This window comes from Canis lupus, chromosome 9, assembly GCF_048164855.1.
Source record: "Canis lupus baileyi chromosome 9, mCanLup2.hap1, whole genome shotgun sequence".
Taxonomy (NCBI): Eukaryota; Metazoa; Chordata; class Mammalia; order Carnivora; family Canidae; genus Canis; species Canis lupus.
Genome location: NC_132846.1, coordinates 36912944 through 37035093, shown reverse-complemented (window position 1 = coordinate 37035093; position 122150 = coordinate 36912944). Strand labels below are relative to the sequence as shown.

General features: G+C 35.2%; 1 protein-coding gene and 1 pseudogene across 7 annotated transcripts; one reads left to right on the top strand and one right to left on the bottom strand.

Annotated features, from left to right (window-relative positions):
* Positions 1 to 15811: 15811 nt before the first annotated feature.
* On the top strand, positions 15812 to 97534 carry C9H14orf39 (chromosome 9 C14orf39 homolog). Of its 7 annotated transcripts, none has more exons than XM_072838820.1 (18): positions 15812 to 15993; positions 16872 to 16928; positions 17023 to 17079; positions 20547 to 20673; positions 25400 to 25489; positions 36703 to 36890; positions 36983 to 37025; positions 39316 to 39436; positions 40771 to 40862; positions 42481 to 42614; positions 43321 to 43397; positions 47886 to 47971; positions 48065 to 48123; positions 55158 to 55216; positions 56324 to 56502; positions 58524 to 58662; positions 63239 to 63296; positions 97395 to 97534. In XM_072838820.1, exons 2-18 carry the CDS (start codon positions 16880 to 16882, stop codon positions 97517 to 97519), a joined length of 1683 nt encoding a protein of 560 aa, XP_072694921.1. In that variant the 5' UTR covers positions 15812 to 15993; positions 16872 to 16879; the 3' UTR covers positions 97520 to 97534. The 7 variants fall into 7 exon arrangements, with proteins under 7 accessions (XP_072694921.1, XP_072694920.1, XP_072694916.1 ...); XM_072838819.1 differs by lacking the exon at positions 97395 to 97534 and adding an exon at positions 70577 to 71541 and having other exon boundaries at positions 15815 to 15993; positions 40774 to 40862; XM_072838815.1 differs by lacking the exon at positions 97395 to 97534 and adding an exon at positions 70577 to 71540 and having other exon boundaries at positions 15816 to 15993.
* Positions 97535 to 110210: 12676 nt separating this feature from the next.
* Positions 110211 to 110659, bottom strand: LOC140639414 (oligosaccharyltransferase complex subunit OSTC-like; annotated as a pseudogene).
* Between the last annotated feature and the right edge of the window lie 11491 nt (positions 110660 to 122150).

Genomic DNA, 122150 nt, shown 5'->3' with positions numbered 1-122150 from the left:
CAGTGCTCATTAAGATAAGTGTACTCTTAATCCCCTTCACCTATTTCATTCTCCCCACCCCCCACCTCCCCTCTGGTAACCCTCTGTTTGTTCTCTATACTTAAAAGTCTGGTTTTTGAAGTGTCTCTTTTTTATTCATTTGTTTTGTTTCTTAAATTCCACGTATGAGTGAAATCATATGACATTTGCCTTTCTCTAACTTATCTCACTTAGCATTAAACTCCCTAGCTCCATTCATGTTGTTGCAAATGGCAAGATTTCATTCTCTTTTATGGCTGAGTAATATTCCATGGTACATATGTGCCACATCTTCTTTATCCATTTATCCATTGATGGACATTTGGGCGGCTTCCATAATTTGGCTATTGTAGCTAATGCTGCATCCTTTCCTCCTGTCTTGCTCTCACTCTCACTATCTCTGTGAAAACTCCTTTGGTTTATATTTTGTAAATGCATGTGATTGCTTTTAGGGCCTACCTGTTTAATCCAGGATAAACTCCTCTTCTCAAGATCCTTAACTTAATCATATTTTTGCCATATAAAGTGATATTCAGAGATTCTAGGGGTTAGGAAGCTTTTTTTCTGAGCCTACCACACCCACTTATATGACAAATGTGCTAGTCTCAAATGTCTCTTGGAAGAAAAGTAAGAGAATAGGGCATTATAAGTAGTCTGCAAGTAAGAAAGTAACCTTTTGGCTTTGTTATTATAAATTATAGACTTCTAACCTCATCATTATTCAGAGTTAAGATCGGCAAGATCCTAAATAAAGGAGAATGGTCATTAATTTCTTTATTTTCATATTAACTTTTCTTTTAAAGCTTCCCTTACAACAATAACTGAATTAAACAATTAAAGTAGTAGATTTATCTTATGTGGTAAGATAAAAAAGAAGATTCTATCTCTCTGCATGTGTTTATTATAAAAATAAAACATATTATGGTATTAGGTTGAAGTACAATTCACAGATATGAGAAGAAATTTACAGTTTATTTGTAGTTTTCTTTAGTTCAGTTAGTTGAAATATATTTTGGAAGTTCTGCAGTCATTTTTAGTCCATCAATGGTTATGTTTCTTTGCCCTGCTCTCCTTGATTGTTATATATGACTCTACTACAGTTTATAAACTAGATACTCAGGGACACCTGGGTAGACTCAGGTCTACCTTTGGTTTGGGTCATGATTCTAGGGTCCTGAGATCGAGCCCCACATCAGGCTGCCTGTTTCTCCCTCCCCCTCTGTCCCCACTCATCCTCTTTCTGTCTCTCTGCCAAATAAATAAATAATAAACAAACAAATAAATAAATAACCTTTTTGAAAGATACTTAATATTCCCCAATCAAGATGTACTGTTTTCCTACCATAGAATTTTCCACAATGGTGCACCAATTTGCATTCCCACCAATGGTGCAAGAGTGTTTCCCTTTCTCCACATCCTTGTCAACACTTGTTGCTTCTTGTGTTTTTGATTTTAGCCATTCTGACAGATATGAGTTGATATTTCATTTTGGTTTTGATTTGCATTTTTCTGATGATGAGTGACTTTTCACATGTCTGTTGGCCATCTGTATATCTTCTTTGGAGAAATGTCTATTGCTGTCTTTTGCCTATTTTTAATTGGATTATTTGTTTTTTGGGTACTGAGTTGAATCAGTTCTTTATATATTTTGGATACTAATCCTTTATCTGATATGTCATTTGCAAATATCTTCTCCCATTCAGTAGGCTACTTTCCTTCAAATTCTTGGAAGTGAAATGAATGGGCTAAAGGATTTGCACATTTGAAAAATTGATACATTTCCAAATTGTCAGCCAAAAGGATTTTTACTTCTATTCATACTATATAAGCAACTAAGAGTATAAGATTTCCTCTCATGCCCTGACTATTGTTATTCTTTTAAATTTTTGCCAAATTGATAGATGAAAAATGGTTTTTCATTTTTAAAATAGGCATTTCTCTGGTTATTAATAAGGTAATATTTAGATTTCCCCTTTGAGAATTTCTCAATTATATACCTTGATTGGGATTCTTTCCCCTTCATTTGTAATATTTCTCCAAAATATTAAAGATCTGTTTTTCCCTGTCCTATATTGCAAATGTTTTTCCAACTTTTTCACTTGCCTTTTAACTTTTGGTGTTGTTTTCCCTCTAAATTTATAATTTTTACATAGATCTATCAAATCCAATTCTTTTTTTTTAAAGATTTTATTTATTTATTAATGAGAGACACAGTGAGAGAGAGAGGCAGAGACACAGGCAGAGGGAGAAGCAGGCTCCATGCAGGGAGCCGATGTGGGACTCAATCCCGGGACTCCAGGATCACTCCTTGGGCTGAAGGCAAGCACTAAACTGCTGAGCCACCCAGAGATCCCCATCAAATCCAATTCTATTTTGGATATTGCCTCCCTTTCAAATTATATAAATAATCTATATATTTTTTCTCCTACTCTACCTAGATTAAAAACATGGTTTTTTTCCCCTTCAAATTATTTTCTAATTCTTCTGCAATGCATTCTTTTACTATGGATTTGAGGTGCCACCATTATCACGCACTAAATTTTTATATATACATATTTCTATATACTCATACAATACATAGGTATTCTTCTGAACCTTTTATTCTTTTTCTTTGCTATGTCTAGTCCTATGATTTTACTGTAGTTAAAATACATTTTAATTTTTTATATTTTTAAAAGATTTTATTTATTTATTTGACAGAGAGAGAGCATAAGTAGGGGGAGCTGAAGAAGAAGAGGGAGAGGCAGGCTCCCCATGGAGCAGGGAACCAGTCATGGGGCTAGATCCCAGGACCCTGGGATCATGACCCGAATAGAAGGTAGACACTTAACTGACTGAGCCACTCAGGTGCCCTTAAAATACATTTTAATATTTGATAGGGCAAATTATTCTTCAGCATTTTTAAAAGAAAATTCTTTGGCTGTTCTGTCAATATTTTCTTCTAGATAAAGGGTCAGTTTTGTTAAGTGTATTTTTCACACCCCAGGAAGTCCAGTGGGAGTTTTTGTGGAATTGTGTTTATTTGCAAACTGGACCCCATGTATGGAAGGCAGGAAGAAACCAAAGAAAGAAACAGACTACTCCAGATTGGTAGGTGGCAGATTTAATAAGCAAGGTAACTTGCTTACAAGATAAGTAGATCTCTGTACCTGCCTACCAAACTTAAAAGTTTATATAGAGGCCATAATTGGGTTCAATCATGATTCAGGTTTCAACAATATCTTACCCTCTCAAGGCTATGTCCTTGAAAATGTCTCCCACTGTGGAAATGGTAGGCAGAACTTACATTCCAAGGATAGAGAATGGGGTGAGGAGGCTCCAGTTGACTGGGCCCAGCTCTCAGGTCAATGGGTAGTCATGTCCTCTCAATGACGTTCTCCAATACTCCATCCTTCATGAGTGGCTCTTACAATCTTACATACACCCATCTTCCACATTATGCCCTGAGCAGTCAGTAAGGGATTTCATTAGCATAAAGATGGCCTATTTGGTGGCTTTCTAGCAGTGGGATGACACCATCCTGGTGGGATGCCCCATTGTAAATTCCAGTAGATGTTGCCTTTCCCAGGTGTGATGGAGCTTTGGTGTTCTCAGGAGCATAGCAGGCTTTTGTGTATGTGTGTGTGTTTGGTTTTTTAAAGGAGAGAGAATTTTATTGAATACACTTCAAGGGAATGGTGGGTAGGAGAGCAAAGGAGAGACTGTCTGCCATGAGGCAGTGGGTGTGGCATATACTGCAAGGGAGAGGCATTCAGGACAGCAATGGAGAGGCTGTCTGCCAGCAGCATAGCATGTTGATCCTTGGTGAGAGCTGGGGCAGTGGCTGTTTCCTACAACTTCCATATCTTTATGGTATTGGCTATCAGTAGGAGTCCCCAGTCTGGCATATGGGGGCAATAGGCCCTACTGGTTGATCATTCAAATATATTAGAGCCTAGGACAGTAGTCTATTTGGCCAAGGTGGTCTTAATTTAATCTGTTGCTTTAATATTATATTTTCCTTTCTACTAACTCTGCTGCTTATAGATTATAGGGGAGATGGAACTTCCATTCAGTGTCATGTTCTTTGATACATTTTGCATATCATGACCTTTCAAATGTGATTCCCAATCACTGTCTATTTGATGAGGGTATCTGTACATAGTACTCAGATTTGCTAATGCTCTAATGGTGGTGGCCAGGTTAGTGCAGCAATAGGGGAAAGCTTGGGTTAGGCCATATGCAGTATCCATACAAACCAAGGCACATTTAGAACCCTCACTCTGAGGGATGAGGCCAATATAATCAGTTTTCCCATTTTTCACTGGTTGAGAACTCTGGTGGATGGCCCCAGACAATTGTCTCAGGTATTGTTTAGAACAAACAGGGCATGCTATTACTGCATTAACCAAGTCACTGTATTTCAAGGGCAATCCAGCATCCTTGGCAATATGCCATCCCACCCGGGTGCTGTGGTGGCTGCTCTTTCTATACACCAAATCTGTAGCTATTGAAGGGTCAGTTGCGAGGGCTCATACCCAAGCCAAAGGCATCAGCTTCCTGATTGCCAGCAGGTGCCAGTGCCTTATGAGCTTGGACATGGAAGATAATGAGGACTGCCTCAGGCTCTGGCAGGTGAATCCAAATGTCTTTCTATATATCCTAACCACACAAGGGCTTATTCATGATCATCTACCCCTCAGCTTGCTATTATCCAAGCCAAAGGGTTAATCCCTTCAGAACAGCCTGTCAGTGCAGAGGGTAATGGCCAGGGTTCATAAGTCAAACTTATGATGCTGAGCCCATTGAAAATCACACATTGAACATCAAACTGTTCTAAGTTTAGCCTATTGGCTGCTTTGGTTTGTTCCTGTTTCCAAGCATCTGTATACCAGGCATCAGTGGGAATTCCCCCCACTCTCTCTCTACAGCTTGCAAGGGTCATCACAAGAATAGGAGCAGGAACCAGGTGCCTGGATGGCTCTGACAGTCAGGCATCTGGCTTTGGCCCAGGTCATGATCCCAGGGTCTTGGGATCCAGCTGCCTGAGCAGGGAGCCTACTTCTCCCTCTCCCTATGCTGCTCCCACTGCTTGTGCTCTCTCATTCTATCTGTCAAACAAATAAAATCTTAAAAAAAAAAAGAAGGAATAGGAGCAGGAGCATTTGGAGGATCTACATACTCTACAGGACTTGGTAACACAGCATTTATAGAGACAATGGGCTGGCAGACAGGATACTCCTCTGTTACAAATAAGCATGCCACTTAGACTTAAGAGTTTCAGCTATGGCAGAAGTGGGTCAAAGGAACATATTCTCCATGAGCTGCTTGATAGGAAGGGAAGATCTTACTGTGATATGCTGTTCCTTTGTGAGAGGCTCTACCTAGAGGAACACTGTATACACTGTTAGAAGCTGTGTGTTTATGTGGGGTATATGGAGTTTCTGCCCCCTTCCAGAGCTGGGACAAAAAAATCCCAAGGTTACTCTCTTCTATTTCCTGTCCCATAGTGCCCAACCCATACCTTCTGGAGACATAGACACTTCTCACTCAAATGATAGCTCTGTGTGGGAGATGCCTAGAGCTTTAAGCTGCTACACTAGTATTTTTGCCTTTTTAAAACTGGCTCTGATATCCAGCCCTACATGTACCCTTTCTTCACCAGGTGGTATAAGAGACAGAGGCACTGTAACAGATAAGGAATAAAAGTCCTCCTAAATCCCAAATCCTTATAAAAGCTTGTACCTCTTTCATATTCTTAGAGGTTGGCTAGGCTTGCATGTTATTGATCACAGCTTCTGGGATAACATGCATCTTTCCTGACCAAACAATTCATAGAAACTTTACAGCAGTGACTGGACAGCTCTGAATTTTCTGTGGGTTCACTGTCTATTCTCTCCCTCACAGATGTTCTAGCAAAGTCTATAGAGTGTCATGCAGAGGCAAGACTTTACATGTTAGTTCTGTATTGTCAACATAATGGGCCAATTTTACTGATAAGAAGAACAGGGATAGGTCTCAGGCTACTATTTTATAATGCAGGGCTGTGCGGATAGCCTTGGGAAAGCACATGAAAAGTCTATTATTATCCCTCCCATGTGAAAGCAAATTGAACTTAGTTATCAGAAACCTATGCTTGTCAGAGTCTTTTCTATAAGTATCTTTGACGATGAAATACTTTTGCAGGAACACTTATATTAATAACATATTTATGTGAAATAACTTAAAGTTTAGCATCACTTCTTTTTTTTTTTTTTACAATGCTTTCTATGTAATTTTACGTGACAAATATGCCTGATTAGTCTAATATCTCTCTTTTATAAGGAGAGAGCATATTTTTTGAGGTATTCTAGGGTTCCTCTGAAAAATCCCAAAGTTAGCTCAAGGTCAATAAAAGCTTATTTAGAATTTGATTTTGGGGAATTTTGTCAAAATTATCAAAAAGTTAAAACTCTTGATTAAATAGGATTATAGGTCACTGTGATACAATACTTCAGTTATCCATTTAGCCAAAGTGATAATTAAAGACTTCAAATACCCAGGAATAAACAAGAAGGTGAAAGACCTGCACTCCGAAGCCATAAAATACTGATGAAAGAAATTAAAAACAAAACAAACAAATGAAAGGTATTCCATGCTCATGGATTCGAGGAATTAATACTGGTAAAAATTCATACTACCCAAAGCAATCTACAAAGACAATGCAATCCTTATTAAAATACCAACAGCATTTTTCACAGAAAAAATAATACTAAAATTTTTATTTTAGTATTTACAAAAGACCCCAGATAGCTAAAGCAATCTAATCTTGAAAAAGAAGAACAAAACTAGAGGTATCACAATCCCAGATATCAAGATATACTATAAAGCTATACTAATCAAAGCAGTGTGGTACTGGCACAAAAATAGACATATAAATCCATGGAACAGAATAGAGAGAATCTGTGACAAACAAGACAAGATATACAATGGGGAAAAATTCTCTTCAATAAATGGGGTTAGGAAAGAAAATTAAGTTTCAGTTTAATGTAAGAACACTGTTGATTTTAAATCTTTTTTTTCTGTAAGCCAATTGAATAGAGCTCTCTTACAAATTAATTTTGGCAATACCTTCTGGAGGCAGAAAGTCATCACATATATATAACATATATTCACAGACATGCATAAGCATACAGACAAAATCAAAGACTCTAGTTTTCATTCCAAAACTTTATTCTTGAGTCAGGTATAACAATGTAAAACTCACTAATTTCTAAAACCCAAATGTGTCTCTGATGAACCCAAATGTGTCTCTGATGCAACAAGTTAAGGTTACTCACTAATGTGGCTAAAGCTTTTACTATTTGTGGAGAAGACTTTTAAGATTTGTATTTGCCCTTTACTAGTAATCTTTTGGTGGACTGGATCTGGAGCAAGGAAGGTTCTGTAGCTGTCTTTATTTTTAAAAACTTCTAGTGTGTCCGGGTATCTCAGTCGGTTAAGTATCTATTTTTGGCTCAGGTCCTGATCCTAGTGGGACTGAGCCCCAAGTCAGGGCTCTCTGCTCAGTGGGGTACCTGCTTCTCCCTCTCCTCTCTCTCAGCCTCCCTCTTCCACTGCTCCCTCTCCCTCTTGCTTTCCACCAGCAAGTGTTTTTATTGGTTTTTCCACCACCTGCTTGTGCTCTCTCTCTCTGTTCAAATAAATAAATAAATGAAATATTTCTTTTTCCTTTTCCTTAAAAAATATTTTATTAATTTATTCATGAGAGACACAGAGAGGCAGAGACACAGACAGAGGGAAAAGCAGGCTCCTTGCAGGGAGCCCGATGTGGGACTTGACTGGATCCCCAGACCCCGGATCGCGCCCTGAGCTGAAGGCAGACAGACATTCAACCATTGAACCATCCAGGCATCCCAATAAATGAAATCTTAAAAAAAACCTTTCCCTCCCCTTTTTCTTCTTCACTTTCAGTCAATTGTAGGTCAATGTTTTAGTTATCTGCTGGGATGTTTACATTTCAAGTATGATAAATTTACAACCTCAAAGGACAAAGAAAGAATACACATTTTCTCCTAGGAGTTTTGGGGTATATTTTTCTATTTTCAGAATTCTAGGATAATTACTATTTAAAATTGTCCTTTGTATTATGGGTCAGACAGCATGGGACACTCTGTATCATTGTGGATAACCACAATGATACAATCCACTTTGCTCTCCTCACTTTTTCAGTAATTCTACCTTTTAGCATCCTAATCAGGCTTTGTCACAGGTGTTTGGATCTTAATCTTTGGCAGTTTGTGCCCTCCTTGCTTTGCAAAATGGCATGCTAAAGTCTCCAACTTATTTCAGAAACTTACTTCTGTAGACAGAGGGCAAGAGAAACCAAAGGAAGAGTCAGACTGTTTCAGGCTGGTAGGTGGCAGGTTAAATAAGCAGGGGAACTTATTTACAAGTCTTATCTTGGGTGGCACAAGATGAGTGGATCTCTGTATCCACCTGCCAATCTTAAAAGTTTATAGAGGCCTTAACTGGGTTCAGTCATGTATACAGTCCAGTTGGTCTCATTAATACCTTACTCTCTCAAGACTATGTCCTTGGTGGGACATGGTAGGCAACCCAAGGATAAGGGAGGAGTTGAGGAACCTCCAAGTGCTTGGGTCTTGCTCACAGGTCAACCAGCAGCCATGTCCTCTCAATGACCTCCTCCAAAAAATTGCATTACATAAATAGATTAATTTGGGATAAAGTACAGCTTTACGACGTTGAATATTCCCATTCAGGTATGTGGAATGGCTGTCACTTATTCAAATGTTCTTTTCTTTCCTTCAGTAAGATTTTATAGTTTCCTCATATAGGAAAAGCAGACATGAGAACTGCTTTCAGGTTATTATTAAAAAGGTCTTAAGTCCTATACAATTCCATAGATTTTGTAGGCATCATTATATACAGCATTGTACAATAATGAATATTTACTATTGTTTAAAATGAGGGCAGCCCTGGTGGCACAGCGGTTTAGTGCCGCCTACAGCTCAGGGTGTGATCCTGGAGACCCTGGATTGAGTCCCACGTCAGGCTCTCTGTATGATGCCTGCTTCTCCTCCCTCTGCCTGTGTCTCTGCCTCTCTCTCTGTCTCTATGAATAAATAAAATCTTTAAAAAATTTTCATTAAAAAATAAAATAAAATGAATGAGGAAGTTTTTCTGTTGAATCTCCCTGAGTTGGTAGTTATAGATAATTAAAAGGGGAAGAGGAGCAGAAAATGAGGTTATAGGGATCCCTGGGTGGCTCAGCAGTTTAGCGCTACCTTCAGCTCGGGGCATGATCCTGGAGACCCAGGATCGAGTCCCACATCAGGCTCCCTGCATGGAGCCTGCTTCTCCCTCTGCCTGTGTCTCTGCCTCTCTCTCTCTCTATCATGAATAAATAAATAAAATCTTAAAAAAAAAAAAGAAAATGAAGTTATAGCTTGAAAAATTATCCAGAGCAGGACCGTGGTAAATGGACTCTGTTATCCCTTCTTACTCCTGTGAATGCACCCAGACTGAAGCCTAAGAAATAGTCTGTAATGAAATTGAGTGATTAGCCTGGCAAGGTATTGGTCTCTCAAAATAGTGTTTATGCTTATTCTGAGCTTAGAAATTATGCTAGTACATTTAACAAGTAGTAAGGCACCTGAGGTGTTTAATGATATGGTGAAGAAGATATGTGATTCTTCTCTTTATAGGTGGGGAAAAGTATAATTGAAACTCCAGGAAAAACAAAGTATGTATAAGAAATCATGGACCAAATATGAAACAAACTAAAACATGGCATGATTATAATTAATTGATGGAAACTAAACAAAGAAAATTTAATGAACTTTGATGCTTGGGAACTCAATGCAATGAATTTTCAAATGGCATATGTAATGATACAAAATTTTATCATCTCTGTTTTTCTGCATTTAAATATAAGTGCAGGCAATATAAACTGAACTTAGACTATCATGAACAAATAGGGAATCTATTGACTTATAGAACTGGAAGTCCGGGAGTAGTTGACTCTTCTATATCTTGTTTCTGCTTTTGTCTCTGTTGCCTTCATTATAGGGCAGGTTTTTCCATGTGGAGAGAAGGACACTGAGTAGCTCCAGCGTTACAAGGTTTTTGAAGCTCAGTAGCTTAGAGAGACATTTTTCTTTTATCATTCTGCACATACCATTTAAGGAAAGACTGGCCCGGGGGATGGGGTACTGTGATTGGCCAGGCCATTCCTGGCCTGGTCACATGTCCATCCCTGAGATGAGCCCTGTGATAGCTAGATACATAGTGTGATTGGTTTCTGTTAAGATAGAGGAGTTCTTTTTGTCTGAGAAGGGACTCTTGAATGTCCTAAGCCTTTATTTCTTTACAACTGATTTAATTGGGTCAAGAAGAAACTTTCCAGTTGAGAGGAACATTGAACACAAAGCCATGGAGGCTTAAATAAACATAGTGTCTTCATGGATCAGTGAGAGAACTGGGCTGCTAAAAAGAGAGGATTTTGTTGGGAAATAAAATCGAGGTCAAATTATAGAAGGTCTTAAAATAGTACAGACATTCCAATTTGAAGGAGAGGAAAATATAATCATTAATTTCTTTCAAATTAGATGGATACCATAAGGACATAGATGCAAGAAAAGTCAGTATTGTTGTCAGATGGAATAGGAAGAATATAAGATAGATCAAAGGGATTGGATCATCCCCAGTCTGTTATAGTAATCCTGATATGAAATGATAAAACCATTTCTTTAGCACTTCTCATTCATTCATTCATTAAAGTATCTGTTGAGTGTTTATCTTGTGTCAGGCACTGGCTAGATGTTGGGCGTACAATGGTGAATAAAAAGGAATAAAAGTAAAGAATTATGTGACATGAAGGATAGAATAAGGGAGGTAAGTTAGAATTTAAGATCTCACTTATTAGGATTTTAGAAGTAAGTAGATATACTTAGGGAAATAGGATTGCATCAAAACCAGAATCAAAGATACCTGAACAGTAAAACAATGAATGGGTCAAATTAACATTAAATGGTGCCTCTGAGATCTACAGGAACAAAAAAGGCTGTTTTCATTTGTTTGTTTGCATTTGCCTAATATGGTTTGCATGCATTTAGAAGGAAACCTACTAGGATTAGGATTATAGTCAATAAAACAGAGCAGAGTTGTCAAATAACTACTCGTATTTTATTGATGTGGTAATTCAAGGAAGTGATGAAAGTACAAACCTAATGTGGCCAGGAAGGTGATCTAATCTTACCACAAGGGATCAGATGAAGAAATAAAGGAGAGAGGGTTGTTTTAATTAATATTAACATGTAAATTTAATAATAAAATGTAAATTTCATCATGCATATTTGAAAATCTGGGCATGCTTTAAGCTTTTTATATTTTTCATTGACCTGATTGCCATTTATGTAAATAAATTTGTGTTAGCAAATTCAAATTGCTTTATTTCCTCCTCTATGATTGTTTTCCCTTATAAGGACTGTTCTTAGAATGGGGTGCCATTTAATACCTTATAATTGCATGTGAATTGAATTGGGATTATTCTTTGTGGCTATCAAAGTGTTTGTGTATTGGGGGAGGGGTAACAGAGGGGATGGGGCCTGTTCTTAGGAAATCTAAAATATAATGGATGAGAGAGATATTTATATAATAATTACATAATGTAGAATTATAACCATGTTAAAGGCTATGAAGGATGAATACATGAACTCTGAGAGTTTATAATGAGCATTACGAGGCTATGATACTTGAATAGAGATTTGAAGAGTTAGGATTTTATTAAATGAAGGATAGAGCATTCCAGGCTGAGCAGCCAGCAAGTACAATGTCTGTAAAGGAACATGTTAAAAACTGAAAGAAGGTCTATAAAGCTGGATTCCAGGGAAGAAAATAAGAGTTGGTATAATATGAAGAAGCAGAGGTAGATAGGGACAGGATCATAAAGGGCCTTACAAGCCATAATAACAATTTGGTCCTCAGAACAATAATAGAAAGTCATTGCCATTGAAGTGTTTTAAGGTGTGTGTGTATTAGAGACAGAGAGACAGAGACAGATACAAAGAAAAAGAGAATAATAAACTTGCATTTAAAATCACTCCACTGAAAGATGAATGAAGAATGGACTAAAGGGCCAGAGTAGATATACAGCAAAACTAGTTTGGAAGCTATTCTAATAATCAAGGTGAGAGAATGATGGCAACCTGGACTAAAATAGTGGCAATTGAGATGGAGAGAAATGGATGGATTTGAAAGATATGTAAGAGGTAGATTAGATATGGCAGATGATATGAAAGGAAAACTGTCAATGATGATGCCTAGATTTATGGCATGTACAAATGGACACTGGTCATATTTATGGAAAGAGAGATAACAAAAAAGGCCCAGCATTAGTGGAGGGAAAAACATGAGTTATGTTTTGGCTAATTGTGTAGGCAATTAAGATATTTACATCTGCAACTCAGAGGATAGGTATCATAGAAAGTTTCTGTTATTTTTTTTACTTCTCAGCATTTAGATTCACTTATAATTAGAGAATATTTTTTACCTTCAGTCTTAGGGAAACAAGAGATGGAGCATGTGGCCTAGGCTTCCCCAAATCAAATGTACCCATCCCAAATTTTGAATTGGGAGTGACACAAAGAAGTGTGCCCTGGGAAGAATTTCCTCTGTCAGTGGTGGCAGTTAAAATAAGATCAAGTTTGTAGGGCAGTTTTGGTAGTAGAGGTAACAGAAGCATCTTGTGCTGGTGGTAGTGGAAAAAACTATAGTCCTTAGTGCTTTGTGGTTGTGTTGTCTTGACCTCCAATTCTTTGATATGAATTTAGGTATTGCTCCTTGCTAGGTTGCCTCTGAGTCTGGTTCTGTAGCTATTCTGGGGATTTTGTGATAGGCAATATCATTTAAACAAATTCTGTTTTTGCTTAAATCTGCTACAATCACCTTCTGTTGTTTGCCACTAAGGATGTGGATTGATACTAGAGGTCTGGGCTAGGGATTTACATTTGTGAGTCATCTGTATAGTAGTTGTAGAGCAAGCTGCGTGCAGGGATGAATTACTTTAATGTAGAGTACAGAATAAGGAAAGGGCTAGGAATGAGCCCAAGGAATTTATAACATTTTGTGATTAAGTAGAAGATGAATCTGAAAGAAGAGATCAATTATTAGAAATAGAAAAAACAGGTAAATACTGTATCTCAGAAGTCAAGATGCTGGGTTTTTGTTGTTGTTGTTGTTTTGTTTTGTTTTTAAATATTCTCTAAACCTTACATGAAGCTCAAATTTACAATCCTGAGATCAAGAGTTACCTGTTGTACCAACTGAGTCAGCCAGGTACACAAAGATGTTAGACTTACTCATTCTCATTTTATATTTGAGGAAACTAAGCTTGGGTTAGAAGCTTGCCCAATGCTTTAACTTAAGAAATTATAGAACCAGAAGTTGAATCCATATCTGTATGCCTACAAAAACGGTTTATGAAGTTGATTGGATATATATGAGGGATATATTAAAGAAAAAATCAACAAGACTTTGTGAATAGTTACAAGAGATGAAGGGAGTAATGAGTCATAAAAGATACCAACTTTCCATGTAATTGATTTTGGGGGAGGATAACTGTGCTACTGAGACAGATGTGTTAGAGGGAAAGGAAGAGATGACTTTGAATTTGGATCAGATTGAACCCAGATTGATGGAAAAGCATGTAAACGTAAATATTTATATAACTCTCAGATAAGAAGATAGGACCAGAAATACAGATTTGGGAATTTAAAGCACAGAAATAACTAAAGTCATTAGAATGAATAATCCAAAGAAAAGAGTATAGAGAAGGGCAGAGTTCAAGAAAAGGCTTTGATAAGAGTCCATAGTTGGGTAGTGATGGTAAACAGTAAAGAAGTAGAAAGCAGAATCAGAACTGCGGGTAGGAGAGGTAGAAAACTATGAGAGACTAGTGTCTTGGAAGTCAGGGTTGCAAAGACTTTTAATAGGACCAAAGATGGGGAAGTTTTTAAAAAAGGTGGGGGGATAAGACTGAGAAAAGACCATTAGATTTGGGGTAAAATATTTTATTGATTATCTGATAAAGCAGCTAAATGTGATGGGGATAGCAGATGAGTTTAAAAAGTCAACGGGGAAAGGAGTGGAAATCAATAGTAAATAGGAGATGTGTTTCTGTTGGATAGATTTAGAAGTGAAAGGAAGAAAAAGAATACAGTACAATTAGAATGGGGAGCAGGTTTAAATAATTTCTTCAGTTTCTGATTTGCATGTCTGGAGCAAAGAGGAAGGTGCTAATAATAGGTAGGAAAGGATTTTTTATGGGAGTACTTTCCCAGAAAATGATTTGTTAGGATAAGTGTTTACCTGAGTCAGTGGTCTGTAAGTTTTCAAATGGTGCTGTATATTTTATTGGGGTAATATAGAAGGAAGAAAAAAATTTGTTATTTAAAACTCTCCGGTAGGGACACCTGGATGGCTCAGTCTGTTACGTGTCTACCTTTGGCTCAGGTCATGATCCCAGGGTCCTGGGATTGGCCCCTCACCTGGGAGCCTGCTTCTCCCTCTGCCTGCTGCTGCCCCTGCTTGTGCTCTCTGTCAAATAAATAAATAAATAAAATCCTTAAAAAAATAAAATCAAACTCTCTAGTAGTTCCAAAATCAACTTCTTCATTTTCATTGCTTTCCAGAAGGAATTTTTTTGGAATGGAATCCGTAGTAGTGGTTTTGGTAGAATGCAGTTGTATTTTTGTGAGAATAATCAGGATATGCATAATGTGAATTTAAATGCAAACACATTTATTTTCAGGTGTCAGCAAGGTGGGGTTTCTAGGTTTCCACAGATTTTTATAAGAAAATCTACTTTTAAGTTGAACTGAATCAACTCTTTTGACCTACCAAATTGTCTTGACAGTCATAGCAATGTAGTACCAACAAATCTAAATAAGTTTAACTTTCATATTTATGCTCTTATGCCTTCCCAAACAGATGTCATAAACAAGTATAAGAATAAAGCTGTTAAATCTCTTACATCATTCAAACTTCGTTTTGACGGCTTACTATCATTAATACTAATGAGCAACTTTACATCACATAATAAAGTCAGTTATGCACACATAATCTGAGGTATATAAGCAAGAAAAACCTCTGAAAATTTCTTTTTCATTTTCATAATCTGTGAGTTTGAGTTGCGAATTGAGGCAATTATTTAGATCATTTAGTATTAAAAATGTCTTTACCAGAAATATACCAATAATTAAAACAATTGGGGGCTAATTTGCTTAAATAACTTTTTTTCTCCACTCTTTTCTACTTTGGATATGCTGACAAATTCTAAGAGCACAAATTATCCAAAGCTAAGCAATTCGACAAAAAATATTAACGTGCATTTTAGTTGAAACTACACAAACGAGTCACTCAATGTTTGTTGAACGAAAATGTGTTTGAATTACCACGCTTGCTTTTAAAGAAGCTTTGAAAATGCTCAATGCAAAATTGAATTCCGATGATTGATTTCGAGTTTTTTTTTTTTTTAACTTTCACGTTACAGTAATTACCAATTTTTATTGCCGTTCTCTCAAAACACTTTTTTAAACTGTTCTGTCACGAGAGGAATGAATAGTCTTAAAACAGCATTTGCCTTCAAGGCCACAGGAGAATCCCTGACGGGTCCCCCGTCCCTCTTGTCAGGGCTCCCGCCTCCCCACCCCTCCGGGGGTTCCAGGGAGCTCGGCTCGCGCTTCGCCGGGGGAGGCAGGCCGAAGGCCGCGGCGCAGGTCTCGCGGGGAGTTCGATCTCGCTCCGGAGCGCGATCTGCAATTCCCGCCGCGGGCTCCGCGGGCTCTCCCGGGGCTGCGTGGCGCCGAAGAGGACGGCCGCCCTCCTTTCGGTGTCGGCTTCTGCGTCCAGGACGCCGCGCCGGTACCCTGAGTGGAGCTGAGGGACCCGGAGAAGGGACGGTTTGAACGTTCGGGTCCCCGAGGGGCCGTTGAGGTGGGCGGGGAAGAGAGCTGTGTGCGGCAGTTCGTCCCTGGGCCGGCGAGCCTGAGGGGTCTGAGGGGTCTGAGGGGCTGACGGGCCGCGTCCCCGGAGTTCGCGCAGCGGTCGCGTGGGGGGCTTGCGGGCGCGCGGCCTCCCCCTTCCCGCGGCCCCGGAGCCGCCCCAAGCAGTGGGCGCCTCCGCGCGGCCGGAGGGCGGGGAGGGAACCGGGTGAGGGGAAGCGCCTAGGCCGCGAGGGTGGGGCTCGTGAGCGAATTTCGCGCTTCAAAACGGCTCCTCGAATCTGCGCGTGACGGGTAATACGAGTCCCGCCTCGGGCGTATTTTGTAACGCGGCTTGGCAGTCCTGTGGAAACCTCCACTTTTTAGATTTTTTGGTGGGAAATTCGTTAAGTGTAAATTAGCCCTCTTCCTTGTTTTTTTTTTTTTTACCTTGGTGTCGGTTAAGGACTTTCCTTAGGGATCTTGCTAAGGCGTAGTAGCACAAACGCTGAGAAATGAGAAAGGACATCCTCAGAGATAATATTCATTTTAAAGGTCATATCCTCTAGAGAAGTCTTGGTGTCTGTGCACTCCAGAAATTCAACGAAATGTTGCAATACCACGTATGAAGGATTATGAGGCCCCTCCCCCCGCTCGCGCCCCCAGATGTTTCAGTCCTGCAGCGAGTTTCCGCAAGTTATTCACTAAGTGCCTTACTAGGGCTGTGCCCAGTCCTGGGCTGAAGGGGTCTCGCGCCTCCTCACTGCTTGCTCCCCCCACATTTTTCTGTAATAATGCCTGGTTAAAAAGGTTGTTACCGAACGAATATATGCTATTTTGTATATGACTTCAGAAAATCCTTAACAATTCTTTTTCTTTTTTTAAATACAGTATTCAAGATGAATGACAGCCTCTTTGTCAGTTTGGACAGACTTTTGCTAGAATTTGGTAGGTATAAAATGAAAAAGAAATAGGTAATTATTTGTATTATCATTTAACATTTTAACAATGAAGTCACAAAATAATTACTGTTTTTTTTTAGTTTTCCAGTATGAGCAAGATATAAGTACCAAAGGAGATATGATTCAACGAATTAATAGTAAGTCTTTTTGCATGATAAAGTTATTCTGTTTTTTAAATTTTTTATGGTATATAAGACAATAAACATCTGCCTTGTTTAGGATAACTTATAGTTGGCATTTTAACTTTTGTGCCAGTTCTATATAGTGACTAATACTAAGCTGTTTGCCCTAATTACAGCTTTTCAGTACTAAATTTCTGTATTCATCCTTCAATGATTTTGCATTGAAGAATTTTGCTTTAAGCAGACATAATGACTTAATTAAGCACAGTTGAAAATACGTTATTTTTCTCAAATAACAGGTTATTTCAAACGAGTGAATTTTTTGATTTTATTTCTTTTTAAATTTTTTTAAAGATTTTATTTATTTATTCATGAGAGACACAGAGATACAGGCAGAGGGAGAAGCAGGCTTCCTGCAAGACGCCGGATGCGGGACTCGAAGGCAGACACTCAATCGCTGAGCTACCTGGGCGTCCATTGATTTTATTTCTAAATTTATTTTTTTTGTAGTTTCAAGTTTTTATTTAAATTCCAGTTAGTCAACATGCAGTGTAATTTTAGTTTAAGGTGTAGGATTTAGTGATTCATTACTTACATGCAACACTCAGTGTTCATCCCCAGCATCCTCCTTAATACCAATCACTGATTTAACCCATTTCCCCCACCTACCTCCCTCTAGCAAGCCTTGGTTCTCTATTGTTAAGAGTCTGTTTTGTGGTTTGCTTCTCTCTTTTTTTCCTGTGTGTTCATTTGTTTTGTTTCTTAAATTCTACATGTGAATGAAATCATAAAGTATTTGTTTTTCTCTGACTGACTTATTTTATTTAGGATAATACTCCCTAGCTGCATACGTGTCATTGCAAGTGGCAAGATTTCATTCTTTTTAATGGCTGAGTAATATTCCATTGCATATATACACCACATCTTTTTTTTTTTTTAGGATTTATTTATTTATTTTTTTTTTAAACTTTTATTTATTTATGATAGGCACACAGTGAGAGAGAGAGAGAGGCAGAGACACAGGCAGAGGGAGAAGCAGGCTCCATGCACCGGGAGCCCGATGTGGGATTCGATCCCGGGTCTCCAGGACCGCGCCCTGGGCCAAAGGCAGGTGCCAAACCGCTGTGCCACCCAGGGATCCCTAGGATTTATTTATTTATTTGAGAGACAGCATGAGTGAGAGGGTTAGAGGGAGAGGGAGAGAGAATCTCAAGCAGACTCCACACTGAGCATGGAGCTGTTTGGGGGGCTCAATCACACAACATGGACATCAAGACCTGAGGTGAAACCAAGAGTCAGATGCCCAACTGACTATATCCAGGTGCCCCTACACCATATCTTTATCCATTCATCAATGGATGGGCATTTGGGCTCTTTCCATAATTTGGCTATTGTTGATAATGTTGCTATAAACATCAGGGTGCATGTGCCCCTTCGAATTTTTTTTTTTTTTTTTAAGAAAGAGAATGTGCAGGGGTGAGGGGGTTGCAGAGTGAGAGAGAAAGAGAATCCTAAGCAAGCTCCACACCCAGCACAGAGCCTGACCCAGGACTCCATTTTACAACCCTGAGATTATGACCTGAGCCAAAACCAAGAGTTCATTGCTTAGCTGACAGCCACCCAGGCACCCCTCGAATCAGTATTTTTGTATCCTTTGGGAAAATAATTAGTAGTGCAATTGCTGGATCACAGAGTAGTTCTATTTTGAACTTTTTGACAAACCTCCTTACTGTTTTCCAGAGTGGCTGTACCAGTTTACGATCCCACAGCATTATAAGAATGTTCCCCTTTCTCCATATCCTTGCCAACATCTGTTGTTAATTTTAGCCATTCTGACAGGTATGAGGTGATCTCTCATTGTGGGTTTTTTTTTAATTTTTGTTTAAAGATTTATTTATTTATTCATAGAGACACACACAGAGAGAGAGAGAGGCAGAGACACAGGCAGAGGGAGAAGCAGGCACCATGCAGAGAGCCTGACCTGGGACTCATCCAGGGTCTCTAGGATTACGCCGTAGGCTGCAGGTGGTGCTAAACCGCTGCGCCACCAGGGCTGCCCTCATTGTGGTTTTGATTTGTATTTCCCTGATGATGAGTGATGTAGAACATCTTTTCATGTGACTATTAGCCATCTGTATGTCTTCTTTGGAAAAATGTCTGTTCATGTCTTCTGTTTATTTAACTAGATATTTTGTTTTTTGAGTGTTGAGTTTGATAAGTTCTTTATATATTTTTGGATCATTTAAGTGAATTTTAAAAATCTTTTTAGACATAGTTGGCTATTGTGGACATTGCTGCTATAAACATTGGGGTGCAGCTACCCCTTTGGATCACTATATTTGTATCTTTGTGGTAAGTACCTAGTAGCTATGGAAAGAAGTCAGATGTCCATTGATAGATGAATGCATAAAAAAGATGTGAGATATATGCATATATATGCATAAATATATATGTATATATATATGAATATTACTCAGCCACCAAAAAGGATGGAATTTACAATGATATGGATGGAAGTGGAGGGTATTATGCTGAGTGAAATAAGGCAGTTGGACAAAGACAATTATATGGTTTCACTCATATGTGGAATTTAGGAAGCAAAAGAGATGATCATAGGGGAAGAGAGGGAAAAAATATGAAATTAGAGAGGGAGGAAAACTATAAGAGATTCTTAAGAATAGGAAACAAACTGAGGGTTGCTAGAGGAGAGGTGGCTGGGGAGTTGGATAACTGGATGATGGTCGTTTAGGAGGGTACAAACATGGACGAATAACAACTCTACTTCTGAAACTAATGATACAGTATATGTTAACTAATTGAATTTAAATAAGTGAATAAAAATAAATCTTTTAGATGTCATTATTAATTTCTTAACAGTTCTGAAAATGTAGAATTTGGTTAACATTCTGCAACAAAAAAGAATGTAGTGTTAAGGCTTTATTTTAATCTTTAAGAAATTGCATTTTTGTATTTATTCCCTAGTAACAAAGAAATAAGTGAGTTGAAGGTGCATTTAATAATTAGTTGACATGGAATCAATGAAGACAAATTTTATATTTGTCAAAACCAAGATCAGCTAAATGAGACTAAACATTTACATGAACTCATACTGTCATAAGATGCCATTGATCTTAGATGTCACTTAATCTAGCTCTCTTATGTTAAAGATAAGGAACAGGGACATTTCTTTCTTTTTTAAGTTTTTATTTAAATTCCAGTCAGTTAATTTCTAGTATACTATTAGTTTCAGATGTACTTCTCTTCTGTCCCAAACACAAATCCTTTGCTTCTGGATCTAGGAGCAAGCCTGGTTCTGGTTCTGTGCTTTTTAGTATTGGGTCTTCCCATCTCAGTCCTCATTTCTTCTCCTTTCTCTAATTCTCCTCCTTTTAGGTCAGTTGCTATACCCCTTTTTCCTCTGTATTTGTTAATTTTGAGTTTATGATTTCTACCTTAAGAAAATAAACATTTCTCCTTTCCAGAATGCTTTGAAGATATTAAAGAAAACAAGGCAACTATTTGTAAGATACATGAAACTATAAATACAACAGATGAGGAAATTGGTCATTACTGTAAACATAGTAAGGAGATCAAAGACAACTGTAGTAAGTGAGTATTTGAAAGAAAGTAACTTTCAGTAATTGTTAGTAGGTTTTTTAAAAAGATTTTATTTATTTATTCATGAGAGACACACAGAGAGAGGCAGAGACACAGGCAGTGGGAGAAGCAGGCTCTATGCAGGAAGCCCGATGTGGGCCTTGATCCTAGGACTCTGGGATCATGCCCTGAGTCAAAGGCAGACGCTTAACCACTGAGCCACCCAGGTGTCCCTGTCACTAGATTCTTTATTCAAGGTTTCTGTTATTTATAATTTATATCATTTATAATTGAAGACATTGTTGCTTTAAAGTAGTGTTTTGTACTATTAAATAATCAGGTCTTAAATTGCTTCGCTACATGCTTTGGTAAAAAGGGATCATAGGAAAATCAAAAGAAAAGTAGAAGTGCTGTAAGATCTCTCTAATTAATACAGCTCCAACTCCAGAATTCTACAGAATTTTGAACCATATAGGCTCAGTATATAAAGTTCCTATTAATTAGGTCAGTACAGTTGAAATGATTTCTGTCTTTGAGTTTTTAAGATCATTATCTAGGGGAATCTAGACTCAAATAAGTTCCTTTTCAAAGTAAAAATATTCAGTATGTTAAGAATTCTTTCAACATGGCTTCAGGTTCTGGAACATAGTAGTTAAATTTATTATAAGACATAAACATTTTGAAACAGAGGCTTAACTAATGGAACTTTATTGTATATTAAGAAAATAAAATGTGTTAGTTTTCTGTGCTTTATGTAGACCGTTATCTTTGTATTAACTACTATACTTTAGAATCATATTTGTTTTAAAAATATTTATTCAAAATTTTAATGTCTTTTTTGATTTTCCCTTTTATAAAGATAATACATACCTAGAATAAAAATTTAAAAACTATATAAATGTGTAGAGTAAAAAGTTATTTTCTGCCTGCAGTTCCCACCTCAACCCTGTCTTCTTCCCTATAGGTAATCATTTTTAATGGCTCTGGCTATCTTTTCAGACATTTTTCAATAAAAATTCAATGTCATTATTAAATAAACTATGTGTACATCTATCTATGTATTTCTTTTTACAAAATGGGATCATACTGTACTTACTATTTAAAAAATCAACATTATGTTCTGTAAATGATACTATACATGTAATGATTATGTATAGATTTCAATCTTTAACAACTCCATAGGATATAGTCTTGGTTTATTTTAAATTTAATCATTCTCCTATTATAGACAGTTAGGTTTCCAGTTTTTCCCTCTTATGAACAACCTGTACAGGTATCCTTCCACATTTATAGACCTGTTGCTGTATAATGAGTCTAGAAGTGTGGTTGTTAGATCAGAGAGTATGCATATTTAAACATTTGATAGATAATGCCAAACTTCTCTCCACAAAAGGATTATATTAATTCATACTTTGGCCAACAGTGTATGAGCGTTCCTGTTTCCTCATGCCCTTGCCAACACTGGAATTATGTTTATTTTTTAATTTTTTTTATTTTTTAAAGATTTTATTTATTTATTCAAGAGAGACACACACACACAGAGAGGCAGAGATACAGGCAGAGGGAGAAGCAGGCTCCATGCAGGGAGCCTGACATGGGACTTGATCCCGGGACTCCAGGATCACACCCTGGGCTGAAGGCAGGTGCCAAACCGCTGAGCCACCCAGGGATCCCCTGGAATTATGTTTAAATTATTTGCCAATCTGATCAACAAAACATATTGTTGAACTTTCTCTTTTATTTTGATTTAAGCTTTATTGTAGGACATTTTACCAGTGGTTTCCCTCAACTAGCTGCAGTGGTCGTGGGAAAAAGTTTCCTTTTAGAACCTGCTGTGTCCAAGATATAATGTACTTCATACGTTTAATCTCTGCTGGGTTCTGAGGACAATTTTTTTTAAAAAGGTTTTATTTATTTATTCATAGAGACAGAGAGAGGCAGAGACACAGGCAGAGGGAGAAGCAGGCATCATACAGAGAGCCTGACGTGGGGACTCGATCCAGGGTCTCCAGGATCACGCCCTGGGCTGCAGGCGGCGCTAAACCGCTGCGCCACTGGGGCTGCCCGGTTCTGAGGACAATTAGTAGGATTTTAAACCATGATATACCTCTAATTCATGATTTCAGCATACTGGTTAAGAGATATAAATGTGGAATATGAATTCATAAAAGTACTAGAAGAAATATAAGTGGCTGTATAATCTCGGAGAGTAGAAGGCCTTTGTAAGTGTAAATCAAAAGTAGAAAATAGGGAGATCCCTGGGTGGCTCAGTGGTTTAGCTCCTGCCTTTGGCCCAGGGCGTGATCCTGAAGTCCCGGGATTGAGTCCCGCGTTGGGCTCCCTGCATGGAGCCTGCTTCTCCCTCTGCCTCTCTCTCTCTCTATGTCTATCGTGAATAAATAAATGAAATCTTTTTTAAAAAAGTAGAAAATAAAAGGAAACAATGGATAAATATGATTACACACAAATTAAAAAGAGAAATGCCCTCAAATGATACAAAAGGCAAAAGGATAGGGTAGGAAAAGTATCAAGTAAGTGCTAATTTTTAAAAATACAAAGTACTTGTGGAAAATAAGTAAATACCAAAATGAAGAAACATATGTCTAATAAATATGTGAACAAATGCGCAATCTTACTGTTAATCAGACATCCAAATTAAAGCAACAATAAAATGCTATTTTTTTTGCCTTTAAGTTTTGCAGAAATTTAAAGAAACACAATATCCTGTGTTGACCAGGGAATAAGAAAATCACTTCTCTTGTACACTATAGTAATGTACACTGGTATAAACCTTTTAGATGACCCATCAGTGTATTTTTAAAAAGCTTTAAAAATAAGCCTGACTTTTGATTAAAAGTTTCCATTTCTGAGAATTTTTCATAAGGAAATAATTAGGCACAATACTGTACAATAAGGTGTTTATTTCAAACTTTTTAAAGATTTTATTTATTTACTCATGAGAGAACAGAGAGAGGCAGAGACATAGGTAGAGGGAGAAGCAGCCTCCCCATGGGGAGCTTGATTCAGAACTTGATCCCAGGACTCTGGATCACGCCCTGAGCCAAAGGCAGACGCTCAGTCACTGAGCCACACAGGCATCCCTATTTCAACCTTTTTTTATGATGGGAAAACATTGGAAAGATCTAATGTTCAACATTAGGTGATGGGTTAAATGAATTTTGGTATATGCATATGAATTAACAGTAGGTAGCCAATAAAATTATAAGTGTATATTTATTGATATGGAAAGATGTTAACTTTCTATTAATATGGAAAGATGTGTATTACGAAGTAAGCAAAGCAATGAAACAGCATTCATAGTATGAGCCCAATTAACTAATTGTATATATATAGTAGAAATAATCTAGGAATATGTATGTCAAAATGCTTACAGGAAATACCTTTTTAAGGAACATGTATTTCTTATGGAATTTTTAAAATACTCAGAATATGTGTAATGTATAACCTTTGACCTTATTCCATTTTGGGGAAATGATTTCTAAGGAAATGATTGGAAATTCAGACAAACATGTAAATAAAAGTTCTATTTATAATAGAAAGACAGATAAAGCAAAAATGGCCAACAAAGTGGGAATAGTTAGAACAGTTATGGAACATGATGTATTTATTAACAGTGAATTCTTAGTGACAAGGAAAATGTGTATAATTTAAAGGGTGATAAAGGAGCATACGTTGTTATGTATATGAATATCATCTCAAAGATGTAAAATATAGGGATGCCTGAGTGGCACAGTCAGTTAAGCCTCTGACTGTTGGTTTTGGCTCAGCTTGTGATAGGGTGGTGAGATCCAGCCCTGCATAGGACTCCACACTCAGCGGAGAGTCTGCTTGAGACTCTCTCCCTTTGCCCCTTTCCCCACTATTCTCTCTCTCTCAAAGATATAAATAAGTCTTTAAAAAAAGATAATAAATATATACTTTATAATAATTTGGAAATAATTTAAACAATGATAGTAATTATTCAGTGTTGAGAATAATGGATAATGGTTATTTTCTTACATATACTTTTCTGTGCTTCCAGAGTGGGCATGTGATTGTTTTGAATCTGAAAAGAATATTAAGACATTAGAAAAAAGAGAGAAAATAGTTGAACAACACTTAGAATGGAAGCTGACATGGTGTATGCAAATTTTAGATTTTTCCATACTGGTAACATTTTTTAAGTCTTGTAATAAGACAAAAAATATATAAGATAGCTATTCATTTTATTCTTAGCCTCTGCTTTTATAAATTATTTTGGTCTAGTTTCTTTCTTTCTAGTTCAGGAGGGTATAGCAACCTGACTAAGTTTCAAAAGAAAAAAAAAAAAGCTTCTCTTTAACCCCTGTTCTTTGAATCCTTAACTCCAAAAGAATTTCTTAGCCAAGATCTTAGAAGTATGATGGGAAGAGAAGCCCGATGGTGGAGTGTTGCACAGTATCTTCTAGAAATGCTGGAGCAATACACAGTCCAGCCATGTAACATTTGCTCCTGCCTTAGTCATGGTTCCACAATGGGTTTTATGTAAAAATTAATGGATATTTTTCCTTGAGTGTATTATGATTGCCTGAATGATGGTAGTGGTGGTGATGGGGGGTAGGAATATTTTTTTGATATAAGCTTATTTTCTCTAGGAAGAGAAAGATTCATTTATTTCTAAATGGTTAAATTCATTTTTATTATCTCTTACAACTTATCATTCTGAGATTCTAATTACATTATTTTTTTTTTTCCATAGCTGGAAGCCAACATGTGATGTTTTTCATAAGCATGAAGACTATATGCAGGACCAATTTGCTGTTTATCAAGAAACTATTGAAAAAGACAAGTACAATACATATATTAAGTTATCAGTTCTATAATTTAGTACTGATAGGATATGCTTAGTAAAAATGTTGCTTAAAAAAATGCAGAAACTTTGTATATTAGGAGAGGTTCTTTTTGTTTTTGTTTCTAAGTAAACACAGTGCTTTGGACTCTTTGGGTGCCATTGGAGGCCTACTTATTTGTTATAAAGTTCTACCAAACTCTGAATATGTTTAGATGTGTCCTTAGAAAAAAACAATTTATCAGTAGCAATTATTATACAAGAGTGCTTTGATTAATGGTTTTTATAATTGAATTGTTAGAGGTAAACATCTGGGGGAATAGTTAGCTATAGAATTAGCTTATGAAAAATTTGGAGTATTGACTTTTGAAGGGGATTCTATATGAAACTTCTTTTTTTCAGAGAGCTTATGTAGTGGGGTGTTATATTCTAATGTAGAGACCCGTTGTATAGGTTTATTTTAATAATGTATAAAATAACCTCATTTTGAGGACTAAATATAATTAGTGAATATAATGGAACAAGGTGAGAGACTTTGAACACATATATAGCATTATAATTTCACTTAATTTAAAAATTTAAGTGTTTTCATTTTTTTTTTATTTTATTTTATTTTTTTTTAATTTTTATTTATTTATGATAGTCACAGAGAGAGAGAGAGAGGCAGAGACACAGGCAGAGGGAGAAGCAGGCTCCATGCACCGGGAGCCTGATGTGGGATTCGATCCCGGGTCTCCAGGATCGCGCCCTGGGCCAAAGGCAGGCGCCAAACCGCTGCGCCACCCAGGGATCCCTAAGTGTTTTCATTTTTAATATAATTGGACAAGAGCATAGTTTTATATATACACACACACACACACACACACACACACTCACACAAACATATATATATAAGAGAGAGAGAGAGAGAGAGCACAAGCAGGATGAGGGACAGAGGGATAAGCAGACTCCCTGCTGAGTGGGGAGCCCCATGTGGGATCCAGTCCTGGGATCATGACCTGAGCCAAAGGCAGATGCTTAACCAACTGAGCTACACAGGTGCCCTGATTTTTTAATATTTTTTATATTTTTGTTATCTTTTTATACTTTATTTTTATTTTTTACTACTTTTCCTCCCAGCTTTATTGAAATATAACTGACATAACATTGTTTAAGTTTGAGAGGTACAAACATGATGGTTTGATACATGTATATAATTTAAACTGTCACAATAAGGTTAGGAAGGTAGCACATCTGTCACCTTGTATAAGTACTATTTTTTTTGTAGTAAGAACATTTAAGATTTACTCTTAGTAATTTTTAAATATATAATGCAGTATTGTTATATTTACCATACCGTATATTAAATCCCCAGAACTTAATTCACCTTATAACTGGAAGTTTGCATCCTTTGAGTAACACCTCCTTATTTCCTCTACTCCTGGCCCCTGGCAGCCACCATTCTACTCTTTGTTTCTATGATTTGGCTTTTTAAAAATTTTACATATGAGTAGGATCATACCATATTTGTTTTTCTCTTATTTAGTCAGCTTAGTACTCTCAAGGTCCATCCATGGTGTTGAAGATGGGAGCAGTTCTATTTTATGACTGGATAATATTCCATTGCATGCATAAGATTCATTTTATTATTATTATTTTTTAAAGGGTTGAAACTCAGTGCCCAATGTGAGGCTTGAACTCATGATTGTGAAATTGAGTCACATGTTCTCCTGACTGACCCAGCCCAGGTGTCCCTATATACACATTAAAAAAAATTATTACTGAAGAATAATTGATGTACAATGTTATACTATTTTCTGGTAATACAACTTAATGATTTGACAATATTTTTAAAAGATTTCTTTATTTAGCTTAGAGAGCACTCACAAGCAGGGAGAGGGGCAAAGTGAGAGGGGGAGAGAGAATTTCAAGCAGATTTCCTGCTAAGTGTGGAGGTCGATGTAGGGCTTGGGATCCCATAACCCCAGAGATCATGACCTGAGCCAAAACCAAGAGTTGGACACTTACCTCACTGAGCCACCTAGGTACCTTCTCATTTATTTTATGACTGGAAGTTTAAACCTCTTAATCTCTTTCATGTATTCCACCTCCCCTGCTGCCCCTATCCTGGCAACCACTAGTTTTTTTTTCTGTATTTAAGAGTCTGGCTTTTTGTTTTGTTTGTTTTTAGATTTCACATGTAAGTGAAATAATGTATTTTCCTTTCTCTCTGTGACTTATTCCACTCACATTAGTACCCTTTAGGTTCATCTATGTTGTTGCAAATGACAAGACCTTATTCTTTTTGTGGCTGAGTAATATTCCATTTCATATATATATATGGATGATATATATATCATCTATAGTATGTGTGTGTGTGTGTGTGTGTGTGTATATATATCTCACTTCTTTATCCATTCATCTATTGATGGACACTTGGGTTGCTTGCATATCTTATCTTGGCTATTGTTAAACAATTCAACTGTAAACATACGGGTGCATGTGTATTTTTGAATTAGTAGTTTTATTTTTTTGGATGAATACCCAGTAGTAGAATTACTGGATCATAGAGTATTTTGGGATCATTTCTATTTTTAATTTTTTGAGGAATCTCCATACTATTTTCTATAGGGTTGCAGCAATGTACATTGCCACCAATAAGTGCACACGGATTCTTTTTTTTCCACATCCTTACCAATAATTATTATGTCTTGTCTTTTTGTTACTAGTCATTCTGACAGGTGTAAGGTGACATCTCATTGTGGTTTTGATTTGCATTTCTCTGATGGTTAGTGATGTTGATCATCTTTTCATGAACTTTTTGATCATTTGTATGTCTTTGGAAAAATGTTCAGATCCTCTGCCCATTTTAAATATGAATTAGCCTTTTGCTATTAACTTATATGAGTTTATTATATATTGATCCATGAACACAGAATATCTTTCCATTTATTTGTGTCTTCTTCAATTTCTTCAATCAATGTCTTACAGTTTTTAGTGAACAGATCTTTCACCTCCTGGATTTAATTTACCAAGTATTTGATTATTTTTGATGCTATTAGAAATGGAACTGTTTTATTTTCTTTCAGATAGTTCATTGTTAGTGTATAGTGATTTTTGTATGTTGATTTTGTAGTGTGAAATTTTACTGAATTTGTTGATTAGTTCTAACAGTTTTTTGGGTGGAGTTTTTTATGTGTAAGATCATGTCATTTTGCAAACAGAGACCATTTTACTTCTTCCTTTCCTACTTGGATGACTTTTTTTCTTTTTCTTGACTAATTGCTGTAGTTAAGATTTCCAGTACTGCACTCCTATTTGATTAGGAGTGGTGGGAGTGGCACCCTTGTCTTATTGGTGTTTTTGGAGGAAAAGCGTTTAGTTCTTCAGAATTGACTGTGATGTTAGTTATGGAATTGTCATACATGGCCTTTATTATGTTGAAGTATGTTCCTTCTGTACCCAATTTGTTGAGATTTTTTATCATGAAAGGGTGTTGAGTTTTGCCAGATGCTTTTTCTGTATCTATTGAGTGGATCATATGAGTTTATCCTTTATTCTATTAACGTGGAATATCATGTTTATTGACTTGTGTATGTTGAACCATTCTTGCAACCATGGATAAATCCCACTTTGTCATTGTGTATGATCCTTTTAATGTGCTGTTGAGTTTGGTTTGCTAGTATTTTGTTGAGAATTTTTTCATCTATATTCCTCAGGAATATTGGCCTGTATTTTTCTTTTCTTGTGGTGTTCTCATTTGGCCTTGGTATCAATGTAATGCTGGCTTCATAAAATGAATTGGAGGGTGTTGCCTCCTCTTCAACTTTTTGGAAGAGTTTGAGAAGTCTCTTATGATCCTTTGTATTTCTGTGGTGTCGGTTATATAATTCTTTGTATTTCTATGGTGTAATATTTCCTCTTTCATTTATAATTTTGCTTATTTGAGTCCCTCTCTCTTTTTTCTTGGTTAGTCTAGCTAAGGGTTTGCAAATGTGTTAATCTTTTAAAAAACCCAACTCTTTCTATCATTGATTTTTTTCTGTTGTCTTCCTCTTCCCTATTTCATTTATTTCTGCTCTAATCTGTGTTACTTCTTTCCTTCTGCCATCTTCAGGCTTAGATTGTTCTTCCTTTTCTAATTCCTTGAGGTATAAAGTTAGTTTGTTTATTTGAGGTCTTTCTTTTTTCTTTTCTTTTCCTTTTTTTTTTTTTTTTTAAGATTTTACTCATTTATTCTTGAGAGACACACAGAGAGAAGCAGAAACATAGGCAGAGGGAGAAGCAGGCTTTCTGCAGGGAGCCTGATGTGGGACTCGATCCCTGAACCTGGGATCACGCTCTGACCAAAGGCAGACGTTCAACCACTGAGCCACCCAGGCATCCCAGGTCTTTCTTTTTTCTTAATGTAAGCATTTATTGCTATAAATTTCCCTTTTAGACCAACTTTTGCTGCATCCCCTAGGTTCTGATGTATTGCATTTTCATTTTCGTTTGTCTCAAGATACTTTTGATTTCTTCTTTGACCCAGCACTGATTGGGAGTGTCTTGATTAATTTCCACATATTTGTGAATTTTTCATTTTCCTTCTGCTGTTGATTTGTAGTCCTATATCATTATGGTCAGAAAAGATACTTGATATTATTTCAGTCTCCTTAAGTTTATTAAGGTGGCTTTGTGACCCAAGATATGATCTCTCCTAGAGAATATCCCATGTGTGCTTAAGAGGAATATATGTTTTGGTGTTGTTAGATGGAATGTTAGATTGAATGTTTTATATGTGATTGTTAGGTCTATTTTGTCTATAGTGTTGTTATTCAGATATACTGTTTCCTTACTCTGTCTGGATGATCTTCTCAGTATTGAAAATGGGGTATTGAAGTCCTTGACCATTATTGTTCTTATCTTCAGTTATGTTAATGTTATGTTATGTTAATATTTGTTTTAAATATTCAAGTGCTTTAGTGTTGGGTTGTGCATATATTTTCAATTGTTATATCTTACTGGTGAATGATCTTTTTATCATTTTATAGAGATTTTCTTTGTCTTATGATTGATTTTGACTAATGTCTCTTTTACCTGGCATAAGTATAACCACTTATTCTCTCCTTTGGTTGTCATTTGCATGAAATATCTTTTTCCATTCCTTCACTTTCAGCCTTTGTGTGTCCTTAAAGCTAAAGTGAATTTCTCATAGATGGCATATTGTTAGATCTTGTTTTTTATTTTATTTTTTTAAAAAATTTATTTATTTTTAATATTTTATTTTATTTACTTCTTTTATTTTTAAAATTTATTTATTTGACACACACAGAGAGAGAACACAAGCAGGGGGAGCAGCAGGCAGAAGGAGAGGGAGAAGCAGGCTTCCTGCTGAGCAGAGAGCCCAATGTGGAACTTGATCCCAGGATGCTGGGATCATGACCTGAGCCAAGGCAGAGGCTTAACCAACTCAGTCACCCAGGCACCTTCAATCTTGTTTTTTAAATCCATTAAGCTCTGTACCTTTTGAATTTAGTCTGCTTACGTTTAAAGTAATTGTTTTTTAGAAGATGTATTATTTGAGAGAGAGAGTGTGAGAATGTGAGACTTTGGGGCAGAGGGAGGGGCAAAGGGAGAGAATCTCAAGTAGACTCCATGCTGAGCATGGAGCTTGATGTGGGGCTTGATCCCACATAACCTGAGATCATAACCTGAGCTGAAATCAAGAGTTGGGCACTCAACCAGCTGACCCACCTAGGTACCCCTAAAGTAATTATTGATAAATAATTATTATTGCCATTTAGTTAATAGTTTTCTAAGTTTTTAAAATGGTTTCTGTCTTCCTCTCTTGTTATCTTTCTTTGTGATTTGTTTTTCATAGTGGTATGCTTTAATTCCTTTCTCTTTATCTTTTGTGTATCTACTATAGGTTTGTTCTCTGTGGTTACTATGATGCTAACATAAAACATTTACAAATGTAACACTATTTTAAGCTGATACAACTTACCTTCAATGCATATAAAGACTCTACACTTTCACTTCCCCTCCCCAAATTTTATACTACTTACGTCTTTATTTTTTTAAAGAATAGGGGTTATATAGGTGGTTTATTAATTAATTAATTAATTAATTAAAAAGTTCCTTTTATTGTTTAATACATTTTTAAAGGTAATCTCTACCTCCAACATGGGGCTCAAACTCAGGATCCCAAGATCAAGAGTCAGACACTCCACTCACTGAACCAGCCAGGCGCCCCACTTTATATCTTTTATACTGTGTATCCATTAATAAATTATTGTAACTATATCTATTTTTTAATATTGTTTTTTAGCTTATATACTAGAGATAAAAGTGATTTGCAAGTCATTAATACAGTAGTATAGTATTCTGAGTTTGACTATATGTTCACTTTTACCAGTGAATTTTATACTTTTATGTGTTTTCATGTGGCCTTTGTCATTTCAACTTGAAAAATTCCTTTAAAAATTTCCTGTAAGGCAGCTCAAGTGGTAATGAATTCTCTGAGCTTTTGTCTGTCTGGAGATGTCCTTATTTCTCTTTCTTGAAAAATGATTATTTGAGTTCTTTGGAGGTAAATAGTAGATCCCTATTCCTTTGGGGTTAGTTACTAAAGCTTTATTACTTTCCTGAGTGGTTTCATATTTTCCTGGTATTTTGTGATCTGTGTAGCTTTGCATTAGTGTCTTTATACTTGAATGAACAAAAAGCTCTTTCAGTCTTTACAGATTGGTTTTGGCAGGTAAAGACCTTTTCCTGTTGGTTTCTTAGACTGATGAGATTATCCCTAGACTTGCAGTCATGCTGAGTTAGAGTTGGTTTTGAGGCAGTCACTTTGTCTACATTGGGATCCATGGTTGGTGTGCTTATTATGAGGGACTCAGGCAGGTATGATCCTTCCTGGTCCCTGGGTGAGTGTAACTGCTTCCAGTACTTCATTAAGTTGGATAGCACTTGGGACAAAGGTCTGCTTCAGGTTCCACAGTTGATCCCCAGTCAGCAGGACTCATATGGCTCCCACTAAGAACCTGGTAGAGCTCTTGCCTGATCACTGGATGGATCTGCGGGTGGTCAGAACTGGCTCTAAACTGTGGCCAGGAAGGGCTAGAACTGAGCCTCAGAGATGTTTCAGGTTCTACAACGAAGACTGAGGTCGGTAGTCCTGGTTCTGAAGGCACAGATGGGCATGTCTGCCACCAGTTCCCTGGGTAGGCTGGAGTATTCCCTGACTGTATTTGGGGGACTGGAGCCAAGTATAGGGCCCTTTTAGGATCTCCAGGGGTACATATAGGAGTACCTATTTCTGGGTTCTAAGGCTGGCAGTTCTGCTGGTGGCTTTTAGCTATGAGGGACCTGGAGTATACCCAAGTATATGGTTCTTTAGAATCTATTAGGGTGCAGATAGGAGTGTCTCCCACTGGGAACTAGTTTCTCAGTACTGCTGGCAAACTGTGGCTCTGAGGGGGTTGGAACCAAGTATAAGGCGCTTTCAGGATCTTCAGCGGCACAGATAGGAGTGTCTCCTGCTGGGTCTCTGTGCCAGCAGGATTCTTTGGTGACTGTGGCTGGATTGGGCTGGACCCCAGTTACAGGGCCATTTCTGAATCTATGGTCTGAATGAGTTTGGCAGGCTAACCTCCAGGGGCTCCCAGATTGCAGCCACAGGGACTGGAGCTGGTTCATGGGTCACTTCAGGATCTATAGCTGGACCAGAGTATGTATGCCTATTAACTGACACATGGATAGGCATGACTTCTTCTGGGTCCTTTAGTGAATGGTGCTAGTAATAGACCCAGAACCAAATGGGGCTGTAGCTAAGTTCTCAGGGGGTATTAAACTATTTCCAGGTCTGTAGCCAGGACCACAGTCAGTGAGTTAGCCACCAGGATGTGAGCCTGCTTTCTCAAAATGACTCTCCTTAGTGTTGGACTACACTAGGGCTTCAGTCTTCTATCTGGATCCAAAAGCTCCCCCCCCCCCCACTTTTGTCCATGGATGGATGTTAAATAATTATTTTTGATGTGCAGTACATGAGGGATGTTTTATTCTGTCATTTTGCTGACATCACTCCAGTTTTTTGTATTTTAATTAAAAACAAACATGTAAAATCTAGACTACAATGCCCTTTATATTTAAAAATGAGTCTTAAGAGAAGGTAGGGACTAAAGTAATAGTAATGAATTTCATATAATTTTGATGTGTCATGAAATATTATGATGACTTTTTCAATAATTTGAAAGTCCCACTTAAGACTTGTGCCCAAATAGGTGACCGCCTATCTCTACCTGAGTTGGACTGGAGGAGTGCCTCCAAACTGCTGTAATTTTCTTCTTGTTTCCCCTAATCTTCCATTCTAGACATTCATGAAGACTAGTATTGTTGGTAACAGATGAGATAGTCACGGTTCTTCCTGAATCATGACTTGGCTCTGCTGGTGTCTGCTAAAGTCCCTGTATGGAGCGTATAAGAAAGTGGGCATGAATATAGAAACTGGTGACTCAGACTCAGTTTTCTAATAGGTATTTCCTTCTTCCCTGGACCAATTCCCCAAGAAGTGAGAGATTAATTAGCAAATACACATTTAGAGGAATAGGAGTTTGTTTTGGGCTCAACTGCTTTATTTTGAAAAGGAGACAGAGTTATTAAGTTAAAAGTTTTTCATATATTAAGAAATCAAAACGTTCAGAAGATTCAGATCTGCTGACCAGTACAATGTTGTTATCCTTATTTTTTTCCCTCAGTATACAAGCATTTATGAAAACTATTCTTGTTTTCTCATCTACTAAGATGAGATCATCATTTTAGTATCTTTAAATAAATTTCCCCCATATAGTATGTCTTGATTTAGAAAACTTATAGAATTATTAGGAGCATAAGGACTATATATATTTTTAGAAAATTTTCAATGAGTAGTTCTTAAAACTAAGTATTTGACAAAAATTGAGTAAAAGGATCTAATAATATATTTGCTATAATGAACCTGGATTGAACGTTCTCATTGTTGTAGATTAGGATTGGCAAACTTATTTTTAAAATAAAAGGCCAGATAGTAAATATTTAATAATTTTAGGCTACTTGTTATATAGTCTCTGTTGATACTTAACCCGCTGTTGTAATGCAAGGACAACTTTAGATAATATGTAAATGAATGTGTTCTAATAAAACTTTTATTTGTGGATATTATAGCTTGAATTTCATATAATTTTGATGTGTCATGAAATATTATGATGACTTTTTCAATAATTTTAAAATTCAAAGATTATTTTTAGCTCACGGGCCATACAAAGGTGGCAGGTTAGATTTGGCCCGTAGGTGAGGATTAGCAAAAAAATGAGATGGAAGAATTAATATCCTTTTGCAAGAATTAACTCTGCCACTCAAGACTTGTGCCCAAATAGGTGACCACCTATCTCTATGTGAGTTGGACTGGAGGAGTGCCTCCAAACTGCTGTAATTTTCTTCATAAAATAATTAATGGAGTGTGTAATAATGATTATGAACCCAGAGTTCTAATACATAAAACATGATCTTCTGTTAAAATGCCAGCTTAGAGAATTGAAGACTTAAAAGACATAGTTATAGAGATAGCTGAACTGAGGAGAGTAGAAACTGAAAACTCCAGGAGGATAGAGATCAGGAAGTCATTGGAAGAACCATGTTCTCATTGTAGTTCTAATTTGTGTTTCCCTGATGATGAGTAATGTTGAGCATCTTTTCATGTATCTGTTGGCTCTCTGTATATCTTCTTTGGAAAAATGTCTATTCATGTGTTCTGCCCATTTTTAATTGAATTATTCATTTTTGGATGTTGACTTTTATAAGTTCTTTATACATTATGGGTACTAACCCTTTATCAAATACGTCATTTGCAAATATCTTCTCCCATTCCATAGGTTGCCTTTTAGTTTACTGTTTCCTTTGCTGTGCAAAAGCTTTTTATTTTGATAAAGTTCCAAGTATCAGCAACACAAGAAACAACCATGTGTTGGCAAGGGTGTGGAGAAGGGAAACTCTCCTGCACTGTTGGTAGAAATGCTAGATTGTGCTGCTACTCTGGAAAACAGTATGGAGGTTCCTCAAAAAGTTAGAAATAGAACTCCTCTATGATCCAGCAATTGCACTACTAAGTATTTGCCCAAAGAATGAAAAAATAGTAATTCAAAGGGACACATGTACCCCAATGTTTATAGTAGTATCATCTACAATAACCAAATTATGGAAACAGCTCAAGTATCCATCAATTGATGAATGGATAAAGAATATATAGTACCTATATACAATGGAATATTACTCAGACATAAAAAGAATGAAATCTTGCCACTTGCAATGACATGGATGGAGCTAGAGAATATTATGTTAAGCAAAATAAAAAAAAAAAAAACAAAAAAACCCAGAAAGACAAATACCATATAATTTCACATATATGTGGAATTTAAGAAACAAATAACAAAGGGGGGAAAAAGAGAGAGGGAGGCAACCTGAGAAACAGACTCTTAACTATAGAAAACAAACTGATGACTACCAGAGGAGAGGTAGGTGGAAGGATGGGTTAAATAGGTGACAGGAATTAAGAAGTCCACTTGTTGTGAGGCTGGGTGATGAATGGAATAATTATATTTTATATCTGAAACTAGTATTACACTGTATGTTAACTAACTGGAATCTAAATAAAAACTTAAAAAATGTAGGTTCTGCAATGTCAATTAGGATGAGTAATATAAAGATCACTGAGTTAGACAATTAGATCATTGGTGATCTTGGGAAGGGTAGTTTCTTTGCAATGGTGAGAGTAAAAGTTAAATTGAAGAGGATTAAGGAATGAATCACTCCGGTAATGAAGAGAAAGACTAGACAGTTGAAAAATGTAATAGAGTTTAGGAAAATTTGAAGGGCAGACAGTATTTTTTTTTAAATATTTTATTTATTCATGAGAGACACAGAGAGAGAAAGAGAGAGAGAGAGGCAGAGACACAGGCAGAGGGAGAAGCAGGTTCCATGCAGGGAGCCTGACATGGGACTTGATTCCGGGTCTCCAGGATCAGGCCATGGCTGAAGCAGCGCTAAACCGCTGAGCCACCAGGGCTGCCCAAGGGCAGACAGTATTGAGGGAATAGGGATAAGTTGGTATTTGGCTTGCCTTTTATGCTTAACTTACTAGACTTTAACAGGTGATACTTAGAAAGTTTTTAGATATATTCTTGTTATATTGACATTATTTCTTTTAATTTTAACAGAAAAATGTACCATGGTTATATATGTCAGTATAAAGATGTTTTGAAGCAGTATCAATTAAAATACTCAGAAACACCCCTTTCACATGAATATTATAAGAAGAAAAGAGAACATGAAGAAATTCAAAATAGAGTGTTGGCTTGTACTGAACAACTAAAAATGAATGAAACTATCTTTATGGAATTTCTAGGTATTAACATTTTTGTTATACATTGTTTAAATAATGATATCTTCGTAATGAAAAAATAATGAATCAGACTAACGTATGATTTTGTTTTTCAGTGCCTGCTCCTTTTCCATCACTTACTAAATGGACATTACATATGTATCCACAAAGTATTTCTACCTATAATTTTGTTAGATAAATATTATTTCTGTATTTTAATTGTTATTGTATTTCCCTTGTAAGAATCAAATGGATTTGGAGTTTTTTTATTATATATATATTTTATTGGAGTTCAATTTGCGAGTTTTTTGTTTAATTAAAAAAACTTACACGTTACTTTGAAGGTCATTTGAGGTTAGTTTTCATACATGTGCATGTGATCAGAAGCAAGCAATTCTAATGAGCATAAAGTGGTATATGTATCTAAGTGTTGTATCTTAGCAAAAAAAACCAATGAAAAAGTCATCTTGGTCTGACTTACCAAAGAAAGAATTCCAGTTAAATCAGTTGAGTTATTATTTGTTAGGATGGAAGGTGATAAGGTGAGTCACAATTATCTACTCACCTATAGTAATTCATTGGATATTGTGCCAGGCAATGCTCAAAAAGATACAGAACTTTCTTGCAAAGGGCTCACATTTAGTAGGGGAGACAGACATGTAAACAAATATTTCTAATACAGTGGCATTGTCACTGATTAAGTAATTCTTAATTGGTCTAAGTCTCATCTGTTTGTCCAGGAGATTTTCCCTGATGATGAACTTAGAACTTTAATCCTCTTCCAACCTCTACAATCCTTCATATGCTTTCCTATCAGATTATAACTCCACTGTTTGTACTAAGACTTCTTTATCCCTGCATTCTACCTTGCTTTATCGTAAATTATCCTTTTAACTCCTTAGCTCTTTGTTCTCTTCACGTTTAGATTTTAGTTTACCCTGTTTTTAGTTGTTCATTTGCTGCCTATCTGTGTTGTAATTTCTCAATGGGAAGAGACAGAAATTGGTTGATACACGAAGTATAGCAGGAGGTTAGGAAGTTTGATGTAGGAAGGGATAAAATATAAGATTATGTAAGAAACAAGAAGAGGTGATGGAGGTAGGGAGAATTGAACATTAGGATTTAAATGTCTATGTAAAAATTTTATGTATACTTTTTATAATAATATAGCATTAAAATGATATTCATTACATTCTAGCATATATATTATGTGTTTTAAGACAGAGTAGGAAATATTCTGCCTTAAATAGACAGGTTTTCTCTGGAGTTCTTAGTTCACTACTACTATTCTATTAATTTTTAATTTCTCCTTGATGGTTTGTAGAGTAACTTAGGAAATTGTAGTAGTTAATAACCATGCAAGATGTCTGTTAATAGGTGAGAAATTCTCTACTTAAAATTGGGTATAAATCTAGTCCATGCAGAAAGACCAGATGGAAGATCTAGCTGTCTTTTAAGCCCTGCAGGCTGCACTGATGAACCTTACAGAGCAAGAAAAAGGAAATTGGGTGGATATTTATTTATTTATTTATTTATTTATTTATTAAATTGGAGTTCAATTTGCCAACATATAGCATAACACCCAGTGCTTATCCTGCCAAGTGCCTCCCCTCAGTGCCCATCACCTAGTCACCCCAACCCCCCACCCACCTCCCTTTCCACTACCTCTTGTTCATTTCCCAGAGTTAGGTGTCTCTCATGTTTTGTCACCCTCACTGATATTTTCACTCATTTTCTCTCCTTTCCCTTTATTCCCTTTCACTAATTTTTCACTGGATTTTTATTTTATCTATCTATCTAGCTATTTATTTATTTATATTTTTTAAAGATATATTTATTATTTTAGAGAGAGCATATGCGTGTGTGTGAACAGGAGGGGCAAAGGGAGAGAGAAAATTTCAAGCAGACTCCCTGCTGAACATGGAGCCCCACTGTGGGGCTTGGTTCCATGACCCGAAGATGAGGACCTGAACCAAAATCAAGAGTCAGACACCCAACTGACTGAGCCATGCAGGCACCCCAGGTGGATTAAAATAAATATTGGCTTTGGAATAAAGAAATAATGGAAACACAAGAATTTAAATTTGGATCTGAATTGATTATTATTAATCATGCCAAATGACATGATGAACTTGGGTAAAAAAACAAAAGCAAAAAAACCACCTATAATTATTTAAGTGAAAGAAAAAATTCTAACATATTTTAGATGAAATGTTTGCTCAATATATAACATATAATTTGCTCAATATATAACATAGGTAAGCAATAAATTATCTTTGTCAGCAAAATGTTTATGTTAGCTTTATCTCTATTTTCAGGTACTGTTATTGTTGCTTATTGCTTACATGGAACATATATATAATGTTACATAATATTAACTATTTCTGATATGGTACATGTATTATAAATATAAAATTTACTCCCATAACAAAATTCCTTAACATGAAAGTGTTAATGTGAGATGTAAAACACAAGATATTCTTAAACATGCCAGCAATTTTTCCAAAAGTTCATCTGAATTGAAGAAAGAAGTAGATGAAGTGGAAATAGAAATTAATTATTTAAACCAGGTATATATTTTTAAATATGTTTCTAGTGTATGTATTAATGTATAAGTATAATGCTGTTAGTCAACAGTCTTAGAAGAGCTGTTTCTAAAGAGCCTAAGTATGGAGAAAGACTTTTTTTTAAAAAAGATTTTATTTATTTATTTGAGAGAAAGAGAGAGGAAGCATGAGCACGGGGAGGAGCAGAGGGAGAAGTGGACTCCCTGCTTAGTGGGGGTCGAGACTCCATCCTAGGATCCTGGGATCATGATCTAAACTGAAGGTGGACACTTAACTGGCTGAGCCACCCAGGCACCCCATGGAGAAAGACTTATGATAATTTATTTACCTTAGATTGCCTTTGGAGCCAAAATATGTTTTAGGTACTGAGTATATTTTATGAGTTTTAGGGAACAGTTTTCTTTGGCAGCTGAAAAAAGATCAATAAAGAACAAGATGCAGCTTAAGAACAGGAATTTAAAGGCACTAAAAGGGCTTACAACAATGTTGTTAAAAAAGAGAACAAGACAGTGGATTGTTCAGAGAATTTAATCTTGAAAATTTATGGCTATAATCTTTATAGAGCCAAGCTAGAACTAGTTTAGCTTTTAAGATTGATGGTGCATGTATTTTCTTGAATACATGTTTAATGTCATCTATTGAAATGGTTTTAATTGACTGAGAACTCATCAAAGTCACTTCCAAATTCTGAGAAAAAAACTGAATAGCTAATTTTCTGAATTTTTTGAAAAGTCTATTAAAGAAGATATATTTACCATTTGTAGCTATAAGGTTCCAAATAACAATAAAATAATTTTAGTAATAAAAAAAAGTAGATGCTACTTCCTTTAAAATATATGGTAACTATATCTATATATAGGAAATTGATACCTACTTTGCTTCTGACTGTCCTTTTTAAAAGAGAAAATGGAGGGGATTCCCAGTGGCTCAGAGGTTTGGCACCTGCCTTCGGCCCAGGGTGTGATCCTGGAGACCCGGGATTGAGTCCCACATCAGGCTCCCTGCATGCAGCCTGCTTCTCCCTTTGCCTGTGTCTCTGCCTCTCTTTCTCTCTCTGTGTCTCTCATGAATAAATAAATAAAATCTTAAAAAAAAAATAAAAAAGAAAATGGAAGTTCATTGAATTTAGGTTTGCTAATGGAGTTGTAAGGAAAAGTTAAAGGAGTATGATTTGTTGTTAATTTTGACCCTGTTTTAGCAACTTTCACTAAAAGATACCTAATGCCACAAAAGCATAAATTCTGTGATTATATAGAAAAAGTCATATTCATTAGTTGAAGCATATGTTTCTTAATGCTTTGCAGATAATTATTTTGTTTTGTCATTTTATTTTTTAGCAGATTGCAAGATTTCATGAAGCTAGGAATCTTGCAGAAACTCTGGAAGAAAAAAATAAACACATGGAAAAGAGAAAGGAATTGAAAGAAAGGTATTGGTAAACTTTATTTTTTTTTAAGGTTTTATTTATTTAGGGAAAGAGCATATATGAGCAGGGGGAGGGGCAGAAGGCAAGGGAAGGAGAAGTCTCTATACTGAGTGTGGAGCTAGATCCAGGGCTTGATCTCATGACACTGAGATCATGACCTGACTGAGATCAAGAGTTGGATGCTCAACTGACTGAGCCACCCAGGGGCCCCTGGGTAAACTTTAAAATGGGTTTGGGTTTTATGAATGGTTATTCTGCATCTGAGCATTTGATTCTATATTCTATCCCAAACCACTAATAATCACATAGAATCTATATACATTTTTTGTGCAGGCTATTTTCTGCTTATTTCTTATGAAAAATACTGATTTTACCTTTAAATATTATAGACTAACATTCAAATACACTTGTTACTTAGCAAGGACAAGGATAATGTGTAGAGAAATAACATAGTAGCAGCACATTTGCTGTTTTATAACCTGTCATTGTACATTTCATTGAGTTTTCCATGATGAGTCACCAGTAGGAATAAAACAGGAACAGTAGTGGGAACAGTCTTGTATTTACCTTTTTATCATCCTGTCACCAGCTTGATTAGTTCTTTTGCCACAGAGAGTAAAGATGAATCAAAATGCTATTGAATCTGTGGAATAATATGTTTCCTTGTCTTTCCTCCTAATGGTGAAAAAGTAGACATCAGTGGTGGGGGCGTTAAAAAAAAGATTGATTTTGTCTGTTATTGTGTGGCAGAAAAATAGGTGTATTGCTGTTGCTGTTTCTGATTCTGTCTCTTCTCTTTCTGCCTGTACCCTTTTTAATTCTTAAAGTCGTCTCTTTAGGCTCCATTACTATTGTCCTGACTTTTCAACACTTTCCTCTCCCAAGTTAATTTCTCATATCTCACTTCCTTGGATCTATTATTTTCTTGATTCCCCCCTTCCACTTCTCACAATCATAATAATGTGTCTTTAATTCTGTGAAGAAGTCGATTAGAAAAATAAGTACGTGTACAGAATTCCACTTCATTGACAATGTTATAGTATTGTAAAACCCCTCTATATTGACAGGAACTTAGTTATTTTTTACTCAATGTCTATTTTGATTGTTATAAATAACATCATTTTTAAGTTATTTAACAATCAATAGTTAAAATTATTTCTTTAATTTAGGAAAAATTCAATGAAATTATTCTTCCAGTAAAAAACTTTAAAGACATATTTATGATTATAATATTGTTTTAGTGATTTCTAGATTCATGCTAGCTGATTTGTTTCTGAATAATTATTTTTAAAGTTTTTAAATAACTATGAAATTTATAGCATGCTTTTTGTGCATAAGTTTTGGTTAAAATGTTTTTGACAGTTTTAGAAATTCTTTAAAAATGATTATGTTTTAAAAACAAGAGTTTGGTATATCGAAAAGAGGACTTTATCAGGAAAAGTGTGCTTTAGTTGTGACACCAGTAAGTAATTTAATAATATTAGGCAGATCTGTTAAATTTTCTGGAGCTCAATTTCACTGTCTGCAAAATGATTTTAAACTATAATACATAAATATCTCTCCTAGCTTTAAAATATATTAATTTTTTACTTACTAAATATTTAATGTAATTCACTTTTAGAATTTTTGAAAAAGATGAACAACATATACTTATATTGAATAAAGCCCCTCAAAACAGTCAATTATTTCTTCCATATGAATCTCAGAAATTAGTCAGACCAATGAAGATGCATTCTTCAGAACCAGAAGTTATAGGTACAGTATCTGTTCATTATTTAAAAGCTTAATTTTCTCTGCAAACACATAGAAGAAGAAATAGAAGCAATTTTTGTTATCATGTGGTGTAGGCAAGAACAAACAATACTAGAGACTGGTAGACTCAAGAAAGTACCAGTTTGATTCTTTCTGAGAGCAAACAAGTTATACGGTCTATAGCAAAGTTTTTTCTCTAAAAAAAAAAATCACTCAGAAGATAATAAAGTATTCTTGTCTGGTTGCACAGCTGTCAGAAGAGGATGAATAATAATAAATTTTTCATTTGAGAAGTTGTGTTATCAGTATGTATAATTAAAGTGGGTAGCAGACTTGTGTTAATGGTATTTGTGACTTAGTCACTAAGATATTTGAATCATGTTTCATTCAGTGGATCCACAGATTAGATTAACTACATTGTAGTAGATTAACTGCATTAGCTGTTCTTTTTCTTCTAGTCATTTTTGGTTCCTTATTATAAAGATGTAATTTTGTAAGCTGGCTTTCATTTTACATTCATGCTTATTGTAATAACTGGTATATATATAGTGAGGAATTAAAAGTTATGTAGGAATTTCACATTTCTATATTTTAATTTAAATATTCATGTAACTTGATTTTTTAAATTATAAGGGTAGGTTGAATGTTGGGCATAAATATTGATTCTGTCTCTGGAATTCATTTGAAGTTGTACAATTTAATAACCTAGATAAAAAAGAAGAAAGTTCTGTGAAGCAGGCAAAGCTTGCCAATATTGATTTTAGACAGAAAGAAAACAAGATGCAGGTAGGCATTTTCTTTTTTCATAGTATAAATTAAATATTTGCTTGCATTAAATGAGATAGGCAATGTACTGCATTTAGAACATGGGTTTGTGTGTGTGTGTGTTATAAATATATTAACTCAGCTGATACTACAACCTCAAGGTCTAAAAATCTTAAAAAGAATGTCAATATGGCAGTCTGAACATAGACTGTGACCTTCTCACTCTTAAAAATACAAAAGATATTTTACAATACCAAGCCCTGGGGAGCTGACTGACTAGAATTTGTCTTAGGTTATGATCTCAGGGTTATGAGGTTGAGCCCTGAATTCAGCACCACACTGGGTGTGGAGCCTTTCTCTCCTTCTGCCGTGGCCTCTCCCTTGCATGTTCTCTCTCACTCTTTCTCTCAGAAAAACAAAAAACAAAAACCAACAACAAAAAAAGCCCCAACCAAACAAACCAAGCTGTGTTCCTGGTAGACCAAAAACATATTTCTGAAGGAGGAAAACAGGATTGGATTGAAGAGGGAAATTGTGGCCCAGGATTTTCATACAATATTCTTGCAGAAGGTATAGCTGAGGGGACAATGAATAGGTAATTGATTGGGTTACTTCAGTGGAAGTTAGTTAAAACCTGTTCATCTCATATCCCCTATGCCTTTGGGCAGTCATCAGCAAGGGGATGACTGTCTCCAGGTGGAAGCAGTAAGTATAGGAGCTTGGGTTAGAGCAATAGATGGTACCTTAGGGGATTCTTGATGCTTATGGAAAACAAGGAACATACCACACAGAAAGCTAGCTTCTGGTGTGGCACATCTGAAAATTCTCCCTGAAAATAATCCTGAGGGAAATTTTCAATGGAAAATATGATTGCCTTTCATTAATTCATAATTAATATATACAGATAGAGATGTACTGGTAACCAAAGTAATTAGTGAAACTTACTAATTCTCAATATGTATTAATGACAAAAAATATAAAAATCTGGTATTTAAATTTCACACAAGATCAATATGGAATGAAGGTGGGAAGATAAATGAAGGAAACAAAAGTTTACCCAAGTTTTTTTGTTTTTTTGTTTGGGGATGGAGGTAGAAGAAATAAATACTGATTCACTTATATATTTTTAGAAAAATGTGAATTCATGCATGTGTATTAAACATGTAAAGGTAACCAACATAAGAGAAGTAGAGTGTGTAAGTTTTAAAATAGTAGAAGAAAAAAGATAAAACAAAAACTTAGTCTAACCAAAGACAGGAATGGGAGAGTGGATAGAATAGCTAGAACAGGGCAGCCCAGGTGGCTCAGCGGTTGGCACCGTCTTTGACCGGGGATGTGATCGTGGGGCCCCGGGATCGAGTCCCATGTCGGGCTCCCTGCGTGGAGCCTGCTTGTCCCTCTGCCTGTGCCTCTGTGTCTCTGCCTCTCTCTCTCTCTGTGTGTGTCTCTCTTGAGTGAATAAATAAAATCTTTAAAAAAAATAGAACACATTATAAATAGAAAATAAATAAGATGTCATAAATAGTTCCAAACAAATCAATAATCAGAAATACGACAGAGTGTGCTTCTGTGGGATATATACAAATACAGCCATATACTTTTTTTCTCTTCCAAGTTTTTAAATTCTAGTTACTAAACAGAGTGTAATATTAGTTTCAGGTATAGGATTTAGTGATTCATCACTTACATACAACATCTAGTGCTCATCACAGTAAGTGCCCTCCTTAATACCCATCACCCATTTAACCCATTCCCCCTTCCTACCTCCCCTCCAGCAACCCTTGGTTTGTTCTCTATAATTAAAAGTCTGTTTTATGTTTTGCCTGTTTTTTTTCCCCCACAGTGTTCATCTGTCTTGTTTCTTAAATTCTACATATGAGTGAAATCATATGGTATTTATCTTTTTCTATTTCACTTAGGATAATGCTCTCTAGCTCCATTCATACCATTGCAAATTTTCATTATTTAATTATTTTTTATGGGTGAATAATATTCCAGTGTGTGTGTTTGAAATCTGTGTTTTCTTCTTTTCTCCCATACTTGCCTTATTCGTCTGTCACACACACACATACACACCTTTCAGAACACACTAGAATTGGGACACCTGGGTGGCTCAGTGGTTGAACATCTGCCTTTGGCTCAGGTCATGATCCCAGGGCCCTGGGATCAAGTCCTGCATCGAGTTCCCCACACAGAACCTGCTTCTCCGTGTGCCTGTGTCTCTGCCTCTCTCTCTGTGTCTCTCAAGAGTAAATAAATAAAATCTTTAAAAAAAAACCACACACATCAGAATCAGTTTTCAGGTGCATTCTACCAAACCTTTAAGGACTAAATCAGAGTTTCTAAACTGTTATACTATTCACATTTTAGGCCAGAAAATCCTTTGTTATAAGGTCATCCTGTGACCTCCTAGGGGCCAGTAGCACCTCACTCCTAAAAAAAAAACAATAGAAAATGTCTCCAGACATTGTCAGATGTTCTCTGAGAGGCAAAATTGCCAGTTAAGGTCAATTTTTTTATATAAGCAATTCTAGAGTATAGAAGAAGTTGGAAACTATCCAACAAATTATGCATGGCTAATCCATTAGGTAGCAATGATAAAGGTAGTGAAAGAAAAAAATTATACATCAGTCTCAAGAATGAACATACATGTAGAACTCCAAAAAATTAAAAAAAAAGAACTCCAAAAAATTATAAGCAAAACTAATTTGGCAATGTAACATTAAAAAATAATATAACTAAAACTTGGTTTTCCCAAGAATTGCAATGATGGCATTAGAAAAGTCCGTCAATCATATTGACAGTACATTAGCAGAATACATGATTTTAAATAAAGATTTAGAATAAAAGATCTTTTTAAACATTGTAAGGAAAACTCCTATTCTTAGATATCAAGATGTTTATCATAAAATTCATTTTAAAATGTACATCTCAGTGGTTTTTAGTGTATTCATGAGGTAGTGTAAACATCACCAGTCTTTTTTTTTTTTTCACATCACTGTCTTAATTCCAGAACATTTTCATCATCCCAGTTTTTTTTGTTTTTTTAAGGAAGGAGAGAGAACAAGCGAACCAGGGTGGGAGGGGAGGGGCAAAGAGAGAGGAAGAGAAAGAATCTTAAGTAGGTTTCACTCCCAGTGCAGAGCCCACTGTGGGGCTTAGTCACAAAAATCAAGAAGCCAAAATCAAGAATTGGTGGTTTCACTGACTGAGCCACCAAGGGAGCCCCATCCCAGAACACTTGTAAACATTATCAAAATGCAGTGTTTATAACAGTGTGGTATAAGTAAAGACAAATTGATCAATGTACTACATCAAAATAAAAAACTTCTATGTGACAAAAGACACCAACAAAGTTAAAGACAATGACAGAATGGACAGGAGATTGTATGCAGAATCTATAATATGTAAAGAAATACATAATGCTTACAAATTAATTTTTTAAATAGGCAAAAGATAAGATAGTTTACAGAAAAAGTGTCACGAAACATAAGAAGGTGCTTGAGCTCAGGGGTGCAGAGAAATGCATATTAAAGCAATGACATTCTGGATCAGATTTGCATACACTACAACATTTGATAATATCTAGTAAAGTCAGCAATAATGGGAATGTAATTTGGTGTAATTACTTTGGAAGACTGTTTCATAGGTACTTATTACAATAAAAATGGAAATATTCAGCAGTTTTAGTTATTGGCATCTAATCTAAACGACGACTAAATTTGTACTAATACCTGTACCAGGAAACCCATACACAATGTATGTTTTTTAAAACATACATCAAAACAGTAATAACACTTACTCTTTAAGGGACAATGCAAAGTCTTTTCCTATGATCTAAAAGCACAACAAAATGACAGAATTAAGACCAGTGGTGGTTATAGCAAAAATAAATGGGTAAACTTTCATATTAAAATAAAAATATTTTTATGTTGAGTCAAATAAGAAAAATCCAGAACTCTTCAAAATGAGTAACTGACAGAGAATGAATAACTTGAAACAGACAATACAAACATTAGAAAAACAGTGGCTTAGATATTAATATTAAATGAAATTTAATTAAAGTTAAAAATTAAATAATACCTTTTTCATACATATTTTTTAAAAATTCAGGTTTTAATCTTTTAACCTATTTTGCTTTTTTTGTGTTCAATTTAAGAGGTTGTAGAGAATAGATACAGAAATCATTTGAGAAAACGTTAAGATTGACTTGATTAGTCATAAATATGGGATAAAAATTTTAAGTTTACCTTAAATGTAGAAATACTACCAAGCATAGTTGTTATATGTGTCCAAAACCTCAAATTCCGTAGGAGTCTTAAACTTTGTTTCCCAGTATTTGACAATATTTTATATGTAGTGGTTTCAGTTAATGTGTATAGTTGCTGTTCATATTGATAATGATGAGGAGGAGAATGACAGTATTCTTGGAGGATCCTCAGTCACTATGGCAAACAAAAGATTTGTTTTCTGTGTAGCCAGTCCTAATGTTTAATTTCTTTTGTTTAGGTACTTAATGACTCTACTCTGAATATCCATTCAAAATGCTCAAATTCTGTGGCTATTAAAAATTCACAAAATATGATGCATTTCAGGTAACTTTCAAAAGTAGGAAGATGCTTTGATTTCTGAAATAATTTATCATCAACTCAGCAAATAATATAAAAATTTTATTTATTGTATTTTAGATTGTTAACTCCACAGAAACAATCAGCTTGCAGTCAGTGGTTTGAAAAAGGAGATGCAGGTATTTGCTGTTTATGTTTTTCCTAAGTGGAAGTAACAAATTATATCCAGTTTTTATACTATTCAGATACATTGTGGATTATTTGCATATCTGGTTAAATGACATGCATGCCTGGTTTTAAAAACATTTTTCACTAAATATAAAACATACCATTTCATTGTAAAAGACTTGGAAAACAGAGAAAAATACAAAATAAACAAATATAACCATCATCCAGTTATAACTAACACCGTTCATATTGGTATATATCCTCATCCTTTTTTCCTATGTATATGTGTTTTTTTATTTCTTCCCCCAAATTTGAAACATACTATGTATATCATTTTGTAACCTTTTCTTTCTACTTGATATACTGTTGAGGGTATTTTTCTACGCCATTAAATAGATTTTATTTTTAATGACTGTATCATACACCATTGTAAGGATGTGCTATAATTTATTTAGCCATTCTCTCAAAATACTGAATTATTTTTATATCAAATTATTATACTTAGCCATTCTCTTTTAAAATATTAAATATTTTATTGTTTTCAGGTTGGGGTTTTTTTTTTGCTATGATGAATAATGCTACTATATTCTTTAACATAAATCTTTTTATCTTGGATTATTTTCTTTGAATAAAATCATAGGCCACAGGATATGTATATATATATGGATATGGATATACAGATATATGTATGTATATATGACTTTATTATCCTAGAATCAACTAGGTGTTGGAAATTTTTAAGGGTATCATATCCTTGAAAAAACTCCTTCATGTCTTTATGTATATATATAATATAATGTGTAACATAAGACATCTCATATGTACATATACATATATGCGTATATTGGTAATCCAGTAATGAATAACAGTTATTCCACTATGTATATATTAAGCCATATAAAAAGTTTTCACTTATTACTTCTGAAGCATGTGGATTACATACTTTTATTTTGAAGTTTTTATAATGGCTAATTCTGTTGAATTAGTAGTAAAAAAAAATCTCCCAACAAGTAAAAGTCCAGGGCCAGATGGCTTCACAGGCAAATTTTACCAAACATTTAAAGGAGAGTTAATACGTATTTTCTCAAACTATTCCAAAAGATAGAAAAGGAAGGAAAACTTCAAAATTCATTTTATGAGGCCAGCATTACTCTGATACCAAAACCAGATAAAGACTCCACTGAAAAAGAAAACTACAGGCCAATATCTCTGATGTACATGGATGCAAAAATTCTCAAAAAATACTAGCAAACCCATTTCATGATTGGATTGTTTGTTTCTTTGGTGTTGAGTTTAAGAAGTTCTTTATAGATCTTGGAAACTAGCCCTTTATCTGATATGTCATTTGCAAATATCTTCTCCCATTCTGTAGGTTGTCTTTGAGTTTTGTTGACCGTATCCTTTGCTGTGCAAAAGCTTCTTATCTTGATGAAGTCCCAATAGTTCATTTTTGCTTTTGTTTCTTTTGCCTTCGTGGATGTATCTTGCAAGAAGTTACTATGGCCGAGTTCAAAAAGGGTGTTGCCTGTGTTCTTCTCTAGGATTTTGATGGAATCTTGTCTCACATTTAGATCTTTCATCCATTTTGAGTTTATCTTTGTGTATGGTGAAAGAGAGTGGTCTAGTTTCATTCTTCTGCATGTGGATGTCCAATTTTCCCAGCACCATTTATTGAAGAGACTGTCTTTCTTCCAGTGGATAGTCTTTCCTCCTTTATCGAATATTAGTTGCCCATAAAGTTCAGGGTCCAATTCTGGATTCTCTATTCTGTTCCACTGATCTATGTGTCTGTTTTTGTGCCAGTACCACACTGTCTTGATGACCACAGCTTTGTAGTACAACCTGAAATCTGGCATTGTGATGCCGCCAGATATGGTTTTCTTTCTTAAAATTCCCCTGGCTATTCGGGGTGTTTTCTGATTCCACACAAATCTTAAAATAATTTGTTCTAACTCTCTGAAGAAAGTCCATGGTATTTTGATAGGGATTGCATTAAACGTGTATATTGCCCTGGGTCACATTGACATTTTCACAATATTAATTCTGCCAATCCATGAGCATGGAATATTTTTCCATCTCTTTGTGTCTTCCTCAATTTCTTTCAGAAGTGTTCTATAATTTTGAGGGTATAGATCCTTTACATCTTTGGTTAGGTTTATTCCTAGGTATCTTATGCTTTTGGGTGCAATTGTAAATGGGATTGACTCCTTAATTTCTCTTTCTTCAGTCTCATTGTTAGTGTATAGAAATGCCACTGACTTCTGGGCATTGATTTTATATCCTGCCACGCTACCGAATTGCTGTATGAGTTCTAGCAATCTTGGGGTGGAGACTTTTGGGTTTTCTATGTAGAGTATCATGTCATCGGCGAAGAGGGAGAGTTTGACTTCTTCTTTGCCAATTTGAATGCCTTTAATGTCTTTTTGTTGTCTGATTGCTGAGGCTAGGACTTCCAGTACTATGTTGAACAGCAGTGGTGAGAGTGGACATCCCTGTCTTGTTCCTGATCTTAGGGGAAAGGCTCCCAGTGCTTCCCCATTGAGAATGATATTTGCTGTGGGCAAAGAAACAAACAATCCAATCATGAAATGGGCAAAAGACATGAAGAGAAATCTCACAGAGGAAGACATAGACATGGCCAACATGCATATGAGAAAATGCTCTGCATCCCTTGCCATCAGGGAAATACAAATCAAAACCACAATGAGATACCACCTCACACCAGTGAGAATGGGGAAAATTAACAAGGCAGGAAACAACAAATGTTGGAGAGGATGCGGAGAAAAGGGAACCCTCATACACTGTTGGTGGGAATGTGAACTGGTGCAGCCACTCTGGAAAACTGTGTGGAGATTCCTCAAACAGTTAAAAATATACCTGCCCTACGACCCAGCAATTGCACTGTTGGGGATTTACCCCAAAGATACAAATGCAATGAAACGCCAGGACACCTGCACCCCGATGTTTATAGCAGCAATGGCCACGATAGCCAAACTGTGGAAGGAGCCTCGGTGTCCAACGAAAGATGAATGGATAAAGAAGATGTGGTTTATGTATACAATGGAATATTACTCAGCTATTAGAAATGACAAATACCCACCATTTGCTTCAACGTGGATGGAACTGGAGGGTATTATGCTGAGTGAAGTAAGTCAGTCGGAGAAGGACAAACATTATATGTTCTCATTCATTTGGGGAATATAAATAATAGTGAAAGGGAATATAAGGGAAGGGAGAAGAAATGTGTGGGAAATATCAGAAAGGGAGACAGAACGTAAAGACTGCTAACTCTGGGAAACGAACTAGGGGTGGTAGAAGGGGAGGAGGGCGGGGGGTGGGAGTGAATGGGTGACGGGCACTGGGGGTTATTCTGTATGTTAGTAAATTGAACACCAATAAAAAATAAATTAAAAAAAATACTAGCAAACCAAATCCAGCAGTACATTAAAAGAACCATTCACCACTATCAAGTGGGATTTATTTCTGAGTTGCAAGGGTGGTTGAATATTCACAAATCAATCAAAGTGATACATCACATTAATAAAAGAAAGGTAAGAACCATACGATTTCAATAGATGCAGAAAAAGCAGTTGACAAAGTACAACATCCATTCATGATAAAAACCCTTAACAAAATGGATTTAGAGGGAACATACCTCAACATAATAAAGTCCATATACAAAAAACCCACAGCTAAAATCATCCTTAAAGGGGAAAAGCAGAGCCTTTTCTCTATGGTCAGAAACAAGACAGGGATGTCTACTCTCATCAGTTTTATTCAACATAATACTGCAAGTCCTAGCCACAGCAGTCAGACAACAAAAAGAAATAAAAGGCAGCCAGATCAGCAGGGGAGAAGTAAAATTTTCATGATTTGCAGATGACATGATATTCTATATAGAAAACCTGAAAGACTCCACCAAAAAACTGCTAGAACTGATAACATGAATTCAGTAGAGTCATAGAATGTAAAATCAACATACAGAAATCTGTTTCATTTCTATATGCTAATAATGAAGCAGCAGAAGGAGTAATTAAGGAATCAATCCTATTTATAATTGTGCCCAAACTGTAAGATACCTAGGAATAAACCTAACTAAAGAGGTGAAAGACTTGTATTCTGAAAACTGTAAAACACTGATAAAGAAATTGAAGATGACACAAGGAAATGGAAAAACATTCCATGCTCATGGATTGGAAGAACAAATACTGTTAAAGTGTGTACATTACCCAAAGCAATCCATATACATATGATGCGATCTTTATCAAAATACCACCAGCATTTTTCACAGAGCTAGAACAAATAATCCAAAATTTGTATGGAACCACAAAAAACCCTGAATAGCCAAAGCAACCTTGAAAAGCAAAGCTGGAGGCATCACAATTCCAGATTTCAGCTTATATTACAAAGCTGTAGTGATCAAGACGGTAGGTACTAGCACAAAAACAGACATGTAGGTCAGTGGAACAGAGTAGAAAACCCAGAAATGAACCCACAGTTAAATGGTCAATTAATCTTTGTCAATGCAGGAAAGAATATCCAATGGAAAGAAGACAGTTTCTTCAACAAAAGGTGTTAGGAAAACTAGACAGCCGTATGCAAAAGAATGAACTGGACTATTTTCTTAAACCATACATAAAAATAAATTCAAGATGAATGAAAGAGCTAAATGTGAGATAGTAAACCATTAAAATCCTAGAGGATAACAGTAACCTCTGACATTGGCCATAGCAACTTCTTACTAGATACATCTCCTGAGGCAAGGGAAACAAAAGCAAAAATGAAGTCTTGGGACCTCACCAAAATAAAAAGTTTTTGAAGGAAACAAAATCAACAAAACTGGTATCTGATGGTTACCAGAGAAGAGGGAGGTGGGGGGATTGGTTAAATAGGTGATGGGAATTAAGGCATGCACTTTTGATGAGGAACAGATGTTGTTTGTAAATGTTGAATCACTAAATTGCACACCTGAAACTAATATTACACTGTGTTAACTAACTGGAGTTCAAATAAAAACTTAAAAAATAAGGGGCACCTGGGTGGCTCAGTTGGTTAAGTGTCTACTTGTGGCTCAGGTCATGATCCCAGGACCCTGGGATGGAGCCCACATCGGGTTCCCTGCTCCAAGGAGAGCCTGCTTCTCCCTCTCCCTCTGCCTGCTGCTCCCCTTACTTGTGTTCTCTCTCTCTCAAATAAATAAATAAAATCTTTAAAAAAACTGGCTCATTTTGGCAGTAGAAAATTCTGTAAATGTATATTCAGAATGGTCTTAAACTATTTCTATTTCTCTCACTCTCAATATAATATTCAACCAGTATAATGTGCTTGTTCCATGTAGATGGATTTTTTTCCTGCTGTCTTCTGGAATAATTATATCTTACCTGCCCCAAGTGATTTGTTCCACCTGTTCATAATCCTCTGTATATACTAAGCTGATAAAATGTCAAAGGAGGAATGGCTGTTTTCTAGGAACAGTGCACCCCTAATACAGATAAGTGGGGAAATGCATAGTCTAGCTACCATTCAACATATATGGTAAGGCTTCATACCCAAAAGGGCGAGTAATTATATGAGGAGAAAAAAAGGACTCTTCAACAATCTCCAAGTCTGTTTTTTGAGGAAGTTAATATGTGGTAAAAATAATAGTTGTGACTTAAATGCAACAGGCAAAACTACAAAGCTTTCAGATGATCAAATAGAAAAACATCTATTCTAGGTAGGAAAGAATTTGCTAAATAAGAATTTAAAAAAAAATTAAAAAGCCCAATCATAAATGAAAGGTTGATAAATTTGGCTATATAAAACTTAGGAATTTCTGTTCATCAAAAGACATTATAAAAAGCATGGAAGATGAAGATATATTTTCAACACATAAACCTGTCAAAGAACTGGTTTCCAAAAAAGTATAAAGAACTACAAACCAAAAAGAAAAAGCCCAATTAGAAATGTGTGCAAAATATGCAAATAGGCATTTAATATGTAGAAACTCATGGCAAATAAACACATGAAAAGATGCTCAGCAAATTAGGAAACTAAAAAATAAAACCACAGTGAATTATTACACATCCAACAGATTAACAAATTCAGAAAATCTGACAATACTAAGTATTGATAGGAATATAGGAATATAGGAACATGATAACTCTCATAGCTATTGGGAGGAACTCTCGTTTATAAATGACTATATGTTGAGACTGTATCTAAATTATAATTAGAGCTAATAGTTTGGTGAAATTGAATGAGTTCCTTAGGTAACTTGGGATGACTGGGTACCACAACAAAAATTGATAGTTTGGAAACTAAGCTTTGGAGAATATTTTAAAATTTGGCAAAATGTAAGATAGACACACTTTATGCCTTGTAATTCTACTCCTAGGTATATACCTGGAGAAATGCAACTACATACATACCAGTATATATAAAGTATATATAAAGGAATGTTCATATCATTACTGTTTGCAATAGTCTCAAAGTAGAAACACCCCAAATGTCCATTTGCTGATAGAATAGATAAATGTGTTGTGTTTGTACAATGGAATACTTTACATCAATACAAGTAAGCAAACTATGTCTATATCAAACAATACAGATGAATTTCACAAGCCTATGCTGAACAAAAAAAAGCAAGACAAAGAATACCTGTGTTACTGTTTCATCATGTAACATTTCAAAACAGGAAAAAAAAACTGTATTACTTAGATGATAAAACTATATAAAGCAAATCAAGGAAATAATCTTCACAGAAGTCAGGATAGTGATGACTGCTGAGGGGGATGATATAAGGAATATGGGCCTTTTGAAGTATGTGTGATGTTCTGTTTCTTTATCTGGGTGGTGGTTACATGGGTATTCTCTATAATTTTCTTTATTAAAATGTTCATATGGGTTTTATTCTTTTATCTGTATGTATTGGGTTAAGCTGCATGAAATTGCTATTTTTGTAGGTCAAAGACAGTTAAACATTGGAAATTTCTTATTGTTCATGTGTTTTATTTACAATAAAATTGCCAAAAGCAATAATAGTTTGTTCTCGTATAACAAACAGATGCTGAGTGTGAAGTTAAAGGGACAGTAAGACAATTGAGAGAATCAAAATGTACACATGTAAGTCAAATGTTTGGTTTCTAATTCCTAAGCAAAATATTCCAATTTAAAATATTGTTTCCACTTTAATTTCAGATTAAGTTTAAGGAAGATTATATATGTGAGATATACATGTTATTAGGGTAGTAATCAAGCTCCTGTGGTGTCAAAGCTTCTATCCCTTAGATAAGTTTTAGATTAAAAAATGAAGCCACAAAAAGTTACCATGAAAATATACAAAAAGAGTTGTCACTAATATTTGACTGTATATATTGACACCACAACTAAATCACAGCTGAAGAAAACAATTTTGTTAAAATTGAATGATTTTCTAAGGCAGTTCAAGACCAGTGGTTGCCACAGAAATATCTTCAAGATATTTTTCAGTAATGGAAACCTTCAATGATAGATGTAGAAACAATGTATATTGACTTACTAAGTAGCTACCAAGGGTTAAATCAAGACTAATGACATAGTAGAATTCTGCTCAAGAAATGCAGGTAAAAAGAACATTATAAATTTTTTTGGTAGACCCAAATTTTTTCTGAAATAGGATTTAGTATAGCAAACATATTTGAGAAATCATATTCCTACCCTACAAAATGATATAAAGGAAAATTAGTATTCAAGTGCTCAACGTTTGCAGAGAGAGTAAATATAATGAATCTGTAAGGACAAAAAAGTACAAAACACAGCCAATGAGAATAAGATTGCTCAGAAGTAAATTACTTTTTCCATTTAAGGAGATATCATTCACAATTCCTGAGCCAGAGCATGATGTGGAAATTAAAAAAAAAAAAAATCATTCCCAACCATTTTTCTTCATCAATTTGAGTATGTTCTGATTATCATTTACTTTTTTCAGGTAGCGGTAAGGGAGGTGGAGCTGGGAAGAAAAGAAAAATTAGAAAATTAAAAAATAATTATTTTTCCATATTTTGTACAATTATATTTTGGTATTACTTTTATCAGTTATTTTTATTTTACTTATTTTGTCTATGAAATGATAACATCATAGATTAATATGGTGTTTTCTACCTCATTTTTACGTATGTGAATTTGTTAATGTAATAACATTCTTTTTAAAAAATAACAGTTTTATAGTTTTCTGTTATTTTAAATTTTCAGGTTATATGTGCAGAACATTTTGGGAAGCCAATAGAAAATAATAGTGATGAAGTAGAAGAAAGGGCTGAGAATCTTCCACAAACTCCAGAAATTCCTATATTTTTAAGAACTCCTGAAGCTGTGAAAACACCTGAATATTTGGAGAAATTATTGTTCCCTAAAACTCCCTCTTTTGAAATGTAGGATTTTAATTAATACTTATAATTAAAGAATCTATATATATATTGAGCCAATATTATATAAATAATTGATAGGAGTAGTAAAATGTCTAGTTCCTGTAACTTTAAAAACTTTTATTATGGAATATTTCAAATACACAAAGGAGAGAGAGGCTAGCATAATGAACATCCATGTACCTATTATCCTGTTTAAACAATTAACATTTTGCCATTCTTGTTTCATAGAACCTCTTCCCCATTTTTTCTGCATGTAGCTGAAGATGGCATAAATTCTGAGTACTTATCTAGTGGGCAATACTGTATACATTTAAGATTTTCCAAAGGATAAAAAAATACAGAAAAATTAAATGTCAAGCTAAAAAGCTATAATCATGTATGGTAGATTGTGGACATTATTGAATAATGTTCCAGCTGTCATTTTTCCTTATGTTGTAGTGTGTAAAGCAAGAATTGCCACCTGTTAAGTTACCTTGGTAGGCAGAAGTATCTCTAACCCAATTATTTAACTTTGGAAACCACAGATTTGTGGTTTACAGCCAAGAGAATAGGCTGCATTTAACCTTTTTGTTAGTTTAATCCCTTTAAAACTATAAACTTTAAGATTTTTAAAAAGATCTTATTTATTTATTCATGAGAGCACACAGAGAGAGAGAGAGGCAGAGACACAGGCAGAGGGAGAAGCAGGCTCCATGCAGGGAGCCTGATGTGGGACTCAATCCCGGGTCTCCAGGATCACACCGTGGGCCGAAGGCAGGCACTAAATCGCTGAGCCACCCAGGGATCCCAAAGATTCTTTTAAAACACATGTCAAACAGATTCCTCTTCAGAAATCTCTTACCCATGTTCTACTTCTGCATTTTAAATTGCTAGTAAGAGTTTTATATATATGAAAGTCATGCTGTGGTCTCACATACAATATATTCAAAGTGGAACCCATCAAATATAAGAACTGTAAAAGGATATGGCAGCCATATGCTAAAATCTCTATTTATGAAAAAAAAAATAAAATCTCTATTTATGGATGAGAGAACTGATCTGCATCTAAATATTTTATAAATATTGCTTGGGCAGCCTGGGTGGCTCAGTGGTTTAGCACCGCCTTTGGCCCAGGGTCTGATCCTGGAGACCCAGGATCGAGTCCCACATCAGGCTCCCTGCATGGAGTCTGCTTCTCCCTCTGTCTGTGTTTCTGCCTCTACCCCCAACTCTCTTTCTGTCTCTGTCTCTGTCTCTCTCTCTGTCTCTGATGAATAAATGAATAAAGTATTTAAAAATATATTTTATAAATATTGCTCATTTAATATTCACAACTTTATGAGATGTAAATACATTATGCTTATTTTATAGAAGAGGAAACAATCCCAGGTGATACAACTTGTCAGTAATTGAGTTGAAATTCAAACTCAGGCAGCTCTATCTCCAGAATTCATGTATTTAGCCACTCTATTCTCTAATTATTTTTCCCAAATAATTTTATAGTTTAACTTCCTTATGCAATAATATATAATAGCTGACTCCTCATCAAGACTATAACCTTGTAATTGACACTCAAGATCTTGGAGACAGTATAGCCTCAAAGTTAAGAGCTTGGACTTTGAATCTGGATTGTTGAATTCAAATCCCAATTCTGGCACTTAAATTTCTTGAGAGAAAGTCATTTAACCTTCCTAGATTTCAGAATTTTCTTTTGTAAAATGGAGATGGGAATAATAGTACCAATTTCATAGAGTTACTGTGAGGAATAAGTACGTTAATGCCAGTGGAGATATCTAGAAGAGAGCCTGACAGTATATTCTCAGTTGGAATTGATTTTTATTTCGTAATTGATTGTTCTACTTTAACATTATTCTCCACCTCAAGCCATCTTTTTCTCAAGAGGTTTGTCACTTCAATAACTATTCCCTCCCTTTCACTGCTGTGCTAATTCTTACTTCTGTGCTATTGCTTATGGTGCTTACCAGCCTGCAATATTTAGTAATATATTTTTAACATTTTAATTATTTTTTATTTTTCTGTAACAGAAATAGAAATATAATTCCTGAAGGTCAAACACAAAAGGAATCCCCTGGATTTTCTTTTCTTATGAATTATACTTCTAGATCTCCTGGATTGAATTTATTTGATTCTACCATATTTGATTCAGAAATCTCATCAGATCAGGTAATGTGAGAAGTTAAAATTTTATTTCTAACAAACTGTACACTGGAACCTCAAGTAATATTTGTTTAAGAGGGAGAGAGCACACACATACACACACACACAAACGGGTAGGGAGGGGCAGAGGGAGAAAGAAGGAATTTTTCTTTTTTAAGATGTATTTATGAGAGAGAAGGGGCAGAGGGGGAGGGAGATAATCTTAAGCAGACTCTCCACTGAGTGTGGAGCTCTGTTTGAGACTCCATATCACGACCCTGAGATCATGACCTGAGTGGAAACCAATAGTTGGAGGCTTCATTGACTGAGCCACCCAGATGCCCCTCAAGTAATTTCTTTAGTATCAAACTGTTTGGGACAGAGTACAAAGCAGAGGCAATTTTAAAAAAGATTTTATTTATTTATTCATGACAGACACAGAGAGAGAGAAGCAGAGACACAGGCAGAGGGAAAAGCAGGCTCCATGCAGGGAACCTGATGCAGGACTCGATCCCGGGTATCCAGGATCAAGCCCTGGGTTGAAGGCAGCACTAAACCACTGAGCCACCCAGGCTGCCCAGCAGAGGCAACTTTTTAAAAAAGATTCTGAGTATGGATAGTGTGGCAGAATTCCCCCATTATGTTGTTTTGAACTTCAGGTGCCTTCAGTTGATATCTGTTGATAAAAAAAGCAATTTCAGGATAGGGAGGACTTAAATTGCAGTTAAAGGGCAGTTTAAAATTAATTTGGCTTTATAGTTCATGTGCCTAACTTCTAAATGAACTTTGCACATTCTTATTGTGAAAAATTCTCCAGGTTATATGTGTATGTACATAGCAACATTATTAGTTAATAAAAGACCTAATTTTCTTCTAATAGTGATTTCTGTTATACAGTGATAAAACAGTCAAGTGCTTATTTCTATATTTGGCAATTGAAACTGAAAGTTAAGATGTGCTTTATTTGATCAGTAGAGACAGCATGGTGTAGTGGCTAAGACTAGACTCTGATGCCACACTAGTTGAGTGTGTACAGGATGTAGGATTTTGAGTACATAGCTCTCCGTTTCTCGTCTGTAACATGGAAATAAGAACTTTTATCTATTGGTTTTATGGATATTGAATGAGTTTATATGCATAAAGCCTTAGAAAAATTCTACCCACTTAATAATGCTAATGTATGTAGCAGTGTAATATAATAAGTATTGTATTTTTGTTGCTCATTTAAATTAGTCACATTTAGCTAATTTTAGTGAATTAAAATATTTTATTCCTACACCCCTCACATTATATTAAATTGTTGAAATTATAAGTTTATTAATGGTTGATATAGTACTATACATTTCATAGCATTTCATGTCTTCAATTTTTTCCCAATTTTTATTTCAAAGCTTATTTTAAAACCAGGTAATTCCCAGAAGGTATGTGCTGGGTATAAAAAAAGTAGAATATAGTTAGACAATTACCATTTACAATATTAACTTTATTTATTTATTTATTTTTTCAATATTAACTTTAATATAAAATACATATATGTAACATTAACAGGAAACATGTACATATGGATAAAGCAAACCACAAAAATTACTAAAAACTTATTGAGTGCATGGAGAGACATACCAAGTAGATAGATGGGAATAAAATACTGTAAATATGTATTTCTTCCCAAAATAATTTATAAATGTAATCCAGTTCTAATCTAATTGGGATCCTGGCAAGATGGTTCAACTTTAACTTTTTGTTTTGTTTTACTTTGTAGTAGTGTTGGGGTGGGGAATGAGATTGGCAGATAATTGCTAAGTTTCCTGGTCAAGCATAATCAAGAAAATGTTCAAATTAAGATTGGCAATAATTAAAATGGAATTCTAAAAAAACCCCATTAACCCAAAATAAAGCAGAGAATTAATAAAGTAACAAGACACAGAGAAAGCAAACAGAATACAAACAGTAAAATGTTAGACCAAAATATGAGGTTTTAATAATCACATTAACTATAAATGGGCTAAACACTCCATTAAAGGTGGAGATTTTAAGAGTGGATCAAAAAGCATGACCTAACTATAAGCTATCAATAAGAAACACACTTTATTTTTTATTTTTTCAAGTTTTTATTTAAATTCCAGTTAACATGCAGTGTAATATTAATTTCAGGGTAGAATTTAGTGATTCATCACTTTTACATACAACACCCAGTGCTCATCACAGTAAGTGCTCTCCTTCGCACCCATAAAACTTTCACTATTTGCAAATGATATGATACACACACACACACACACACACACACTGGAATATTAATCAGTCACTAAAAAGAATGAAATCTTGCCATGTGCAATGATATGGTTGGAACCAGAGGGTATTATGCTAAGCGAAATAAGTCAATCAGAGAAAGACAAGTAGGATTTCATTCAAATGTAGAATTTAGGAAACAAAACAGATGAACATGGGGAAGAGAAGAAAAAATAAAGATAACAGAGAGGGAAGAAAACTATAAGAAACTCTTAACAATCAGGAACAAACAGTGTTGCTAGAGAGGAGATGGGTGGGGGGATGGAGTAAATGGGTGATGGGCATTAAAAAGGGCACTTGTAATGAGCACTGGGTGTTATATGTAAGTGATGAAGCAGTAAGTTCTACACCTGAAACTCATACTGTGGTTAACTAACTGCAATATAAGTAAAATCTTGAAAGTAAAAAAAGTAAATGGAAAGAAAAAGATATATAAAAAAACTATAAGAAGGTAAAATGGCTATACTTATATGATTTTAGGTAATCTTCAAGGCAAGGAATATTGCTAGATATAAAGAAGGAGATTTCTTAAGGATAAAGGGGCCAGTTCTTAAGGAAGATATAATAATGACAAATGTGTATATGCCTAATAATAGCTTCAAAATACAGAAACAAATGAAAAGCAGACAATAAGTAATACAATGATATGTAATAGCAATGTAATGGGACAGATTGTAGCTATCAATGTGATGAACATAGCATAATATATAAACATAGCATAATATATAAACTTGTCAATTCACGAAGTTGTATACCAAAAACTAATGTAACATTGTATGTCAACTATACTAGAAAAAAAGTACAGAAACAAAAATTGACCAAATTAAAGGGAGAAATAGAAAAAAAAACACAAACTTGTGTGGAGATTTCTAGTACTCTTCTCTCAAAAATTGATTGAATTACACAACATAATCAATAAAGATCTATAAAATCTGAACACCACCACCAATTCCCTTGACCTAACTGACATGTAGAGAATACCAACCACATCCAGCAATAGCAGCTTATATGGGCATGTCTTATTTTATTATACTTTGAAAATACTGCTTTTTTTTTTAATAAATTGAAAGTTTGTGGCAAACCTCTGCCAAGCAAGTCTACTGGCATCATTTTTCCAACAGCATTATCTCACCTTGTATCTCTGTGTCACATTTTGGTAATTGTCACAATATTTGAAACTCTTTCATTATATTTGTTATGGAGTTCTGTGGTCAGTGATTAAAACTCACTGAAAGCTCAGATGAAGGTTAGCATTTTTTTTTAGCAAAATGTATTTTAAAATATTAAGTATGTGCATTTAAGACATGATGCTGTTGCACACTTAATAGTATGGTGTAAACGTAACTTTTTTTTAAAATTTTTTTTAAATTTTTATTTATTTATTTATTCATGATAGTCACAGAGAGAGAGAGAGAGGCAGAGACACAGGCAGAGGGAGAAGCAGGCTCCATGCACGGGGAGCCTGATGTGGGATTCGATCCCGGGTCTCCAGGATCACGCCCTGGGCCAAAGGCAGGCGCCAAACCGCTGCGCCACCCAGGGATCCCGTAAACGTAACTTTTATATGCATTGGGAGACCAAAAAATTCATTTGATCTCCTTTATTGTGTATTCACATTTTTGTGGTGATCTGGAACCAAATTTGTAATATTTCTGAGGTGTGCCTGTATATTCTTTTCAAGTGCTGCTGGTACATTCACCAAGACCATATTCTGGGCCATAAAATAAGTCATAATAAATTTCAAAGGATTGAAATCACAAGAATATGTTCTCTGCCCACAATATAACTAAATTAGAAATCAATAATAACAGAGAAGAAAAATTGTAAATAATTAGGCCATGGATCAAAGAAGAAATCATGAGAAAAATTAGAAAAGATTTTGAAATGAATGATTATGAAAATTCAGTATATCAAAATTGAAGAATGTTGGCAAAACCAGAACAAAACCATAGCTTTAAATAATTTAATTATTTTAAGTAATTCAATTAATAGAAAAGTCTTAAATAAGTAATTAGGTTTTTACCTTGAAAATCTAGAAAAATAAGAACAAAGTAAACCCAATGTAAATATAATGAAAAAATAAGATAAAAGAAATGAATTAAATAGAAAATGAGCCTTATTTTACTATAAGCAAATGATAGGTTTTAAAGATAGGTCTCTTTTTTTAAAGTACAGTAGTATGCTATAGGCTCTTATCATTTTGTCTATATTTATTATGCTAATTAGAAGAACCAGGCTTTATAGTCAAATATAAATGCCATATATATACTGTTCTACTGACTTCATGAGTAATAATGAATGAAAATTATTTTTTCAGTTTAGTGAACATAATTCCGCAGGAAATTTAAACCTTCTCTCATCACAACAAGAAATTGGTAAGTGATTTGAAGTTTGCTGCATATAAAAAACATGTTAATTTCTCCACTTTTTATTTAGTTTGCCTCTGATTTTCTCAGGCCCTCAGTTTATTCTTTTAAAATTGTTACTTCTGCAACACTCACTAATTATTTCTGGTAGCAATTTAACTTCTTTTCTCACTACTCCACCAAATTCTCCAGTATTACTAGTGACTTAACAATTATTAAACATTATGGGAATCTTGTGTTTATTATCATATTTACTATCTTTGCAGCATTTAATGTAGTTGACTATTCTCATCTTTCTGAAGTTTATAGATTTCCTCTGATCTCTTTGGTGCTTACTTTTTATTGGATCTTCTTTCTTCTTTTGTCCTATGATTAATTCAACATATAAATATATATATATATGTGTGTGTGTGTATACATATAGTATATTTTATATCCAGTATAAAAATATTTATGTTTTTATATTTTAAATGTATGTGTATATACATATAGTATATTTTATATTTGGCTCTGGTCATAGAATAGTGGACAAGAATGAAAAATTCTAATGGGGTTTTTGTTCTGGTGGGAGAAACTGAAAGTAGAAAAATGATTATATGTCAGGTGCATGAAACAGCAGTTGATAAGGGTTTGAATAGGCAGTTGGATCCATACATTACAACTTTTAATCTAATATTAGATTTACTTAGGTTTATAGAAAGATACAAAATAGGTAATAACAGCATTTATGGCATCTTAATCTCACCAGCCCACCAGCTCCCCAAATTATAAGGTTTCATTTGTCACCTCACTCACACGGGACATGTTCGGCTACTATGGACAAAAGGTATGGTGCATGTAGGTCACCTTGAACTCATCTCATCTACTTCAAGTGCAGTCCCTCACAGTACACTAGGAAGATACAACATTATACATTTATTTTAATTCTGTATTTTCTAAGAAAATAGTGCTGTGAGAAATAAGACTTCAAGATCATTCTTCCAGGTGGTCTTGAATGAGTGCAGGCTTGATGTTACCTCTTTACTTACTGGTGGTGATAAATATTATTAAGAAAAGTGAAACAGAGTAAAGGAAATAGGGAGTACTTGGATTGGGAAGGTGATTGTGATACAAGAGAGTAAGGGAAGGCATCACTGAAAGGCATTGAGCAAAGACCAGAAGGAAGTGCCAGGTACAACCTACTAGGATAAGTGTTCTAGGCAGTGGATGCAAAGGTCTTGAGATGGGAGCATGCTCAGTATGTTCATTGAATTGAGGGTAAATTAGTGGAATCAAGTAAGAAAGGACAAACTCATAAGAGATTAAATCAGAAAGGTTGGAGGGAGAGCAAACCATATGGGGCCCTAAGACAATTAAGAACTTTGGGTTTTTCTCCTAAGTGAGATGGGAAGCTTATTGGAGAGTTTTGAGCAAAGGACCGAAGTGATTTAATAGGTTTTAAGAGAATTATTTAGCTGCTATATGGAGAATAGACTGTATGGAAACAAGGGTGTAATCAGGGAGATTGATAGGTAACTAAAATAATATGTGTGAGAATTAATGATGGCAAGGATAGTGGTAGTGGAAGTGGTGAGAAGTGGTCAGATCTGGTTATTAAGGGTTCTTTTTTTTATTTTTTTATTTTATTTATTTTATTTTTATTTTTTTTCCTGAAGATAAAGTTGTATGGATTTGCTTATGGACCAGATGTTAGGTATAAAGGAAAGAAATAAAGATAATATGAAGATTTTGACATGAGTAACTATAAAATGGAAATGTCATTTATTGGAATATGGAAGGCCATACATTAGAGATTGACAGGAGCTGGAAGTTTAGTTTTGGAACTGTTAACAACTGAAAAGCCTATAATATTAGATAGCTAAGTAAAAGTAAAGTAGGAAATTGTATATATGAATCTGGAATTCAGCGGTGTGGAAACATAAATTTTGGAATTATCATAAATGGCATGTAATGCTTTGAGACCAGAATGTATCTACCAATTGTAGACATTCTTTAAATGCCTACTATCTAAAATAATAAATTTATTTAATATTCTTTCCTTTGACAACCTTAGTCATTTGACACTCATTCACTTCAAATATTATAATATAGGTCCTGATCAAATTTATATGTTCCTTCCCTGACTTCTAAACTTTAGGACCTTATTTTTCTAGTCTTTTTTCCAGTTTTATTAATATAATTGACATACATGACTGGATAGATTTAAGATGTACAGTGTAAAGGCTCAACTTACATATATTTTTAAATGATTATTGCAGTAAGTTTAAAGAATATCCAACATCTCATATAGATTCAGTAAAAAGAAAAAGAAAAAATGAAAATAATTTTCTTTGTGTTAAGAACTCTTAGGATTTACTCTCTAGATATCTTTCCTATATATCATATAGCAGTGTTAACTATAGTCATCATGTTGTACATGACTTCCCTAGTACCATTTATCTTATAACTGGAAGTTTGTATCTTTTGACTACTTTCCTTCAAATTCCCCTCCTCCGCCCCCAACCTCTGGTAACTACAAATCTGATCTCTTTTTCTGAGTGGGGTTTTCTTTTTTCTTTTCATTTCTTTTTTCTTTTTCTCTTTCTTTCCATTCTTTCTGTCAGTTCCACATATAAGTGAGATCATACATCATTTGTCTTTCGCTGACTTACTTCACTCACATAATGCCATTAGTGTTACTGTAAATGGCAGGATTTCCTTGTTTTTTTATGCCTCAATAATATTCCATTGTGTACACACACACATATATATAACATATATACACATACATATATATACATGTGTGTATATATATATATATATATATATACAACTGCTTTATCCATTCATCTACTGATGAACACTTAAGTTGTTTCCATGTCTTGCCTGTTACAAATATTGCTGCTATAACATGGGGGTGCACATATCATTTTGAGATAGTGTTTTCATCTTCTTTGGATATATTCCCAGAGGTAGAGTTGCTAGATCATATGGTTGCTCTATTTTTAACTTTTTGAGAATCCTCCATACTGTTTTCCATAGTGGCAATACCAGTTTACAATACTACGAGTGGTGTTCAAGTGTTCCCTTTTCTGTACATCCTTGCCAGCTTTTATTATCTCTTGTATTTTTGATAAGGAGCATTCTAACAGATGTGAGATGATATTTCATTGTGGGTTTGATGATGGCAATCATCAATGCTACTGATTTTTTGCATTTCACTAATGACTAGTGATGTTGAACATCCTTTCATATACCTGTTGGCCACCATAGTACCTGTTGGCCTTGTAGTATCTTCTTTGGAAAAATGTCTACTCAGGTCATTTGCCTGTTTTTAATGGAATTATTAATTTTTTGCTATTGAGTTGTGTGAGGTCTTTATATATTTTGGATATTAGTCTTTTATCAGATACATGATTTGTAAATATTTTTCCTGTTCTCTAGGTTGCCTTCTCACTTTTCACTTTATTTTTTCTTTTGCTGTGCAGAGACTTTTTAATTTGATGTAGTTCCATTTGTTAATTTTTTGAATTTTGTTGCTTATACTATAGGTGTCATACTCAAAAAATCATTGTCGCCTTCCTTTTCCCTCTGCCTCTTTCTTGGCTCATGTTCTCTCTCTCACTCAAATAAATAAAATCTTTAAAAAATTATTGTCAAGACCTATGTCATGGAGTCCTTAGGACTTCCATGGTTTTAAGTCTTAAATTTAAATCTTTAATCCATTTCAAGTTAATTTTTGTGAGTGGTGTAAGATAGGAGTCTAATGTCATTCTGTTTACATGTAAGTATCCAATTTTACCAGCACTATTGAAGAGACTGTCTTTTCTCCGTTGAGTATTCTTGCCTCCCTTGTCAAATGTTAGTTGACTATATATATGCGTGGGTTTATTTCTGGGCTCTCAGCTCTGTTCTGTTGATCCTTTTGTCTGTTTTTTATGCCAGTGCCATACTGTTTTGATTAATATAGCTTGATAATTTAACTTGAAACCAGGAAGTGTGATGCCTCCCATTTTGTTCTTTCTCAGGATTGTTTTGGCTTTTGGGGGTCATTTCTGGTTTCATATAAATTTGGGGAGCATTTTTTCTACTTTTATAAAAAAATGCCATTGGAATCTTGGTAGGGATTGCATTGAATCTATAGATGGATTTCAGTAGTAGTGATATTTTAACAATCTTAATTCTTCCAATACATGAACACAAGATAACTTTCCATATATCTGTGTCTTCATTAATTTCTTTTACCAATGTCTTGTAGTTTTCAGAGTAGAGGTCTTTTAGCATTCTTGGTTAAGTTTATTCCTAAATATTTTATTCAGTACAATATTTATAATATTAGCCTATTGTAAAGAGGATCATTTTTAAAAATTCCTTTTTTAGATAATTTTTGTTGGTGTTTAGAAATGCTACTGATTTTTTGTATATTAATTTTATATCCTGCAACTTTACTGAATTAATTGATTAGATATAACAGTTTTTTGGTAGAGTCTTTAGGATTTTCTATATATAAAATCATGTAATCTGTACATAGAGTCCGATTTACTTCTTCCTTTCTAATTTGAATGCCTTTTATTTCTTTTTCCTTGCCTGATTGCTCTACCTAGTACTTCTAGTACTACTATGAATAGGAGTGGTAACAGCAGGCACCTTTATCTTGTTCCTGATCTTAAAGGAAAAGCTCTCCTCTTTTCACCATGAAGTATGGTGTTATCTGTGGGCTTGTCATATATGGCCTTTATTATATTGAGACGTATTCCTTCTATGCCTAAATTGTTAAGTTTTTATCATGAATGGATTTTGAGTGTTGTCAATGCTTTTTCTGCATCTATTGAGATGATCATATGATTATTTTCTTTTATTCTGTTAATGTGATGTATCTAACCTTGTTCTAACATATATTTTAAGCTTTTTTTCTTATAAGAATAAGGTATACTTTTGGCCAGACTGAAGAACTCACTACGTCCCAAATATGCCCACCTTTCTTTCCCATATTTTTCTTCCTGAAATCCTCAGCTTCCATTTCTTTTTTTAAAAGATTTTATTTACTTATTTGAGAGAAAGACAGAGAGACAGAGATAGCAACAAAGAGCACAGGCGGGGAGGAGAGAGAGAAGCAGGCTCCCTACTGACCAGGGAGCCTGATGTGGGGCTCAGTCCCAGGACCCCAGGATCATGACCGGAGCTGAAGGCAGACACTTAACCAGCTGAGCCACCCAAGCACTCCAACTTCCATTTCTTTCTAACCATCTTGCAAGACCAGGTTCCATAAATCCTTTTTTTCCCTTCAACTTTTCATTCCAAAAAGATCTTTCCTTCACTTTTCTGCATTTTTCTTTTTTGATATACTTTTAAATATTCTATTTTTTGTTACTATTTATCAATATATATAAAATCTCTTCTAACCACAGGTCTTTGAGGACAGGGGTTCTGTTTTATTCACCTTTGAATTGTCCAGCACCTTGCATTATATTATTTATAATGATATATATATAATTTATATATAAATTATAATTTATAATTATATTATTTATAATTTATAATGAAGACTTCATAAGAACGTTTTTTCTGAAATTAAATTAAAAATCATATTCATTTATTCAAAGACAGATTAGAGATTTTAGTTTTTTCTGAGCCTGTAGCTATATTACAGCTATTTTCCCTTGTTTAAGTCTTATGGATGTGTACTGAAGTCAATGGAAAAATAAAGGGATAGAGGAAGAACTCAAGTATCTGGTAATTAGTCCATCTGTCTTTCTAACCATCCCTCCATGCACCCATCCTAATTCTGGTTGGCTCAGCTTTATCTAGGGTGACATAATTGAGGTTTTTAAAGATACATGAATCTTCAAAGTACCACAAAGTAAATTGTTCTGCTTAATGTACTAATTGAATTGGTTCTCCATGGAAAAAAATACAGGTGCTTTAACAGACTTGCTTCAAGTAAGATTTTAGATTACTGTGCATTTTGAGTTTAATAATAATTAAAAATAATAATAAATATACTAAACATATTTTTATATTTACAGTCTTACATAATATAATGAATATTAAATAATGTTCTCCCTAAGGGGCAATTCTTGGAGTCATTATCCAAATAATCAGTTAAGCAAAGTTGATTTCAGAAATTCCCACCTGAGTGGCTCAGTTGGTTAAGCATCTGACTCTTGGTTTTAGCTCAGGTCATGTTCTCAGGATCATGAGATAGATAGAGCCCTGCATAAGGCTCCATGCTCAGCATGGAGTCTGCTTGAGATTTTCTTCCTCTCCCTTCCCCTTTGCCCCCCCCACCCCCACATACACACACACTTGTACTCTCTCTCTAAAATAAATTTTTTAAAAATCTTAAAATATTCCTTTTAGAACTCTAGAACCTTTTCACTATTCTGTCCGTTTCCTTGAACAATGAATGCCACAAGCAATACATTGTAGTAACTTATAAACAATAGTTGAATAAGTTTGACTTCTGCAGTATCTCTCAGATCCAGCATTTCTTATTTCTTTCCCTATTCCCTTTGCTATGACTATAAGACCAAACTTTTCGTCATCTCTTTCCTGTTATCCCTACCCACTTCTAGATACTCTACTATTTCAGCCTCTTAATGCATTCTTTCCTTAGTAATTCTCAGAAAGTAGTTCAAATCCTGTCATATCTCCACTTGAAACTTAAAAAAATTTTTTAAAAATTATTTTGTTGGGAGGGAGGGAGAAGAAGAGTGAGAATCTTAAGCAGTCTCTACAGCCAGTGTGGAGTGGGAGATGGGACTTGATCTCACAATCTTGAGATCATGACCTGAACAGAAGTCCAATGCTTACCCGACTGAGCCACTCAGGTGCCCCTCCACTTGAAAACTTTTAATGGCTTCCCCTTACATATCAAAGTCTGGATTCTGGACTGAATGTCCATTCAGCAGTCTTTCCAAGCTCATCTTATTTAATACCTTTTAATAACTTATTATTTCTCAGTGCTCCTGACAGGCTGAACTGATTTCTCTTATACTTCTATGCATGCCTGTTTCTGTGCCTCTGTGCTTTTCTCTCCATTTGAGTTGTTTTATCCCCCACCCTTTTTTTAAACCATATATGCTACCCCTATTTACACTTGAGTTCAAATTATTTGAAAGTAAGTTTGAATCTACTTGATTTTTCATAGTACAAAGGACAGTTGTTTGCACATAGAAATACAGTTAAATATCAACTTTATAAGTGATTCAGTGTTACCCTATTTATTGTTTACAGTATGTTGTAATTCAGTAGATTATGCAAATAATGTAACATGAATAGTATGATATTGTGATGTTTATCTTCCTCAGGAAACTTATTTGGGAAATCAGAAAGAGAAGATGCTTTTACATTTTCTTTTTCATCAGACTCTTCAACTCATACATTTGGAACTGGAAAAGATGATTTTAGTTTTCCATTTTCATTTGAACAGGATCAAAACTCAACATCTTCTTCTGTAAAAGGTTTTTCATCTTCCTCACAAAATACAACACAATTTACTTTTTTTTGAACTAATTACTAATTTCTCAAATTATTTAACTGCTCTGTGATCATTTAGGGCATACATTTACATTATTACTTTAAAAATGAAGACTACTATCTTTTGTTGATTAAAGCAATAATAGATTATTATAGTTATATTATTTGATTAAATTTAAATATTGAGGGAAATTAACCCTGTGTCATCAAATTTTGTTTTTATTTGCGGTATTTGCTATTGTTATTTATTTTGGTTTTGATTTTGCAAGCCATTTTTAGGCAGAATTAATCTTAATAGAATTTGATGCCTTTTCGTTAGTCTGTACTATAAATTTTAAGTCTGCTTCTCCCCAGAAACTAAGTTTCATTCTGGTAGTATTTTAGGTGCTTTGATAAGAACCAGAACTTTAGACCCTCAGAAGATCTTTTAGCAGTAACTAATGCACAATTAATGCTGAGGTATACTTTGTACATTAGCTACTAAAAAATGCTTTTAAAACTACTGTGTTTCATGTATGCTTCACTTTTGTTGTAGTATAAAGAGTGGTACTTTAATAATAATCTCACAGAATTCATGTTATTGATAGTGAATGAAATGTTATTTTCTTCTAATATAACAAATAATAAAATTCTACTTTTATTAGTTATTCTAATATCTTTAATGGAAAGAAATTAAATACGAAGGGCTCAAATCATTTCTGAAAATTAGATTGTATTAATGATGATACTGTTATATTTTCTTGCTTAAACTTTTTTGAAGAACATTTAAAATTTTGTTTTCTATCTCTAACAAAAAAATTCACCTTCATGTTTTATATGCAGCATTTGCTTGTTAATATAGGTTAAATGAAGATAATTAAAATTTGATGAAATTTTATAAACATATTACTCAACATCTTTGTATTTTGTGTAATTAGTTACATTGAGTTATTGAGTAATAAAGAGTTTGACTCCAAATTTTGGTGTGTGACTGCTGACAGATTTTAAGCTTCACTGCATTTTCTTTCCCTTCTGCTCCATATCTGATCAAGCTGATAAGAAAGCCCAGATGTTCCTACCTTTAGCACCAGTGGGAAGTTCAAGCCATACATAGGAACTCTTGTTCTGGTCCCACTCCCAAACAGCATGAAAACTCACAGCTAGTCTCCTTTCTCTGATTGCTCAAGTCTTTTTCAGACAAACTAGGTCCGGCCTACTCTTGCTAGAAAATGTCATTATATGAGTAATAAATCTTTTCATAACCTACTGATTTATAGAGAATCTTCAGGTGTTTTGACTTGGTTTCTGAAGCTGATAAGGAACTTCTTTCTTAAATGCCAGAGTTGCAAGATAAAAGGAATGACTAAGAAACATTAATTAGGTAATACAGTTAGAGTTGGGAGAAATTAGAACTAAATCAAGTAGGAGGCAGTTGCGCTGGTCCAGGTATGTGGTGATAGGTTCCAGGTCATAACAACTAATTGTGTGGTAGTTTGATGCTGCTGACACCTAAAATTATAAAAGTATATATTGCTTAAAAGAGATGTATTTGATTGAATGCCATCTGGATATAAGGTAAAAAGAGAAAGGAACCTGGAGTTATTTGATTGTGTTTGAATATCATAAATCTCAACTAGTGGAAATATGTACAGTGTTTCTAATATAGACCACAGAAATAACTGTAAAATCAAATAGCCTTCTAAAGATAATTTTTTAAAGAGCAATATTCCCCTAATGATGAAATCTTCAAAATAGTTGTCATCTTCAAAATAGGAATTTATCTCCACTTCTATTCAATAAGGCTTTAGAAACGTGGAGTCCAGTCCCAGAGCACCCTGTTACATTTAGTAGAAAGACTAAAACTGCATATCTGATTATGTTTAAGAAATAAAGCTATTTTATATGATGATTATGTTTAAGAAATAAAGCTATTTTAATATGATTAGATTAAGTTTTTCTCTATGATTAGGAAAGGTATTCTTTTTTTTGGTTGTTGATTTCCTTTATTGATTTGCTATTTTCAATCTCATTGATCTCTCCTCTAATTTTTATTATTTCTTTACTTCTGGTTACTTTGGACTTTATTTATTTATTTATTTTTTGTTCATCACTATTTTTTTTAAATTTTATTTTATTTTTTTATTTTTTATTTTTTTTAATTTATTTTTTATTGGTGTTCAATTTACTAACATACAGAATAACCCCAGTGCCCGTCACCCATTCACTCCCACCCCCCGCCCTCCTCCCCTTCTACCACCCCTAGTTCGTTTCCCAGAGTTAGCGGTCTTTACGTTCTGTCTCCCTTTCTGATATTTCCCACACATTTCTTCTCCCTTCCCTTATATTCCCTTTTACTATTATTTATATTCCCCAAATGAATGAGAACATATAATGTTTGTCCTTCTCCGACTGACTTACTTCACTCAGCATAATACCCTCCAGTTCCATCCACGTTGAAGCAAATGGTGGGTATTTGTCATTTCTAATGGCTGAGGAATATTCCATTGTATATATAAACCACATCTTCTTTATCCATTCATCTTTCGTTGGACACCGAGGCTCCTTCCACAGTTTGGCTATCGTGGCCATTGCTGCTATAAACATCGGGGTGCAGGTGTCCCGGCGTTTCATTGCATCTGTATCTTTGGGGTAAATCCCCAACAGTGCAATTGCTGGGTCGTAGGGCAGGTCTATTTTTAACTCTTTGAGGAACCTCCACACAGTTTTCCAGAGTGGCTGCACCAGTTCACATTCCCACCAACAGTGTAAGAGGGTTCCCTTTTCTCCGCATCCTCTCCAACATTTGTTGTTTCCTGCCTTGTTAATTTTCCCCATTCTCACTGGTGTGAGGTGGTATCTCATTGTGGTTTTGATTTGTATTTCCCTGATGGCAAGTGATGCAGAGCATTTTCTCATATGCATGTTGGCCATGTCTATGTCTTCCTCTGTGAGATTTCTCTTCATGTCTTTTGCCCATTTCATGATTGGATTGTTTGTTTCTTTGGTGTTGAGTTTAATAAGTTCTTTATAGATCTTGGAAACTAGCCCTTTATCTGTCATTTGCAAATATCTTCTCCCATTCTGTAGGTTGTCTTTTAGTTTTGTTGACTGTATCCTTTGCTGTGCAAAAGCTTCTTATCTTGATGAAGTCCCAATAGTTCATTTTTGCTTTTGTTTCTTTTGCCTTCGTGGATGTATCTTGCAAGAAGTTACTGTGGCCGAGTTCAAAAAGGGTGTTGCCTGTGTTCTTCTCTAGGATTTTGATGGAATCTTGTCTCACATTTAGATCTTTCATCCATTTTGAGTTTATCTTTTTTTAAATTTTATTTATTTATTCATGAGAGACACAAAGAAAGAGGCAGAGACACAGGCAGAAGAAGAAGCAGGCTCCATGTAGGAAGCCCGATGTGGGACTTGATCCCAGGTCCCAGAATCACACCCTGAGCCAAAGGCAGATGTTCAACCACCAAGCCACCCAGGCATCCCTAGGAAAGGTATTCTATATTTACAAGAGGAATATTCCAAAATCAGTTAAGACTGATTTATCCTCAAAGGAGGTCTAATCTACTATAGTTACTGTGGTATCACTAATTCTCAGTGGATAGAGCTAGGAAATATGTTTATATTAACCCATGTACACATCTGTCTATCAGTCATCTATCTACATACTTAAAACATGACTTTGTACTGATACTCCATCAACATGAGGGTCATTCATTCTAGTGTTCTCGTTTTATTTGAAACCTCTTTCTCTGACAGTGAGAAACTTGGTTTTCATTAATTATAATTTATTTACTCTTTTGTTCAACCCTAGTATACATGTAATTTCAGAATTGTGAACCCATATCCTGTGAGAAACATTTATACATTAGGGTATGTTAGTTTCCTATGGGTGCTGTGACAAATTTGGTGGATAGGAATAGGAAATTATTCTCTCACAGGTCTGGAGGCCAGAAATCCAAAATCAGTTTTACTGGGCCAAAATCAGGGTGTGAACAAGACCATACTTTGTACAGAGGCCTCTTCCAGTTTCTGGTGGCAGCTGGGATTCTTTGGCCTGTGTCCTCCATATCACTCCAGTTCAAGGCTATTATGTTAGAGTTCAGAGAAACAGAACTAATAGCATCCATCTCTGCCTTTTGTTTATATATCCATCCATCATCTAGATTTATTTTAAGAAATTTGTTCTCAAGATTGTGGAAATTGCAAATCCTAAATCTATAGGGCAAGTTGGCAGGCTGGAAATTCAGATAAGAGTTGATGTTGTAGTCTTGACTCTGAAATACACAAGGTAGACCAGGCAGGCTGGAAACTCAGGCAGAGTTTCTATGTTACAGCCTTAAAGCCAAATTCCTTCTTTGGGAAACCTCAGTCTTTGCTCCTAAGGTCTTCAAATGATCGGATAAAGTCTGTTCACACTATGAATAATAATTTGCTTTACTCAACATCTACTGATTTAAATGATAATCACATTTAAAAACACCTTCATGGCAAAATGTAGAATAGTGTTTGACCAAACAATGATACATGATAGCTTAGCCAGATTGACATATAAAATTAACTATCACTGCCAGGATCTTCAAATCTTTCTCTGTCTGCTTTCACGTGACCTTCTCTATGTATATGAAATTTCCCTTTGCTTTTCCTTTATAAGAACATGTAGTTGCATTAAGGGTCTACTTGGATGGTTAATTCAGATAATCTATCTTAAGATTCTTAACTAAATCACATCTGCAAAGATCCTCCCTCACCCTTTTCTTGTCATATAAGGTCACATCAACAGGTTCCAGGGAGTCGGATATGGATATTTTTTGGGGGGGCCATTTTCTGGCCAATGACAAAGGGTATATATAGTGTTTGTGTACTTTCTTTTAGTCTGTGGTGTTAGATTATCTAGCCAAAACACTTTCAAACTTACTTGGAATAGCTCCCTGTCTTCCTTACCCCCTAATTATGATTATGTCACTCATAATCCAGTTACATTCATTTGTGCAACCCATCTTAAGTTTATCTGAATTCCTCATTGATCTTCACTTTTTTTTTGAAAAATTTATTTACTTGAGAGAGTGAGAGAACGAGCACGTGCAAGCAAAGAGAGGGGCAGAGGGAGAGGCAGAGAGAATCTCAAGCAGACTCCCCACTGAGTGTGGAGTCCGAAGTAGGGCTCAATCTCATGACCCCAGGATCATGACCTGAGCCGAAATCAAGAGTAGAATGCTTAACCAACTGAGCCACCCAGGCACCCCTAAAATTTTTTATGTATTAAAACTCCCTCTTTGTGATGTACAGTTCTATTCATTTTGACAGATAGAGTTATGTATCCACCACCCCACTACCATATAGTACAGGTCCATAACCCCCCAAATTCCCTAGTAACCCTTTGTATTCAACCCCTCCTTCTACTTCCAAAGCTGGAAACCATGGGTCTGTTTTCTGTCCCTTTAGTTTTGTCTTTTCCAGAGTGTCATATAAATGGAAACATACTATATTTTAGCCTTTGGGGTCTGGCTTCTTTCACTTAACAAAGTATTTAAGCTTCATCCCTGTTGTATGAATCAATTAAGTGTTCCACTGTATGGATATGGTACAGTTTGTTTGCATGTTGATAGGTAAGTGGATTTTGGAGATTATGAGTAAAGCTGCAAAAACATTCATGTATGGAATTCTATGTGAATGTAAATTTTTATTTCATTTGAGTAAATACCTAGAAGTGGGATTCTTGAGTTGCACAATAAGTATATGCTTAACCTTACAAGAAACTGCCAAACTATTTAACAAGGTGACTGTACCATTTTGTGTCCCTGCCACCAATGTATGAAGACTCACATCTTTGCCAAAACTCGGTATTCCAGTTTTTATGATTTCAGCCATTCTCATGGATATAAAGTGGTGTATCATTGTAGTTTTAATTTGCATTTCCCTACTTGATGTTGAGAATTTTTTCATATGCTTATTTGCTATCTTAATACCTGTGTTTGTTAAAAAACATTGGAGGGTATTTTTTATTGTTGAGTTATGCAAGTACTTTATGTATTTTGTATACAAGGCCTTTATTAGATAATGTGATTTGCAGTTATTTTCTCCCCATCTGTGGCTTATCTATTTATTCTCTTAACAGGGTCTTTCACAGAGAAAAATGTTTAAAAATTTTTAAACATTAAAGTCCAGTCTGTCATTGAATTATACTTTTGGTTATTTTTTAGATATGCTCTTTGCCAAACCCTAAATCATAAATTTTTCTGCTATCTTTTCTTTTAAAAATTTTAGTTTTTGGGTGCTTAGCTGGCTTTGTTGTAGGCATTGGCTCTTGATCTCAGGGTTGTGAGCTTAAAGCCCCACATTGGATTAAAAATTAAATAAATAAACTTTAAGAATTTCAGAATTGGGGCACCTGGGTGGCTCAGTTGGTTAAGCATCTGCCTTCAGTTCAGGTCATGATCCTAGAGTCCTGGAATTGAGCCACTTGGGCTCTCTGCTCAGTGAGAGTCTGCCTCTCCTTGTCCTCCTGCCCCTGCTTATGCTTCTTTTCTCTCTCAAATATGTAAATAAAATCTTTAAAAATAATTAGAGTTTTGTATTTACATTTAGGTCTGTAATACATTTAAGTTAATTTTTATATAAGGTGTGAGGTATGTATCAAGATAAACTTTTGAGTGGCACCATTTGTTGAAAAGATTGTCTTTTTTCCATTGAATGACTTTTGTATCTTTGGCAGTAATCAATCGGTATGTTTATATAGGTCTATTTTTTTTTTTTTTTTTTAAGTAGGCTCCACTCCCAGCATGGAGCCCAACCTGGGGCTTGAACTCACAATCCTGAGATCAAGACCTAAGCTGAGATCAAGAATCATCTAGATGCTCAACCAACTGAACCACCCAGGCACCCCTATATATATATCTATTTGGGGGTTCTGTATTTTTTCCATTGATTTAGATGTCTATTTTTCACCTACAATACATTGTCTTCATTATTGTGGATTTATAATGAATCCTGAAATTGAGTGGTGCAAGTCCTCCACCTTTATTCTTTGTAAAAATTATTTTAGTTCTTCTAGTTGTTTTGCCTCTCCATATATATTTTAGAATCAGCTTGTTCATTTTTAAAAATATCTTTGGAATCTTAATTGTGATTGCATTAGACCTATAGATTCAGCATTTTTTTTTTAGGGGAAAGGGGGAAAGAAAGAAAGAATCCAAGGCAGACTCCATGCCCAGCACAGAGCTTGACCTGGGGCTCAATCCCACAACCCTGAGATCATGACTTGAGCTGAAATCAAGAGTCAGATGCTTAACTGAGCCACTGAAGTGCTGCTGCCCTATAGATTCAGCATTTTGACAATTTTGAATCTTCTAATGATCAGCATTGTATATTTCTCTATTTACTTACATCTCTTTGATTTTTTTGATTAGTATTTTGTTATTTTCATAGTGCAGGTTCTGCACATATTTTCTTATATTTATTTTTCTTCTTTTTCTCCTTTTGGTACTGTTGTAAATGCTGTATTTTTTCTACTTTTTAAATTTTGGATGCCAATTATTTATTGCTAGTATAGAGAAATAAAGTTGATTTTTGTATATTAACCTTACATCCTGTGATCTTGTTAAACTCACTTATAGGTCTTGTAGCTTTTTTATAGATTCTTTGGGATTTTTCTATGTAAGTAATCATGTTGTCTGCAAATAGAGGCAGATTCGTTTCTTTTTTTTCCCTCAATATACATGCCTTTTATTTCTTTTGCTTACATTATTTCACTGGATAGGACTTCTAGTAGGATGTTGAATAGGACATAGGGAGTAAGGACAGCCTCGCTTTTTACTTAATCTTAGGGGGAAAGCATTCAGTCTTTCACCATTCAGTGAGATAGCTGTAGATTATTATATAGTTGCCTGTATCAGGTTAAGAACATTCCAATCTAAATCTAAAATTTCTGCTGTGAATTTTTAATAGGAATGGCTGTTGAATTTTGTCAAATTCTTTTTCTGTATCAATTGAATAGTATTATGATTATTTTTTTCAGTCTCTTAACATGGTGAACTACACTGATTGCTTTTTAAATGTTGAACCAGCTATAAATTTCTGGGAGACATTCTGATGTATTGTCCTTTTTACTATATTCTGATTTCAATTTGATAATATTCTTTTGAGGACTTTTGCAATTTATGTTCATGAGAAACTTTAATCTGTGGTTTTCTTCTATTGTCTATTGATATTAGGGCAGTGATGGCCCATTAAATTAATTAGGAAGTGAATTAGGAACCTTTACTATTTTCTGTAAGAGTTTTGTAGAATTTTTTTTCTTAAATGTTTGGGAAAACTTGCCAGTGAAACCATCTCAATTAAGTTCAGTTTCTTAAATAGAGGAATATATTATATTTTCTTCATAAATGAGCTTTGGTTGTTTGTATCTCAAAGAATTAGTCCATTTTATCTAGGTTTTCAAATTAATAGTCATAGGGTTTATAATATATGTATAATATTTCCTCATTAATCTTTTATTGTCTATGTGGTCTTTCTTTTTTGGGGGGGCTAAAATTTTACATTTATATTTATTTATTTATTTATTTACAATTTTTTTAATTGGAGTTCAATTTGCCAACATTTAGCATAACACCCAGTGCTCATCCCACCAAGTGCCCGCCTCAGTGCCCATCACCCAGTCACCCCAACCCTCTGCCCACCTCCCTTTCCACTACCCCTTGTTCATTTCCCAGAGTTAGATGTCTCTCATGTTTTGTCACCCTCACTGATATTTTCACTCATTTTCTCTCCTTTCCCTTCATTCCCTTTCACTAATTTTTATATTCCCTAAATGAATGAGACCATATAATGTTTGTCCTTTTCCGATTCCCTTTCACTAATTTTTATATTCCCCAAATGAATGAGACCATAAAATGTTTGTCCTTTTTGGATTGACTTATTTCACTCAGCATAATACCCTCCAGTTCCATCCACGTCGAAGCAAATGGTGGGTATTTGTTGTCTCTAATGGCTGAGCATATATTCCATTGTATACATAAACCACATCTTTATCCATTCTTTATCTCTACACTCTGAAGAGTTTATCCATTCATCTTTCGATGGACACCGAGGCTCCTTCCAAAGTTTGGCTATTGTGGACATTGCTGCTATAAACATTGGGGTGCAGGTGTTCTGGCATTTCACTGCATCTGTATCTTTGGGGTAAATCCCCAGCAGGGCAATTGCTGGGTCGTAGGGCAGATCTATTTTTAACTCTTTGAGGAACCTCCACACAGTTTTCCAGAGTGGCTGCATCAGTTCACATTCCCACAAATAGTGCAAAAGGGTTCCTCTTTCTCCACATCCTATCCAACATTTGTTGTTTCCTGTCTTGTTAATTTTTCACCATTCTCACTGGGGAGAGAGGTGGTATCTCATTGTGGTTTTGATTTGTATTTCCCTGATGGCCAGTGATGCGGAGCATTTTCTCATGTGCTTGTTTGCCATGTCTATGTCCTCCTCTGTGAAATTTCTGTTCATATCTTTTGCCCATTTCATGATTGGATTGTTTGTTTCTTTGCTGTTGAATTTAATAAGTTCTTTATGTATCTTGGATATCAGCCCTTTATCTGATAGGTCATTTGGAAATATCTTCTCCCATTCTGTAGGTTGTCTTTTAGTTTTGTTGACTGTTTCTTTTGCTGTGCAGAAGCTTTTTATCTTGATTAAGTCACAATAATTCATTTTTGCTTTTGTTTCTCTTGCCTTCATGGATGTATCTTGCAAGAAGTTGCTGTGGCCAAGTTCAAAAAGGGTGTTGCCTGTGTTCTCCTCTAGGATTTTGATGGAATCTTGTCTCACATTTAGATCTTTCATCCATTTTGAGTTTATCTTTGTGTATTATGTAAGAGAATGGTTTAGTTTCATTCTTCTGCATTTGGATGTCCAATTTTCCTAGCACCATTTATTGAAGAGACTGTCTTTTTTCCAGTGGATAGTCTTTCCTGCTTTGTCAAATATTAGTTGACCATAAAGTTGAGGGTCCACTTCTGGATTCTCTATTCTGCTCCATTGATCTATATGTCTGTTTTTGTGCCTGTACCACACTGTCTTGATGATCACAGCTTTGTAGTACAACCTGATATCTGACATTGTGATGCCTCCAGCTATGGTTTTCTTTTTTTAATATTCCCCTGGCTATTCGGGGTCTTTTCTGATTCCACACAAATCTTAAGATGATTTGTTCCAACTCTCTGAAGAAAGTCCATGGTATTTTGATAGGGATTGTATTGAATGTGTAAATTGCCCTGGGTAACATTGATATTTTTACAATATTAATTCTGCCAATCCATGAGCATGGAATATTTTTCCATCTCTTTGTGTCTTCCTCAATTTCTTTCAGAAGTGTTCTGTAGTTTTTAGGGTATAGATCCTTTACCTCTTTGGTTAGGTTTATTCCAGAAGTGTTCTGTAGTTTTTAGGGTATAGATCCTTTACCTCTTTCATTAGGTTTATTCCTAGGTATCTTATGCTTTTGGGTGCAATTGTAAATGGGATTGACTCCTTCATTTCTCTTTCTTCAGTCTTATTGTTAGTGTATAGAAATGCCACTGACTTCTGGGCATTGATTGTGTATCCTGCCACACTGCTGAATTGCTATATGAGTTCTAGCAATCTTGGGGTGGAGTCTTTTGAGTTTTCTAGGTACAATATCATGTCATCTGTGAAGAGGGAGAGTTTGACTTCTTTGCCAGTTTGAATGCCTTTTGTTTATTTTTGTTGCCTGATTGCTGAGGCTAGGACTTCCAGTACTATGTTGAATAGCAGTGGTGAGAGTGGACATCCCTGTCATGTTCCAGATCTTAGGGGAAAGGCTTCCAGTGTTTCCCCATTGAGAATGATATTTGCTGTGGGCTTTTTGTAGATGGCTTTTAAGATGCTGAGGAATGTTCCCTCTATCCCTACACTCTGAAGAGTTTTGATCAGGAATGGATGCTGTATTTTGTCAAATGCTTCCTCTGCATCTATTGAGAGGATCATATGGTTCTTGTTTTTTCTCTTGTTGATATGATCTATCACATTTATTGCTTTACGAGTGTTGAACCAGCCTTGCTCCCGGAGATAAATCCCACTTGGTCATGATGAACAATCTTCTTAATGTATTGTTGGATCCTTTTGGCTAGTATCTTGGTGAGAATTTTTGCATCTGTGTTCATCAGGGATATTGGTCTGTAATTCTCCTTTTTGGTGGGGTCTTTGTCTGGTTTTGGTGAAACTGGCCTCATAGAACAAGTTTGGAAGTACTCCATCTCTTTCTATCTTTCTGAACAGCTTTAGTAGAATAGGTATGGTTTCTTCTTTAAATGTTTGATAGAATTCCCCTGGGAAGCCATCTGGCCCTGGACTTTTGTGTCTTGGGAGGTTTTTGATGACTGCTTCAATTTCCTCCCTGGTTATCGGCCTGTTCAGGTTTTCAATTTCTTCCTGTTCCAGTTTTGGTATTTTGTGGTCTTCCAGAAATGCGTCCGTTTCTTCTAGATTGCCTAATTTATTGGCGTATAGCTGCTCATAATAAGTTTTTAAAATCGTTTGTATTTCCTTGGTATTGGTGGTGATTTCTCCTTTCTCATTCATGATTTTATTATTTTGAGTCTTTTCTTCTTTTTAATAAGGCTGGCTAATGGCTTATCTATCTTAATAATTCTTTCAAAGAACCAACTCCTGGTTTTGTTTATCTGTTCCACAGTTCTTCTGGTCTCTATTTCATTGAGTTCTGCTCGAATCTTTATTAACTGTCTTCTTCTGCTGGGTGAAAGTTTTATTTGCTGTTCCTTCTCCAGCTCCTTTAGGTGCAAGGTTAGCTTTGTATTTGAGTTCTTTCCAGTTTTTGAATGGATGCTTGTATTGTGATGTATTTCCCTCTTAGGACTGCTTTTGCTGTATCCCAAAGATTTTGAATGGTTGTATCTTCATTCGGTCTTTCATTCTTGATACTGATAATTTGTAGTCTGTTTGTCAGTCTCTGTCATTTTGGCTGACAGAGGTTTATCAGTGTTACTGGTTTTTTTCCCTCTAGAACTACCTTTTGGTTTCATTGATTTTTCTCTATTTTTCTGTTTTCAATTTTATTAGTTTATAAAACTTTTTAAATTATTTCCTTCCTTCCATTTGCTATGGCTTTAATTTTCTTTTATTCTTTTAGTTTTTTTAAAGTGGAAGCTTATATTACCGATTTGAAGCTATTCTTCTTTTCTCAAAAGGAGTTAATGCTATAACATTTCTTCTAAGCTCTGCTTTAGCTATCTCCATCAAATTTTGATATTTTATTTTTATTTTCACTTAGGTAAAATTATGTTTATATTTCCTATTGGACTTTCTTTTTGACCCATGGATATTTAAAAGTTTAATTTCCATACATTTAGAAAATTTTAATTATCTGTATGTTGTTGATTTCTAGTTTAACTTCATTGTGGCCCAAGAAAAACTTTGTATGATTTCTTTCTTTCCTTTCTTTCTTCCTTTCTGATGCAAAAAGTGCTTTTACAGCATGGGGACAGGATCTGTGGGTAGAAAGAGCTGTGATTGTAAGGTGTGACTGATTCTATATTTTTAGGTTGGAGATGGTTAAAGATAAGGGAATTCTCTAAAGCGATTTTTGTACTTTAGAGAAGACTTACAGGATCCTGGAAGTCTGGCTATTATCAAGCTAAGGTTGCTTTTAGTGTCTTGAAAAGCATTAACTTTAAGGCAGCTGTGAGTCCCTTGAGAAATGTCACACTCTACATACCTCAGGTATTTATCAAAGGGCTGCAACTTATAAGGAAATGTAATTTTATCTGCATTTCTCTTGCCTTTGTTCTCCTCATTTTCACCCCTGAACAATTTTGACCCTTAAATCTTTAAGGTTGTTGAAGGTGGGAGGTCTTATCTTCTGTAACTTCTTCCTGCTGAAAAGGGCATAGAGATGTCCCTACCTATGGGTCAAATTTGATCATTTGGGGAATTTATATATAGAAGTTATGAAAGACAGAGGCAGCCAAATCTAGGGTAGACAACACATATCAATCTCCCTGAGTAGAAAGGATCATGTGTCGGCTTGAAGTCATGGCAGTGAAGGAGTCTCAGCTCCAGGTGGAGAGACACTGGAAAAGATAATAAAATAAAGGTTAATATTATTATGAGAAAGGTATGTCTGAGTGACTCAGTTGGTTAAGCGCCCCACTCTTGATTTTTACTCAGGTCATGATCTCAGGGTTGTGAGATAGAGCCCCATGTGGGGCCCCATGCTGATGAGAAGCCTGCTTAAAATTCTCCCATTCCCTGTCCCTATGCCCCTCCTCTCCCTGCACACACTTTCTCTCTCTCTCTCAAAAAGTAAATATATATGTGTATGTGGTGTGTGTGTGTGTGTGTGTGTGTGTGTGTGTATAAAATTAGGAGATAAGCCCAATAAGAAGACCTTTGATGGTTATCCAAAATCTTCCACCAGTCCTGGAATTTAACCAATAATTAAAGGAGAGGGAAGGATCATGTAAAGCACTAGTTTGAGTGTTTATATCTTTTATCAATCTTGTTACATGATTTATTTCTTTTCTTTTAAAATTGTTACAGTTTTTTTATGACCAAGAATATATCTTGGTAAATGTTCTATGTATAGTTGGGAAGAAAGTACATTCTGCTATTTCAAGGTGGAATTATTCTAAAAATATCAGGCCAGATTGGCTGATAGTGTTGTTTACGTAATCTGTATTTTTTTCCATTTGTATTTTTTTTTAAAGATTCATTTATTTGAGAGAAAGTGTGTGTGTGAATGACAGGGAGGGGCAGAGGGAAAGAGTGTGTCTTAAGCAGACTACAGGCATTGTGTTTTTGAAGTGCTGTTGTTAAATATTCCCATATTTAGGATTATATCTCCTTAGAGAATTGACTCACCTATCGTTACACAATGCCCCTCTGAAGTTAACTTTGATGTTAATATAACTTTGTTTTGATTAATGTTTATATGGGATGTCTTTCACCATCTTATGACTTCAAATTATTTATGTCTTCATGTTGCATTTCTTTGTAGACAACACATAGTTGGGTTATACTTATTTATTTAATCTGATAATCTTTTTATTGGTATGTTTATATTTAATGTCATTATTGATTGTTGTATTAAATCCTACAATCTGGATGTTTATTTGTTCCATGTGTTCTTATTTGTTTCTCATTTCCTATGCCTTTTCTTGAGATAACTGAACATTTTTTACAATTTCCTTGTATTTCTTCTGTTGGACTATTTTGCATGCCTCCTTATAATTTTTTTTTTTTTGCTGTTTATATCTTAATCAGAGTATACCTTTAAATACTATTATACCACTTAAAGTGTAGTGTAATTAGGTTTTGATGGTCTATTTGTAATTCCACCTTTTCATCCTTAGGCTATTGTGTTCACATGTTTTACTTTTATATATGCTATAACACACAATAATATATCCCTACTATTTTTACATTAGCCAGTTAGCTTTTGCATCAAATGATGGAAAATAATTTAATTTTACCAACTGTTTTTCAATTTACAGTGCTCTTCTTCCTTTGTGTAAGTCCAGCTTTCTGTCTTGTATCATATTCCTTCTGCCTGAAGAATTTCCTTAATCATTTCTTAGAGAATATGTCTGCTGACAAACAACTTTTGCTTTTCTTTGGAAGTCTTTGTTGCTTACTTATTTTTGAAAGATATCCTCACTGGATATCAAATTCTGGATTGCTAGGAGTTATCCCCTCCCACGCCGCCACCCCCTCCTTGGCACTTCAAAGATGTCACTCAATGATTTTCTGATTTGCATGGTTTCTGAATAGAAATCTACTGTAGGGCAGCCCGGGTGGCTCAGCGGTTTGACACTGCCTTCAGCCCAGGGTGTGATCTGGAGATCCCAGATCGAGTCCCGTGTCGGGCTTCCTGCATGGAGCCTGTTTCTCCCTCTGCCCGTGTCTCTGCCTCTCTCTCTCTCTCTCTCTCTCTCTCTGTGTGTGTGTGTGTCTCTCATGAATAAATAAATAAAATCTTAAAAAAAAAAGAAATCTGCTGTAATTCTTATCTTTGTTCTCTGGAGGTAATGTCTTTTTTCTCTGGGTGCCTCTAGGATTTTCTCTTTGTTTTTTGTTTTCAGAAGTTGGAATATGATATACTTAGGAATTTTTTGTTTGTTGAGCATTTATCCTTCTTGGAATTCTCTAAGATTCTCTTGAGTTTGTTGTTGGACATTACTTTTGGAAAATTTTTAGGCATTGTTTCTTCAAACATTTCTTTTGCTCTGTTCTCCCTCTCCTTTTCTTCTGGGATTTCATTTATGTGTGTGTTAAACCTTTTTATATTGTCCACAGCTTGCAGATACTCTCTTTTTTCTTTGTTTTATTAGTGTATTTTCTGTAGACCTATCCTCAAATTCACTGATTCCTTCTTCTGTTGTGTCAAACCTACTGATGAACCCATCAAAGGCATTTTTCATCTTTGCTACTTTATTTTTCTTCTCTAACATTTCCATTTGATTCTTATAGTTTCCATTTCTTTGCTATAATTACCCATCTAATCTTGCATGTTGTTTATGTTTTAGAGTCTTTAACATATGATTCACTGTTAAATTCCCTAACATACTGTTCAATATCTATGTCCTATCTGAGTCTGATTCTGATGATTGCTTTGTTTCTTTATTTTTTCCTTTTCGTATACTTCCTTTTTTTTTTGCTCAAAGCTGAGCATCTTGTTTAAGATAGGAGTGGCTAAGGGAAATAAGTTTTTATGCATCCAAGTGGAACACTTTTCTTTTTGCTATACCTTTAGTGTGGTGGTTTTAGTTAAACTAATTAGGAGTTTGGCTTGGTTTAAGATTTGTTGTTGATATTGTTACCTTCAGTTCACCTCAGGTGTCAATTCATCTAGTGAAATCCTGTGTTTAGGCTATTAATTTATTTTATAGAGAGTGTTTTCCTTCAACACCTGCTCCACCCTCAGCTTTAGATCTTTTCTTTGTGTGGTTCTCCAGAAGAATCTCATTACCCTATAATATTAACTTGGTTGTAGTGAGTAAAGGAAGGGAGAGCATTCTCCATCATTATGATTAAGCATCATCATAGTCAGGCCCTATGTCCCTGAGTCTCAGAAGTATGGTCTTCTTCTTCCTGTCTCTGGCATAATTTTGAGCCCGGCACATATTTCTGGCCCTTCCCTAATTGTAGAGATTTTCCCCTTTCTTTTCCCCCTCCTCGGCTGCAGTGGATTTTGCCACTTATAAAGTGACAGTATTTGTTTCACATCCACCCACAGATGAAGGTGTATAGGGGAGATAAAGGTAAAGTTACTAGCAGTTTTGTGCCTGTCTTGCAGTAGCTAATGTTCTTCCCCAGTTCCATATTACAAGGGAGATTTCTCAGGACTCTCTGAGACTTTGCCATGAGGACCTGGTCAGTTGTGGAGTAAAAGCCTGCAAGACAGTGTGAACTCCCATGTGGCTTAATTCTTGCCTATAAATACCCAGTTGATGAGTATTTGCCAATTTCCATCAATTTGTCAATTTGTCTGAATTCCTTATACAAGTGTCTAGCTGCATCTTGCCCAGTTAAGCTAGTGCTTGTATCTGGTGTCTCCATGCAGGTCCCTGTCTGTATTTAGATTTTGATCAGTTGGTTGCCCTCAGAACTTTGATAAGTTCAAGAAAAGTTGTAAATTTGGTGTTTGTCCAGCTTTTTTGGTTGTTGTTGTAAAGTTAGGAGTAATGCTCCTTCCCAGCTCCCTTTATCCCTGAGTGGAAATTGGGAGAAACAATAAGTTGTATTTTCAAAGTTTGTCAGTTTCATCTAAGTTGTTGAATTTGTTAGTATAAAGTTCTTTTTTTTAAGATTTTATTTTTAGGTAATCTCTACGCCTAGAGTGGGACTTGAACTTACAGCCTAGAAATCAAGGATCACATGCTCCACCAACTGAGCCAGTCAGGTGCTCCATATAAAGTTCTTTATAACATTTTCTTACTATCCTTTCAGTATCTGTAGTGATAATCCATGTTTCATTCCTCATATGGGCAATTTCTATTCTTTCTCTTTTTTATCAGTTCAACTTTGGGCTTATCAATTTTGTTGATGTTTTGAAGAAACAACTTTTTTTTTTTAAGATTTTATTTTTAAGTAATCTCTACACTCAAAATGGAGCTTGAATATATAATCCTAAAATCAAGAAATTCATGCTATATTATTGACTGAGCCATCCAGGTGCCCCTCAACGAGCCAACTTTTGACTGACTTTGTTCATTTCTCTATTGTTTTCTATGTTGTTGTATTCTGCTTTTTCTTATTTTATTACTTCTACTTAATTTGGTTTTTTTTTAAAAAAAGATTTTATTTATTTGAGGAAGAAAGAGTGAGAGAGCACAGGCAGGGAGGAGGGGCAGAGGGAGAGGGAGAAACAGACTCCCCACTGAGCAAGGAACCCAATGTGGGGCTCAATTCCAGGACCCTGGGATCATGACCTGAGCCAAAGGCAAATACTTAACCAACTGAGCCACCCAGCTGCCCCTTTTTCTAACTTTTAAAGACACAACCATGAATCATTGATTTTCTTTCTTTCTTTTTTATAATGTAATAAGCATTTAAAGCTATAAATTTATTTCTAAGCACTCCTTCTAGCTACATCCCAGAAAATCTTATGTGGTATATTTTCATTTTTATTTAGTTCAAAATAGTTCCTAAATGTCTCTTGTAATTTCTACATTGACCTATGAATTGTTTAAAAGTACTGTATTTAACTTCCAAGTATTTGGGAGTTTTGAAATATTTTTTTGTTAATATCTAATTTAATTCTATTGGGATCATTCAGAATATGATTTCTATTCGTTTAAATTTGACACTTATGTGAACTCACATATAGTCTACCTTTGTAAACAAAATATGTGTACTTAAAAAGAATGTGTGTTTGACAGTTGTTGTGTGAAGTATGGTAGTCTATAAAATACCAGGTAGGCCAAGGTAGTGGATCATTTTTATCAATTGCTGAGAAAGGGCTATTAAAAACTATGACTGTGGGGCACCTGGGTGGCTCAGTTGGTTAAGTGTGTGCCTTCAGCTCAGGTCATGATCCCAGAGTCCTGGGATTGTCCCACATTGAGCTCCTTGCTCAGCAGGGAGCCTGCTTCTCCCTCTCCTCCCCACTTGTGCCCTCTTTTGCTATCTCTCTCACACACACAGAAATAAATAAATAAATAAAAACTTTTTTTTAAAGCCATAATTGTGTTTTTGTTTTTCCCTTTAATTTTGTCTCTTTTTGTTTCATATATTTTGAAACATTGTCACTAAGTTTATATGCATTATGATTGTTATATCTTCCAGATGAACTGAAACTATTTTTTTTATTTTTAATTTTTTTAATTTTTTTTTTTTATTTTTTATTTATGATAGGCACACAGTGAGAGAGAGAGAGGCAGAGACACAGGCAGAGGGAGAAGCAGGCTCCATGCACCGGGAGCCTGACGTGGGATTCGATCCCGGGTCTCCAGGATCACGCCCTGGGCCAAAGGCAGGCGCTAAACCGCTGCGCCACCCAGGGATCCCGAATTGAAACTATTATTATGAAATCTCTCCCTTTATCTCTACTAATATTCTTTCTTAACTTCTATTTTATATTATATTAACATAGCCCCTCTAGCCTTCTTATTATTCCATAATATATTTTTTCTATCCATTTATTTTCAGTCCATTTGTGTCTTTATATTTAAAGCATATCTCTCGCAGATAGCAGATGTTTGGCTTTTTCTTTTAAATTCATTGTAATAATCTCTGTACATACTCCCTTTCAAAGTTCCACATTAAAAAAATAAAAAATTGAAAAAATTGAAAAGTTCCAAATTACATTTTGGCTTTTGTCTCAGAATGACTCCTACCTTAATTGCAAGGGAAGCTGAGAAATGTGGATTTTAGGGGAGAATGTTACTCAGGGTTTTATTACTAAGGAAAGAGAGGTGACTGGATATTGAGAAGCAATTAAACATATAGTATCTTCCTGGATATATTCCTTCTATGGTCAAGTACTTTCTCAAGAGTAATTTCCAGGATTGTCCTTGAACAATAAACTTTCTGAGGCTTTTTAGGTCTGGTAACATCTTTATTTTCCTCTTTCACTTATTTTTAAAAATTAAATTTATTTTTCTAAAGATAACATATTACCATGAGCACACACACAGATACACACACATGCACACACATACAAAGGTAAACAGTGAAAATTCTCCTTATCCCTGTCTCCTCTATGTTTCCTACAGTCTTCATTTGTAAACATTGTTATTTGGGTTTTTTTTTCTATTCTTCTAAGGTTTTTATGCATAAAAAAAGAATAAGGCCATTCTTATTTTCCCTTGTTTCACACTTAAGACACATTATAAGATATATTATATTGTACCTTTCTTTTCCCACTTAATTTATATCAAAGATCTTTGATTTTGCATTTATATAAAAGTTGGACTAGATACAACCATTTTTAAAAAGATTTTATTTATTTATTCATGAGAGACATAGAGAGAGAAGCAGAGACATATGCAGAGGGAGAGGCAGGCTCCTTGCAGGGAGCCTGATGTGGGACTCGATCCTGGGACTTCAGGATCATGACCTGAGCCAAAGGCAGATGCTCAACCACTGAGCCACCCAGGCACCCCATAGATACAATCATTTTTAGGAATAATTTTTGAAAACTATTTGTATAAGGGAGTGGAGGTGAAGGAAATATTTAGGGGCCAGCTAACCTGCCTGTACTTCTCAACTGCTCAACAGACCCAGATGTTTCCCTTCCTTTTCCCATCAACATGTTGCCACCACCATGAGGGTAAGATAAAGGGACATACCTAAAAACTTGCCAACAACATTAGCTCCCAAAAGTGCATCATGTGATGGCTAATTTTATGTGCTTACATAATAGGGCCACAGAGTGCCCAATTTTCTGGGTGTTTTTATGAGGGTGTTTCTGGGTGATATGAACATTGGAATAAGTAGACTAAGAAAAGCATATTGCCATCGGCAGTATGGGTAGGACTCATCTAATCCATTGAGATCCTGAATAGAACAGAAAGGCTGTAAGAGACTTGACTCTCTCCTTGACTGTCTTTAGGCTGGGGCAAAAGTCTTTTGCCTTTGGACTCAGACTCAGACTGGAACTTATACCATTGCCTTTCCTGCTTCTCAGATCTTCACACACGTATTAGAACTATACTGTTGTTTCTTCTGAGCCTCCAGCTTTCCTACTTCAGATCTTAGGACTTCTCAGACTCCATAATCTAGAGCTGATTCTTTATAATCAATCAATTTATCAATCAGTCTTTGAAATATATAAAATTTTCATATTTCTCTGGAGAACTCTGGCTGATACAAGTGTTCGGCCTAATGGTCCTTATATAAGTTTTGACAGATATCTCACCTTTTCTCCAGTTTTGTAATGCCTTTAGTTTTAGGTTTGAGGAGAGACCCAATGTTCACTTGCCATTTTTGTTTTATACTCTTGTTTGGCTTTTATTGCATTTTTAAAGATATCCCGTTTTTGCTTTTAGTTTTGTTTATCCATTGTTTTTTTTTTAGATTCCACATATGAGTGGCATCATATGGTATTTGTGTTTCTCAATCTGACTTATTTCACTTAGCATAATACCCTTTAGGCCCATCCATGTTGTGTCAAATGGCACAATCTCATCCTTTTTAATGACTACATAATATTCCTGTGTGTGTGTGTGTGTGTGTGTGTTTGTTCAATTCAGTGTAAATAATAAGGAAACCCACCATTTAACTGACCTTGCTCTTTTTGAGTGTTCTGTTAGATTTTTAAGAGTGTAATTTAGACCAAATTTAAAGCTCAGAGAAATGAAACAATTTTCTACTTGTATATTGTAGCATTAATATACCTTAGCATAGTCAGGGAATAAGATATAAATACTACCGACTAGAACATATTGAAATGTGTAGACTTATAGTATAAAAAGCATAAAAGATAGTAAACTCAAAGAACTAATAAATAGAGAGATACTCCATGTTCATGGGTAGAAAGACTCAATATTATCAAGATGTTAGTTCTTTCCAACTTGATTTAAAGATTCAATTCAATTGCAGTCAACCTCAACAAATTATTCTGTAGATATCAAAAAGATTATTCTAAAGTTTATATCGAGAGGCAGAAGACCCAGTGTAGCCAACACAATATAGAAGAAAAAGTTGGATGACTACAGACTACAAGACTTAGTATACAGCTCCAGTAATCAAGACAGTGTATTGTTGATGAAAGAACAAATAGATCAATGGAATGGAATAGAGAACTCAGAGACCTACACAAGTTCATTCAATTGATCTTTGATAAAGGAACAAAGGCAATACAATGGAGTAAAGATAGTCTTTTCAAAAATGATGCTGGAACAACTGAACATCCACGTACCAAAAAGTGAATCTAGATACAGAACTTCTACTCTTCACAAAAATAAAATGGGTCACATAAATGTAAATATAAAATACAAATCTATGAAGTTCTTAGAAAATTACATAGAAGATAATCTAGATGATGTAGGCTTTGGTGATGACTTTTATTTCTTTTTTTTTTTTTAAGATTCATTTATTATTAGAGAGTGTGTGTGAGGTGGGGAAGGGGCGGAGTGAGAGAGAGACAAACAGAGTTGGGAGCCCAATGCAGGGCTTGATCCTAGGACTCCAAGATCATGACCTGAACTGAAATCAAGAGCTGGATGCTTAACCCACCAGCCACCCAGGCAACCCAATGACTTTTTTCTAGTCATTAGTATAATACTAAGGCACAATATATGAAAGAAATAACTGATAAGCTGAACTTCATTAAAATTAAAATTTTATGCTTTGCAAAAGACACAGTCAAGAGAATAATAAGAAGACACGGATCGGAGGAAAATATTTGCAAAAGACACAAAAGAGATTGTTATCTATAACATACAAAAATTCTTAAAACTCATCAATAAGAAAAAAAACCCCTCAACAGTAAGAAAACAAACCACTCAATTTAAAAATGGGCCACAGACCTAAGCAAACACCTCATCAAAGAAGATATACAGATGACAAATAAGCATATAAAAAGTTGCTCCACAACATACACCATCAGAAAAATGCAAGTTAAAACAAAGAGATACCACTGCACATCTATCAGAGGGCCAAACCCAGAACATTGACAACACCAAATGCTACCAATAATGTAGAGCAATAAGAATTCTCACTCATGGCTGATGGGAATGCAAAATGTTAGAGCTATTTTGGAAGACAGTTTGGCATTTTCTTAAGAAACTAAGCATGCTCTTATCACATGTTCTAGCTATGGTGCTTCTTATATTTACCCAAAGGAGATGAAAACATATCCACACAGAAACCTGCATACAGATGTCTATAGGAGCTTTATTCATGATTGCCAAAACTTGGAAGCAACCAATACGTTCTTCAGTAGGTGAGTGGGTAAACTGTGGTACACCCAGACAATAGACCATTATTCAGGGTTAAAAAGAAATATGTTATCAAGCTACGAAAGGACATGGAGGAAACTTTTTTTCTTAAAGATTTTTTTAATTTATTCGTGAGAGACAGAGAGAGGCAGAGACACAGGCAGAGGGAGAAGTAGGCTCCTCACAGGGAGCCGGATGTGGGACTTGATTCCCGGACCCAGGATCACGCCCTGAGCCAAAGGCAGACACTCAACCGCTGAGCCACCCAGGCATCCCAGACATGGAGGAAACTTAAATGCATATTACTAAGTGAAAGAAGCCAATCTGCAAAGACTACATACTATATGATTATAACTACTTGACATTCTGGAAAAGGTAAAACTACAGAGACAGGAAAAAGGTCAGTGGTTATGAGGTATTAAGAGGAAGGGAGGAGTGAATAGGCAGAGTAGATGATTTTTAGGACAGTGAAAATACTCTGTATCATGCTGTAATAATGGATACGTGTTATTACAAGTTTGTCCACCATAGGATGTACAACACAAAAAGTGAACCCTAAATAACTTATAGACTTTGAGTGATAAATGATGTGTCAATGTAGGTTCATTGATTGTACAAATGTACCACTCTGGTGGTAGATATTGATAATGAGAGAGCTATGCATGTGTGGGGGTAAGGAGCTTATGGGAAATATCTACCTTTTGCTCAGTTTTGCTGTAAACCTGAAACTGCTCTAAAAAGTAAAATCTATTAAAAATCAATATAGGGAAAATTTGTACAAGACACACACACAGCTTTAAACCTTTCTACTGCTTTGCTGATGGCAGAGTTGTAAATCCTTTTTGAGTAATGGAAAATGTAAATATTAATTTTTTATTTATTGTGACAGAATTTCAGGGGCCTACACAGGTGACTGACTGGAGCTTTGATCACTGCTAGCTGATGGCCAGAGAGTGTTAGTAATTTTGAAGTGAAGAAAATTACAATTTTTAAAATAAAGTTTTTCTCATCTTTTGAAGAAATGAATGAACAAGCAATGTATAAACGTGGCTGGCATGTTGATGCTTTCTCTTTGAATTTCAATTTGCTCCGTATAACTTGCCTTAGAGGCTGAATGGCTCATTTAGAAACATTCCCATTGCCTTGCTTTTATAGTTTGCTCTTGATTTCTCCAAAGCTGACACAAGTCACATGCAATCAAATTTATATCCCTGCTGGACAGGCCTGTCCTAATATTCTCTGACTCACACCCAGGTTGTTTGCAGCGCAGCAGTTCTGCTTCTAAATACATCATTTTGTATTCTGATGTTAACATCTTGCTGAGAATTTGTCTCTTAACATTATTTCTTTAATAGTGTAACTTTTTAAAAATATTTTATTTATTCATGAAAGACACAGAGAGAGAGGCAGAGACACAGGCAGAGGGAGAAGCAGGCTCCATGCAGGGAACCCAACGTGGGACTTGATCCCGGGTCTCCGGGATCACGCCCTGGACTGAAGGTGGCACTAAACCACTGAGCCACCAGGGCTGCCCTAGTGTAACTTTTTTGATTGGAGATGAATAGGATACTCTTCTTAGAACATTCCCCTACTTTTTAGAGGGTAATTTTTCCAAAGTATCAGCTAACCTTTTAATAAGTTTTTGGTGCATTTTAGGAAGTATTCTTTTCAGGAAGAAAGTTTTTTTTTTTTTTTAAGATTTTTTATTTTTAAGTAATCTCTACACCCATTGTGAGGGCTTGAACTCACAGCTCTGAGATCAAGTGTCATGTGCTCCACAGACTGAGCCAGCTAGGCATCCCTTCATGATGGATTTGTAGTTTCAGATTGATTAATCACTAAAGAGTATAGCAGAAGGATGATGGATAGAGTATTGAATAGTAGTGGCCCTGGTGTTACTATTCAGGTTTAAACACTAGAAGATTCATGCTGAAGTGTGATCTGGGCCAATTATTTATCCTCTTTGCTTCAATTTCCTCATTTTAAAAATGGGGTTGATTGTCCTACCTATCAAGGAAGATTGTTGGGAGTATTGAAGTGTTTGATCTGGTGCTTAGCTTACAGTCAAGTGCTAGGTGATTTAATTTGTTTTAGAGATGGATGATGGAGATTTCCATGCCAAATATAGGAAAATTTGATGTTCATATTTTCAAAAATTTATTAGGAAATGCTAAATACATCAAATGATAAAGATATATTTTAAAATAACTTTCAGTTATTTCAGACCAATGATAAAAAAAAAGTATTCAGTAAGAAGGCATTTTATATTAATTCAGTTACATCATGGTCCAAATAAGTCTAAAAAATAACTATTTGTAAAAGTTATGTTTTTTCTAGCCAAGGAAGAAATAATTTTGTTATTTCCCAACACATCATGAAGGGATAACATTAAAATATTTACTCCTTAATATCAATTTTTATATTTTGCCCAGCTTTATGATTAATTGATGCCTTCTGATGATATAAAAATATTTGGATTATGCATTGAAGTTTTTTTTTTTGCATTGAAGTTTTTGATAGCTAGTAATATCTGCATCTGTTGAATTAGTCTATCACTTTCTTACTCTCTGTACTTAGTGTGTAGAAAAATAAAAGGATCTCAAAAGTAAAAATGTGGCTAACCTAATAATAATTAATGTAAGAAATACTTGTTAAGATCTACCAAGTAGGAATGATAGGCAATACACAAAACTTGCATCAATTCTTAAAATGTTCTCAGTAATGACCATAAAATGGGAATGGGTCCTGAGGCAAGAACTGGGTATTTCCAGAATGTGGAAGTCAGTATGGCCAGGGCATAGTGAGTGAGAAGGAGAAAAGAAAGGGAATATAGTAGTGTTATTTTATCTGAGCTAAACAAAAATTAATCCTCCATAACAATAGTAACATCCCTATAAGAACCTGAGTTTATTCATATATAAAACCAACCTGGTCTCCAAAACACAGTTGAGAATATAATACAAAAATTTTTATTCCTATATTCCCACGTAACACATTGAGAATAAATTATTATGAGTGTATTTCTGACAGATAGCTTAAATTAAACATGCTTAAAAAATAAAATCAGTACAACAGTATATTTTTTTCTTTGTGAGTAGAGAATTACAAGGGGGGAAGTTTCTTACCTGCTTCCATTGCTTGAAATACCACCTCTATGCTATTTACTTTTACTTATCCTCCACAACTCAGCTCAAAGACACCTCTGTGAAGCCTTCTCTGACTTCACTAAGCAGATCTCAGCACTTTTTTAAAGGTTTTTTTTTTCTTTTTTCTTTTTTTTTTTTTGGTAATCTCTGCACCCATTGTGGGGCTTGAACCCATGATCCTGAGATCAAGAGTCACATGATCTTCAACCTGAGCCAGGAACCAGGCACCGCAGATCTCAGCACTTCTTATATGCTCCAAAAATACTTTGGTTATACCTGTTACCATAGCTTTTACAACACTCATTTATTAATTACCTATTTGTAAAATTAGACTTTGTATTTTACACTGACAAGGATTATGCTCTAAAAATCTTAGTATCCCCAACTACAATGATGCATTAATCATTTTTATAATTATTGAATAATTCTCATCTTCCCCACCTGACTAAATCTAATTTGTTTGATACTACTGCCTCAGATAGAATCTAGCACAGTACCTAGCCCATGTAGGTGCTCAATAAATATTTGCTAGAAGAAAAGTGAATGGCATGAGCTAATTATGCCAATAGGCTAGTCAATCCTATGAATCAAAGACTACATGTTAATCATTTTTATGTCATCACTTTCTATCGCTACTGTTTTATAGAATATAACTTTTCTTGAGAATTTTTCTCATAATTCTAGATATGAGCTCCTTGAGAGAAGGGACTTGGCCTTTAATCTTTAATATATCCTCATTCCCTGGTTCTTAATAGGTGATCAACAAATGTTTACTAAATTACTATGTAGCATGTAGTATACACTTGGTAAATGTATGTGCAGATGATAATTTGAAAAGCATTCCTAGATATTCTTTAAAGTTATTTAAAAATACTTGAATTGAAATATTTTGTCTTAATAGATAATAGCTTGACCTAAAGTATATTCTGTTTTTTAAACAAAAAATGTATGAAGTTCTGACATTAATCAGCATTGAATTATTACATTTTCTTTAGAGAATGAACTTCAAAAAAAATTACCTCAGAAAAATTATTTGCAATCTGAAATTAACTTCAAATAGCAACCTAAAATCTAATAATTGACTTTTCTTTAAATATCTTTTTTCTTTTAAGATTTTATTTATTTGTTCATGAGAGACAGAAAGAGAGAGAGAGAGAGACAGGCAGAGGGAGAAGCAGGCTCCATGCAGGGAGTCCAACGTGGGACTCGATCCAGGGTCTCCAGGATCACGCCCTAGATTGAAGGCGGCGCTAAACCGCTGAGCCACCCGGGCTGCCTTCTTCAAATATCTTGAACAAAGTTATTTTATATCTTGACATTAAATGGCATGTTAGTTAGACTCCTCAGATGTAAGCAAAAGATATCCAACTCATAAAAGCTTAAACACAAAGAAACCATAGATTTGGCTTCAGGTCTGATTAGAACGATAGGCTTTGTTCCACCAATATACTCACTGATTCATGTCACTTTCCTAAAGAAGCCTTCCCTTTCTCCCATAAACTATTAGGCTATCTCATAACATTCTGCATACCTCCTTAATGTAACTTTACAACTTTAATTACATAAGGAATTATGTATGTACTTTAATGTATATCTGCCACTAGGCTATAGGTTCCAAAAAGTGAGAGATCAAGTTTGTCATTTTCACTGCTGTCTCTGAAATACCTAGTACAGGATTTTTCATATAATAATACTACATAAATTTTTGTTGAATAGATAATTTAAATTCTTTTTGAAAACTACTGGAATTTATAGACAGTAAAACCAAGGGAAATATGCCTCAGAAATGGTCATTCAATTTTTTATCAGATAATGAAGCAGTCTCTTCTCCCCCATATAAAAAAATTATAATTATGCAGCAAGTCTTCTTCTATATTAGGAAAAAAATTAGTCCTTTCTGGAAGGTACATGTGGCCTAAAGCAGAACAAGGATTACAAAAAATACACTGATGGATTAACTCTCTTGAGATTATACCACTGCCATTTTACTTTTAAGGATTTTCACCTATCCATACCCACAGCTACATATTCTCTGGTTTAGATAACAAGGTATAACACAAAATATGCTGTATGAGAGGAATAATTATTTTATTTACAATTTAAGATGTTTTATGATCTGTTTCTTCCTGTTTGCAAAATCAAGACTAATCTAAAATAACTATTTGAATTTCATGGGACCTTATGTGTATTTTCCTTTAGTTCTTAAAGGAAATGAACTTCAGAATTAAGATCATCAGAGACTAAGCATGGTGGTTGGATCAATTGTTAGTAGTGACATAATGTAAAACTATCTGTATTCCTGGTTTTTGTCATTTATTGCCCCTTGTTAGTTATGATGATTACTTTGACAAGGGAATGCTGAAGGCTTAGCAATTTTTTCCAGGACTTCAAATATAGTTACCTTTTCTCTGGGCTATCAATATATGAGAGATGACATTTGATGGTCAGTGCTTACTGCATCTTTGTGATTTAAGAAATAAAATTGGATGCAAATACATGTATTTTATTATAATGTTAATACGTATGGAAACGGACTCTAAGTTAAGCCAAATAAAAGGTGGAGTGATCAGTGAGGATTTATTTGAAGGATGAGAATAGTCTGTGAAATAGAAGCAAAAGCTGAACAATTGGTTTCTATGACACAAGAAGTACAATAAGGATCTATTTGGTAAACTAAGGTAAGAAGACACGTAATGAACACTCACTTCTCTACATCGTGGCAGCTCTCCTTCAGCTTCACCTTGACTTGAGTTCCAGGACAGCTGTTGCTGATAACTCATAAGACATAAGCTTTAGCCATGCCTTGCTTGTCCCGAAGTAGCAAACTGGAGGTCTGAGGGTCTTGTTAATCTTGCGCAGTGTTATAAGTAATTGCTAACATTAAAAGACTAGGACAAAGGAGAAATGACTAAATGCATTGTGGGATCTAGAATAGATCCTGTTTCAGAAAAAAAAGGATATTAGGGGAACAATTAGTGAAATTTGAAGGACTGCACATGAGTTAATAATGTGGTATTAATGTTAGTTTTCTGGTTTTAATAACAGTACTATGGTTATATAAGGTATTAACATGACTATAAGACTAAAATTATTTTTAATAAAAAGAGTATTTTTTTTTAAATTTATGATAGTCACACAGAGAGAGAGGCAGAGGCACAGGCAGAGGGAGAAGCAGGCTCCATGCACCGGGAGCCCGACGTGGGATTCGATCCCTGGTCTCCAGGACCGCGCCCTGGGCCAAAGGCAGGCGATAAGCCGCTGCGCCACCCAGGGATCCCTAATAAAAAGAGTATTAATAAAACCTCATTTCTACCTTCTCTGGAAAAATGGGAAGATCCGACAAGATTATTTTGATGGAATGAATTATTTTCTAAAAAAATAATTATCAAAATTGACTCAAAAAGAAAAATGATCATGTAACAAATTGAAAGGTTTATTAAAATTAGCCACTATAAGATTTCCCAGCCCTTAAGGGTTTTAATGGTTGTTACTATCAATCTATCAAAAACAGATAACTCATGTGCTTTTAAAAATATTTCTGATCACAGAAAAAATATGGGAACATTTGATATCATAACTGATATGAAAATCTGGCAAAAATTACACACAAAAGAAAACTATACACAATTTATGAATTAATTTGGAATAACCTCTGAATAAAATACTAACAAACAATGCCCAGAAATCTATTAAGTAAATAATTCCCATAAAAACTTTATTTTGTAAAATGCAATGATGGTTTAGTATTAGGAAAACTATTCAGCTGATTTATTATATTAATAAGTCAAAGGAATAAGATGTGTCATATTGATAGATGTCAAAAAGGCACTCATTAAAGCTCAGCATTTTTTCCTGATAAGATGCACACATACACACACATCTCCAAAAAAAAAACACAAAAAAAACTATCTCAAACTTGTAACCAACATTGTACTTAATGTAAACCCTAGAGATATTAAAGAAACAAAATAAGGATGACTGAGAAAACTGATTCTTTAATATTACTTTGGAAGCTGAAGTTTCAAACTAATCAAAGACAAAAATAAAGGAAATGACAAGCATACAAACTACAAAGCAGGATGCATCCAAAACTTTATTTTCAACTTATATGATTGATTGCCCAAGAAAATCAATGGAAAACCTATTAGAATTAATTAAAATTAATTATTATTAATAATTAATATTAATTATTAATTAATTAATAAGAAATTTTAGAATGGGAGTCATACACGAATAAAAATATGAAAATCTATGCCTCTTAAATACCATCAGTACTGGGATCCCTGGGTGGTGCAGCGGTTTGGCCCCTGCCTTTGGCCCAGGGCGCGATCCTGGAGACCCGGGATCGAATCCCACATCGGGCTCCCGGTGCATGGAGTCTGCTTCTCCCTCGGCCTATGTCTCTGCCTCTCTCTCTCTCTGTGTGTGACTATCATAAATAAATAAAAATTGAAAAAAAAATACCATCAGTAGTAACTGTTAGAAAACATAATGAGAAAAAGTACCAATCAGACATACCATTTTATAAAAATGCATAATTTTTATTATATACATTTTATTTATTTATTTTTATTATATACATTTTAATGCAGACTTTTTTCTTTTCCTCTTTTTCTTTGCTCTACTTTTTTTCCTTGTTCTACCATACCGATGTTCCCAAAACCTTTTTCTCCCCAGGTAACCCCATCAACAACCTGATTTGTACCTTTCTGTATTTTTTTCTATGCTCATGTTATCATACAAAAGTATATAAACTCATGTAAATATATACATATATTCACAAACACATAGTAGTTTTTGTCACTTTTTTTCCTTTATTAAAAAGGGACTTTGTTTCCTTACTCAACTTTGCAAGAACTCTTTCAAATCAACTGGTATATTTCTAATTCATTTTTTAATAGATGCATAATATTATATATCATAATTATTCTATCACTACCAAATTCATGGGTAGTCATCTGTTTCTGGGTTTTGCCACTAAGAACAAATTCAGTAAGTGCTTATATGTTTTTATACCCTGATGGATTTATTTCCATGGAAGAAATTCTCAGGCCTGAAATTAATGAGACTAATTAATCCCTTTATGAGAGATATTGGTCCGTAGTTTTTTGTTTGTGTTCTGTCCTTGTCTGATTTTGGTGTAACAGCAGACTTATAAAATGAGCTAGGAGGTGTTTCCTCCTCTTCCATTTTCTAGAACAGATTGTGTATAATGGGTGTTAGTCCTTTAAATGGTTTATAGAATTCTCCAGTGAGTCTACCTGGGACTAATCATTTCTTTTGGGGGAACTTTTTAATTACAAACTAAATTTCCTTAATTGTTGTAGGATTTATTGAGATTTTCCATTTCATCTTGATTGAATGCTGATAGTTTGTGATTTTTGAGGAATTGATTCATTTCTTTTATGTTTTCAAACTTATGAGCATAAAGTTGTTCACAGATGTGATGGTTAATCTTATGCGTCAATTTGGCTGAGCCGCACTGCCTAGATATTTGGCCAGACATTATTCTGGATGTTTCCATGAGGGTGTTTTTGGATGAGACTAACATTTAAATTGGTGGACTTTGGGTAAACAGATTGCCCTCCATAATGTAAATGAGCGTCATCCAATCAGTTAAAGGCCTCAATAGCATAAAGACCTCACCTGACCAAGGAGAAATACTGTACCAGATGGCTTTTAGACTTCGACTACCACATTAGCTTTTCTTGGGCCCCCTAGCCTGATTGCCTTCACTCTTGAGCTGCAACATTGGCTCTTTTCTGGGTTTTCAAGCTTGATAGCTTTAGAATTGAGCTGTAGCATTGGCTTTTCTCTGGGTTGCCAGCCTATTGGCTCACCATGCTGATTTTGGACTGCCAGTGTCCATAATCACATGAGTCAATTCCTTAAAATAAATCTCTTTCTATACATGCACATCTTATCAGTTCTGTTTCTCTGGAGAACCTAATAATTATTTCCTCCTAATGGCTGCAGGATCTGTAGTAATATTCTCTGTTTAATTGCTAGTATTGGTGGTGTGGGTCTTCACTCTTTTCATCTTTGTTGGTATCATTAGGGATTTATCAATTTATTGATTTTTTTTAAAAACCTAGCTTTAAAAAAAAAAAACCTAGCTTTTTGTTTTATTGATTTTTCTCTATTGTTTTCAATTACATTAATTTCTGCTCTTCAGTGTTTTATTCCTTCATCTTCTTTAGATTTATTTTTGTCTTCTTTTTCTAGTTTCTTGAGGTAGAAACTTAAGTTATTGATTTAAAATCTTTTTTTCTAATGTAAGTATTTAATACTCAGCACTGCTTTAGCTGCATCCCACATATTTTCATTGTTGTATTTATTTTCACTTTCACTCATTTCTATCTATTTTTAAATTTTTCTTTAAGACTTCCTCTTTGATTTATGGATTATTTAGAAGTGTATTGTTTTACTTCCAAGTGTTTGAAGAGTTTCCTAATTGTTTTTTTGTTATTTATTTCTACTTTGGCTCCATTATGGTTATAGAATATACTCTCTATTATTTCGGTTCTTTTAAGTATGTTGATATATTTTCTGTGACTCAAGATATGGTACATCTTGGTGAATGTTTTTCACGGGCACTAGAAAAAAATGTGTATTTTGCTAGGTATATTATTCTGTATATTTCAGTTAGATCTTGTTGGTTGATTGTGTTGTTCAAATCTTACATATCCTTGCTGATTTGACATCTAGTAGTTGTTTAGTAGTAATTGCTGAGAGTGGGATATTTAAGCCCCCGGTGTATAATTGTGGATTTGTTTATTTCTCCTTTTACCCTATCAGCTTTTGTTTCATGGTTTTGAGGCTCTATCATTTGGTGTATACATATTTAAGATTAAGTCTTCCTAATGGATTGGTCCTTTCATCATATGTAATGTGCCTCTTTGTGCCTTGTAATTTTTATTGTTTTGAAATCTATCTTATCTGATGTTAATATAGCCACTCCTGCTTCTTAAAAAAATAATGTTTGTATGGTATGTCTCTCTATTCTTTTACTTTATTTTTTTACAAATTAGTTTTTTATTAAAAAACATTCAAATCATTAGTTTTCTTAGTGAAGAATATTGTGCATGTTCCATTTACTTGACTTATATATTCAAATACAAATAAATTCAGAGTAAAAAGGAGGGGCACAAAATGATAGGTGCTTTGCAGAACACATAATTAGATACAATTCCTGTAAAAGTTCTTTTAATCCAAAATATTAATCACAAGTAAGGATCATTAATAATTTTCTTTATTTTTCAGGCTTATATAGAATCCTTCCTTCTAAAATGTCAACAAATGTAACCTCAAAGGCACTATATTTCAATGCTAAATAACAAGAAAAACCCTAAAAAATAAAGCTTAAAAAATAAAAATAAAACTTTCAAAATTGCTATAAGCTTGTCATAGAGAGACTTTATTGGTTTGAGATAAATTCCTTCTATACCTAATATGTTGAAAGTTTTTATCATGAAAGGGTGTTGAATTTTGCCAGATGCTTTTCCTGCATCTATTGAGATGATCATGTGGTTTTTATTCTTCATCTTATTAATGTATATCACATTAATTGATTTACAGAACTGAAAGCCTGGGGGTATTGGAAGTTCACATCACTCTCTCTTCTTTCCTCCCACTGCAGGGGAGGAGTCACAATCTCTCTCCCTGAGCTGTGCCAGGTTCAGGGGACTGATGCAGAAAAAGTGAAATTGCTCTTTTTTCCTGTTTTAGTACAGCTGATCTCAGGTTTTTTACTTATCTAGGGTTCTGCAACTTCTTAACTGAATTCTGGAGTTTTCATAAAGGTATTTCATAAATTATGTTGTTAAATCTGCATTGGTGGAGAGGTGGAAATGAGGGCTGGGACTTCCTATTCTGTCATTTTTATGTTACTTGATCTTTATTTTACTTTAAATTTACTTGTGTCATTGTATTTGAAGTGAATTTATTATATACAGCATATTTTTAGGTGTTTTCTCAGCCACTCTGTCAATTTCTGTCTTTTAATTGGTGTATTTAAGCTATTTACATTTAAGGTAATAACTGATAGGTTAAGGCTTAAGTCAGTCATTTTATTATTTTCCCTTTGTTTCTTCTGTTTGTATTTTCTTATCTTCTTGTGAGACCTTTGAACATTTTTAAGAGTGGGTTTTAAAAAAAAAAAAAGAGTGGGTTTTTTTCCATTGATGTTTGGCTGGAGCAGGACAGGTATTGCCCAGAGCTTTTCTGTTGTTAGGCCATTCAATCCTTTGGCTAGGGGAAAGATTTTTCTTGGAAGTGTTTTTGTTTTTTGCCTTTGCCTGTTCATGGAATCTTCTTCAGAAGTTTGGAATCTTCTGCAGTGCCTTATCCAGGATATGTGGAAAGCAACAAGGGAACTCAGGAACTCATCGCTATGTTGTTCCTCAAGTCCTGAGGTCCCCAAGCAGTTTACTATCTTTCAGAGTCTTCCTATCTTTGTTTGTTGTGTATGCCTAGGGTTTTTTAGTTGCAAGGAGGAGGTCCTAGGAAAAATAAAAGTTCTCCATCTTGGCAGAATTGGAATGTATATTTTTTCATAGCTCTTTCTAGATTGCTTTAGTGTGCACTCAATAGGATGTAATTGCCTCTGGCTTTGATTGATGGCAAATTCCAGTGTTAGAAAAACTTCAGAGGATATATTTATTTTCAGTACTGACAAATGAGATAATTAGGGTAATAATTATAATATGTTAGGATAACTAATATATGAACATTCCTTTTTTACAAGGATTGTTTTATTAATCTTCACTTTGGAGCACATTCAGATAACATGCACTAAATCTTTTGTCAGTATTGTGTTTGTTGGTTTACTCTGTGTGTATAACATTCAAGAAAATAAATACTCTGCTCATATTAACTCATTAGAATAGAAATATTCTAATTTTCTTTAAGATAAGAAAAATACAAGTAACAAGAACAAGAATGAAATATAGTTGTTTTACTGGATATTTGTACATATTCTCTATGAATATAAACTGTGCTTTAGTTATGCAATTGAAGTACCCAGTCAGAAGTATGGTACCTGAAATCAAGCCATGTAATGACAGAAAATGTTTCTGCATTCAATGTTTACTTTAAAATAAAACAAATTACACACACATATCTATATATCTTTGTTTCTATATCTACATATTCTAACCAAATCCATAAAATTATATGGAAAGTGCTTATTTTGCTTGAGATTCTCTTTGATACAGTGAATTTTATAGGTTAAAAAGGAAAGGAAGAAAGACTCTATTCCTAATGATTATAAAATCCATTAGATGTTTTATAACAGATGCAGTAAAAATGTGTAGAGTCACATGAAAAAACCATAAAACTTAAAAGAGACATAGAAACCTGGAATAAATGGAGAGAAATTGCTTATTCATGGATGAAAAATATATAAAGATCTTAATTCTCCTGAAATAAATCTATAAAGTAGATGGAATTATAAAATTCCAATAAGTTTTTTTCAAATAATTTAGCAACATGTTTTAAAGTTAATTTGGAAAAATAAATGGATGAGAAAACCCAAGAAACTTTTGAAACAGATGAAAACTTATTAAAAGAATATAGTTAAAAGAGTTAATAACAGTTAAAAGTTGATACTGGTATAGAAATAAATCTCAGGGAACAGAGTAGAATTATCATAAAGAACACATCTAAATTCCTGGGTAAAGAATTTAATAAATGTGGAAGGCTATGTGTTAAGGAATTCAGAGGTGAGTGATCACTAAAAATGACTATTTGAGTAGGGAAGATGTGGGATAAAGATGATCCTAAAAGATTAATCAGACAATGGTGTGAAGGTTGAAATGGCAGTGATAAAAAAACAGAAACCAGAAATTAGTTCAAATATAATTGTAATAATTGAGCTGTTTTTATGCAAAATCCAAAGAGCCACTGGAAATGGAAAAGAAAGGGCAGATGAAAACTATGAAAAAGAAAGAATTGAAGCTTTCTCGCTAATTGGCTCTGACATTAAAGGCCTCAATGATGATGCCTAGAGGAAGAAGAGCTGAAAATAATGAGGAGAGAATAAGTTCAGATTTTGTTATATCCTGCTTAAGATGGTGATGATGATTCATGAGTTTAGAAGGCAGTTGGAGATAAATGACTGAAGTTTATCCCTTTAGTGAAAGGGATAGGGCTGAGAATATTTATTTCTCACTCTTTCCACAAAAGACTGATGGATGGGGATATATATGAATTTGGAAATCATTCACTTGGAAGATGATTGGAATTTATACTTAGATTTTGAGTCACTGGTTCTATTAGGGAGAAACAATAAGCAGAAGAGAAGATAAATAGTTGAGTACTGAGTCTTAGGGACCACTCATTGTTAGAGAATAAATAAGCAGAAGAGTCAAAATGGGTAGTCAACAAAGTTAAAGGAGAATGAGGATAACGCAGTAGAATGGAAGCCAAGTGCATGGAGAGTTTCAAAGAGGAGGCTGTAGGTCGCTTTAACAGCTACAGAAAGGTAAGGGAGAATAAGGACTTAGAAGTAATAAGGACGGAATCCTGGATGGCACAGTTGGTTAGGTGTCTGGCCCTTGGTTTTGGCTGGGGTCATGATCTCAGGGTCATGATATTGAGTCTGGCTTCAGCCTCCATGCTCAGTGTGGAGTCTGCTAAAGTTTCTCTCTCTCTCTCTCTCTCTCTCTCCCTCTCTCTCTCTCCCTCTGCCCCTCCCCATGCTCACTCTCTCTCAAGTAAATAAATAAATCTTAAAAAAAAAATAAGTAATAAGGAAACCACTGATGGCTATGGAAAATATGGTTTCAACAGTGTAATGGAGGTGGAATTACAGGATGATTGCTGGGTCCTGAGGAATACTCAAAGGGTTTAGACCACAAATTAGTAGTAAATGAAAGAAGAGATTTTATTTTTACTTTTATTTTTTAAAGGATTTTACTTATTCATGAGGGACTGAGAGAGAGGCAGAGACGTAGGCAGAAGGAGAAGCAGGCTCCCTGCAGGGAGCCTGATGCAAGACTCAATCCCAGGACCCCAGGACTATGACCTGAGCCAAAGGCAGACGCTCAACCACTGAGCCACCTAGGTGCCCCAAAATAAGAGATTTTAATTTAAGCATTAATTTAGTACTAACTACAAGTCATATACACTAAAAAATGAGAAATATTTCACAGGGAAATTTTTAAAAACCAAAATAACATAAGTATGTACCATGTTTATAGATTTAAAAGCTCAATTCTATCAAAGTTTATAGATTCAATTCAATCCCAATCAAAATATTAATGGGATTTTTTTTTTTTTAGAATTTGACAAGTTGATTCTAAAATTGATATGGAAAAACAAAACCCAATCTTGGAAAAAAAATTAAAGCTGGTGGAGATACATATATATATATATATATATATATATGTATTTTTTATGTATTTTTTTAACTATAAAGTTACAATAATCAAAACACTGTGGTGGTGTTATAAGGACAGACAGTGGACCAGAACACCTACACGTATGTAGTCACTTGATTTTTTGCAAAGGTGGCAAGAAAATTGGCTAATAAACTGGTGCAACAGGGAAAAGAAAGCCTTCTCAACAAATGGCACTACAGCAAAATGGTAAATATTTATAAAAAACGAACATCAACTCCTACTGCACACATATCACAAAAATTAATTTGAGGTGTATTATTGACCTAAATATAAAAGCTAAAAGTATAAACTTTTTTTAAAAAAGATTTTATGTATTATTTACATACAGGGGAGCAGGGGAGGGGCAGAGGGAGAAGAGAGAGAGCATTTCCAGCTGACTCTGCACTGAGTGCAGAGCCCAAAGCAGGGCCAGATCCCATGACCCTGAGATCACAATCTGAGCAGAAATCAAGAATCTGATGCTCAACTGACTGAGCCACCCAAGTGTCCCTAAAACTATAAACTTTTGGAAGAAACATAAAAGGATATCTTTGAGAACCTGAGTTAAACAAAGACTTATTAGAGGACACAAAAGCATTAACCATAAAAGAAAAACATTGATAAAGTAGACCTAATCAAAAATTAAAACTTTTGCTCACCAAAAGACAACAGTTAAGAAAATGAAAAGACAAACCACAGTGTCCCTGCTATCAATTTATGGCCTATAAGTTCTAAATTCACCCTTCTCTGGAACATTTATATATTTTTCCATTGCCACCTTTGTCAGTAAAGGACTTTGTTATGCTCATTCAGACTCCTACTTAAGCTTCAGGCTCCTGCAGTATTTGCAGCTTCTCTAGCACGGAGGTGCTGTGCTGTAGTGCATAGTGGCCAGCAGCACCCAGTGGCAAGCAACTTCACTTGGCACTTCCCTCAGGCAGTTTTGTGCCAGACTGCTCAAATGAGACATTTCCCTATGAACAGGCTTCATCAGCACATTAGAGGCATACTTCTAGCAAGTTCCACTGATGTGGCATCACAGTGACATCTCTGTCAGCTATTTGGTAAGCATAGCCAGTACCTTCAAGATCTACATCTCAGCTCTGGTGAGGCTTCTTCCTTGGGCACTTTATCTCAGTCCTAGGGATAGTAAATGTTCTTTATACCTACTATTTCTATATTCCTTAAAGCTCTTTTATTTCTCACTGGCCAGTCTTTTGGTCTTCAATCCCCGGTTATTTTTAAGAATTCATAAGCATATTAAACTCTTCCTGTTCAAACTACATGGCTTCTCTATCCTGACTAATACAGACAAGAAGAAAATATTTATAATATATATGTCTGAACAAAGGAATTCTATCCAGAATATATAAAGAATTCCTAAATCAGTAACAAAAGACAAACAATTCAGTAAAATATGGGCAAAAGACTGAACAGACCCTTCTCAGAAGATGTGCAAATGATCAATACATGAAAAGGTGTACATCCTCATTGGTCATCAGGAAGATACAAAATAAAATCACAATGAGATGTTATTTTTACCCATTAGAATGGCTAAAATTAAAAAGATAGATAATACCAAATGTTGGTGAGAATGTGGAGAAACAAGAGTTCCAATCCATTTCTGGTAGGAGAGCAAAATAGTGAATCACTTTGGAAAGTTGTTTGACAGTTTCCCATGTTAATTAATCATATACCTGCCCCCTGACCCAGCAATTCCACTCATATCTATTTCTCCAAGAGGAATGAAAACATCTCCACACAAAGATTTAAACAATAGTGTTCATAGCATCTTTATTCATAATAGCCAAAAACTGAAAATAACTCAATTATGAATTTATAAACATTGTAATGAATCCCTATAGTGGGCTATTACTTAGGAATGCACTGAACTATGGATGTATTTAACAACATGGACAAATCTCAAAAACATTGTGATGAGTGAAAGAAGTCCTATTCTCAAGAACAGGAGACAGAGCTGACTTTTTTTTTAATTAGAAAAATTATTTATTTCTGCTCTTTTCATACATCTTATTGTGCAAGAAACAATCTCACATACATATCTGAATAATGTACTGTCACACTGTTTACAGGCAAAGCACCATAGGTAAAGCTGATCATCTGTCCAGAGTTCTCAGCTTATGGGATCTCGCTTCCTGATTTTACATTAATTTTTGAAAGTCAGAAATGTCATCTCCACAAAATGTTAAGGGGGCTGTAAAAAACAATCACTTTATTCAATATTATAGTTGTGGAAATGGAGTATATTTTCTTTAAGAAATGAAAAACTAAGAAGAAAATGCTACTAAACATCGTTGGTGTGTCTGTACAGGCCAGCAGGAGAAATACTGTGAGAAGCTTGTCTCTTTGATACCAAGAAGACATTCTAGTTCAAGCTTTAATATGATTCCTATTTCTCACTAGATGCTTCTTTTCTACTGCTTCACTCTTTTTCCGTATTTCACATCAGAGGATTGGTACAGCCTTTAAAACTTCATTAACAGGAGCAAATCCAATATCCACTGATTTCTTGTCAAAAGGCACTTTTTAACCCATCAGGTAGCCCAGCAGTTTCATTCTCATGGATACTCTAGCCCTGACAAAACTCAATAGGACACAGATGAATCCAATGAATAGAAGAAGAAATCTATTGAGTTTTGGAATGTTTGGTGCATTCGATAGGTCCAGGATTATAAAATCTAAACGTCCCATTGTAAACAGGAAGCTGGTTGCAAGTCCTTCCATTATATATTGTCCATTTACTCTGTAGGCCAAGAAAGCTACTGGTCTCTGATGTCCATGTTCATCAGTTATAGAACCAACACTTGGAGGTTCAACAATAACATCATAAATTATTCCTCCAGTGATGAGGAAGTAAGACACCACCACCAGAGCGTACACCATCATGGCCAACAGCATGTGCACCCAGGGTGGCTTCTTCAGCTTCAGTTGGGGCATTCGAGCACTAAGAATGGGATGTGGTACAAAGTCTCCATGTTGGTGGAATGAGGGGTTTCTCTCCCAGAGCTGACTTTCTTAACACAGAAATAGGAAGAGACAAAATGAGAAGACAGAGAAATTGATCCCAAATGAAAGAACAGGACAAGATCTCAGCCAGAGATTGAAGCTAAACAGATATAAGTAGAATGCCTGATAGAGAATTTAAAGTAATGATCATAAGGATGCTCACTGGTCTTTAATAAAGAATGGAAGACATGAGTGAGACCTGTAACACAGACATAAGGAGATTAACATAGCAGAGATTAAGGACGCAATAAACAAAATGAGAAACATGCTTGTTGAAATGAACAGCAGGATGGAAGAAACAGGAATAAATTAATGACCTAGAACACAGAGTAATGGAAAGTAAGCTGAAAAGAGAGAAAAAAGATTTATGCAACACGAGAATAGACTTAAGGAATTCAGGGACTCCATCAAATGTAGTAACATTCATATTATGGGAATCCTAGAAGAAGAAGAGAGGAAAGGGGGCAGAAAATTTACTTGAAGAAATAATATGCGAAAACTTCCCTATCTGGGGAAGGAAACAGATATCCAGGTTCAAAAGGCATAGAGAACTCCATAAAAATCAACAAAAGCAGATCCACCTCAAGACATATTGTAATTAAGTTGGCAAGATATAGTGATAAAGAAAAAATTTTAAAGGCAGCCAGACAAAAGAAGACAATAACTTACAAGGGAAAATCCATAAGGCTAGCAGGACCTTTTTCAATAGAAATTTTGCAAGCCAGAAGAGAGTGACATAATATTTACAAAGTGCCAAATGGGGAAAATCTGCAGCCAAGAATACTCTAAACAGCAAAGCTATCCTTCAGAAAAGAAGGAGAGATAAAGAGTTTCCCAAACAAAAGCTAAAGGAGATCATCGCCACTAAATCAGCCTTGCAAGAAATATTAAAGGGGACTCTGAATGGAAAGGAGAGACCAAAAGTGACAGTATAAAGGTAGGTAACAACAACAAAAATGTAGGTAACATAAAAGCAGTAAAAATGAATATTTCTGTAAAAAATCAGTCAAAGAACTCACAAAATAAAAGAATACCTAAAACATGGGGAGGAGAAGAGCACAGAATGGGTTCAAATTTAAATAACCATCAACTTAATATAGACTGCTATATGCAGAAGGTTTTTATTTTTTCCAAAGATTTTTACTTACTTATTCATGAGAGACACAGAGACACAGGCAGAAGGAGAAGCAGGCTCCATGCAGAGACCTGATGTGGGACTCAATCCTGGGACTCCAGGATCAGGCCCTGAGCCAAAGGCAGATGCTCAACCGCTGAGCCACGCAGGCATCCCTGCAGAAGTTATAAAGAAGAATCTAATCTTTCCATTTGCAAGGACATGGATGGAGCTAGAGAGTATAATGCAAAGTGAAATAAGTCAGAGAAACACAAATACCATATGATTTTACTGATATGTGGAATTTAAGAAACAAAACAAGTGAGCAAAGGCGGGGGGAGAGAGAGAGACAAATTAAGAAACACTCAATTATGGAAAACAAACTAATGGTTATCACAGGGGAAGGAGATGGGGGAATAGGGTTAAATAGGTGATGGAGATTAGGAGGGCATTTGTTGTGATGAGCACTGGGTGAGTGTGGAATTGTTGAATCACTATATGGTACACCTGAAACTAATATAATCCTGTATGTTAACTAGCAAACTTTAAAAAAAGTCATAGTGATTTTTTAGGGGCTTAAAAGCAGCAACGGAAACTGTTCTTCAAAGTAATTTCTAAATTCTATCTCCTTTATGTCATTTTTCTGTATCAACTTAGTAATGATGGCTTCCATTCAGAGGCAGATTTATGGAGACACTACTAAAGCTTAAGCAATTCTTTGACTCCTTCCAATAGGCACATACTTATGCTTTTGTAAAATTTGAAAGACCAAGGTATTTTAACTGTAATCAGTTAAGACCACTTGTGTGAGGTGGTGTTGAAGTAGCCAGCGGCACTTTGGGATTCAGATGAGGAACAAATGAGTTGGAGGTATATCTTCTTTGAATTTTTTTTTTAAAGTTTTATTTATTCATGAGAGACACACACAGAGAGGGGCAGAGACCCGAGCAGGCTCCATGCAGGGAGCCGGACGTGGGACTCGATCCCGAGTCTCCAGGAGCACCCCCTGGGCTGAAGACAGCACTAAACCGCTGGGCCACCCGGGCCACCCTATCTTCTTTGAATTTAACGGGGTATACGGGGTATATTGAGGTAGTTTGTAATTACTTGCATGTCTATTTAAGGCATTATTAGATGTCAGAATAGTGTTGGAATGGCTTTCAATATGCTCCCATGGCCCACTAAGCCTGCTTAGCCAGCAGTGTGACAGGAAGGTATTAGGCTAGAGTCCACAGTACTATATGAAGTTGTCCTATGGTGCTGTGACAGACAACTCCTAGAATGATGCTTCCTGACATTCACACTCTGTGTAATTACTTTCCCTTGAGTGTGGGTGGGGCCCAGGATTCCTTCCAACTGAGTAGTGAAGAGATGTCACTTCTGTGATTAGGTTACAAGAAGACTGGCTTCTTGCTAGCTTGTTTTCTCTTGCTGCCAAGCTCTCTCTTGCCCTCTTGCCTGCATGTACTTCCTCTTGCATCAAGTCAGCTGCCATGCTGTGAGATACTCAGTGTAGAGGCATGCATGGAAAGGAACATTTTTTTAAAAATGGTATTCATGTTAAATAGAATTTATCACATTCCATAGGCTTGTAACCACAACCCTGTAAGAAACATACAAACAGCAAATACATCGTTTTTTTTTTAGCTGGTATTGAAAACAAATTTGACAGGAATATTCAAAATTGTTTTCTATAAAAACACTGGGGAAAATGTATTCTAGAAGCTTTTCAGGCAATTAATTTAAAAATTGTTTTCTTGGGCAGCCCCCATGGCTCAGCGGTGTAGGGCCGCCTTCGACTCAGGGTGTGATCCTGGAGTCCTGGGGTAGAGTCCCGCATCGGGGTCCCTGCATGGAGCCTGCTTCTCCCTTGGCCTGTGTCTCTGCCTCTCTCTCTCTCTCTGTGTCTCTCATGAATAGATAAATAAAACCTTTTAAAAATAAAAATTCTTTTCTTGATTTCATGTTTTCAGTAGATTTTTGTACTTTACTGTTATTTGTTTCCTCATCCTAAATAAATATTCATTTTCTCACTTTAAAACTTGATGTTTTGTCAAGGAATTTCATTATTGCATGCATTGTGTTTAAAAATGGAATTATCATTTTTAAGTGTTTTGAATGTTTTGGAAGAAATGTTATGAAAATAGTACATTTATTTTTAAAAGATGCTCAGGAAAAAATAGGAAGTGGTTCCTTTTATATAGAGAGAGAAACCTCAGAATTTAAGACACCTAGCACAAATAAATATTTGTGAGGGAGGAAGGTACAGAATGAATGATTGTACTTCTACACAGGACCACAATATGTTTTATATCACAATAGATGCCTCATTATTACCACACTTTGTCTAATATACTTAGCACAGCACTTTAAGAAGTAAACAAAGAAGAAAATTAAATTTTAAAGGTACTTTATTTATTTGAATCTACTGATCGACATACAAGGTTTCCTAAAATTAGAATTTTTGAGAAGTTAGTAAAGTCTTTTAGCTATGAAATATCATCACACAAACAGAAGGAAAAGAAACAGAATTATACCTTTTAAATATACCTTTCCAAAAGAAACATATTTAGCAAGGGCAATTGAATTTTTTATTTGATTAGATGCCAGCATTACATACCAAAGACTATAGAACAAGTTGGCATATCACTCTATTTGTAATAAAGCTACATGAGGTCCCTTAATGCTATAGATATTCTTTAGAGTTGATATACCACTTGCTTAATCTAATTGGTTTGGTGATTTCCAAGTACTTTAAAAATTATATTGATTTTCACCAAATCCTAGTGACTGAAGTTCATACTACGAAATTGATCTAATTATAGGATATATCCCTTTTTTTAAATGAAGACCATTATAAAACATCTTTCTTGTTGATTGCAGTTTTTGTATTTAAATAATCCTTGCCTATTAGACATGGAATCATATGAATGAGTTAATGCAAAACAGACACAAAGTATGAGGAAAATAGCAAAACGAAAAGCTTGTTCCAAACAAATATCCATAAATTTCTGAAAAAACTGCAAAGGATTATTGCAGAAAAATAATTAATAATTAGCGTTAGGTTTTTAACAGATGCAAAAGGGATATTAACGTAAACCTATTAGTACATAGCTTTCATGATGCATCCTTATGTTTTTTAGCACAACTTATTAACTAAAAGTGAGTTTTTAGCACTTAATGAAAAACAGACTCTGCTGCGACATCAGAGATAATCAGCCACCAAATATCAAAGTTTATTAATGAATTTTACTTGAGATAATTTTCTCTAATTATATTAGAATGACAAACTAATTTAATAATGGCCCCTGGTACATAAATAAATATAAGTATTTATTACATTTCTTAAAAAATTCATTAGGCTGAAAAGGAAAAGATACATAATTTCCATACTTTCAGGCTCAAATTTTAAATTTGAGATTTTTATCCATTTTAATTTAAAAAAAAAGATTTTATTTATTTATTCATGAGAGACAGACAGGGAGAGGCAGAGACACAGGCAGAGGGAGAAGTAGGCTCTACGCAGGGAGCCCGATGTGGGACTGGATCCCGGGACTCCAGGATCACACCCTGGGCCAAGGAAGGGCAGGAGCTAAACTGCTGAGCCACCCAGGCGTCCCTTTTATTATATTGAAATTTTAATCACTTCTCCTCAGGAAAAGGCAAAGGATTAAAAGGCTATAAAATTACCTTTTTAATTTTTTCCCATTTTTTATGGATATAGAGAAATTAAAATGATATATCATTACTAACTCACTTAATTCCATGATTTTAAACCAATGACCAAGTCTCTGCACAGCCCACTGAAAAACCAAGAATTTGTTAAAAGGAGGAGAACAAGGGTGCCAGGGTGGCTCAGTCAGTTGAATGTTGGACTCTTGATTTTGGTTCAGGTCATGATCTCAGGGTTGTGAGATTGAGCCTTGTGTCAGACTCCATACTGGGTGTAGAGCCTGCTTAAGAATCTGTCTCTCTCTCTGCTCCTGCCCACCCCACCCCCAAATAAGTAAATGGAGAACATGAATCAAAATGATAAAATTAAGTCAAATTTAAAGTAATCCTTCAAAAAAAAAAGTGATCTTTGAAATTCATTTTAAAGTCTTAAATTTTAATCACTTTAAGAAAACTACTGGAGGGCCCCTGGGTGGCTCGGTGGTTAAGGATCCATACCGTTGGCTCAGGGCATGACCTTGGGGTCCTGGGATTGAGTCCTACATTAGGGACCCCACAGGGAGCACAAATAAATAAATAAAATCTTTAAAAAAGAAAAGAAAACTACTGGAGGGGTGTCTGGGTGGCTTAGTTGGTTAGTTATCTGCCTTCGGCTTAGGTCATGATCTCAGGGTTCTAGGATGGAGCCCAAGTTGGGCTCTCTGCTCAGTGAGGGTCTGCTCGTCCTTCTCCCCCTGCCACTGATGCTTTCTCTCAGTCTCTCTCTCAAATAATAGATAAAATCTTAAAAAAAAATTTACAGGAAAAAAATGAATTCTAGGGAATTAATGGTAGACACCAGCTTCTCTTTTTAAGTATATTAATTTAGTTCATTTGTTCAGCAGCTTACTGTTCAACAGATACGATGTGAACACCTACCATGTAGTAAGCACTATGCTAAATGCCGGGGATATAGTGGTGAACCCAGAAGACATGGTCTCTGCCCTCATGGAACTTCAGCTTCCAAGATGCTTTATCTGACCAACTTAGAAACCTGCTATGGAGCCTCATAAAATGATTGCAGTTTTAAAGAGTGTTTTATTTGTTTTTGGAGGGAAAATCTTATTAAGGTGTTAAAATGTGAAATAATCCTGTAAGTTCAATTGACGTCATCACCTAGTCTTTCTGAAAAACAAGAAGAGGAACAACTTATTGTTCTATCTACACCAAACTCGAATCAGCAAAAACTAGCAGAAAAGCAGAATGGAGTATGGCCTAAAGGAAAATGTGTCTATGCTTCATTGCATTCCTGCTATTGACTCACTGAATTATATTGGGCAACTAAGTTAACAACTGGGCTTACATTTTCTCATTTATAAAATGGAATTATCTATGAAGACTTTTAAGATAAATGAGATCATATATGAGTGTTCAGAAGAGCCACTACTTCAAGCTGTTATTTATTGTACATTATTTTTAACATCGATTGTCAAAAGGAAAGATAAGGAAGCAATATACTGAAATAAAGTCAAGTTCGTTGTGTTGCATAGGTTTGGACACCCTTCATAAGAGACTGGGGCTTTTAGCTCACTCTCAGAATATCAGAAATAAAAGTTCTCTAGCTGAAGTGAAGTAAATCAATCAGAGAAAGACAATTATTGTGTGATTTCATTAATATATGGAATTTAAGAAACAAAACAGAGGATCATAGGGGAAGGGAGGAAAAATAAAACAAGACAAAATCAGAGAGGGGGACAAACCAAAAGAGACTCTTTTTTAAAAAAGATTTTATTTATTTATTCATGAGAGACACAGAGAGAGAGGCGGAGACAAAGGCAGAGAGAGAAACAGGCTCCATGCAGGGACCCAATGTGAGACTCTATCCCGGGACTCCAGGATCACGCCTTGGGCCGAAGGCAGACGCCCAACCGCTGAGCCACCCAGGTGTTCCAAGAGACTCTTAATCATAGGAAACAAACTTAAGGTTGCTGGAGGGGAGAGGGGTAGAGGATGGGGTAACTGCGTGATGGACATTGAGGAGGGTACGTGATGTAATGAGCACAGGGTATTATATAAGACTGATGAATCACCGCTACCTCTGAAACCAATAATACATTATATGTTAATTTAATTTAAATAAATTTTTTTAAAAAGTTTTCTAGCTATCCCATTGTGTTTGGTGATGATCAAGAGTGCCAGATTGGACCTGCTTTCCCCAACAATGTGATCTCATCTCCATCATCACACATGCATAGAACTTTCAGGCAGCCACATTTCATAGACATGTATTATAGAGAGTCAAAGGCAGAGAATTAACACCTGCATAAAGGATGCAAACTAGGCCATCACATTAAAGAGTATAAATTGATTAAATGAAAATGTAGTAAATGACATCCTAATGGTCCTTATTCTGGCTTCCTAATTCTCTCTGCATAAGATGCTTTTATGCACCACTGAAGTAGAGCCATCACAACCTCCAACTAGCCTCAGTTAGTCTAATTACAGCCTAATGCTCTCCAAATATGTCTGGCATAAAAGCCTGCATAACCTGTCTTGTCTTAATTTAGAAAGGTCAGATCGAACACTTTTAAAAATCTGAACTATAGTATGACCCTACAGCACACACAAAATATACATTCTTAAGGAAAATGTGCATTTAAAATATTTTTGGTATGGTAACCTGTCTCTGTACACAGATCAAGAATTTGTGAAACTGAGGAGTTTGGGGATTAAGATGAAGTGATTAAACTGCTATGAAAACCCTAAAAGACATTATTTAATCTCCATATCTTAATATTTTTATTCACTGTGGGCATGAAGTTTTGTCTTAATACATGTAAGGGGCACCTGGGTATCTTAGTCCATTGAGCATCTGCCTTTGGCTCAGGTCATGATCCTAGGGTCCTGGGATATAGCTGGGCATCAGGATTTCTGCTCAGTGGGGAGTCTGCTTCTCTCTCTGCCCCTCCCCTATTTGTGTCCCCCAACAAATAAATAAATAAAATCTTTAAAAAACATGTAAAATTAGATAATTGTTTTATAACATAACCAATATAATAATAATCACTAATAATAAGCACTAATTGCCTTACAAGAGTTTGCTCATTTAATCCTATAACAGCCCTAATCAGAAGCTACTCTTAGTATTACTATTTTAGAGATGAGAAAAAATGAAACATAGGTTAAATTATCTCGGGCCACACAACATGTAAATGATAGACCTGGGATTTGAACCCAGGCAGTCTGTCTCTAGGTCAGCTCTTTTAACTATGATGTGGGAATGCTATAGGGGTGTAGAAAGTCAAGGCCTATTATGCAGGCTATCTTAGATCACAGAATGTCTAGGAGGGTCAGAGAGCCAGATGTGGGGCCATTAGTCTGGAACAGTGTTGAAAATCATGCCATAGACCTGGTTCCTTAAAACCACTTTAGTTCTCCCCTCTGCATACAACACCACTGATACTAGCCAAGGTGAATTCTGAATGCTGCTGCCAGAATCTACTACAGCCTCCCCCAGTCAGTGGACATAGCCATCACTTCACCAGAATTGATTTTGCCAAGTCCCCACTTCTTTGCATTCCTAGGTCCTTTATCCAAGTCCAGCCTCTAAGGCTGATAATGACCACAGAGAATACGTTCTATAAAGACATTGGAGGCAACACATTGTTTCAGGTGAAACAATTACGTAAACATCTGAGAAAGAAAGCAATTTTTAATTGTTGATATGTGTCACCACTGAGAGGAATTTAAAGTCACCAAGAACATTTCCATTAATTAGGCACAATCAATCTGTGGAGATAATGGAAAACATGAGTGTTTTCTCAAGGATGTATTTTCCATTTAGATTAGCAAACAGTATCTCTGAAAATCCTCAGAGGAAGTGAGTCATCACAGGCAATATCTACTGAGTCTACATCTTTTTTGCCTGTAGAATGTTTCACCTCATATGACGCTAATGAAGAAAAAGTAGTTTGTTGTTTGAGTGTAAAGACTAAATAATGATAAATTGGTTGCCTGAAGTGCAGTAAAAAAAGAAACAAATAGATGTGTGGCATTAACAGAGTTAATTATAGATGCAGATTAAAAGGCAAGATTAAGTAGTGGAAGAAAAGCAGAGAGTCACCTTCGGCCCAGACCCGCCAAGCAGCAGTGGTCAGTCACCTAGCAACAAGTTTCCTATCCCCGCTGTGCTCTTTAATTCAGCAAATCTGCTCAGGATGGCAGGCTGTTCTCCTGACAAAACGCATTATGTAGGAGACGGAGGGATACAAAAATCCACTGTACACAGCACTCTGCTCCCTATTGACCACTGATCCTTTCTCTCAATCCACAAAAGAGGTTCACATAATGCCCTGAAAGGAGAAGAGTCTCCACAGAGAAAACATTTGCTTGTAATTGAGATTGACTACATAATGAAAATGATGTTCTTTTTAAAATTCTGCTTGTTGAGGCCACACTTTTGTCTCCTGGCACTCAAAACACATCCCTGCTGAGAAAAGGGGCAAACATTGTAAAAACTCAAAACTGTGATTTTTTTTCTTTTCTTTGCATTGAAAATACCCATTCTATAACAAAATGGCCAGGTCTCTCTCCTTAGAACTTAAACAAGTGATAAGAAGGTAAACAGGAAAACTTCTATTCAGAGTTGCTCTCACAAATGCTTGCTTTGCTGAAGGCACACAGGCAATACATGCTCATTCATTTGCAAAACAACTGGGCAAAAATAGTCGAGAGAATTTGGATTTCTTGATTGTGCCCTCTGTGAAGAGACCATAAATTGCTGGTCAAAACTCAAGTCACCATTTCAAACACCCATTAAAATTTTAACCCGGCTCAGAGACAGGAGTAAAGACAAGCAGAGAATAGAATAGCTCATTTTCTTAATCTAGACGACACTATTCAAGGGCTTAGGTTGATTTCCTATAAATGATTGTGTTAAGATCTTTGAGAGGACTGCTCCAGTATAGTCACAGTTGTTTTAAAGCCAGGTCATTAAATTAATTAACTTTGAAATAAAACTAAAATTATTTTTAAATAGATTAGCAAACATAATATATCTGACTGCATTACTATATTTCTAGGGATTTTATCATAAAAAATAACATGACTTTTACAAAACATAAGTGATTTCCCACACATTAATGAAATGCTCTTAGCAAAACATGCATTCAACAAACTTTTATGAAACACTGCCTATAGCAGGCACTGTTATAGATGCTGGGGTTCCAGACATGAAAAATAGAGAATCCTAGCCCTCAAGAAAAACTGAGGAGTAACATACAATTACAGCATGGTGTGGAGGATGTTGATATAGAATTGGGTACATAAGGGAACACCCTGAGTGATTTATGGCCCAGAATGTGGGGAATGTAGGAGGATGTTGTCCATACTGGCTAGATATTCTGAAAGAATGACATCAGAGCTAATCCCTAATCTGGTTAGAGATTGTCCAAGTGAAAGAGAAGTTCTGGCAAAGAGAATATTGTACAAAGATTCTAAAAAAGAGAAAGATCATGGTGCTTTGAGTGACAGAGAAGTTCGATAGGGTGGGAGGCTGGAAGTGCAGATGTATTAGAGGACCATATCATTTATAGACTTGTATGCCAGGCTAAGAATTTTATTTATTTGTTTATTGATTTTGTTTTATTTTTTAAATTTTTTTAAAGATTGTATTTATTTATGAGACACACACGGCGGGGGGGGGGGGGTGGGTGAGAAGCAGGCTCCATGCAGGATGTCCGACTTGGGACTTGATCCCAAGTCTCGATTCACCCTGGGCTGCAGGCAGCGCTAAACCGCTGAGCCCCCAGGTTGCCCTGTTTTTTGTTTTATTGAGAAATAATTGATATTCATCTTGATATAAGGCATGCAGCATGATTATTTGATTACATATATTGTGAAATGATTACCACAATAGGTTTAGCTAACACTCATCTTCCCATATAGATACAATTTAAAAAAGGATAAAGAATAAAGGGGAAAATGTTCTCCTTATCATAAGGACTCTTAGGATTTACTGTCTTAACAGTTTTCCAATATATCATACAGCAGTGTTAGTAGTAATCATCATGTTGCACATTACATCCCTCATGTTTTTTTATCTTATAAGAATTTTTACCTTGACCACCTTCCTCTAACCACCCTCTACTCCCAGCCTATTAATTAAAATCTGATTTCTTCTGAGTTTTGTTTTTTCAGACTCCACATATAAATGAGATTATAGAGTATTTGTCTTTCTCTGTCTGACATATTTCATTCAGCATAACGGTCCATCCATGTTATTGCAAATGGTAAGATTTCCTCATTTTTATGTCTTAATAATATTCTTTTTCAATTTTTTTGGTCCTCTTTGATTTTGGGGGGAAGAGCTTGAGAAGGATTGGTGTTAATTTTTCTTTATATGTTTGAAGCCATCTGGTCCTGGGATTTTCTTTTTGGGGAGATTTTTTAAATTTATGATTTAATTTCCTTACTAGCAATTGTTCAGTTCAGATATTCTATTTCTTCCTGGTTCAGTCTTTTGTAAGTTGTAAGGAGCTCAACTCCTGCTGAGCAGGGAGCCTGACTTGGGGCTCAATTCTAGGACCCTGAGATCATGATCTGAGCTGAAGGAAGACTCTTAACCAACTGAGCTGCCCAGGTGCCCCAAGTTGTAGGTTTCTAAGAATTTTTTCATTTCTTCTAGATTGTCCAGA

Coding starts and splice junctions, on each gene's coding strand:
- C9H14orf39 (XM_072838816.1), top strand. CDS start 16,880: ATGAATGACAGCCTCTTTGTCAGTTTGGACAGACTTTTGCTAGAATTT. Junction 39,437..40,770: donor AAATTAATTATTTAAACCAG/GTATATATTTTT, acceptor TTTATTTTTTAG/CAGATTGCAAGATTTCATGA. Junction 58,663..63,238: donor CAGAAATCTCATCAGATCAG/GTAATGTGAGAA, acceptor TTATTTTTTCAG/TTTAGTGAACATAATTCCGC.